The sequence below is a fragment of the Cryptomeria japonica genome, chromosome 4, assembly GCF_030272615.1.
Source record: "Cryptomeria japonica chromosome 4, Sugi_1.0, whole genome shotgun sequence".
In the NCBI taxonomy this organism is placed as follows: Eukaryota; Viridiplantae; Streptophyta; class Pinopsida; order Cupressales; family Cupressaceae; genus Cryptomeria; species Cryptomeria japonica.
Genome location: NC_081408.1, coordinates 331,871,817 through 332,015,995, shown reverse-complemented (window position 1 = coordinate 332,015,995; position 144,179 = coordinate 331,871,817). Strand labels below are relative to the sequence as shown.

Here is a 144,179-nt window from a genome sequence, read left to right as displayed (position 1 = left end):
TGAAGATCTGTGATATTATTTTCTTTGACTGTGTCTCTTTGCTGCAACTCTTTCCAAAAGCGTCTTGGGTTGTGCCTCTCAAGTGTAATCAGCTCCTTTCTTCTTGTTTGCATGTAATCCTCTTTTTTCATTCTCACTAGTTTTGTATATTCCTTGTTATTACCCCATATTTTAGCCATTTTCTTTGCTGCCTTACAGTCTTCATTATACCATGGGTTTGCGGGGAAGCTATACTTGCTGCTCCTTTTAGGTCTAGACCTTTTACATGAGCTGAGAGCCCTAAGGATTATAGAGGTCAACTTGACACTGCCTATCATCTTGTTTGAATTGACAATCCCATTGGCTCCTACATCATGTAGCTGTCTTTTGAGCATTGTAGGAGAATGAGGCACTCATTTGAGATGGCTCTTTTGATTAATTTTGGCAAATATTAAACAAGACATGATTCCACAATAATCACAAATACTGAATAACGAAAGATATAAATATTTATGCCAAGAATTATATTCATGGCTCCTTTCTTTGTTTACCATGGCAATAACACTACTAGAGATTTAAGCGGCAACTATAGAGAAATTAATAAAAATAAGGATCAGGCCCCCACTGAAGCTTTGACCTCTATTCTTCACACTAGCAATATATGAATACGTCCAATAGACAGGCTTTATTAATCGAACAATAATGATCTTAATTTATTCCTTACCCAAAAATTAGACTGGCCACCAATATCAAAATATCCGTGACTAATAAAGTATTAATCCTTCAGACTTTAATTGCTGCATTGAAATGTTTCAAAGGCGCCACATCAAATATATTTTGCCAGGTATAAGCTGAGTCACAGCAACAGCCAGGAACTCAACTAAACATTTGTAGTTCCTCCGTTAAATATCCATTTTTTATTTCTGAATAAAACCCTAAATTTCTGCAATTTGTTTCCATAAGAGACTTCACAAATTTGGCCCAGCAGTGAACTCCATCGTGAATCCACTCTCAAGAAGAGTCAAGTTTTCGTCCAACCCTTCTGTCAATCTTCTAAAGGTGTTCATCCTCAAAAATCTGCTTCATGCAAAGCTTCATAAATCCAATCATAACAAAACCCAAAAGCATGCCTTACTCCAGCACCAGGAACCTTCTTATAAAGACCTCCAGGAAACATCTAGAAGATAAGATTACATTTAATATTTGTCACAGCTGGAGAAATTTATTTAAGAGTCACTTATTTTATTATTTTCACTTTATTTTTAATTAAATTAATTTATTAAAATCATTCCTTAAGAAAAAAAAATTGTTTTTGGACAACTAATCAATTAATTTAATTAATTCGCTTTATAAGAATTTTGGGACATTACACAATATCAGCAACAAGCAGTCTTGACAACCAAGGATTTGAAGACATTTTTCAAGATTGCCAAAGCTCACAATGAAAATGCCAAATCATAAATGTTCTAAAATGAAATCAAGGGTTTTTGTCCTTGGATGCCAAAGCTCACAATGAAAATGCCAATATCAATCAGAAATCACATGAACTAATACCAATATTCTCGGCTCATGTGTAATGTTCGATGGATGACCGAATCGAAGAGATTCAATTAGATTATAAGTGCAGAAGATTTGATTTATGATAGGGATGCAAGCATATGCAAAGAAGACAGTTGAACAACAGAAATAGAGTACACATTGAAACTGTAGCAAGAAGATTATATTATGCTTAGTTCTTTACATGATTTGTCAGAACACATATATGGTCTATCTCCTTTCTTTTCAATCCACTATTTGGCATTTGGCCTTACAGAAAATGGCTGTTTACGTATTTATCAAAAGGAAAAGGAATATAAGGTATTAGTTGGGACATGACAGTTCATATCCTTGTTGCAACTTGCAACTATCACAACTGCTCACAGCCACTGGAAATGGGTCAAGTTATGTTGTAACACTAACATAGAGTTATGAATTGCAGTTTGGACCATAGGTGTTGAGTAGCATGAGGAACTGTGAAGGCAATAGTGCACTCACGATTTGCGGTAAACTTAAGTGGAGGTCCTAGATTAGATCAATAGTTTACATGACCAAAAATGCTTTGTTACTTCAGTTAGGGATTGGGAAAGATCTTGTATTTCTGCAACACTTGATTCAATCACATTTTCTCTACTGGAGTAGCTGTGTCTGTTAGAATTGCTAGGATGTTCTTTTTTGCTGTTCAAGTCCAACCATTTAGAGTACAAATATAGCTAACCAATTGCTTGCACTGCTTGGTGATGATGATTAAAAGCTTACAAACTACTTCTAGGATATCTATTTTCAATACCATCTATGACAACATTTTTGATATGCTTCTTAGATTCCATGCCTAGCCAAATGAATCTAACTCGTTACTAGAAACTTTAACTTGTGACTGACTCACAATTTTTCATCCGTATGGCTATGATTAAAATCCTTTTTAAATCCAATAGAAGTGATTGCGGTACATGAATTCAGAATTGGCATTGGAATAATCGACCTACCCTATCTCTCTTTATGATTGTTTGTCAATGATTGACTCAATCTCTCCTTTATAAACTTGACAATCAAACATGGCCACTTGACTGACTTGTGAATGGCTGCCGGCAACAGGAACTATAGACTCGTGGCAACTGACAATAGGTTGTATAGCATATACCATTGTGACTCGTTCATCTCATGGCTGTAAACTCTAATCAAAAGTCAGAATGATCTTGTTCTAAAGACTTTGGCTTTCGGTGAATGTGCCATGTAATTAATGCTCAACGATGTGCTAAACAATTGTGATTATGATGACTCATGCATGACAACTGTTACAATTGCAATTGGTAGACTGAAAAAAATGTTGTGGCTTCTCCCAGGTTTGGCTAGGGCATGGCCCTGCTGCCTTGGGTTCCAATGTACCCATAGGATACTCAAGGTGGAAGGCTGTGCCCTAGCTATCCGAGGCAGATTCCAACCCTGCTCGCAAACCTGCTCGTGTTTGGTCCTGCAACGGGACACAACCAAGGAACTCATTAACATAGGCTTTTCTAAATAGGACATGGTTAACCTTCCTATGTTAACAAGCGTGGAATAGTCATACCCTTTTCACATCAGCTTTTGACATCTGAAGATCTTTAATTTTACTGTCAATCCACTTTACCCTCAGGTTTTTCAACACTTGGATCCTGAGCTTTAACCAAATGTTGATCTGTTTCTGGACCAGATTTAACTCTGCTCACTGTGTGGCTTCAGTATGTATACTAATTTATTTTCCTGATTATTCCTTCTGCTTATTTATTTTCTCCTTGCTGTCACATCCTATGAGCCTTCCAAAAGAATAACAGGTTTTCTGAACAATTCTTTTACCTTGCATTGTATCCATCAATAACCACAAAATTGCAGCTGCTCCAACAGGAATAATTGACAGGGTTTAACGTGATGAGGACTTTGAATGAATTAATAGCCTTTGGGACAAACATGTTTCTTAATATTTAGTTTTAACTACATCAATATTTAGTTTTAACTACATCAACTTAATATTAGAAGGTATATGACCATTGGCTCTTCTGCATGAAATTACCTTCTACCACAGGCAATGCACATGAGCACGATAACATTTATGCATTTGCCATGACCCCAAACAAGATGATGGTGATCAACTATTGCTTCCTTAATGGGTCTCTAAATGGACCTGGTAGTGATAGAAAGCATTAAATGCACAAATGAATTATGATCACATACAGTGATGACCAAACACAATGTTAAGATCATGTTAGATATTTGACAATATTGATTGATAAATTACTTTGCATGAGAATTTACATTTTTTTGTAAAGGAGCTTACAGCTGATTAATGTGTAGCTTAATACAATCACAATTTGAACTTGAGAATATCTTTGATTTGGAACATCTGGACAGGTGATTAGAGTGAAATGGTCTCTACATGCTAGAGAGGAAATTGTCTTTGAGCTTTCAGAACATTTAACTGGAAAAGTCACTCAAGAAATCTTGGAAAAAGTGAGAAATAGTACAAGGGAGATGATTGTGGAGCAAGAAGCTGTTAGAGATCGCCTCTTCACGGTTCAAGATGTCATGCAGAACACTGTACGAGCATTGTTACAGGTACAATTTGCAGGGCTAAGCTCATGTCTCTGTAGGCTATGCCAAATGCTTATTTTTATGGGATTCTTACTATCAGAACTGAATCTGTATGTGCAGGATAAAAGTATACGCATTACACATAATTTGACGGTTATTGGAGGAGGGGGCCTTGTTCTTACTATACTCACAGGACTTTTTGGAATCAATATTGATGGGATCCCTGGTGGACAAAATACACCATATGCATTTGCTTTATTTTCTGGACTACTTCTCTTCCTAGGCGTGGCTTTGGTTGGGTTTGGAATGCTCTATTTTGGGTTTAAAAAACCAATCACAGAAGAACAAGTTGCAGTGCGTACAATGGAACTTAAAGATCTTGTAAAAAAATTCCAGCATGATGCAGAGACACATGCAAAATTTCAAAATTCTAGTTATAAACATCGATTACAGTTACAAGGAGATGAAAATATCCTTGAAAATTGTGATTATGTTGTTATTAGATAGCTTCTTGTAGACAGTTGTGCTATGCAATATGGCTTGACGTTATATACTCTAAACAAATAATAAGCAATCCAGACCACTTGTGTTTCTAAAATTATATTGAAGATAATAAGAATTTGAAAATTAGGAATTTGAGATAAGCATTGCTTACTTTATTGGATATACCGAATGAAGAACAAATGAGATGGGATTATTCATCTGTTAGTGTTGAAAAACTACAAATATGTTTTTTACCTAACATATGATTGGCAACAACATGCATCCATAGAAATTCTATTTACTTTTTTTTTAAAGATAATCAAAGATCTTAGGTTAATTATTTCCAGGCACACCAGTGGGGTGTTCTGAACTTTATAACTACACCTACATTTACAATGAGAGATTTTGTTAAGGAGCATTTCATACCTTTGAACAGGAGGAGACCATGCAATATATAGTAATTGTGAAATACACTACCTTAGGGTGCTACTAATATATCGGATCATGATCAAAACTTATGACTAAATATAATATAAAAACTACATTGTGTTCAAACTGATTGCGTAAACTTTCATTGAAAGAATCTTGTATGAGTGTTTATCGTTTTGTTTCTCAAGAGATACTAAAATAATCTCTTTATTCCTGTCAACTTTAAGACACGTGTTCTTTATACTTTCAAATCAATGCTAAACAGGGGATTGCTTGTGATTCTTTTCCTCAAGGCAAAAAATTAAAATAAATTAACAAAAACCAGATTGAAAAACTGTAGCTTTCCATTATTAGCAATCCCCAAATACATTATTAACAATTTTGCAGCCCATCAATATTAGCTTGAGAGTTGTAACGCATTGTTTGTGTTTTCCTTTTTTATTTGGTAAATAGCCCCTTGGAGTGGCCTTTAGGTTAGATGTCTCGAATGAGGAGGCTTCTTTGGTCAAAGACATCCAAGACCTAGATCCCATGATCGAGATATATCTTTTGTGACTTGGGATGGTCTAAGGGTTCACACAATCTTGCACATCAAAAAATATTTTATTTCTTGGTATCTTTGCATCCAAGCTTAACTTGCACATGCTTGCATATTTATTGTGTTTGGTAGTTTTCATGGATGCGTGCAGCTCTTTCTAGAAGGTGCAACTTTATTTCCATATGCAAACCCAACTAGCACAACCATCTTGGGTGGCTCAAATGATCAATTGATGAACATGCATGCATAGCACATATGGAGTAGGAAGGGAAACAAAACAATTATATCGACTTCTAGACTTGAAAGATTATAATATGAGCCTCTTTAAATGTGAAATATGTTACTCTTTGTACTATAATATAACCAATGCCAACTTGGTTATGCACTCTAAAAGCTCAACCAAAAACCCAATAGATTTAGAAACCCCAATCGAACCCTCAGACTAGACATGCAATTTGATATACACTAATCCCAAGAATGGTACACATTGAATTGCCATTAATGTGTACCTTGGAGGAACTCCAGTCCAAGGGATAAAGACTATGCAAACTTTAAATCAAGCCACTGATCACTAACTTTGAATCCTAATGCATTCTTGACATTTTAGATTTGATAGATCAATCATAACTTGTAGAATATTTGATAGCTTTCTTTTCTTAGTGGTCATCCTAACAATTTGACTACATGATTTGACATATTGACATTGTTTGACTTTCTGAGATAGTATGCTATTGAGTTGCTTGCGTGTTACATGAGGCATGCACATGAAGTATACTTGTGTAACAAGTGAATCAAGTATGAATGTGTGCAAGGTTGCACAAAGGCTAAATTTGGGTTGTGTCTTGAAGGCCAACATGGGATGAGCAATGGCACAATGTTGTGTCTTCAAGAAAGAGCTACGTTCATCCACCAAAATTGCCCAACACAACGAAATACAATGCAAGCACACACAAGTTAAGCTTGCACATAGGGAACTAAGAAAGATTATTTTTGGGTGATACAAGATTATGCCAACCCTAGGATGCTCTTGTACCAAACAACCCAATTGAAAAGATTGTGAGCATGATGCTTACAGCTTTAAGATTATGTAGACAACCAATCCAAACACCTAAGTCAATTTATTTTAGCATTAAAAGTTCATGCACAGTTTCTTTTTTATTCCTTACCCTTCCAATGAATAAGATATTCCTTGTACTCCATTGAGTCTCCTTCAAATGCATGTATTAAAGATCTATGCAATTCCTTATCATTATCTTTCTAGTTGTACAATATTTAATTCTTTAGGCACATGGTAGGAAGACAATTCATAGATATTTAATATTAGAGAGATATCTAACCCTTTAGGACTCAACATCATATACATTCTCAAGAAATATTTGCAAAATGTGATATGGACAAGTCTTCTTGGGCTTTAGCATCCTATATTATCAGTTTAGCAACCACTATTTCATCGTGTGTCTTGACTAGTTCACCTTCTATGCAATAAGTTTTCTCCCTTCAATTTTCATTTGTGCACAAGTTGCATTTTTGTTGGTCCCTTCTAGTTGCTTTTTGACTTGTGTGTGAAGCTCATTCATGTGTTGCAATAAGTTGATAATCTCTATGGTTACATGTTTGCCTTATTCCACTCACAATAGATCTTTGACACCATTTAACAATATACCATACACCAATGAAAATAGCGTCTTTAAAATCAACCTAATAATTGAGTTGTACATGTGAACTCTACACAAACTCTCACTACATGGACTTCTCTTCTACCATACTTTTGAGCAAGTTGCTAAGACACCAAGTGACAACACATGTTTTCCTATTTATTTGTGGATGATATACAAAATTGCAATTGAGTTGTGCCCATTTTTTTGTGCATTGTGCACAAAAAATGGCTAAGGAATTTGTATCTTAATATAATGTAATTATTTGTGGTAATCCTTGCAATTAGATTATCATCTTAGAAAACAAACTTATTATCCTAAATGAATCATTCAATTTCTAACAAGGAATGGGATGTGCCATTTTTAAAGTTCTACTAAGAACTATAAAGATATAATTATTACCTTTTTGTGTGCATGAAAATCAAAGGATAAAATCCACGGACAGTTCCTCCTAAGATCTATCTAGAATTCACAATGGTTTGAATAGCCTAGTATTTGTGCCACTTTCTTTGCTATTTTACATGTTTCATTGCACTTTACAATTCTGCTCACATCTTTATGCAAAACCAAGCAATAGTATCTCTATTCCAAACTTGACATGTGTCTTGTATGCAATAAAGTGGCCTTTTACTCTACATAATGTAGCTTTCTAATTAAGTTCTCCCCCATTGAACTTCACAAGATGCACAATTATTATCTCCAAAAGAAGAATCACTATTGTGCAAACTAGTCTTTGAGTGTGCCTTTAGCTCCATTCCATTATTCCATGCATGTGTGTCATGCATATGCAAAATCCATATCTATGACAAACAAATCCTTCATCACCTTCATGCTCGTTGATTCAACTATCATTGTCTACCTTGTCCTCGAGGAATTTGAAACTTGGTTAGCCTTCTCAATTTGATGCTTTAGAATAAAGGAATAACCCTACAAATATTTTCCCAACCTTATGTGCCTCTGATTTAGCCTTGCATGGTAGTTGATAAAATTTAACCCTTGTTTGTTTGTGTACAACATAAATTCTTTGGACAACAACTAATGCCTCCAAAATATTGCTCTATGGCATAGAATACTTGAACATAGACAAAGTACTTCTACTTGACTACTTCAATTTTTCCATGAAAATTTTGACTAGTATCCCTTCTTGACTCAATACAACACTAATTATGTTTTCTCTATCATCGCAATCCACATGGAAAAATGTTTTGAAAGTCTAGGAATTCTAGCTCCTCTACCACCTTTTTTAGAAGTGTAAACCATCTTGGCAACACCATTGATGCAATTGAACCTACTCTTATTCAATAAATCAAGTGTGCACAAATCCCACTAAAGTACCAAATGAATTTTTTAAAGAATCTTATCAAAACAAGGAAATTCTAATGTCTACTACACTTCTTGGTTCCAGTCACTTGATGATCACCTTGACCTTCACAAGATCCATGATGAAATTAGCTACTAATTTATTTGTGTCTTATTCCACATCAAGAATTCATGAATTCTTCTCTTAACCAACTTGATCATATCAAAAGACAAAAAATAACCAATGAGCTATTAGAAAGAGTGGATTGATGTCTCAAGAAGTCTGTAATACTAATCCAAGGTGATGCTCTCCAAAAAATTTTAAAAGATCCTAGTGACCATCCTATCATTGGAGAGAGGTTCTTTCCTTGTACTATAAGATTTTATGTGTGAGTATGGATCTCCTAACCCCTTGATCTTAGTAAATCCAGGTAGGGTTTTAGAAAACATAATGTTGTGAATTATGTAATCATGTAGCTCCTTGAGATACTTGACATAGGTTATCAAAATGGGCTATGTATGGAGGGAGTGGTTCTCCCAAACATAAGCCTTGTGGGTGGATCTTGGTACATTTTCTAAGCTTGAAGGTGCATGCTTGGTTGTTGCAATCTAGAAAAAACTAGATAGTTAGGAAATGACTTGTTTAAATTTTGGATACCAAGTGGGATTATTTAGTTTAGATTTTTATAGGTATGTATCCTACTTAATTGGTTAAAAATCATCATTTTGTATGATGAGGGAAAATTAAGTTAAAAATACCCTTTTCTTAAGTTATATGAATAGAAATTGTGTTGGAGATAATATGAGATGTCTCTTAAACCTATTTAGTTATAGCAAGTACAAATAGATTTATGCATTGGCATCTCCCCACTTGTGACCTAAAGATTCCTAATCCAATAACTAGAGTTTCTATCACAACCTTAGAAGTGGCTTCTGCTATATTACATACTATAGTGGCATAAGTCATATCTCTTTACAATTTCACACTCTATTTTCCTATGTCATTTTAATCCTATTTGGCTCCTATTCTTCTCTAAAACTTCATTTTTAATCTTGCAACCTAACTGTTGTCAAATACAAAAATTAGGACCAAATCTAACATCACAAACCCTGACACTTGTGTTTCCCTTTTGGAGGCCCTATTTTGGTGGGACCTAGGAGCCAACATACATGTCCCACCATTTTTTTTCAAAATTGATGCCATTGCAAGTGTCGGCCTTCACAAATCAAAATTTGGTCTCAACTTTTGTACATGAACATTTTATGTCATCTTTTTATCAAAAATACCTTGCGACACCTATATAAATCACATCTTCTATCATTCATAAAATTTTGTTCTAAGAGCAAGCATTCTCCAATTTAGTTCAATCAAGTGCATTCAAGAAGCAACAAACTACAACACTCTACATTCAAGTATGATCATGTTTTGCTATCATGTTATTGTACTAACACTTGTAGGACTTGTCTAAATAGCATTACATCACCACCTTTATATGAATCTCCATGAGAGGTTTTCATACATAAGGTATAATCATTTCATTTCAACATTTTCATTATTGTTTAACCTTTGTCCTCCCTAGGAAAAGCTCTCTTTTACATTAATCATAACTGTTGTGGAGGTGGTAACACCAACATGGGGTTTGACTTAGGCAAGCCCTTATATAGCACAACCATTCTCACCCATTTTCTATGCGTGTAGGTTTAGATTTGACTACAAGGACATTACAATTGCATAGAGTAGATAGTGACAACCATTCTCATATTTTGAATAGATGAAAATCCCTAAACTGGGTTACCGAACACACATGTCTGACTATTTTGGACTAAATTTTGGAGAGACAGACCCACAAGATCTCTTGACTATGAATATGATCTTTTTTGTTTGTACAAACACCCTTAGACTAGGCACCCAACAAGCCAATCTGGCACTTTCAAGATTAGTTAGCAAATCCAAGTTCCTTTTTGTGTCCTTTTTCTAGATTTGGCCTATTGTGTTAGTTTGTTGTTCTATAATTTTATGTTATTTATGAAATTCAATCATTTTTCTATCACTAAACCTAGATTTCAAATGCACACTTGATAATCTCAATTCCATTGCAACAAAGGAACACTAATCCAAAGTGTCCAACTCACCTATTAGGACTAGAGATGAACCTTATTATTGTTCCTAATTATACGCTATTGAGATTTGAGATCTTAATTTGCATCCATAGGTCGAGGTCTCGTTTCCACACATATCATTTTGGTGAAGCCAACATGTCTTATACTTAAAATTAATCTTATTCATTTAAATTGCATTCATGTTTACTTACTTAAATCTAATCTTAATTATTGATTAGATAACTAAATTGATTTATTGAGTAGACATTTTATTGCATATGCCACATATGTTATAGTTTAAAAAGAAATATTGTTTCATTAGATATCTCATTGTTTGTTCAATTAGTGGATCACAGTGTTTGTTAAACCCTCTAAAATAGAAATTTTAAAATATTTTCTTTTTTTAAAAGGAATAATATGGTGTTTGTTGGTCAACATGTCTTTTATGTTCTTTTTATTAGTTCTACAATGAAAATATTTGATAGATGTGATAGTGCCTTAGTTTCTCATATATAACTTTTCCTTCTCCTAAAATTTCTCATACCCAAAAGGACATTTTAGTGCAAGAGGATGATAACATTGGCACCTCTCCCAATGCTCTCCCTTCTAGATATGAAGCATGTTTTTCTCTTTATTAAAATTGGCCTCACTCATGGGGATATTTTGGCACAAGAGGATGATCTCATTAACACATTACCTATTGTAACTTTACCTTCTATGCACTTAAATGTTATATCTTGTATAGATGAATCATGGCAATTCCTCTCCCAAAAATTTTCCTACTCATGAGGATATTTTGGAGCAAGAGGATGATATTGTTAACACTTTTCTTAATGATCCCCCTTCTAGAGATGAAGCCTTGGTGAACAAAGAGCCCAATCAAATTGTAGTTAACACAATTTATGTTTCTAGTCATACACGTGAAACCTCCAATTGTTGTTCATCCTTTTCCTCAACCTCAACCTAAAATTGGTATTACTATTAGAGGAATCCAACCACAAAATAATCAAGTTATTGTTATTCAAGGTGCTAAAAATCCAACTAGAGCTCCTAATTACTACTTAAACCTTGCAAAACAACTCACTCAAATTAGAAATATGCAAAGTTTCAAGTAGATAAAAACATACTTGAAAGTGATCCTCATATTGTTATTAAATAGCTTTTAGTAGATAGTAGTGCTATGCAATATGGCTTGACATTATATACATTAAACAAATAATAGGCTATCTAGATTGCTTGTATTTGTTAAAATAAACTGAAAATAATAGTGATTTCAAAATTAGGAGTTTGAGATAAGCATTGCTTACTATAGACACCAAAAATGTTCCTTCGCCTATGAACACTAACTTTACTAATTATTCCTCTTTATTAATTAAATAAGTTTTAATTATTTAATTAACTTGACTTTATTCTTCTAAACTTGCATTATTCTTCCATTTCAAATTCAAAATTTGAATTTCCCTCCACCTCCATAATTAAATAATATTTAATTAGCTAATGTTCCTCTAATATTAATTAAATAATCTTCTTCTTTACTTTAATTAAATAATTTATATTGATTAATTAAATCAATTTCCATTATCTTCTCATAATTAAATAATTATTTCAAATTATTTAATTAGCTAATAATATTCTTTCAATTAAATAAATTTCCTAATTTATTTAATTTCATTTCCTTCACATTTCATTTAATTTAATCTTCATCACTTTTCAAAAACCAAATTTCTCCAAATTCTATGAAATGCTAATTTCATTCATTTTCCTACATCACATGTCAAAAATGGCTAACTATCAATAACTCTTAGTTCCACTAATTCATCAATCACTTTTTCTAACTAGTTAGTCAATCCACCTTTTTCGAAATTAATTATTCTAACTAGCTTATTTATCCACTAACTAAGTTAGTATAATAACTTAACTTGTCAGTCAATTCAATCACGTTGAGTGATCACATCCTAACTACTTTGTCTCAACAATTCTCCACCATTGGTCTTACTATTGTCAAATCAACCTTGACCATCGATTTCAATCTCGAAAACCTATAAATTCAACATAATTCTCAACCATGATCAACCACGTTCTTTGAATTCTTGTGATCACTCTGCAAGTATTGTATAACTCTGAGAGTCACTACCATCATATGCCATAATTAGGAGAAGAGTAATGGAGGCAAGAGTATCATGTTTGACTTATGGTTTGCACATTTGATTATATTTGCTTTGTCATGCTTTGTTGAATTTTTTAATACTTCCTTTATTATGCTTACGATTGAAAATTAGTAATAGATCTAAGTTTGTGGTTGCTTTTATTGGTCTATTGCATGTTCCCCCAATTTTTCAGTCGTTACATTTGGTGAACCTGACATGGAAATATGTTTTTTGCAAATTTGTTTTTTCCATTCTCAAGTTTTGCAGGTTACAAACTTCCATATCACATTCAAAAAATCTATGTCGCATACATGAATTGTGAACTGCATACAAATACTTGAATATCGCATACAACAAGTGCAACACCACATACGATGAGTAGAATGTTGCATAAGAAGGGTATAACATCGCATAACATAGGATAATTATCGCATACTACATGATCATATACCACATATGCACAATTGTGTACTGCATGCACTACAATAGTGACACATTCAACTAGTAAAACTGGAAGGTGAAATCCTGAACTTTACCTTCTTTAATTTTGTTTTTTGTTGCTTTGTGGTTTTGTTTTTTGCCTTTTTTTTTGTTCTTAGTTTAAGGAATTTTTGTTACTAATGATTGTTTCTAGCAATTGCGGCGAACAAGGAATGAAGGCTTAAAAATCAAACTACTAATTTGTGTGTTATAGGGCTTTACAATAGGATTTGTTTTCATTTCTTGTATGATTTCAATTTCTTAAAGGAAAATTAACTCTTGTATGATTGTTTGGTGCTTTTGCACACTTTTTGTTGACTGTCCCAAAATATTATGAAAGTATCATCTCCCCTTGCCTTTGTGGAATATGGGTGCAAGAACACTCATAATATTCTTTTTTAGGAGAGGCTTCCTTAAGGATTTCATCACCCCTTGGCTTGATCTTGAGTGGTATTTTATTCAGGTTGCTATATAAAAAGGGTGAGAATGAAATTTGTAGACCAAACCTTCTAACCATGTTGATGGCGTCAATTTAGATATGGATTAAGGCCATGTTGGGTTGACTAGAGACTTTAGTCTCTCACTACCAAATGTACGTATGTGGGTGTCCCTGAATATGACTAAAACCCTTTGTGATTAGAAGCCGTGTTATGTCTTTGAATAGATTGGCACAAGGGATGCACATCGCACCCTAAAGATACCATTTGTATCTCCTTGAGTTGAGACAAAAAAAATCCAATTTACATAGGTTGATTGTAGCCTCTGAAAAGAGGGTGATTAGGTCATGCCTCTAGCCCTAGGCCCCCCTACCCATCCTTCTCTTGAAAGGTGATAGTCTCATGCACTACCATCTTGAGATACCAAGTGCAGGCCTAATCTATTTCAATAATGTTTGCTTGACACTTAGGTTGTAAAGAGTGTTTAAACCATCTTCATTTGTGCTATACCAATGGAAATTTGGGCTTTATTGGCCTATGTACATACCCTTCAAAGCAATTCATATAGTCTAAGTCAACAACCTATTATATTCTTTTTTTTTAATTGTTTGTCAAATTGATCACAAAATTGAGACCAAAGCTTAGAAAAAGCCAAAATCACACGTTTGTTAATTCTCTGTCGCATATGCCAAATCGGTACCGCATAAGCTAAAAACTGTGTCGGATCCATTTTAATTGGCATGCATATGCTAGAGCCTATATCACACATTTGACTATCAAAATCAAGGAGCCTATGATTCGTAAAATAACCTTCAATATGGATCTATGACAAACTTTTGATAACACTGAGACCTGCATTTTTGCATTTCATTTAGGATATACCTCTACATCCTCTAGTATTTTGTGTTAGTCAAATTCATTATCCGAAATTTTATTTTATTCTAATTTGCATCTTTAGTCCTTCAAGTCTTCAACATAACTTGTCCTTGATTATTTAGTATTCACTATCCCAAGTCTTCAATATCTTAGTTTGCACATTACCTCAAACCAGTTTTGGAGTTCTAGGAAGGAAATCTAAGATCAATGCCATAACTATTATTGGGATACTTTAGACTTTGTTAGCATCTTATATCTTTTCACAACCAATAAAATCCCTAAGCTCATCAATCTAGTAAAGGGTAAGACTATCAAATCCTCCATCTTCTTCATCTTGATTTCAAGGTCTAGGTTTTATTTTCGGTTATTTAAGTTTGCATCTATTAGAAGCCTTCCAAAGTCTTTCCAAAATCCTAAAAATAAAACCAGTGCCATTTCTTGGTGTTATTATCATTCCAAAAAACCAAACAATATCCAAACAATATAGATTGCTTTTTTTCATTTCCTTAAATTTCAGAACATCCTTAAAAGTTAAAAAATCTACAAAAACATAGTGTAGGTTGCTTGCATTGTCATATGGTCATAGCATTTCTTCTTAGTGCCATCTTTTGCACTCCATGGGTTAACATTCAACACAATATCACAATCTAGACAAACACAACTCCTTGAATCCAAAATAGTTGAAAGGAAGTCGAGAAACAAGAGAAAGATGGACCCAGCAGATGACCCCATTTATAATCCTACTTGCAACATGAACCTAGGGTCATCATCTAGTTCCCGCCAAACTCCTCCTAGTGGATTCTTGTTGCCACATCTAGATGTCTGAAGATCCATGTGTTATAGTTGTCATGAAATCACTCATGTCGTTAGACCCCAATCGGTATTTCTTATCGATAGCTCAGATGGGGCCAAGCTTCTTGCCGATTTCGATGTGTCCTTGATAAAAGAACCTCAACATCAATTTGTGACATAGGGTCTAGGGTTTTCCCAAGCACAACTAGTATCTCAACAAGTGCCCACGAGTGCACCTCTAGTCAACACATGTCAAGAGGCTAGTGACGTCAATACTTCTGTTCCACTTATGATTGGCTTGCAATATGCGAACCCATTTTTTTACCATGCAAGCTAATAATTTCAATGTCATTTTGATGCCAAATAAAGCCGCTCGAAAGATTAGTAAACAAACCTTGGCAAACCAAAATCTACAAACCCAAAGTCAAGGTCCTACATCGCAAACAAACACTATCAACATCTCCCAACCCATGGTTACTACAACTGTGTTACAAATAAATACCAAATTTTCATTAAATACTTTGAACAACACTCAGTAAATTCCTCTACACAACATGCCACCAAACCAAAATGTCAATTGGCAAAACTTGATCTAGCAACCACCATAGAATACAATATTTTTAAACGTGTTTAACTCATGTTCAAGTCAATGTCACACTTCACTCTGCACAATGCCCTGAACAAGTTACAATTTACATACACTCCCATGGTTATGTTTGCATTCACAACCAAGACCAATTTGAAATTCCAACATGTAAATCAACACGCCTACAATTTCACTCAACCTCCGATCTACCAAAACAAAAACCCCTTCTCCAACCTAAATTGAAGCTTGAACACACATTCCTTTGACACCTATGAAAGTCTTATCACAACAACAAATGTCTAACATATAAGTGGGTGGTCCTAAGAAAGCATACACAATGGGAAACTTGTGCCCTTACTGTTTCAACAGATTGATACATATGCATCCCTTCCTTCCAAACTTTGAAACACCAAAATTTGACAAATACAAGGGAAAGGGAGACCCTAGAGATTATATCATAGAATTTTTCACCACTCGTATCAAGGTCGTATACAACGACACTTATCTCATGCACCTCTTCCATAAGGGTCTCGAGGGATAAGCAATGGATTGGTTCTCCCATTTGCCGCATGGCATTCAATCTTGGGGCGAATTAAATGAGAATTCATTGCTCATTTTTTTATACCATAGAACATCGGATGACCACAATGGACTTATGAACAACAAAATAAAAGAATGGGGAAAGTTTTGCCTCATTCTTACAATGATCGAGAACCCTTGCCAATAAAAGTTCACGTCATATCCCTAAAAAATAGCAAGTGCATATATTTATTGAAAACTTGAATCCACAAATGATGTTTGCACTATAGATGTAATGCATAGATACATTTGAGGAGGTGATTAACAAGGGACTCGGATGTGAAAAAACCTTCATTGTCAATGGAGAGATTAAAATCTACAAAGAAAACAACAATAGCAACCCTAGTCCATCAAATTATAAGACAAGATTTTGGTCCAAAAATAAAATGTAACCAATGAAAGAGTTGTTAATGCCAAGGTGGTTAATAGGACTCAACCCACAATAAGCCTTCAAGGGATAAATAGCTCAAATACACCACATGTAACTAACATTCAATCACATAATAATGATTACTCGGCTAATGCAGCTCAAGGTAGTCAACAATGTCCTCCTAGGAATAACAATTCAAGACAAACATATGCCCCACTTAGGGAGCCAATTTACTCAACTTTGAAGAAGTCGATCCTGTCTCATGTCATTACTTTACCTAAAATATAACATTATGAACCAAGCCCTTTCAAATTGTCCTAGTGGAATGACAATAATTTTTGTGATTATCACATAACAAAAGGGCACAAGACTTCGATCTGTTATAAGCTCAAAAATGTCATTCAAGACCTAATTGATTGGGGTGAAATAATAGTTGAGAATCCCTTGAGAACTTAAAACACTAATCATATTATTTTTAAAAATCCATTCCAAAATCATGATAAGGGAAAAGCCTCTAGTATAGGAAACCATAACAACAAAGCCAACTACACCAGCATGTCCCATGAATATACGATCAATCATATATAGGAAGCTGACAACAAAGACTCCAAAATAACCATAAAGGGAAAAGGTCCTAATTCTACTATCACCAACCATCGATCCAAGGTGACCTTACAAGGACTCGCGTTCGAAATTAGAACCTGCCACACAATATAATGTGTTGGATCAACTAAAGAAAATTCCCACCCAAATATCCATCTTTGACCTCTTGCACATATCACTTAACCATAGGGCAATCTTATACAAGGCCTTGCAAGAGTCCTTAATACCTAATGACCTAAAAATTGATGAGATTCAGGTCATGGTAGGACATCTCTCTACCAATCATCATGTCAAATTTTCTAAACATGATCTACCTACTCATAAACCTTTCCACAATGATTTGCTCCATCTGGAAGTCTACATTCATTAATACAAAATGAGAAGAGTTTTGATAGATGGTGGAGTGGGCCTAAATATCTATACATTGAAAATGGTTAAAGCTTTAGGTTTTTCTGAGGGGTGTGTCGATGAATCCAATAATATAAACATCAAGGTATATGATGGCATCAAGCATCTTTCCAAAGGTCTCATCATTTTCCCTATAACAGTTGGTACAACAATGCAAGAAATGATTTTTAGGTCTTGAGCCTTGATATCAAGTATAATATGCTTCTTGTCTAACCATGGATTCATGCCATGAAGGCCATTCCCTCCACATCCCACCAATGCCTTAAGTTTCCCCATAATGGAACACATATCACTATACCAAGTGATCAAGACCCTTTCGGTACTGTAACAACCTAAGAGGCACAATAGAAAACCAAATCCCCATCAACCAAGAAGCTACCTCCTCGTCTACCTCAACTTATGTTGACTCCCAATATTCATCACAATCCACCACACCTTCCACTTCCTTGCTCAAGATCAAAATCTATGAAGAAGACAAGGGATGTAGGGGATATGCTTATGTGAAAGCATTTTTTGTGGGAAAAATGTCAATATCACCAAGGACCTATGGGAAACTTAAGTCAATCTAGAAAAAAACAAAACTCACTATTCAATATCAACCACCCACTGTCTTCGTGAGGTGTGGTTAACTCATTGAGGAGTCCCTAGTACAAGATGTCTCAAAATGGCTCTATAAAAATGAAGAAGACAGACCACAAGTTCAAATCCCTATAGAACAATACAAGAAAGGATTCACAATTATGCCAAAAATATGGCTATGAAAGATGCAATAGTCTTGGCCCACAAAAACAAGAGTTGTTGAACTGATTTTTTCTAAGGTACAACCAAGTAATAAAGGACTAGAGTATGAACCATTGATTCTGAGTTCCACAAGTATTGTGTTGCCTCCTCAAGAGAACGTTACTGCTTCTAACAAGGATGAATCAGATGTGGAGAGATATATTGAGATAGATTCAAATGAGTATGAATGGGGACACACCAAGAAGTTCTAGTACTGTGTTGTTGATTAAACTTATACAAACATCCACCTTGATGATGATGTAATTTGTGAAAAACAAAGTGATCCTAAATCCTGGAGACACCACTTTGACATTCTGAACATACTATATGTACCATAATTGTACCCCTAGCCTTTGAAGATTACAATGATAAATATGCCTAGTATAACCTAACCTTATCAATTGGGTCCAATGATATCCACCAAGTTTAGACGTATTTGAAAACAATGAAGCTATCACCAAGTTTTTAGGAATTTAAGATGGTATACCATCTGGGGATCATAAAGTTGGTTTTTTCATTGATCTAAATCATGTGACATACTTTGGAAAGTCTAGTCCTCCTTTCAACCACAAAAATGAAAGTAAAAATAAAGATGAGAACATTTGGTCCTCGGGCAAAAACTGAACTTGGTGCCTTGTAACTATCGAAAAGTAAAAACAAAGGGTGTACCCAATGGTGAAAACCTCTCTAAGGCATTAGAGGATGGAAGGTTGGATGATCTCTTGATGAGACTGGAAAATTCTACTTTATTAGTAGAAAGGTCACAAGAAGTCAATGTGGGTAGCAATGACAATCCAAAAATAGTCCTTTGCAAAATCACTGACACTGATTGAGGAAGAAGACTTTGCATGGACATATGTTGATATGCCAAGGATAGACCCTAAGTTAGTCTTACACCATTTGCCTCTTACTCTAGGGGCCAAACTAGTGAAACATAAGCTCAAAAAGATGCACCTGCAAATTGCCTTGCAAGTGAAAGTCGGGCTTAAAAAGTTGTTAGATGTAGGTTTTATCTAGCTGATTAACTATGCAAAATGGATATCAAACCCTGTGCCAATTACTAAACTGAACGGGGGCATAAGAATTTGCACTGACTTCCCAAATCTTAACAAATAATTCCCTAAATATGACTTCCCCTTGGCAAACATAGACATGCTTGTTGATCTTACATTAGGTTTATGAAATGTTATCACTCATGGACAGGTTCTCTGGATATAATGAAATCAAGATAGAGCCCGAAGATCAACATAATACTGCATTCACATGCCCACGGGGTACATATTGTTGGAATGTCACGCCCTTTGGTTTGAAAAATACAAGAGCTACTTATCAAAGGGTGATGACAACAATATTCTATGACATGTTGCATATCATAATGGAAGATTAAGTTGATGACCTACTAACAAAATTAGCCAACCAAAGTAGTCATCTGGATGTCTTAGCTAAAATATTTGATAAGGGAATATAAAAAGGTCAAGCTAAACCCTAATAAATGGTTTTTTTGGAATCACTTCAAGAAATCTTCTAGGATTCATTGTTTCTCACCAGGGGATTGAAGTGGACCTCACTAAGGTGAAGGCTATCATAGAAATGACCCCACCTACCAACCTAAGTCAGTTGTAGATTCTGCAAGGGGAGTTGCAATCTATTTAAACATTTATTTCCTAGTCGATTGATAAGTAACATCCATTCTAGCATCTCCTCCACAAGGGAACCCCATTCAAATGGGGAGATCAAAGTTAGGAAGCATTTCAAGCACTTAAATATTACCTACTTTATCCACCGTGTCAATGCCTCTTGTTCAAGCAAAACCTTTGTTATTGTATATCTCAACTACTAATTCATCCTTGGGAGCCCTCTTAGCTCAAAATGATGATGAGGGAAAAGGAAGAGCCATTTATTATGTTAGCAAAAAACTTGTGGGATGTGAGTTAAACTACACCCTGATAGAGCATGCATGCTTAGTCATTGTCCTTGGTTCTCAAATGTTTAGACACTACATGCTTAACCACAAGACTAAGCTCATAGAAAAGATTGAGCCTCTCAAATATCTCCTACACAAAGAATCTCTTACAAGGATCTTAACCAAATGGGTAATGATTCTCAACGAGTTTGACATAGAATATGTCAATAGAAAAGCAATAATAGGACAAGTGATAACAGACCAACTCACAGATGCCCCGATTTGGGTAAATCTCCCAATCTTATCATAATTTTTGGTTTTGATGAGTCAATCTTCACAATGACTGCCTCAGCCCAATGGAAGTTGTATTTTGATGATTCTTACACTCAACATGGAGTAGGAGAAGGTTCCTATTTATCACACCACAAGGGGATCTTATTTTGAAGTACAACAATTGAACTTTGCCTACACCAACAACATAGTAGAGCATGAAGAACTTATCATTGGTCTCAAAACAATAGTCCAATGGAAAATAAAGGATATTCATGTCTATGGTGACTCCCAACTTATGGTCAAACAAGTCAATGTGATTACCTTACAAAAGATGATAAATTCTTACCTTACAAGCGTATGGTAGATGAATTTAAGAAATATTTTGACCACATTGTGTTTGATCAAATCCCAAGGATTCAAAACAAAGTGGTTGATGCAATGACCACCATAAGGTCTTTGCTCAATATGGGTAACAATGTAATGCACTTTCAGTTCTTGGTGGAGTAGCTAATTATCCCCATGTTCAATATTCCCCAATGTAAGTTTGTATGTGAGATTGTTGGTTCCAAATCCCTTTGGTACAGGTATGTTTGTGCCTATATCCATAATCAATACCTTTCCCTTGACTTGTCTAAAACCAAATGCAAATCTCTTATCTGATAAGCGGCTAAATATGTTATCATCGTTGATACCCAATATTGTAAAAGTTTTGATGGAACTCTCCTCAAATTTCTGAGCTCAATGGAAGCATAGACAACTTCACATGAAGTAGACAATGGTATCTGTGGTACCCATTCTGGTGATCCAATCCTAGCAATGAAGTTCATGAAGACTAGATATTATTGGTTGACAATGGAAAAGGATTCCTATAAGTTTGTTCAAATATTTTGCCAATGCCAAATACATGGGGAACCTTATACATTGAACCACCTCATAGATTTGTAGCCAATAAGGTCTCCATAGTCATTCTCTCAATGCGGACTCGACCTCATTGGGAAAATCAACCCAACTTCTTCCAATGGACACAATTTTATCCTCATTGCCACTGAGTATTTTATGAAGTGAGTAAAAGCCATCACTAACATTACCAATAAACATATTGCTAGGTTTTTTACTTAATTATATCATATGATGGTACGGAGTCCAATTATCCATTGTCATAAAACATGGTCACCCATTCAAGAATCAAGATGCTCATGATCTCTGTGAAAATTTCCACATCCAACACCCTTTTGCCACCCCTTACTATCCCCAAAGTAATATTCAAGCTGAGGCAATCAATAAAATAATCCTCATGATGCTAAATAAAATTGTTAATGATGTTGGCAATGACTGCCACCTTTAGTTGAATCATGCCTTGTGGGCATACAAAACTAGTATTCACACCCCAATAGGAGACACTCTGTTTTCCCTAGTCTATGGATTTGAATCCATCCTCCCAATTGAGGTTGATTTTCCATCATTGAGAGTGTCCCTACAAAACTTGATTTTAGATGAAGACTGTAGAATTGTCAAATTATATGAGCTTGAGCTACTAGATGAGAAGCACCAAAATGCACTAAACCACTTGCAAGCATATCAAAATCACTTTCATTGCAACTACAATAAAATTACTTAAGAGTAAGATTCTTTGAAATAGGAAATTTGGTACTTCAATAAAACCAAAGGAATTTAACTGAAAGAGAGAGACTAGGAAAGTTTGAACCAAATTGGTTAGGACCTTATGTCATCATGGCTACATATGGATCTGGTGCATACCAACTCTCTACACGTGAAGGGGAGTTGCTTGAAAAACTAATCAATACTATGCACCTCAAGAAGTTTCATAATTGATCCTCTGATTATCCTTTGAAAAAATCTATAAAAAAAAAAGAAAAAATTGAAAAAAACAAGTAAAAAAATCTGACAAAATACAAAAAAAAAAGGCAAAGATGGATAATTTTCCCTTTACTAAATACATGGAAAATGGAGGCTTCAAGTAAGTACCATTGTGAAAATCTGGAAAATAGATGCTTCAAGTAAGTACCATGGTCAAAATCTACTAAACAAGGTCCATGTGTAGAAGGTTACAACTCTGCCATCTATCTAATCAACCATCTTGCCAAAAAACCATTTGACACTTTCATCCCATCTTCCATAATAAAACTTAAAGCTATTAGATTTCCACAATCCATTCTAATATTGCAAGTAGTTTCTAGATTTGACTGTGTGAGTAGTTTTTGACCATCAATGCTTTGGGTCACACTCTGGGATCCATGATTAGGATGCAAGAGAGGAGCAGTAAGATAGTGAGTTGAGACAAATCCATAATAAAAATTGTTCACACGCCTCTCATGGCCTCAAATTCATCATTTTTTAGTGTCACTATTCCACCTTCTTGATAAGTTAGTCCATCTCCCCATTCTCACAATACATGGTCCTAGGCCTGACTAGGGGCAAAATCCTACATCATAATCTAAAAGAATCACTAAAAATTTGAAAAAGGTCCTGAAGGATTCTTGAGAATAAAAAAATGTCCAAAAAAATCACTAAAAATAAAAAAGGTCTTGAGAAAATTCTTAAAAATTAGAAAATGTCTTGAAAAAATCATTGAAATTTGAAAAAGGTCATGAAAAAATTCTTAAAAATAAAAAAAAAACGTCTTGAAGAAAAATATTAAAAATCTAAAAAATAATCAAAATTCCAAAAACAATCTGTCAATCACAATTTATAACAAACTATCCCCTTATGATAACAAGTGTGTGATCAAACACAAATGCAAAACAGATCAAATCTCCAAACTTAAAAAATCAAAAGACAACGTATCTGTAGTGTTGTAAATTGTAGCCTTGTACAATTCACACCTCATATTTGTGCCCATACTTTAGAGTGTCCTATTTTCATTTTCCCCTATTTTGGCCCCTTTTTTCTCTAAATATGATGTCACCTATTGGCACAACTAAGTGGACCCCATCTTAGGGCTATACTTCCTTATTTGTTGGTATGCTTGTCCTGTGTTTGGAGGACAAGGGCATTGTGGCACCCCTATCTAGAATAGGGTGCCATACCACCTTGGGCTTCCTTAGACATGACCTATTCCAAATATGGGTGGGCATTTCCCCTCCCCAATGGATTTTGGTCCTCGTGGATCCATTTGACCATTGGAGGTCGACCTAATTAGTAATTTACCTAGGGAACCCTATATAAGGACATCCTACCATTCATTTTGACATCCACAATATATCCCATCATTGGTGTATCCATCAAGCATTGGTTATCAAACATTCAAGAAAGCATTTCATCTCAACATATCCTTCAAGAATCATGAAGCAAAGTCATATAAATGTCCATGCAAGTATGTGATTTTATTAGGTCATTCATGATCATGTGTTTGTCATGTTATTGCATTCAACATTTATGATCGCTTCTAAAAAGCATTGCATCATCAATCTTGCTATCAACCATTGCAGATTTGAGTTGTGTCTTCTAGCATAATCTACTTCAATATTTACATGTTTTATTTCAATTCATTTCAAGGTTAATTCTTAAATTAGGGTTTGATCCAAGGTATCATAACATCATGGCATAAGCCATCATAGTGCATATATAAGAAACCACAAATTCATCATATATCCATCACATCTATAGAAGGCAAAAACATACATCCATATACATATGCATCCACATAATCATTTGCATCTCACAAATATCCATCAATAGAACAACATCATTAATATATGCGTACATGTCTTCACACATCATAATCTAAATAAATTACTAAAAATTTGAAAAAGGTCCTGAAGAATTCTTGAAAATAAAAAAATGTCCTAAAAAATCACTAAATAAAAAAATTCTTGAAAAAATTCTTAAAAATTAGAAAATGTCTTGAAAAAATCATGAAAATTTGAAAAAGGTCCTAAAAAATTCTTAAAAACTAGAAAATGCCTTGAAAAAATCATTAAAATTTGAAAAAGGTCAAGAAAAAATTCTTTAAAATAAAAAAAAAGTCTTGAAAAAAAATACTAAAAATCTAAAAAATAATCAAAATTCAAAAAACAATTAGTCAATAACAATTTATAATAAACTATCCCCTTTATGATAACAGATGTGTGATTAGACACAAAATAGATCGAATCCCCAAACTTAAAAAAACAAAAGACAACCTATCTGTAGTGTTGTAAATTATAGCCTTGCACAATTCATGCCTCATATTTGTGCTCATACTTTAGCATGTCCTATTTTCATTTTCTGTTGTGTTGGACCCTTTTTCCTCTAAATATGATGTCACCTATAGGCACAACTAAGTGGACCCCATCTTAGGGATATACTTCCCTATTTGTTGGTATGCTTGTCTTGTGTTTGGAGGACAAGGGCATTGTGGCACCCCTATCTAGACCAGGGTGCCATACCAACTTGGTCTTCCTTAGACATGACCCATTTCAAATATGGGTGGGCATTTCCCCTCCCCGATGGATTTTGGTCCTCGTGGATCCATTTGACTATTGGAGGTCGACCTAATTAGTAATTTACCTAGGGAACCCTATATAAGTGAACCAAGGGAAAATCCACACAAGGGTAAATGGTTAGATCCAATCAAAATAAGAATAAAACACAAACACATATACCAAAAACCATTATACTTTCATGAACATAATCTCTTGCTCCTCGGATTAGACCTTTTGTGAAGTGAAGAATGTGCCCCTTCCTCACTTGATTGGATTGGTCCTTAGGTGGATTGTGGATTACTCTCTACTACACAACAATATTAGATTGGATTTGATGATGAATATGGATTAGATGAGTCAATAATTTGGCATTACGATGGTATGATGGGGGATTTCCATCCTCAAATGGACAAGACAATATTCAAAATGTGGATATGGGATCAAATGGAAAGCATATGAATATGATGGAAGTGGGTGATTTGTGAGGAAAAGAGACTCCAATTTATAGACTAGAGGAGGCCAAAATGAAGGGCCAAGATTGATTTGGAATGAAGGGTTAAGATTGAAAGAAAGGGTGGGAGAGGATTGAGAGGACAAGGTGTGGGAACCAAGGCATTTCTTGTCTCCACACTTCTCAAGATTCGTGGGGAAGAGCTCCCAAGTAAATTGGGAAAAGAAAAAGGAATATAAAATTCCTTGGGGGAAGGGAGGAGGAATTAAAAATTCCAAAATGGAGAATGTGTGGGAAGAATAAATGGGAAAAGGAATTTAAAATTCCTTGGGAAGAGGAGGCATGGGAAGATTAAAAAAAATTGAATTTCCTTCAAAGGATCATAGTGGGTAGTCATTGTGGCAAAGAGTTGACTCATCCTTAATCAAGATGATTAGGGGTGTGTAAATGATTAAGAGGCGAGATTAGGTGAACTAATGAGAGATTAGAGAGCAGATAGATAAGTTAGGAGAATGTGACATGAGGAGAGAGAATGAGTGGAGGAATATAAAATTGAGGAATAATGATAACCATGCTTGTAGAAGAATTAATTAGGCTAACTGAGAATTAGAAGAAGTGGTTTGTAGGAATCACATGATTAGCTTAGTTAATTGAAATTAATTAACTAAGTAGGGTTTAAAAGAAATAAAGTTTTGGTAACAACAATGAAGGAAAACTGAGGGGGGGGTGAATCAATTTTCACCGGATTAAACAAATTAAGCACAAATTCAAATCTGATCAACTGTAGCAAGAACAAAGATAAACACAATAACATCAATACACATAACACCAAGATTTTTTACGTGGAAAACCCGGTTAAGGGGAAACCCACGGTGGGAACCAACCCACAATAAGATGATACTCTGCAGTAGTATATGAAAATATTACAATGGGGAATGCACATGCATTTAGGCACACTTCTTAGAGCTCACAAGAACATTTAGACAACAATCCAGTTTAGATGAACTGAAAGAATAGCATCTCCAAATGCCTGATGACAATTTTGGTTAAACACAATTGTCTATCGTGCAACACACTCCACTCTACACTTCACACTAAAAGATAGAGTCACTTGTTCACACATACACCACTCTCTGATAATGCAGACACAACAACTATCACCCAATTACATGAATATGACACCTATTTATACAAATCATCAACCTTGACTACAAGGTCAGCTCAACCCTTAACACCTAATTACAAAATTACATCAAGCAATACATAAATCAACCACTAGACCAATACAATGCCATGATGACATAGCATGGACCCAAATCAAATCACCAAATACAAAACACCACTAGAAATCTCACCAAGATCATTTGTAACATGCTACACCACCGAAAATGTCGCATAACATGAAGAACATCACCAGACCCATTAGATCTTCAATAATGTGCACAATGATCAATGCAAACCACCAAAACAAATAGGACACAATTAGGAAACACCAAAAAGAGTGTTAGAACCATCCACAATAGCTGCACCAACACCACTTAATCAAAACTCCATCGATCAACACGTTATACTCAAAAACACTCAACAACAGCAACTGGGACTAGAAAGATAGCTTGTGGAGAACGAAATCATGATCCATCTGAATTGAAGATACACATGAACATCCCAAACACTCTCCTAAATCTGCAACTCAAGATATAATTATTTCAGAGCACAACGGATCATATACCAGAACACTGCAATACTGAGCACTGAAAAACCAATCCTCATACCAGAATCCATAATGATCAAATCACCACATATCATCATGAAACTAACACTGAATCAGATATCTCTAGTTGATACAACATATCAAACAGATAAACCAATCAAATCAACTCTCTGCAATCACTGGAACACCAAAACAACTCTCTACAACACAGGAACACAGGAATATGTTGACATCAATGACAATAACATATCTTAGCAGCAACAATATCCAACAATCTCCCCCTTTGGCATTGATGGCAACATATGAATGTGAAAACAATCGATGCAAAGAAATAAATCAACACCAACAATCTCCCCCTAAGATCATGCACACAAAGCTTCCAAGATAAGGTAGTTTTTCACATGCATCTCTCCCCCTTTGAAAGCAATGTCAAAGACACAAAAATCATTAATCTCTCCCCAAACACAAACCACTAAAAATCTGATCAACTGTGAGGTTCAAACACTGACTACTCCAGCTGAGTAGCAACATCTACTCATCGATCCAAATAAGAAAATAAGACTATGAAGTCCATCAAATTGATGCATCTAGTTCTCATCAGGGGGGCAGAGACCCCTAACTTATCTCTCAGATATACAAATGTATCTGCAAGCAAAGATAGTAAAAATATCTGGAATTTAATCCTTTGTAGATACATACTCCAATTTGACTTCTTCCTCACTGAATTTCTCCCTCAAGAAATGATACTTGATTGATATATGCTTTGTTTAAGAGTGCAGTACTGGATTCTTGGAAATATTAATAGCACTTGAATTATCACAATATATAGATGTCTTTTTTTTTTAAATAATTAAATGGTTTCTCTCTTTTAGAAATCATTTCATGGCTAATAACTATGAATGTCATAGTTAATACCTATTCCTCTTTTTTTAATCACTGTAAAAAAAACTAGGAGTCTAGTTAAAATGGGTACCAAAAAGAATTTTGTCACTGTTGAGGGTGTAGTTACAATGGCATATCCTAATGGTATGTTCTTAGTCCATCTAGATAACGATATAGATTTTTTAACAGTTGTATCAGGTAAAATTAGATATCGAACCCGAGTTATTAATTTGTTAGGAAAATTACTTGGGGTTCACGTGGCTCTTTCTGGATTAATTGTATTCTGGGCTGGAGAAATGAATCTATTTGAAGTGGCTCATTTTGTACTGGAAAAACCTATGTATGAATAAGGATTGATTTTACTTCCCCATCTAACTACTCTAGGATGGGGAGTCGGTCCTAGTGGGGAAATCGTGGACACTTTTCCCTATTTTGTATCCGGGGTACTTCACTTAATTTCTTTTGTAGTTTTAGGCTTTGGTGGTATTTATCACGCACTAATTGGACCCGAAACTTTAGAAGAATCTTTTCCATTTTTTGGTTATGTATGGAAAGATAGGAACAAAATGACCACAATTTTAGGTATTCACCTAATCTTGCTAGATGTTGGTGCTTTTCTCCTAGTGTTTAAGGCTTTGTATTTTGGTGGCATATATGATACTTGGGCTCCCGGTGGTGGAGATGTAAGAAAAATTATGAACCCTACGCTTAACCCAAGTACTATATTTGGTTATTTACTCAAATCCCCTTTTGGAGGGTAGGGATGGATTGTTAGCATGGACAATCTAGAAGATCTAATTGGAGGACATGTGTGGTTAGGTTCCATTTGTATCTTCGATGGTATCTAGCACATCTTAACAAAACCTTTTGTGTGGGCTCGCCGCACATTTTTATGGTCTGGAGAAGCTTACTTATCCTATAGTTTGGCGTCTCTCTCTGTCATTGGTTTCATTGCTTGTTATTTTATTTGGTTTAACAATACAACTTATCCCAGTGAATTCTATGAACCTACCCGCTCGGAGGCCTCTCAAGCACAAGCATTTACTTTTCTAGTTAGAGACCAACGTCTTGGAGCTAGTTTGCTCAGAAATAAATAAATAAAATATTTCAAATTTGCTAGTTCCCCATTTTTCAAAAACGAAAAGAACATTTTTTAATGATTTCTAAAAAATAAAAAAGATTTCAATTAATTATCATCAAACAAGGATTCAATTATATTTATCATTCTTTATTTATAATACGAATACGGTAGAAAACATTATTTAATAGTACATAGTAAAATACAAAATTGAAAATCGTAAAGGGGAAAAATTGATATGGAAAAGGGATCTATTTATAATTGGGACAAAGCAGCATAATAATGTTCCATATTATTTAACAGATGCATAGTAAAGAATACAATGCATAATAATATAAATTCGATATATATATATATATATATATATATTGAAGTACTTCATATTTGATAATCATGAAGTAGAATTGTATTCATAACATGATCATTCATTTTTATTTTGATCATATCATTGATAGAACTATTTATATTGAAATAACTAGCTTATTGGATCTTAGTAATTAAAAATAAAACAAATATACCAGAGACCAATTTGTTTTTATTTGGAGTTTTCTATCATTTTAGAAAAAAAAAGCAAAAGCTTGATCTCAATGAGTCGCACACTAAGCATAGCACTGCTCCAAGATGTTTAATTATTTTTATTTGGTCTTATCGAATTTAAGATTTATAATTGGTTAGATTATAGAAAGATATCGCTCATCTTAAACAAAGATCCAAATTTTGATCCCCAATACTCCATAGACGGTTTGAACCACATAATAACAATAATCAATTTTAGCTTGAAGGGTCTGTAGGGGCACTCTACCTTGCATAGCCAATTCTTTTCGAGCTCTCTCAATTCCGTTAAAACGCCATTTAATTTTTATTTCAATACCTTTTGCATCTGCCTTTTCAGCTAGTTCAATAGCTTTTTTCATTATTTTTCTTATTTCAACTCTCTCCTTTAGTTGTAGAGTAATATATTCCGCAAGAATTTTGGGTTCTCTATAAGGTTTCTCCACTTTTTCTATAGAAATGACAAGTTTTATGTTTACAAAATCAAACATACTTTGTACAATCATAATTTGTACTTCCTTTCTTAATTGCTTAATTTCTTCTTCGTCATCTTTTTTTTTCTTTTTTCCTTGGCCCTTTTTTTCGATAAACAAGTTGACAAATGCAATATATATATTTACCGAAATCAATTCGATCTATTTCAGAATCTCTATACATGTAATTCTTCCATAACTAGAATTTATGGAACTTTTTATATGTTGTACATAATTTTCAATACAATTATATATTCTCTCATCTTCTCATAGATCTTCAGAATAATCCCTTTCTTCAAACCAAAGGGAACAATGGTTTTGCGTAAAACCAAGTGGATTTATTTTGTTTCACATACATATTTTTTTAGTACTTTTTTGCAAGTAGTAGTAAATTTGCGACATAAATGGATTATGCTTCCATCTATTTGGATATTTTGTTTCTATTTTTTTTTACTATAATTGAGTTAGAGTCAGTTACATTTATTCTTTTCTTCTTTATTTTTAAGAAGAGACTTGCGATTTTGTATATCAAAAATCTGTCATTAAAGCACCCCAGTACAAGTGGCATAGATCTTTGCCTTTCATCAGAAAAAATTCTAAAAAAATCATTCTTGATATCCTAGAAGCAACTCTTGAGATACAAAATAGTTTCCAATAAATCCAAGTCGAACTCTTCGTTTTCCAAATAGGGCGTAGTTAGTTGGGCTATAGCGGCTTCATTACCTAGTTTCTTTTTGTCTTGAAAATGGGACACATTTCTACCCTTGGAAAGCCAAGGAGCAAGTGACAGTTTTTCGAGCTTGTATTTGGTTTTCCAAATGCGAATATTTTTCGCCATTTCTCGATACGGCAATTTATCCATTTTTTTCTTTAGTTTAACTCCTCTTTGGGGGTTTTCTTCTTTTCCCCCTTCCTTTTCAAAGCATTTTTGACCCCTTGGATCTTTGATTTCTTGTTTATTTGCTCCTTTAGGTCTGTTTTTTGTTTCTGATGTGATGCCTACCTTTTTATTTTTATTATTGTTAGAGTTATCTTGTATTAGCTAATAATTATTTATTTAATTATTAGTATATTATACTCTACGCTTAAGCTAATCTTAGGCATTTAATAATATGGTAGGTATTTAATAATTATTCTAATTATTAAATACACTTTATCCCTTTAGGGTTTCTTTAGGGTTGCACATCTTTAGGGTTTCATATTCTCCTTTTATAAGGATTGTATTGTATTTTTCTATTCCATTCCCTCTTTGAATGATAATCTTTTTCTTTGGAGCCACTATTGTGTTTTTGTCTCCAATCTTCTTGTGAGAGTTGAGAAATACAACACCACAGGAGCCCAAATGATCTATGCAAGCTGAATAAACTTGTTACAAGGAGAAGCAATGAAGCAATAACAGAAAAACAAATACAGAGAAAATATGCTCAAAAAGATGAGAGCTCAATATTCACAAAATGTGTAATGTGATAATTATACAAAGAAAAAAAAATTGACTTCTAATAGGTCAAGAAACCCTAAAAGGGAAAACCTAGGCTTGCACATAATAACTAATAAAATAATTAATTATTATGCACCTAAAGTTAGCTTAAGTGTAAAAAGAGATAAAGGGAAATTAAATAATTAAACAAATGTTGTTTAATTAATCAAGTAAAGACCCGATTACTCTAACACCCCCCCTTAAGCTAGACTTAGGGAGAAGCTAAAACCTAGAATAGCTACTGAAAGCTGGAAAGATGGGTCCCAGCAACAAGGCCTGATTAGGTACCCAAATACAATGAAATCTCTATGATGCGGAGAAAAAGGAGAAAACCCAGTGGGAAAAAACTCCTCTCCAAAAAGAGATAAAAGAACATGCTGAAAGAAATAAGAAGGAAGAAGGCCTCATAAAGACCCCCCAAGGACAACTTCCTTCACCCCAAGCATAGAGCGCAACTGAAGATAGTGCAGTGATGCAAAAGGTTTCGTGAAGATGTCTGCAACCTCCTCGGCAATGGGAATGTACTCCAGAATGAGAGAACCATCCTGAATCAACTAGCGGATAAAATGAATGTGAATCTCAATGTGCTTTGTCTGTTGATGCTCTACCAAGTTACGAGAAATATGAATAGCACTCTGATTGTCACACCAAAGAATAGTGGGACTATCAGGAGGAAAACCAAACTTAGTCATCAACTGTCAAAGCCATAAGATCTCTTGACTGGTGAGCACAACAACTCGGTACTCAGCCTCTATAGATGATAATGCATGAGCAGTCTACTTCTTGCAAGACCATGTGATAGGACCAGAGCCAAGATAGAAAACAAAGCCAAAAGTAGACTTTCGATCAGTGATAGCACCAGCCCAATATGAGTCAGTGTAGCCAAGAATGTGAGGTTCCCCTGATGTGTAGTGAATGCCATGAGAAATAGAGCCCTGAATGTACCACAAAATACATTTGGCAGTTTGCCAATGACTCTCATGAGGATCATTGGAGAATCAAGTGACAAGGCCAACCAAAAAGGAAAGATCGGGACAAGTGTGTGTCAGGTACAACAAACTACTAATCAACTGCCTGTAAAGTGTAGAATCTACTGAAGGAGTGGGACAAGTAGTAATCAAAACAACCCCTGACTGAAAAGGAGTGGAAGCGGGCTTGCAATCAAGCATACCAAAGTGCCAAAGCATGTCAAGAGCATACTTCTGCTGGTAAATGTAGATCCCATCAGAAGACTGAATCACCTGAAGATAAAGAAAATAGTGCAGAAGATTGAGATCTGTCATCTCAAACTAGTCCATCAAAGCTCGCTGAATATGTTGAATCATAGAGGATGAGCTACTTGTGATGAGGAGATCATCAACATATAGAACAAGAATCAGGATCTCACCCTCACGAAGCTGAATGTACACTGTGTGATCGGAATGACTATGGATGAAACCAGTGGAGAGCAAGAAAGAATCCATCTTCTCATACCAAGCCCGAGGAGCCTGTTTGAGACCATACAATGAACGCCTAAGTCTGCAAACCAAAGAAATGTCCTGCACAAATCCCTGAGGCTGGTCCATATAGATTTCCTCCTGTAGGTCCGCATGCAAGAAATCACTCTTCACATCCATCTGAAAAATGGGCCATCCCCGAGAAGCTGCAAGAGATAGTACAAAGCGAATAGATTTCATCTTAGCGACAAGGGCAAATGTCTCAAAGTAATAAATACCCTCAACCTGTGAGAAACCCTTTGCAACAAGATGTGCTTTGTACTTATCAATCGAACCATCAGCAACATACTTAGTGTGATACAACTAGCAGCACCTAACCATCTTTCTTCCCTTAGGAAGAGGACAAAGATCCCAAGTATGATTCCTCATCAAAGAAGAATACTCCTCCATAGCACAATGCCACTTAGGGTGTCCTGTAGCCTCTAATAAGGATCATCTGAAATGGCATGACTCAAAAGACTAGAACCCACAATATGAGAACAAGTGCGACGAGTATCTGAAGGATCAGCGGCCATAGATCCTATCACCTCAATAGTAAAGTGAGCCCACTTGGGCATATGAGGTGGAGCAGGTGGAGGTGGGGATGGAGGATCATCAGCAGCATCATCAAAATCATCCTCAAAAGAATCTTGAAGAGATGCAGTGGGAGGAGTAGGCAGAGGAGTAGACACTGGAGACATGGTATCCACTGTGGGAAGGCACTCATCAAATTGAACATCCCATCGAAATAGGACCTCTCTGGAATCGGGATCAAACAACCTGTATGCCTTAACATCCTCACAGTAGCCAACAAAAAATGAGGGGTCGGCTCTTCTGCTCCATTGCTTTCCTCTGAGCATCAGGAATAAATGTCCATGCCTCACTGCAAAACACTCAAAAAAAAGAAACATCAGGCTTGTCATGAGACCAAGCCTCCTGAGGAATCATATGTTGAATCACCTTTTGAGGCATCTGATTTTGAATATAGCTGGCACAATTGACTACCTCAGTGCAAAAAGATGAATCCATGGACCTAGACTGAATCATACAATTCTCCATCTCCCATAAAGTTATGTTCTTGCGCTCAGCGACACCATTATGCTGAAGGGTGTAGGGAACAGTAAACTGATGCTGCAAACCATGCTTAGTGCAAAAATCTCTGAAAGCCGGATTCACATACTCCCCCCCATTATCTGTATGTATCCACCGAATAGAACAACCAGACTCCTTCTCTACAAATGTCTTGAAGATTCAAAATAAATCAAAGACATCAGACTTGTACTTAAGAAAGTACACCCATGTGCGTCTGGAGAAGTCATCAATAAAAGTGAGTACATACTTGGCCCCAAAAAAAGAAGGAGTGGGAAATGACATGAGATCACTGTGAATCAACTTCAAGGGTGCTAAAGCATGAGGGGCTCTTCCCTTCGAAAAGGGATCCCTGTGATGCTTTCCAAGCACACAACCATGACAAACACCATCAGTGCAGGAAATCTGTGGGAGCCCAAGAACAAGTGCCTGTATACTCATCTGCTGAAGATATCTGTAATTAACATGGCCCAAGCGATCATGCCAAAGCTTACTCACTGAATCTTCATGTGCTATAAGAGACAAACCTGCACCCACAGAGGGCTCAAATCCATCAAATCTATAAAGACAAAATGCAGTATCAACACTCCTAGTAGACACAACCAAATCAGAGTCATGGAGGTCTCGAATAACCACATCATGTGGTGAGAACTCAACTGTCTTACCAGAGCCAGAATGGAAAATCTGATAAATGGATAGGAGGTTCGTCGAGATGTTAGGGACAACCAGAACATCTTGCAGAGTACCCTCATCCAAAGAGACAGAACCTGAACCCAAGACTGAAAGTTGAACTGAGTCACTCACTACAATCTGTGAAGTACCATAAGGCAAGAGAAGTAACCAACTGTTGAGTGTGATTCATATGGTGAGAAGCACCAGAATCTAATATCCAAGTGGACCCATAGGTTGAAGCTCGAGCAGTGAGAGCATGACCTTTCCCTGTGGAAGGAGAAGACGCCTGAGGTGAGGAGATGTGATGTTGCTACATGGCTTCCTCTAAAGCCTCTAAGAATTTCCAACACCTGGAAACTGGATGTCCTTCCTTGCCACAAAAACTACAAGTGTCTTCTGATTTCTTCTTAGTCTTGGAGGAAGACTCACCAGAATGTGAATATTTCTCATGTTTTGGAGGAAATGGTGGTTTAGAATCAGACTTAGGAGGTGGCTTGGAGGAATGCTCACTGCCTACAGAATTCTTCTTTGGCTTCGGTTTCTGTTTTTGCTTCTCCTTAGAGGACTAAACAACCAATGCTTTGTTCTTGGACCCTGAGAGCATGTCCAGCTGAGAAAGTTGAGACTGCTCACAAGACAAATGCTCACAAATCACATCAAAGGTAGGCATGGTGAAACAAGCACCCAAGCCATCCATGGTGGAGTAGAAAGCAGAGGCAAAAAACTAAAATTGACCCCGAAGCTTTGAAAGAATCAAGTGAATGCACTTTGTGTCTGTCTTGATCTTGCCACACCCCTGGAGAATAGATCTAGTAGTCTTGAACTTGTTCAAAAAATCCTCAATGGTGGGAAAGGAATCTAGTGACAAGGAAACCAACTCTGTCTCAATCTGTAATGCCTGAATCTCATTAACCCTCCAGAAGAGAGACTCAAACTTCAACCACATAGTGCGAGGAGTGAGCAACTCATCAAGGTGAAACAGAAGACTGTCGGAGACATGCAAAGAGAGAAAACCCATGGCCTCATCCATCTTGTTTTTGTGCTGAAGAAGCTCATAAGGATGTTGCAATAGAGGTTGAACCTCATCCAAACAAGACCACAACCCTCGTGCCCAGAGAATCCTCGTGATGCTTAGCTTCTAGGTGTGATATTTGTGTGATGTCAACAACTCAACTAAAGGATCTGCCATGAAAACTCTACACCTGCACCTTCTTGTGGTTTTTTTTATTATGCGATCTTTCAAAATAGATAGAAGATGCAGAAGGGTTTGTTTGTTTTGAGAGTTTTGGTGTTATATATTTCTGATATAAATGACAGAAAGCGAGAAAAAAACACCCCCCACAATAGATAAACCCAAACCCTAGTACATACTGATGAGAAGGAAAGAGTGCAGAAGAAAAAAAACTTCAAACTGAAATCTCATGTACTTGATAAAAAATATGAGAAACAAGATCACATATCTGAATAGAGCATACTGATAACTTTCCGACGCCTATTCATTTTTGAAAAACGGAGTCTGTTTGCCCATTCTACGGCCCCGGAAGTGCAGAAAAGAGACCCGACTTTGACTGGAAAAAGGTATAGTCAAATAGAAAAATAGAGAAAAAATTCCAACACCATGAGGTCCAGCTCGGAACCAGCTTTCCGATGCCTATTTGTTTTCAAAAAAATGACTCTGTATGCTCAAGATATGGCCAAAAAATGAACCCCCCTTTAAAGAGGCAAGAGGGTGGATGTCTGGTAGCAAGGTCGGGCAAGGGTGGCGCTTCGGCGACGCTCTGGTGGTGGAGCGGTGGAGGCGGGGCTATGGCTAGGCGGTAGTGGACGCAGCCGACCGCAGGGATTCCGACAGCGGAGTGGCGGCCGAGCGCAAGGATTCCAGTAGGCACGAGCGGCGCAGGACAGAGGCGGACGGTGCAGGGAGAGGCCAACGGCGACGGTGGCGGGGCCGATGGGGGCCGGCGGGGCCCACACTGATAGTACCTACAGGGGCCAAACTGTTAGGCCAGCGACAAAGATGTCAACCCGGCAGGGACAACCATGAACCCCAAAAAAACTTTTGCAAAGAATTTTTTTGATTTTTTTTTTTAAAAAACCTTCGCCGTTTATGTTTTTTTTTTTTTTTTAATAAAAAAAATCGGCTTGCATGCCAAAAAAAGGCAATTTTTTTGAAAAAAAATTCTTCAATTGCGTGCCAGGATCGTACGACCTGGTATTGAAGAAAAAAATACCCCCCAGAGGCGCATGAGTCAAAACAAGTCGATTTTTATATGACCATAGGGGTTTTTGGGTCTTCTGAGCATGATGGTGAGGTTTGTTTAGGCCCAAAGTGCTAAAAAAGGCCTATCCCTAGGTGCATAAAAAACTTCTGAAAAACACCAAATCTGCTTCCAATGCAAAAAATCTCAAAACAAGAACAGATAGCTGCAGATCTGAAACTCTGATACTATGTGAGAGTTGAGAAATACAACACCACAGGAGCTCAAATGATCTGAAGGTGAGATTTGCTAATTTTTTCTTTGTGTACCTATTTTTTTCCATTAAAGTCAGAACTCTTTTCTGCACTCCGAGAGCCATAACTTGGGCAAACAAATAGGCATAGGAAAGGTCTTGGAGAGCCCTATTCAGATTTGGGGTTCATTGTGTAGACACCTTAAAGTTGCACAAAAAATTAAATGAATTTTATTCATTTAATTATCCTTATATCTTCCAATTAATTAAATTAAAATTTAATTAATATCCCTATTCTTCTAATTAACCTATTAATCAAATTAAAGATTTGACGAAACCTCTTCCTTCTAAAACCCAATCCATTAATTAAACCAAGGTTTGATTAAATACCCTTAGCCATTTAATTAAATGAATCTAGTTTATTTAATTAAAATTTTATTTCCCATTTAATTAAATTTACATTTAATTAAAATTTCCCCTTTCTCCTTTTTTAATTAAATTTGCATTTAATTAAATTAATCATTGCAAATAAATAAATCTAATTATTTATTAAAATCTCCCCCACTTGTATTTATGCAAGTTGCATCTATTTTAGTTGAAATAAAGCAATTTATTTTAATTAAAATCCTTCTCCTCCATCCACTTGCATTTTCCTACATCTCCCACTTGCCTCCTAAAACCTTTCTAGATTCTTCTAATCACTTCCAATTTAGCCTAATTCATCTCCCAATTATTGTCACATTCCTAAGCAAAGAGAAGTCACTTCTCAAAGCCTCCAAAGTCTTCAATAACCATTAAAGGATTTGTGTCTTCAAATGGTTAACCTCTAAAAGTCTTCCAAACCATTAAAGGCTCTTACATAACCATTTATGGTTAACTCAACCTTCTTGCATGGTTAGCAACTTTATCTCTAACTTAACCCTCAGCTAACCCAAGGGTCTCATCAAGCATTCATGGCTTTAACCTTGGTTATCCTATTAATCCTTGCACAAGAGTTTACCCCTTGTATAAAAGCTTTATCCATTGGATAACCCTAACCTAACCTTAACCCTTACCTCCTAAGGTAACCCTCATGTCTTCTCAGGTATTTAATGCTTCTTGCATCTCCTCTCAAGCAACCCTTTGTTGACAATTGTCACCATTTCATTGGTGAGAATTGTAAACATGGATTGATTAACTTTCAATCCTAACCCTTGTTAAGATTATTCAATCTTAACCATTCATTGCCCTATTTTCTCTATAAATAGAGTTTTCATTCTTCATTTTTAATAGAATCCAAGTTTCATGTATCTACATTATAGTCTGATTTACTAAACATTTTACTCTCTTTATTAGAATATCATCATAGCATTTAGGAGTATTTTTCATATCATAGAATATTCATGCTAGAATAGTATATCGTGCTAGGATAATTTGCTAATCTTTTATCATATCATCATCTTCATACTAGCTTAATCATCATAGTTCTAATATCATATATATCTTAGAATGCATTCATGCATATAAATCAAACATCACTCATTCTTGGAGTTGTCATTCCTAAGTCACTTGCTCAATGATCTGAGAGAAAAACATTGACTTTAGGGATCTTGTGAGATAAAGAACAATGGGACACCCCTTGGGAAGTTGAACTAATTGAATTAGTTCATATACTTGCACCAAGAGTCCCATTGGTGTGTGGGTATTTTGGATTCAATTTATTCGTTTTTGTCACCGCATTTTCCCGCATACATTTCTGGCGCCCACTGTGGGGCTCATCCCCAAAAATAACATCGTTTTTGGTGCAAGACAAGGATCGCTAACACGCTGGTATAATTTTTTAGCACATTGGGAGTATACTTTAGCGCATCTATGGAAAACTGTAGCGCATTCATCACATTATTTGGCACATAGTACCCATCTTCTAGCGCTTTTGAACTTCCTTTTAGTGCATAATCTTCTCTATTTTTTTGGCACATTAAAGTATCAGTGTAGCGCATTCAAGTATCAGGGTAGTGCATAGGAGTCATCTTTTAGCACTTTTAAACCATTCTGTAGCGCATCTGGGCAAAATTTTAGTGCATAACATTGACAGAGAAAAAGAAAGTTTGTAACAGAGAAAAAAAATTAGGCTTGTGTAAGCCCGCCTAAAGTTCGGATTTTTCACTAACTTCTTTTTTATTGCAAGTTACTAATCATTTCTTGCAGGTTGGAGGAGTTAGATTTAGGAATTTTTTATTTCTTTCTAGCTTTTCAAGTTGGTTTAAAAAAAACTCATATCTCTTTGGTTTAAAAAGAATCTCATTTTATTTTTAGGCTTAAAATAAATCAATTTTTTTTTTGGACTTAAAAATGAATCTCGTTGCAAGGTAAAAAGAACAACAAATCAAACACTTTTCTTTCTTGCAAGATTAGGGAAAACACTTCATTTGGGCTATAAAAAGAACAAAATTTCATTTCCTTACAAAAGTAAAAAGCAATTAATTTTTCCATTTATTGTGCAAAGCGATTTCCATTTTAAATAAACATACTATACTTTTTGTTGACCAGGATTTCAACTTCCTAGTTAGACAACAAATTGCTTTGTGGGGTAAAAAGAACACCATGCTTGTTGCAGCAACATCTCCAAAATAGATCTTAGCTAATCATTGTTTTGAAAGTTAAAAAGAACATTGTTTGCCTTGTCTCGAAAGCAGAAGGTATTTGCTCTCTCCATAATTGGGTGACCAAAAAACCAAACCACTCTTTCATGCTTTCTTTTACTTCAGGTAATTAAATCCTTTATAAGGCTTGCCCTCCCTAGTTTCCCTTAGGGTGACATTAAGGTCGGTGAGAGGGGAACGACCTAAGTGGGAAACGACTTTATTGCCAAGTGTTCCAACCCACTATAATCAAATGTGGAGGCTGACAAAAGTCCCCTCCAACAGTTTTGCTCAGCGATTAGCCTTCCCCCAGTATCTTTAAGATACGTAAAGCCTTTGTCCTAAAGATTGGGAAGCCTTTTGAGGGAGTTTATCACTAAAGACCGAACGAAAGCCTGATTAAAATTCATATAAATAGAAACTTTGAACCGAGTCTATTACCAAACATTCGTAATATCATAGTGCAAGGGTGGGGAAGAATCTGCCCCCAAGATCCCTCACCATATATCTCCCAAGATAACTACTCAATTGTGAAGCAATTAACTTTGGGTTAATTTCTGGAAAAAGGCAAAAAAGCGAGCGTCCCCTAGGGGGTGACAAGGTTGTTTGAGCTGATGGAGTATTGAGACTAGTGGGCTATGATATTGTTGATGACCTTTGAATAAAGAGTCTGCTTGATATGTCTTCTTTGTAATCTAAACCAGTGAAAACATTAGGGATTTGAAAATATCCTGAAAAGAACATACACTACTTGGTTAGCATAGACAAATTGTTATCTCTTCTATCTGTTGTGTTTTCAAGTCATTTTCAGAAGATCGTCCATCAAATAACAAGTATTATTTTTCAACGTCATAGAAAAAGTATCAAAATGGAGAAATCGGGACAGTTAGCGCATAGGAGCAACATCCTAGTGCATCTTGAACATTTAGTAGCGCATTCCAACCAACACTTAGCGCTTTCATCACTCAAATTAGCACATGATCAGTATTATACTGGTAAGAAATCATATAGCGCCTGCCAACAATACTGTAGCGCATACAAGCATCAGCCTAGCACGTTCAAAACATATTATAGCGCATACATACCAAGAAACAGTGCGTAAGAGGGACATATTATTGCATGACCTATCCACCAATTTTATTATCGAACAATAACGTAGCGCGTGGAAAAGGTAGCATAGCGCATCTGAAACATTTTGTAGCTCATTGAGAGCATCCTTTAGCGCATCAGGTCTCTGGCTTAGTGCATGGTCAAAATTAATAAAAAATAGAGAGCAAACCAGTCACTTTGGAAAAAATTTATCAACAGTTTCAGATACCCTTTTGGGTCCTTTGACAAATCCAGCAACGAAACTTCAAAAAGGATCATAAGTCAGAAAATTTTGAATCCAACAAAGCACTCTTAGAAAGAATTTTCAAATCATCAACTAACTTGAGATCAGATTTCATCCAACAAAATCAAGGAGTATCAGAACCAGTGATCAAAGTTCCACCATCCAACAAATCCTATCAAAACAATACCTAGTGAGGTCCTCAAGTTGTCAAATTAAGTTTCTGCATCAGGAAACTTGACTCATATCATTTTACATACTTTGTCGTGGAGGCAAATCGAACTAAACCTCTACTTGATAAAGTAAACTTGAGTTTTCAAACAAAGTATCCATATCCAACATCAACATCAATATCAACATTTGATCATTTATGTATGACCACTCCTCATATTTTGAGAAGAAGAAGTCTTCATCAAAAGACTATTTTGAAGAAGAGAGAACCTAGTTCTAAGGCACTTATCAAGAGGAATAAATTTCTCTATATCAACCGCCAACTTTTTGCATCATATACGGTTGTATATCCAAGGAAAAATAAACGAATTTGACAGAGAGTCTTTGAGAAGTAGGGCTTACATTTAAAAAGCGGCATTCAACCAACGCCTTAATAGTGGAGGAAGGATTAACCCCGCTTTGTTTCCAAAGTTTCTTATCACTTACAATGAAGCTCGACCTGAGCCACCAACTCCACCAAGAACCCCAATAGAAGAAGAAGAATTCATCATGGTAGAGATATATTAATTCCCACTGTCACTCGATCTCAAAGAAACAAAAAAAAAGAATCACAACCAGAATCAAGTATGGGTTGTAGACTGTCCAATCCTTTTGATGAATATGCAAATATGGGAGAAATAGAGATCAATGAAGAACTCCTCCAAGAATGTCAAGAGAACGCATCTTTACAAAAACTCGTAGAAAGACTTATAGAAGCAGATAAGGAAAAATATCTACTCATGCTAACTAGCAAAGGAGTCAACATTGTTGAGGATTTCGACACAGAAAACTTGAGGAATACAGACGAGAGAATTTCAAGAACAATATTGAGAAACTATGCTTATCAAGAACAATGAAGAGAAGAAGAGGCACATAATCAAGAAAACATACGCAACTAAGACCACACCCATGAACAAGACAAAACTCATGAACAAGACCATGCCCACAATTGAGACAATCTTAATGAATGAGGGGAAGCTCCCCATCGAAAGACAATTGCACCCATGGCTTCTCTTACACAACAACTCCAAACACTGTAAAGACAAATGCAAGACATGCAACAAGGAACCACAACACGATACTCCTTGGATGAAATTTATCCTTATCCTTTTGATAGGAGATTGAACATGGTACCTTTTCCCCCAAATTCAGATATACCGAAGAATGACAAATATGATGGTAAGAGTGATCCCCATAATCACGTTCAGGAATTTTGTACCATGAGCTTAGATTTTGCTCACAATGACACATACTTAATGAGATTATTCCCAAGAAGTTTGGGAGGGAAAACAATGGAGTGGTTGTTGAAACTCACACCTCCAATCAAATCATCTGATGAGTTGGTGAACAAATTCATAACACAATACTCCTATAACATCCAACACGCAATCACCATGCTAGATTTTTGTACCACAAACAAAAGAGGAATGAAACATTCATGGTGTTTCTACAACGGTGGAGGTGTATGGTTTCCAGATATCCCCGAGATGTGCCTAAAAAGGAAAAGATGGAAATCTTCATTGACAATATGGATAGTGAGATGAGTTATCAACTCAAACTCCAATGCATACCATCTTTTGCAAAATTGATAAAAAATGGTATCCAAGTAGAGGAAGCTTTCATCAAGAAAGGAACATTGAAGTTCTTTAAGGAATGTGTTAATTCATCAAATAATAACACCTTTAACCATCAAAGCAATAACAACAATTCAAACAAGTCCATATTGTGGACAAGGAACAAAAACGTTGTTAATGATGGGGTAATCAATGCCAACAATGTGAAGTCTAAACAACCAGTGTTGACTTTATCAGGAAACCCACCATCCAATAATGATAAAAAAAAGTGCTAATCAAGGCACTAACACTTATCAGGGAAATACCAACCAAGGAGCTTCCACGTCAAATACCAACAAAAATCATCAAGGCGATAACAACACCAACCAAGGAAACAACACATACTAATACTTTCCTGTATCGATGCATATACACACCATTAGGATAAACTTTAGAATCAACATTTCGAGAACTATTGGCAAATAAGATCATCACATTGCCAGCCACAAGAAATTTTGAACCCCAAGTCAAACCACCCTGGTGGAATGACACAATATTGTGATTTTCATCGAAACAAAGGGCATAACACAAATGATTGCATAAGGATGAAGAACATATTTCAAGAAATGATAGACAAGGGTGACTTAACGGTTGATGGTCATAAAACAAATAGTGACCATGAAGCTTTCAAAAATCCTCTTCCCAATTACGACAAAGGAGGAGCGTCAACATCAAACAATACCAAAGGAGCTTGTATTAATCACATATACGAAAAACACCATCAATCACATATCGACATAGGACAATCAAGTAAATGTCATAAAAATCAAAGACAAGCAAGAACATGTGTCGATAAATGTGACCACAAGAGCATATAAATATGTCTTAAAAGGGAACACATCAACATCAACAACTCTCCCCAAGACTCAATATAACTTGGTCTACCAACTATGGAGAACACCCGCTCAGATATCTATACTTGAGTTACTCAAACTTTCACCAAAACACAAGGATATTTTGTAGCAATCTCTTATCGAAACAACCGTTCCAAATAATCTGGATATTGATCGATTCCAAGCCATGGTGGCCCATATGACGGTGCAACACAACATATCTTTTTTTGAACACGATGATGTTTTCTTGAATCATCCACATAATACCCCACTACATATCAAGGTCTTAGTCTATAAACATCGAGTAAAAAGAGTATTAATGATGGAGGAGTTGGTCTCAATATATATACTCTAAATCTTATCAGTGCATGCATTGGGATTCTCTGAGCAGTCTATTGATCCAAAAAATAAAATCACCATCAAAGAATATGATGATGAAGAGAGGTCATCCGTAGGAACTGTAATACTACCCATTCAGGAAGGTCGTGTATAAAAAGACACCATGTGCCAAGTCTTGGACATAGACTTGACATGTAATATACTATTGGGTCATCCATGGATCCATGAAATGCAAGTGGTGCCTTCCACATACCATCAATGTATCAAGTTCCCCTACAATGGATAGGAAATTTCAATATCTGTGGATTATAACCCTTTTCAGTATTGCAATGCTATGGGGGCAGCTCAAGATAGCTTGGTCCTACACAACAGGGAGGCCCAAGCTTCCCCTTTTCAGTATTGCAATGCTATGGGGGCAGCTCAAGATAGCTTGGTCCCACATAACAAGGAGGCCCAAGCTTCCTCAGCATCCAATCATCATCAAGAAGAACTCAAGTCTCTATCCATAGACTTCAAGCAAAAGATGAAAATCAAGGACCAAGGCATGGGGGAGTATTCTTTTGAACCCTTATGTCTATCTAAGTTTCCAACGTCACCAAAATCTTATGGACAACCTTCCACATCCAAACATCAGGAAACACGACCCATCACCAAGTTTGATGGTAAATTTACACAACTGGATACACTGGCTGATGAATCAATAGAGAAAGATACCCTTAGCTGGCTATACAAGGATGAAGAGGAAGTCAGAGTTGCTACCATAGAAGTGGTCGTACCAACAAAACAATATGGAAATGGGTTTCAGATCATGCAACAAATGGGATACAAAGGAAAAGGACCTATTGGAAAGTGCCAAGAAGGCATTATAGAACCCCTGCAACTTCCTTCACAATTTGCAAGAGACAAAACAGGACTTGGGTATGGCCAACGTGTTCTGCCTGTACAAAAGAAAAATCATCATCAAAAACCTCAATGGAAGGCAAAGAAAAAATATAATGAAGACTCATGGCAAGAAGAACTTCACTAAGCAGCAGAAATGACAAGGAAGGAGCAAAAGCATCAAGAAAACGAAAGACGCCAAGAAGAACTTTCCATTCAAAGGGAAGAAACTTCTTATAAAAAAGTACATCATGTACAAGAACCTGATCAAACCAAAGTTGATCCACAAACTAAAGAAGTTGCTATTCACATAAAAGAAATGGTGTACGAACAAATGCAAAGAGCACAAGCCAGTACCGATCCCGAATCAGAACAGGCTACTAAAATTTTGTCAATTATCAGTGATCTTTTCTCACCATACAACATACATGTCAAATTCAGCGAGGTAGCCTGGGATAGTGATTCTAAAACCGATTCCAATGAATATGAGTGGGATAGTTGTTCTAATATTACTAAAGATATTGAGGTGGATACAATCCATGTAGACACACCCCTTTCTCAAGAAGGATGAGGCTCAAGATCTCGATCGTTTGAATTCAAACCACAACATATCTATGAGGCCAGTTAGAGCAAGAAGCGATAGTACGAACAAGGCAATCTCAAAGATAGTACCATTGAAGATCTTGAAAATATCATAGACCTTGCCAATATTCCAAATGACTATAATGATGACTCCATCATGACACTTACAACAATTGATCTTAACCCGCCAAATGACTCCTTACCACTCATATATCTTGATCTCATAAACTGGGAAGAACCTGAACATCATGATATACCAGTATTCCCAAATGATGAATTCATTGTCCAATACCTATGCTCAGTCAACCCAGAAACGTGCTCCACCCATGAACATCATAACAATATATGCAATCAGGGGAGTGCCAAGTCTCTTAGTTGCAAAAATGAAATAAACAACGAATCTAATGGTGAAAACCAGTCAATGGCAATATTAGATCACAAAAAAGTCAAAATAAAGAACGTATCTGAAGGTGAAAACCTTTTTGAGGCACCTAAAGATGGGGGACTTGACACTCTACCTGAACATTCTTAGGAAAGATCACCAATATTGATTGATCCAAATCAATCAATAAACATCAGCACTGAAGCAACAATCAAAACCATACATCTAGCAAAAACACTCACAAAAGAAGAACAACCAGATTTTATCAAATGCTTCAAGAAAAATAAAATCAATTTTGCTTGGTCTTATGTTGACATGTTAGGGATAGATCCGAATCTAATCATGCATCACTTATCCATCGCTCCTGGAGCTAAAATAGTCAAGAAAAAATTAAGAAAGATGAATCCACATGTGGCCTTATTGGTCAAAGCAGAACTAAAGAAGTTATTAGATGTCGAATTCATCCGACCTATAGACTATGTTGAATGGGTCTGAAACATTGTACCAGTTTCAACACCCAACAAAAGCATCAGAATATACACAAACTTTAGGGATGTCAACAAAGCATGTCTGAAGGATGACTTTCCTTTGCCAAGCATTAACATTATTATGGATCTAACAGCGGGCACACAATATTATCATTAATGGATGGCTTCTCTGGCTATAATCAAATCAAGATAGCCCTAGAGGATCAAGATAAAACTGCATTCACCTATCCATGGGGAGCGTATCGTTGGAACGTCATGCCTTTTAGCTTGAAAAATCCTGGTGCAACTTATTAAAGAGCCATGACAACAATCTTCCACGACATGATCCATACTTTCATGGAGGATTATGTTGATGATTTACTAGCTAAAATATTCACCCGATGAAAACACCTAGGCATATTAGATAAAATCTTTTAATGATTGGAGCAATTGAAGGTCAAACTAAACCCTAAGAAGTGAATCTTCGGGGTCACATCTGGCAAACTGTTAGGCTACATTGTATCAGAAAGGAGCATCGAATTAGATCCAACAAAGGTATAGGCTATCATAGAAATGCCACCTCCTAAAAACATCAGCCAACTCAGATCTCTGCAGGGTAGGCTACAATCCATCAGACTATTCATCACTCAGTTAGTAGATAAATGTCTCCCATTCAATCATCTACTTCATAAGAATATACCTTTCAAATGGGAAGACAAGTGTGTCAAATCCTTTCACCAGCTCAAACAATATCTGATGAATCTGCCAGTTTTGGTACCTCCGATAGCAGACAAGCTTCTCATTCTCTATATATCAACAACATAAGCATCATTGGGGGCACTGCTAGCACAAGAAGATCCAGCAGGAAAAGAACATGCTATCTATTACATCAGCAGGACTTTGAACGGATATGAACTCAATTATACATTCATTGAGAAGGCTTGCTTAGCAGTGGTATTTGCTTCTCAAAAGTTCCACCACTATATGATAGCCCACACAATCAAGCTGGTGGGAAAGATTGATCCTCTCAAGCATCTACTCAGCAAGGAAGCTCTCATAGGACGATTAGCTAAATGGGTCATGATTCTAAGTGAGTTTGACATCCAATACACAAAACGTCGGGCTATCAAAGGACAGGTAGTTGCAGATCAACTGGCAGAAGCACCATTACCAAACCAACAACCAGTACAGGTGGAATTTCCAGACATGGATGTACTCACTATCACACCCAAGCAATCTACCCTATACTTTGATGGATCCTATACACAACATGGATCGGGTGTCGACATCTTGTTCATGAATCCAGAGGGACACACAATTCTAAGATCTTATAGACTGATGTTTTGTAATGTCCCCACCTTTTTAGCATCTCATTGGAGTTCTTAGCCTTTACATTCTCCGAAGGCTAAGTGGAGAAATAAGGAGAAATTGATTAAATTAATTTCTTATTAAGTCATTAAATAAAATAAAATTAAAAAAGGTGACTTTATATTTAATTAATTTAATTAAAAGTGACTTAAGTGATTTATTTAAATATTTTAATGTTATTATAAAGTTATAAAGTAACTTTATAATAATAAAGTCACTTTAATATTATAATGTGTGAATATGTCTTTAATCCCACATTGGCCAAGAAAGTGTTCGAGCTCTCATAAGAAAGAATAAGAATGGGACTTAAGAGCTCATTTTTATATCATCCATCCAGAGAATTGACATTTGTTTGTTATGAACTTGGGAGAAGAAGCCAAGGGTTTCTGATTCAGTCAGCCATTGGAGAGCGACAATTCTTCAGTGTTGCAACCATTTGAGGTGGTGAAATATCCACTAAATTTGGCATTTCAGGAGAGCTTCATTCTGGAGTTCTATTTGGGCTTTAAAAAGAAGGGAAGACATCTAGGGTATGCAGATTTTCGAATATATATTAATTGCAGACCTACAGTTTCATTTGGCAGCCATTAAAAATCAGAATTGAAGCAATCATTTCAAAATACAATTGCTGCTACAGTACCCGCGCTACAGTAAACGCTACAGTACCGCCGTACGGACTGCTACAGTACCACGCGAACGGTACCGCGTGAATAGTGTCGCCGTACGGATTGCTACAGTACCGCGTGAACAGTAATTTTTTCAAAAAAATTAAAATTTGCAGTTGGCAGATTTTTTTCAACTACTGGGACAGCAAAAATCAGGTTTTTATCTTACATTGTAATGAATTTGTTTTCCAGGCATATTGGCCATAAAACAGAACAAACATTCCCTTGATAGTTTCGTAAATTAATTCCAGCAGTAATATTATTGTTCCAGTATTATTTTAAGCATAGGAGTTTATTCCAGTATTGTTTCATTGCTCATTATTACCAAAAAAAACACAAAAAAATCTATAAACATTCAAAAACCAAAACAAATTCAAATCTATTGCATTCAAAAGAAACAGTCAGCAGAGGAGAGCCAAGTTGGGTTCTTACATGTTTCCATGCACCAACAACATTGTTGAATATGAAGCCCTGGTAATTCCTTAGCCGGTTCTTTCCTTTTCTCTTCCTTCTTCTCCCTTACCACCCAAGAGTCAAGGTGGTTGTAGAATAGAGAATCACAGAATTGAGAGTCTATGGGGATTCTCAATTAGTTATCAACCAAATCAACGATGACTATCAGACAAAGAAGGATAAACTAATTCCTTACAAGAGAATGGTAGATGATTTCAAAAGGTACTTTGTGCACATCACCTTTGAGAAAATTCCAAGATTGGACAACAGAGTTGCCAATGTAATGGCCACTATCCCCTCCCTACTGCAAATTCCAGAAAAATAGAATCATTACAAATTCTTGGTGGAGCAATTATTTTCCCCAACCTATGACAATTCTGCATCACAAGTCATCTATGCCCTAACTGGTTCTGATTCACCTCTATACGGGAAGATCTATGATTATCTCAAAAACAATATTCTCCCTCTCGACCTATCTCGCAACCAAAAAATGCAGCTTCATCTGACAAGCCACTCGCTATACCTTAACCGCTAAGACACTTTACCGTCAAGGTCTATATGGTACTCTTATTTGATGCCTCAATCGTAACAAATCTAACTCTACCTTACATGAGCTTCACGAAGGTATTTGCAGTACACATTCAAGTGGTCCTACTCTCGCCAAGAAACTTATGAGAATGGGATATTACTGGCTGACAATAGAGAGAGAGTCTTATCAATTTGCTAGGAAATGTCCTAAATGTCAGATTCATGGTAACCTCATACATGCACCAGCACAGGAGTTGCAACCGTTCACGACATCTTGGCCTTTTTGTCAATGGGGACTTGATTTGGTAGGGAAAATTCATCCTTCCTCTTCAAATGGGCATAAGTTCATTATCACCACCACAGAGTACTTCACCAAGTGGATCGAAGCAGTCCCAATGACCACCGTAACTGGAAAACAGATCTTATCATTCATCATCAACTATCTCATTTGTAGATATGGCATTCCTAGTTCCATCATCACAGATAACGGACATCCTTTCAAGAATCAAGATGTGCGAGAGCTATGCGAATGATTCAAAATCCAACATCACTTCTCCACACCATACTACCCACAAGGGAATGACCAAGCAGAAGCATCAAACAAAATAATCCTGAAAAATCCTCAAGAAAATAGTAAATGATGCTGGCAAGGATTGGCATGTACAACTCAATCCGGTACTTTGGACCTACAAAACCAGTATCCGGACACTTACAAGGGCTACGCTATATTCATTGGTGTATGGTTCAGAAGCAATGCTACCTCTTGAGGTAGAAATCCCGTCTCTTCGAGTATCTTTGAAGGGCCTCATACCAGATGAGGAATATCGAGTGAAGCGGTTATAGGACCTAGAGCTTCTTGATGAAAAATGACAATGTGCCTATGATCATCTCAAGGCATATTAGCAACAAATGTGCAGAAGCTATAATCACAAAGTCATCCCAAGGGCTTTCAAAGTCAGTGATCTTGTTCTAAAAGAAAATCTTAAAATTAGCAAGATCAAGAAAAGAAGGGGAAGTTTGAACCTAACTGGTTGGGACCCTTTGTCATCATATCAGCCTACGGATCAGGAGCATATCAGTTGTCAAATTCAGAAGGGGACGTACTCAACGAACCAACCAACAACATCCATCTAAAGAAGTTCTACACTTGAGTCGTCTAATGCACGGATCAAGCAAAAAAGAAAAAACAAATAAAAAAAGTATCAAAAATCGTCACTATGGTGAAAACCTGGCAAACAGGCACCTTGTGACACAAAAAAAATATAAAAATATAAAAAAAATATAAAAAAAAAAATATTAAAAAACAAATCAAAAAAGTGCAATAAAACAAGTGGTGAAAACCTAGCAACAGGTGCTATTTGTGAGAGAACAGCTCCTCTATCTATCAGTACTCATATCTTTGATCCATCTAGTCTCAGCTAATAACCATCGCCAAACACTTATACATGCGGCATTATCTCAGACATACTTAGCGTAGTCATTGTCCTTGATTATCTAAAAACAATTATCCATATCATATCCCACCATGGCTTAGTGATCAACGTATATATCCACATCAACGAGTATCCATAACTAGGTGTAGCATTCATCTCACTTTAGCATTCAGACAACAAACAAGGATCGCATCATACTAGGAAACCAATGTCAAAACTGCTCATCAAGCTAGAAAGAAGGATCATTATCCAACTACAACCTCCAACACACACATGATGGATGATTTTTCTGAATTATGATTTGTTTACATTTGGCATGAAGTTTTGACTATTTTGTATCTTGATTTCTGAATCATTAGATCTCCTAAGCTACTCAAGGATGCACTGAGCTAGAGAAGCAACGAAGAAATCTGATTTTTTCTTTGGTTTTCTGTCTGTGAGGAAATCATTCGTATGGTGTAAATTTGTCTCGAGACATGATTGGAAACATATAATTGAAGATATTTTCCACTTTTCACATAAAAATGGTTAACTCTTGTATGTTTTATGCAAGCAATGCCTAGGTCATCTTGGTTCAATTATACCTCGACGCTTGTGTTGTCTCGCAATATCAAAAATCCATGTAAGTTTTACTCAGGTCCTTATGGTTCAATTATACCATAATGCTTGTATTAAACTTTCAACATATCAAAAGCTCAATGATGACAAAAAAAGCACAAACAAGTGACTAAACAGGAATGACAACGACAAAATTGAAGTGATCATTTAGTTGCATATCATCTTAATCTTGCATTTAGTTGCATATCATTTTAATCTTGCATTTGGTTGTATATCATCTTAATCTTGCATTTAGTTGCATATCATTTTAAACCTTGCATTTAGTTGCACATCACCTTAATCTTGCTCACATCATTATCATTATCATACATCTCATTTTCAAGATACATCTCATCATCATCATCTAGTCACATTCATCATTGCATCCATCACATGCATATCTATTGCATCATCATGGAATCTTTATTCACTTTCATATCTTCATCATTCATCCAACTCTCATCTATCATGTCTTATACATGATGTATCTTTCCTGGAACCAGACGTTTTGATCAAATCTTATACAGGATATACCATTCCTGAAACCAGACGCTTTGATCATCTTTGTCTTATATAGGAGGTGTCATTCCTGAAACCAAACTTGACCTCAATCTTATCAATTCTATCAATCCATTTTAGTTGATCCATTCTATCATGTCTTATGTAGGATGTATCTTTCCTGAAACCAAACGTTTTGATCAGGTCTTATACAAGATATATCATTCCTAAAACTAGACACTTTGATCATCTTTGTCTTATACAAGAGGTGTCATTCTTGAAACTAGACTTGACCTCAATCTTATTAATTCTATCAATCCATATCAGTTGATCCATTCTATCATGTCTTATACAGGATGTATCTTTCCTGAAACCAGACGTTTTGATCGGGTCTTATACAAGATATATTGTTCCTGAAACCAGACCCTTTGATCATCTTTGTCTTATACAGGAGGTGTCATTCCTGAAACCAGACTTGACCTCAATCTTATCAATTCTATCAATCCAATCAATCTGATCAATCTTATCAAACCCACACATGTCATCAACTGTCCACTCTTCTATCTTTCAAATAACATTTCTCTTCTTTCGAGAGATCATTCATGTCTTTAGTGCACGAACGATCTCTCGAGGGTGCATTATCATATTAAATCTCTATATCAGTTTCATATCGACACCAACTTCATATCAACTTTTCATATCAAATCAATTCTTCATATCTGGGGCATCATATCGAATCTCGACATCAATTTCATATTAGTCTCATATCGACATCAATTTCATATCAGTGTTTCATATCAAAATCAATTTTTCATATCTAGGGAATCATATCAACAACTCTGGCAACAACATCATATCGAAAAAATTTGACGATAAATTGAGCATTTTTTTAAATCGACATGTGGTCACACATTAACTCAAAGAGGGGAAAAATGTAGACACCTAAAAGTTGCACAACAAATTAAATAAATTTTATTCATTTAATTATCCTTAATTCTTCCAATTAATTAAATTGAGATTTAATTAATATCCCTATTCTTCTAATTAACCTATTAATCAAATTAAAGATTTGACAAAACCTCTTTCTTCTAAAACCTAATCCATTAATTAAACTAAGGTTTGATTAAATACCCTTAGCCATTTAATTAAATAAATCTAGTTTATTTAATTAAAATTCTATTTCTCATTTAATTAAAATTTCCCATTTCTCCCTTTTTAATTAAATTTGCATTTAATTAAATTAATCATTGCAATTAAATAAATCTAATTTATTTATTAAAATCTCTCCCACTTGTATTTATGCAAGTTGCATCTATTTTAGTTGAAATAAAGCAATTCTATTTTAATTAAAATCCTTCTACTCCATCCACTTGCATTTTCCTACATCTCCCACTTGCCTCCTAAAACCCTTCTAGATTCTTCTAATCACTTCCAATTTAGCCTAATTCGTCTCCTAATTATTGTCACATTCCTAAGCAAAGAGAATTCACTTCTCAAAACCTCCAAAGTATTCAATAACCATTAAAGGCTTTGTGTCTTCAAATGGTTAACCTCTAAAAGTCTTCCAAACCATTAAAGGCTCTTACATAACCATTTATAGTTAACTCAACCTTCTTGCATGGTTAGAGACTTTCTCTCTAACTTAACCCTCAACTAACCCAAGGGTCTCATCAAGCATTCATGGCTTTAACCTTGGTTATCCTATTAACCCTTGCATAAGAGTTTACCCCTTGTATAAAAGCTTTATCCATTGGATAACCCTAACCTAACCTTAACCCTTACCTCCTAAGGTAACCCTCATGTCTTCTTAGGTATTTAATGCTTCTTGGATCTCCTCTCAAGCAACCCTTTGTTGACAATTGTCACCGTTTCATTGGTGAGAATTGTAAACATGGATTGATTAACTTTCAATCCTAGCCCTTGTTAAGATTATTCAATCTTAGCCATTCATTACCCTATTTTCTCTATAAATAGAGTTTTCATTCTTCATTTTTAATAGAATCCAAGTTTCATGCATATAAATTATAGTCTAATTTACTAAACATTTTAGCCTCTCTTTGTTAGAATATCAGCATAGCATTTAGGAGTATTTTTTCATATCATAGAATATTCATGCTAGAATAGTACATCGTGCTAGGATAATTTGCTAATCTTTTATCATATCATCATCTTCATACTAGCTTAATCGTCATGGTTCTAATATCATATATATCTTAGAATTCATTCATGCATATAAATCAAACATCACTTGTTCTTGGAGTTGTCATTCCTAAGTCACTTGCTCAATGATCTAAGAGAAAAACATTGACTTTAGGGATCTTGTGAGATACAAAATAATGGGACACCCCTTGGAAAGTTGAACTAATTGAATTAGTTCATATACTTGCACCAAGAGTCCCATTGGTGTGGGTATTTTGGATTCGATTTATTCATTTTCATCACTGCATTTTCCCACATACACATTGTTCCAAAAAAATTTCCCGGTACACAAGATATTAGTTTGAAGCATTTTTTTGCTCTTGCCTTTCTTTCTGGCTCTCAAATTGTATTGGGGTTTGGTTTTTCATCTTGTGGGGGGTGTTATTTTACTACTTTCTGTAATTTACTTCAAAAAATCAGAACACCTAAAACTCAAAAAAAAACTTTTGCATCCTCTGTCTAGTTTGAAAGATCACTTAATTAAAAAAATCAAGAGCAGGTACAGGAACACATGGAAGATTCTTCAGTTGATCTTCTTACATTACAAAACTATCACCTCTGGAAAGCTCATATGATGAGGCCTCTCAGATGACGAGGTTTGTGGTCTTGTTTGGATGCAGTCAGCCTTAATTGCAGCATCATTTTGAGATTCTTCAACACAAGAATAAGATGGATGAGTCTATGGATGTCATCTCCTTACATGTTTTCAGACAGCTTGCTTTTTCACCTTGATGGTTTGCTTACTCCTCGGGCTATGTGGTCCAAATTTGATACTCTCTTTGGTACTATCAATGAGTTCAGAGCATTACATATTGAGGCAGAGCTCTCTTCCTTGTTACATGAGTCCTTTCCTCATATTGAGGACTTTCTGAACAATTTTAAAACCACCAGATTTGTCCTCCACAGTTGTGGTAAAAATAAGATAGACACAGAGTGTATATACCTAATTCTCTCTAAGCTTAGAGGTCCCTATCAGATATTTGCTTCCACATTTTATTCTACTATGGATTCCTTGGGTACGTGCTTCACCATGCCTACTTTTGATGTGTTATGTGATCGCTTGACTCATGAGTAGGCTCACTTATCTCAGTTGGACACTCTCACAGGATCAAAGAACAAAGAATTGGTTGCTCATAAATCTAAAGAGAACAAGAAGCAAAAACTGAAACCTAAGAAGGATTCAGCTGGCTATGAGAGTTCCTCCAAGCCACCACCAAGGTCTGATTATAAACCGAAGTCCTATCCCAAACAAGAGAAATCTTCTAAGTCTAGTGAGTCTTCCTCTAAGACTAAGAAGAAATCAGATGAACTTTGCAGTTTATGTGGCAAGGAAGGACATTCAGTTTCTCATTGTTGGAAACGATTAAAGGCTTTGGAGGAAGCCATGCAGCAACATCATATTTCTTCTCCTCAACCCCCATCTTCCTCTTCTACAGGGAAAGGACATGCTCTTTCTGCACGAGCTATTACTTTTCCATCCCCTTGGATTATTGATTCAAGTGCTTCTCACCACATGACACACTCACAGCAGCTTGTTACCTCACTTGCTCACAGTGATACTTTACAGATTGCAGTTGGTGACTCAACACAACTTTTAGTTTCAGGTTTAGGTTTTGTTCCATTGACAGGTGGTTGTTTTTAGGATGTTCTTTTGGTTCCTGACATTTCAATGAACCTCCTCTCTATTTATCAGATTTGTCATTCTGGCTCTAGTAAAACAATTGAGTTCTCACCACATGATGTGGTTATTAGAGAGCTTCATGATCCTGATTTGGTTGTGGCTATTGGCAGTGTTGATCTTGATTCTCGATTATACTGGTTTGATGGCTTTGAGAGTCCAGATGGTTCAGGTGTTTCTCTTGTAGCACATGTAGATTCACTGAGCAGACTTTGGCATGAGCATTTTGGCTATTTCAATTACAGATACTTATAACAGATGAGCACACAGACACTTGTGATTGGGCTCCCTTAGATATCCTGTACTGATGGTGTATGTAGAGGTTGTGCACTTGGCAAGCATCATCGGGATCCTTTTCCTATAGGTAGAGCCACATGTGCTAAGGAACCCTTGTATTTGGTACACAATGATCGTATGTCCTTTCCGACTCCATCTTTTTCAAGGTCCAAGTATGTGCTCACTTTCATTGATGACTTCTCCAAACGTACATGGGTGTACTTTCTTAAGTACAAGTCTGATGTCTTTGATTCATTTCGAGTCTTTAAGGCATTTTTAGACAAACAGTCTAGTCTTTTTATCAAAAGGATACACACATATAATGGGAGAGAATATGAATCAAGCTTTTATAGATTTTTGCACAGAGCATGGTTTGCAGCATCAATTATTAGTTCCTCACACTCCTCAGCAGAATGGTGTTGCTGAGAGAAAGAACAGAACACTACGGGAGATGGCCAATTGTATGCTTCAGTCACATTCTATGCAGCCTGCCTTTGGGGTTGAGGCAGTTAATTGTGTCACTTATATTCAAAATCGGATGCCTCATAAGGCATCGCGCTAGATGACTCCTGAGGAGGATTGGTCCCATGTCAAGCCTGATGTTTCATCATTCTGAGTTTTTGGTAGTGAGGCTTCGGCATTTATTCCAGATGTTCAAAGGAAAGTCATGGAGAGGAAGAGCCAAACACTCATATTTGTTGGCTACTGTGAGGATGTTAAGGCATACAGGTTGTTTGATCTTGATTCCTGAGAGGTCATGTTTAGGTGGGATGTCTAGTTTGATGAGCGCCTTCCTCAGATGGATTCTTCATCACCAGCTTCTCCCTCATTGCCTCCTCCTCCCTCTTCATCTTTTGAGGATTCCTTATTCTTTGAGGATGATGCAGATGATGGTCCACAATCCCCACCACCCACAGCTCAGCCTTTGCCCAAGTGGGCCCGGTTTATAGCTGATGTTGTTGGTTCTATGGCAGGTGATCCTTCAAACACTCATCATACTCATGCTCAAACATCTGGTTCTAGTCTTCTGGGTCATGCCATTTTGGATGATCCTCAAAAAAATTCAGAGGCGATAGGTCACCTAGAGTGGGATAGGGCCATGGATGAGGAGTATTCTTCATTGATGAAGAATCATACTTGGGATTTTTGTACTCTTCTGAAAGGAAGAAAGTTGGTTTGGTGCAAATGGGTGTACCATACCAAGTATGTTGCAGATGATTCTATTAATAATTATAAGGCTCATCTTGATGCGAAGGGGTTTTCTCAAGTGGGCGCTATTGATTACTTCGAGACCTTTTCTCTTGTCACCAATATGAATTCTATTCGCTTTGTACTTTCACTTACAGCTTCATAGGGATGGACAGTTTTTCCTATGGATGTGAAGAGTGCCTTCTTGCATGGAGACCTTCATGAGGAGATCTATATGGAGTAGCCTCAGGGATTTGTACAAGATTCCTCTTTGGCTTATAGACTTCAACATTCATTATATGGTCTCAAACAGGCTCCTCAGGCCTGGTATGAGAAGATGGACTCTTTCTTGCTCTCCATACTCTTCATGCATTGTCATTCTGATTCCACAGTATATATTCAACTTCAAGGGGATGATATAGTTATCCTTGTGCTCTATGTTGATGATCTTATCATTACTGGTAGCTCGTCCTCCTTGATTCAGGATATTCAGAGAACCTTGATGGAGCAGTTTGAGATGACAGATCTTGACCTTCTGTGCTATTTTTTGGGCCTACAGGTTATTCAGTTTTCCAATGGGATTTCCATACTTCAGTAGAAGTATGCTCTTGATATACTTCATAGATTTGACATTCTTGTTTGTAAGCCTGCACCCACACCATTTCAGTCAGGTGTTGTTTTGTCTGTGTAAGACCCCACACCATTAATACAATCCTAATTGTTGCAAATTATTATAGTTAAATTAAAATGGTGCTAGAATGGAAGTGATGTCATTCTATTAGTTGTGTTTTTATGCATCGCTCTAATTATGATGAAAGTTAAATAGCATTAACATCTAAGTTTCCAATGTATGGATTTGATTATTAATAACTAACAATTGCATATGTGCATATGAAATGATGATTTAATATGGGATTGCTTAGAAATGATGTTTAAATAATTCACAAGTAAAAAAAAATTATTAGGAATTTGGACAACAATTTATATGCAATATTATGATGATCTAATTGTGCTTGTGGTTGGATAATGCAGGATAGATGGTGTACATTATGAGGAGGAAAAGAGGATTACTCCAAATCAAATATCTTGTGAAGGATAGATGGTGTACATTATGAGGAGGAAAAGAGGATTACTCCAAATCAAATATCTTGTGAAGGATAGATGGTGTACATTATGAGGAGGAAAAGAGGATTACTCCAAGTCAAATATCTTGTGAAGGTGTTAGAAGGATAACCTATTTTGCATAGAGATGGATGAAGGAATATATTTATCTTATTTAGAGTCAATTTTAAATGTGTTGAGATGGCATACTACCTTAGGTCATGTGGTGAGAGAGGAGATTTGAGTTTGAAAACCCTTTGGGTAAAGCCAAAACTCGAATGGGTCTTTGTGTGGGTTTCAAAAAGGTATTATGTGGTCCATTTTATGGGTTATGGTGCAAAAATAGACCCCTAGGGTCAATACCTTGGGGTTGGGGACCTTTAGAACATGTGATAGTGTCCCTTGGGCTTGATGTGACCCTTCAAAATCCCACTTGTTTGTAAGTGACGGGATTAGGGTTGAGACCCATATATGGCGCAGCAAGAAGCTAGAGAGGGCATTACCCACTTCTCCTTTTGGAGAACTTGGATTGAGAAGAAAACTATAGATGGAAGAAGAAGAAGAGGAAAGGTTCTTGATGGAGAAGGAGATCATCTTGTTGGCTTGGAAGAAAGATAAGTTATTCTTCACCTTTTTTTGTTGATTTTAGCATAGATGATACTATGAGGATTGAAAAACATGGAAGACTTGAGTTGTGAGAATGTTATAGGAAAGGAAGAAAAAAAAAAGAGAGTGTTAAAGAAAGAATATGCTATACTAGGATACCTTCACCATAGATTTTCATGGTGTATAAATGTTTATCTTGCTCGGGGGTATGGCTAGAGCCCACGAGGCTTCATGATGCTATTATGGTTGGGAGGAGAGCAAGTCTTATTTTGTTGTTTGTCCATTGTTGCTCTGCAATGAAAAAAATATATGTTATTTTCAAAAGTATAGTACATGGAAATATTATGTAAAAAAAAATCCTACACTCAAGAGAAAGGCTTGTTAATTTATTTTCCATTGGAATACATTTAAATATGATAGCATGCTTGTTGGCGTATGGTAATTTGGCAGTTACCTTGTAGTGGTTAGGTTGAATAAATTTTTTTTTAGAGTAAGATTTAATTATTGCATTCTTACTGTAATATATAAAATCAGTAGCAGATGTTGTTTAGAACAATGAAAATTACTTGGAAATAATGAGCAATGAAATTAAAAAAAATAAGCTTTCTGCGACTTCTGGTTTTTTCAAAAATAAAATAGAAGAGCTTCCTCACTGGTACTTATAATTGAAAAAGAAATCTATCCTTAATGTGTTGGCCACATTCTGTTCGAAAGACACTGCAATTTGAAATACAAATCTGTATGTTGTTCTGTGTTGGTAGGATTTAATCCGCATAACATTCATGCACAAAGAGTGGAAGGAAAAAAATAAAAAAATAAAAATTTAGTTTGTTTAATATTATGCAAGGACCTGAGTCATAGAGAGTCCCCCTAATAGGAGCCGTTGGGAGCCATCTGTTGATGCGCAACAAAGATGTCCATCATTGTGGGACTGCCGTTTAAACAGACCATTAGTTTCCACACTATACTGCCACAAATAAAGAACAAAACTAAGAAGGAATCCCTTGCTTTTGTATGTCATTGTATAAGGAGCGGTATTAAAAAAAAAAAATATCGAAGAAGGAAATCTCATTGAGTATTAAATCAAACATTAAAATTCTAAATCGTTGGAAGGACCACTTGCAAGCCGTACATGAGGTAGCAATACTTTGGTCATAGTCTTTGGTTTTAAGAACAGATAGTGGTTCTTGACAAACTAAACCGATATTTGGAATATTGTAATCAAAGTTTTAAACTGTTGCCAGATTGCTTGAGGATGTCTTTTATTAGGACGCACAAAAAAAAAAAAGAGTTGGGTAAGTGAGGAGGATAGCCAAGGAGGCAATAATCTTACCCCACCTCTTTACCTATCTATGAGCTCGTACTCCCTCACGATTCTACAATAAGGATGAGGCACTTCCTCAGATGACTAATCGTTGTAACAACTAATTATATCAACCAAATTAGTAAGGAAAGTGAATAATAGAATAGTTAATGTATTCTTAATCCCTGTCATGATTAGTGAAATAAGATGTATGAGCCAACCCAGGAGAGCAACTACAGTAGTTAGTAATGGAATAAGTATTGATGTGTGGAGGACATGTACCAGGCATAATTTGCTAATAGGGATGTCTATGAGGAGAGATGATCCATTCGCTACAGACTGTAGTGATTGTTAATATGTCAGAACCATCACCCAGGACTGCAGAAGTAGGTGTGGTACAGTCTTTGTTAAGCCTCAAATGCACTGACATAGTAGGCGTTGTCAGGTTTGTCTGTTCTTTCCCTTGGATCAAGTAGAGAGATAGGAAGTATCATAGCATGCAGGTTGACAGCATTAGATGTTGAAAGTATTTTTTTTTGGCATAACCAAGTTGCTTGTGCATGGGAAATGGAGTCCAATAAGATTTGATAATTAATTTGAAGCGATCACAGGAGTCTAGTAAAGTGAGTGGTCTTGCTAAATAATTTCATAATAGTACTTCAATGCATTTATTTCTAAACTATGATCGGCACCTGTCATGTCTGTTCACCAGATGCAGTAAGAATTGGTTCCAGAACATGTAGTCTCATGAGAAAGTTAAAAGCTTGCTGAGTTTATCCCAATTACATGCATTCTCTTTCGGGGAATATAATCATGGACCTCTGTGGAAGCAAAGCTTCCAGGCGTATGCATACCTATAATTTTTAATTTTGTTGAGTCTATCAATAGATATTGTTCTGCTATACTATCTCATACAACACTGCCTTGTCCATTTGAAATGTAGTATTAATCTCCATCAATGTGTACGATGCTCATCTTCATGCCCAACATTCTGGATTCTGTAATCTAAATCTCAGTGAATGCCAAAAGTTGCCCAACAAAACATATTGCCTTAATTCTCCGGTTTATTATTATCATATTATAAAGGTATTCCATTTACTAGCTGTTCATTCAATTGTTATTTATTATTACTGTTGATTATACTAGATTCACATTGATCTTCCAATTCTTTAATCAAGCCTCCTTTGATAAACATGGCTATAGTTGTTTTTAATATTTAGCTTAAAAAAAATATATTAATGAATGCAAAGTGTTTTAGGCTTCTTAAAATGCAAGGTAAATTCCTATTAATACTTGCTGGATACTATGATATTATTTCTATAAGTTATAAGTCAATAATTAGGAATTTTTTTGATAGATAATGTGGGATGACAGGATGTTTCTAATTTTGAAGCTTAGATGTTTCTACGTTTTAAATTAGATTCTTTTTTTTAAAGCTTAAACTCTTTGTTTCTGGAAGGTTTAAAACGGAGATTAAATATTGGATAGAATGGATAAATAAAATTCTTGAAATATTTTGATGTTTCCAACTTAGGTGTAGATGTTTCTAAGTTTAAGCATTTATTTTATATTCATAATTGATGATATTTTCTAAGTTAGGAAATATAAGAATTTAAGTTTTGATATTCAGTGTAGAGGGCTGAATATTTACATTGGCAATATTTATTTATTTACTTTTAGTCTTTTAAGATGTTATAATTATTTGGCTCATACATATATTAAATTTTGATATGAATAAATGAATACGTGTATTATTTGGACCTCCTTTTAAAGAATAAAACAAGTTCTAGTAATTGTTTTTTTTTAGCAATGAAAATAATGGTATAGATGGCGTAATTATGCGAACAAATATTTTGTATATTGAGAGTTAAGTATGTCAACCAAATTATTTATTTTGGTAGTTGGGTAGAAACCCAAGTTCTTAGGTTGGCATCACCATTAGTATGATGGTAAAACCAATATTAATATTAACACAAAAAAAATTATTTATGAAAATTTCTTAGTGGATTTGATATGGCCTTGATTTTACTAATAATATGGGTATTGATAATCCTAAATAGATATTAGGGAAATCATGTTATGACATTAGAACGCTAAGGCTAACATTGCAAAATGATCCCAATAATGTTGCTATCAAGTGTAAATGTAATATTGGCTATGTCGCTAATGGTAATGCTATTTAAAAACAAAACCATTTGAATTATAATATAGAATATAATAATAATAATAATAATAATAATAATAGATTAAAAAAAAATAATAGGCTTAATATTCATAGTAAATTTTAGGCATTGTATATAATTTATTATTCTGATAGATAAAGTTATTTTATTTTATTTTTCTCTATAAAAGGCATTAAACAATTGAACCCTCGGGGTCGAACCATCCCAATAAGGTTAATTGAATTTAAATCTGATTTGAGTACTGAAGAATAGAAAGGGTTCGATAGCATTCCACTCTAAGTAGTGTAAATGTATTTTAAAAAATAAAATAAATAAATAAAAAAAAAAAAAAAAAAATTGGTTGTGTTTTGCCTAATAAATGTTGGGCATTACAGTCTGCCACTTGTTCTACACCTTCTGTGGATCCTACCTTATACAGGCAGTTGGTTGGCAATTTGTTGTACCTGACACATTCTCGTTCAAATCTTTCCTTTGTGATTGGTCTTGTCTCTAGGTTCTCCCATGATTCTCATGAGAGTCATTGGCAAGCTGCCAAACATATTTTGAGATACATTTGGGGCACTACACAGTTTGGCATTCACTATACTTCAGGATCCCCTCACATTGTTGGCTTCACTGACTCAAATTGGGCTGGTGATGCTCATGATCAGAATTCTACTTTCGGATTTATTTTTTACCTCGGTTCTGGTCCTATCACATGGTCTTGCAAGAAGTAGTTTGCTATTGCATTATCATCTACAAAGGTTGAGTATCGAGCAATGGTGTTAGCTAGTCAGGAGGTTTTATGGCTTCGATAGTTGATGATTGAGTTTGGGTTCCCTCCTGATAGTCCCACTCTTCTTTGGTGTGACAATCATAGTGCCATTCACATTTCCCACAACCTGGTGGAGAACCAAAGGACTAAACACATTGAGCTTCACATGCACTTCATCAGACAGCTGATTCAAGATGGTTTTCTCATCTTGGAGTACATTCCTACAAAGGAGCAGGTTGTTGACATCTTCACTAAACCTTTGCATCTTCGTGCTATCTTCAGTTGCGCTCTATGCTTGGGGTGAAGGAAGTTGTCCTTGGGGGATCTCATTGAGGCCTTCCTTCCTTCATGTTTTTTTCATATAGCATGCTTTTCCCCATCTCTTTTTGGAGTAGATTTTCTTCCCATGAGTTTTTCTCTATTTCTTCGGTTCATAGAGATTTGGTTGTGATTGGGTAACTCATCAGGCCTTGCTGCTAGGACCCAAATTTGCCTTCTTCATGTAGTTGATTTTTTCTTTCATGCATTTAGTTTTTTAACTACTCCCTAAGTTCATCTTAATGGGGGGTGTTAGAGTTATCTTGTATTAGCTAATAATTATTTATTTAATTATTAGTCTATTATACTCTACGCTTAAGCTAAACTTAGGCATTTAATAATATGGTACGTATTTAATAATTATTCTAATTATTAAATGCACTTTATCCGTTTAGGGTTTCTTTAGGGTTTCATATTGGTGCAGGAACACCCCAGTAATGAAGCCCCTTTTCCATTTTCATGCTTGTTGTAATAAAGATCCATTTTTGTAAGACCAATTGTCAAGTTCATACACCTATAAACCACTTGGTCAAACTTGGTCAACAGATCTATGGTGGACTAGGAAGAGTCAATTTTTGTGTGTCTTGTGTGCTTACGTTTCATTTGGAAACCTTTGGAGTACAGGAAAATGTATAAATGGTTGATAGACCAAATGTTACAAAAAGCTGTAAAAGTTGCACTATCGGCGTACCTTATCCCGATAGAGTCGCCTTCTTGAAGAATTGGCATCGGGTATCGGTGTAACCCATTTTGAGTGCCACTCGATAACCCGATGGAGGGGTGACATTCCGAAGGAGTTTTCTTCGGGTATCGGTGTAGCTGTTTTGCTCCACTCGCGAAGACCCGATAGAGTAGAAAACTGAAGGAGTTGGCATCGGGGATCGGAAGTCGAGGATCCTGACTTACCCCGACGAGCCGATAAGTCAGCACACTTGGAGTTTTGGCATCGGCAATCGGAGAAGTTGTTTTGAAGTCATCCTAATGACCCGATGGAAAAGCAGACTTGTGTCCACTAGTTATCAGGCATCGGCAAAACGGGTGTTTGAGTTACCCCGAAATCGGGCATTGGCAAAGTTGGTGTTTAAGTTATCCTGAAGAGCCAATGGAAAAGTGCACCACCTTGAGAAAATTTCATTGGACATCGTACGGAGAGTTTTGAGCTACTCCGAAGACCTAATAGGAGCGAACCACTAGTAGAGTTTGTGATCGGACATCGGGAGCCCTATTTTTGAGTTAACCCGATGACCCGATAGAACCGCATGATTGTAAAACTAGCCATCGGGCATCGGAGGTCATGTTTTTGACCTATGTCGATGACTCGATGGAAGTTGCCAACTGCCAGAAAATGTAACCAAATAGGAATTCGGTCTCCCAACTCCTCCCAACAGCTAGGCTGGTTTGAATTTCGGTTGAGGACGTTGGTTGAGACCTATTTGAACAAGTTTGAATCATTTCCAAGGGGGAGTGGATTGATTCAATGAATGTAAATTGATCTTTTGGTGCAGACAAAAATACAGTTGCAGGTTTCATAGAACATCTTTTGTGTTGAAAAATCAATAAGTTGCATTGGTAGGACTTGGCATGGGTATGAAGGTTTAGAATTGTGTAATTCCATTTGTTTTCAATCATCTTAGGGTCTGGGTGGACACATCTGAATCAGAAACTCTTCTGTTCTAGTCTGACGACCAGGGTGAAGTGCAATCAGGGTTTCATCCAGCAATGGCTCTAACTTGAGATTCTTTCATTGGACCACAACGACCATTAGAGGAGTTCAAGTTAGAGAAATGTATGTTAGGACTTTGGTAGTTGCAGCCTGGGAAGTGTCAGCACTTAGGTTCCACACCATACCCTAGGCCAAGCATGCCCATGTGCTTGGTCTTAGAATTTAGGAGGTAGGAGTGTAGAAGGACTCCGAGAGTGGATTGAACCAATCTAAGGTTGGATTTTGTGTGTAGGAGTATCCCTAGACCTGAACTAAATGTCTATTTAGCCTTGTGAATTCATTTGTAGTTTATTGCTTCAGAACCAGACCTAGTTACCCTTATTAGGCATGTCTGGCCTAGAGGATTTCAGAGGTGTACAAAAGGAGTTGGAGCCTGTCCTTTTGAAATCTGAAAGTACTCAATAAAGGGTACTCAGATCTGAAGTTTTTTTTCTTCATCCTTTGGAGGAGTTGTGAATGTTTTGCAGAAAACAGTGTTTGGAGGGCTACAAGTTGAATTCAGTCTAGTATGACAATATAGTAGCACTTGGGTGTTGTGGTTCTAGGAGCTATTGAGGATCAACTTGGTTGATCAAAACAAGTCTGAAACAAGATAGGGGAACCCTGTCCACTCCCTAAACCGAAGGGTTCAAGTATTTCCATGTTTTGCTAAGTAGGCTAGTCAGCCATTAGCCTTAGCATGCTAAGTAAGGTGACATTGTTCATTGGGTCAGAGTGAACAAAGGGATTGATCATCTGCAGAAGGTTGGAGTTAGGGCTTAATCGTGCTTCCCCTGCCGACCTCTACATCACATATTATCCTTTAATAAAGATTGTATTGTATTTTTTAATTATATTCCCTCTTTGAATGATAATCTTTTTCTTCAGAGCCATTATTGTGTTTTTGTCTCCAATCTTCTCTTGTGACAGGTATTTTGCTTGCAAGTGCTCTTGGGATCTCTGAAGTTGTATTTTCTCAACTTCTTCAATTATCAAATCCAGAATCCAATTTTAATTTCAACTCATCCCATTCCTTCTTATCACCTTGAGAATTTTTCTTCGCATCGCGTTTGAAAATATTTTTTTTGATTGCTATTCACAGTTTCTCTTTCTCTGTATTTATCTTCTCATAATTTCTTTTACGATGATAAATATTCCTAAAGTCTTGAACTATAAATTCATTTATTTTCTTTGCAAGTTTAAAATCTTGATGAAGTTTTTTTCGGATTTCCTTTTTTTCTTATTTTTTTTTCTCTTGTCTACGTGTTTTAGCTTGTCGAGTAGCCTATCTTTCAAGTTGTCTAGCTTTTATGGCTTTTTTGTGCTCTTGGAAGCTTTTCTTTAGTTCTTGCATTCTCTCTAAGTGTTTATGCTCATCTTCTAGCTTGAGTGCCCTCTTTAGGTTCTTTACTTCTTCTGGAGTAGTCACCAGTTCTAATTTTTGTAATCTCTGCTCTTTCATCTTTTGTCTTTCTTGTTTTCGTTGTCTTCTTTCCTCTTTTATTTTCTGAAGTTCTGCGAGTTTGTTCCTTTTTTCATCATGTCTCTTCACGAGACTTTCCATTCCATAAGCATCGACATTGAAATATTGCGCTATTTGAATTTCCTTGAATTCCCACATTTGTTTGATGTGTTTTCTGATTATTTCCGGAGGAAAAAGGTCATCAAGGTTTGAGGCATTTTTTGCTTTTTTAATTATATTTGGAAAAAACCAAAAATGGAATTTGTAATATAAATTCTTCTTAGTTGTCGAGTAATCGGAATTGTTCTTTTTCAAAGAATCAAATTTCTTCTTTTTCGAAGAATCAAAATTACTTTTCCTCTTCTTCTTGGAGTACCCAGGATTCGTCATTTGTTGAAAATTGGTAATAGCTTGATAATCTGATTCTGGTATGTATTGAATCGTGGGTCCATGATTATCTTCTTTCGAATGATCCATATAACTATAAGCCAAAAGCTCATATCTGTGACACTTGATGCGGTTTTTTAACCGCCTCAAAAAATATGTGAATTGTTTTTCTCCCAAAAAGGATGCAAAGTCATTCCACCCGAATCGGCTACTAATTTTTTTTTTGGTTTTTCTACGGTATTATTTTGTAGCCAGCACACCATTTCAACCACTGCTTGCAGTCCTTAACAGTCAACTCTCGAGGATCATTACAATTCAATAGTCCTTGTGAATCCAAAAAGTCCTTGACATTTTGTTTGATGAAAGGAGACGATGCTCTGGATTTTAATAAATCCTTCGCATAGGAGCCTCATTGAAGATTTTTTTATAATTTTGTGAGTTTCAATCTAATTCTTAAATAATTTTTTAAAATTATTGAGATTCATTTTTTAGGTAAAACTTTAAACTATAACATATTTTTTTGGAGACAATTATTAATCTAAATATTAGATTATTAATAAAAAAAATAGTAGACAATATAATTTATAATTATTTAATTGATATTTTTATTATAAGTATACTATTATCATAAAACAATAGTAGACAATATAATTAATAAATATTTAATTGATATTTTTTTTTTTTGGTAAGTTCTACCTATTATGGGGGTAGAGCCCTATATTAAATTGAAAAACATAGGTACATACATAGATCTGCATCAAACACTACTAAGAACCACCTCTAAAAACCTCAAAACACATAGACATCAAGAGAATAACTACACTATCATCCTGCCCCTCCCCAACCCTTCAAACAAAGTTCTTGTAGAAAAAACCAATCCCCTTATATAAGAAAAGTATTCTCCTCACCACATTGCCTGAAAGCGGAGTTTTATCTGAAAAATATTAGCTTACACAATTTCCCATATTCATTCCTCCGAGCACTCTCCTGAAACTCCCTCCAAATGAACTTAACCAGGATGAGCTCCTCCTCGCTCTGACCTCCCTCTGGTACGTCCTTAAAATCCCCATCCTCCTCAATTATGGTGCCAAAGAAAAGGGAAAGGGGCGGACCCAAGTTACCAACTTTGATGCCACAGATCTGGTCCACCGCTTTGGGCCAGAAAGCTTTTGCAACAAAGTCATTTCCTACCTGGAAACCTATATCTATCGAGCCCATTGTTTGCACGATTGGGTAGAAGAATGTGCTGAAAATTTCTCCATCATGGCGGTGATCCCCCCAGGCTTGCTTCCAAAATCATCTCCAATTCCTTCAAAGTCTGATCTTCTCCAATCATAAAGATATGTATGCATTGCTCCTCCCTTGTCTTCATCTCACACCTGCACCCAAATGTGTCAAAGGCCATCTCTTCTTGCACCTGTGCCTTCACCCACAAACTCTAGATACTTCCTTGACATAAACACAATTTGGTAGAATTTAAAACCAACCCCATCTTCCTTAGAATCCTTGGACTCAAAAAATTATATCCTCAAGATTGATTTTGGACAGAGGGTCCTGCGGTAATATTTTTAGGGACTCGAAGCCACTGCATGCTATCTTTAAGAAGATTATATTCCTGAGCCTTCGTCCCATTAAGATCGCCCAATCTGACTGGAATCCTTGAACATCCACTTGATGTCCTCTCCTCGGTTAAAGAACCTCAATGCAATACTAAACAAAATTTCAACCTCAACCTCCATCTGCTCCCAACGCTATTGCGCTTAAGAATCGATCTCAAGGTCTCATCCAATACCTTCTCTATTGGTAGAAGGTATCACCTTCTCATCCAACGCTAACATCTCTTCTATTCGGGGCCATAAATCATCTGAACCACACACTACTTCTCCCTGTTGGCTATCAACTCCTTTGTTAGCCAAGCAATCCACCACCCTATTAGCTTCTTTGTATACATGAGAAATACTATAATCTGCAAGTCGATCTAACCAAAACTTAATTTTTGGAATTTATTGCTTTAATTTTTGGAATTTATTGCTTCAATTTCCAACTCCCAATTTGGCCTTTATTGATCGCATTGATACAAACCTGGGAATCCCCTTCTATCTCAACCTTCCTAAGCCCTTTAGAAACACATAATTTTATTCCCTACATAGACGCATCGGTTTTCACTAAATTATTGGTAGCTTATCCTATATATCCATATAGATCCCATAAACATTTATCATAGCAATCATGGATGATACACCCTACGCCCACCTCTCTTGGGTTTCCTCTTGAAACTCGATCAAAATTGAGCTTGACCCATCCATTATTTGGAACTATCCATTGAGCTTCCTTCCTCTTATGATCTTTTTTGTCTCAACCGCTTCTGGAGCTCTCAAGGATCCCCACAATGATTGAATATGCTCATCCCATTTAGTAAAGAAGGATATCTTCTTGGAGTAGATCCTAGACATCACTACTTCACATATCCCTTGTTTCAAGTCTACACTAGTTTGTAGCAAAGAAAGTGGAGTTTCCCTAAATTCTCTGTTGTTCCTTTCCTTCCATATCTTCCACACCACCATAGAAGGACCAATAACCCATATATCACCCCAAAGAGAATTTTTCCCCAAGATTGGTCGGCTATGATAAAATCAAAAAGCCTTTGTTTCCTAGCAATTTGCCAACATATAGACTCCATGAACCATTCCCAACACTCAAAGGCAAAAGGACACCAATACAACAAATGATTCATGAATTCCTTATCATTTTTACACATTGGGCATATACTAGGTATTGTGATCCCAATAGTGTGAAGCTTGTCTCCAGACAATATCCTCTCGTGTAGAGTAACCCACAAGAAAGATCTAGCCCGAGGAGCCACTTCTTTGTTCCAACATAATGCGGTCGACCACAACTACCCACTTTTGTTTCTCTACAACTCATAGCCCAAATTGATGTTGTATTCACCTGAGGCTGTCACAACATATAATTTCATCTTTTGACTCTAATAAGGAGATCCTCCTCACTCCTAGTTCTGACTTAATCCTCTATCGATCTTCATGACACAAAACTAAGTCTTCGGCTGACAACCACTCCAATCGACCCAACCGTTCCTACTTTCTACATGTAGTCTACCACATACTCACCAAATTTTCTTTCATTTTCTACCATTGATTCCTTATTTTACAAGAGATCCACCGATGACAAGCCACCATTCCATGAGTCACGCCAAAACTTTGCCTTCCTGCCACTACCAAGTTTCTATGTAAGGTGATCGGTGATGATCCCCCCACTTTCCCACATAAACCTCTAGATAGGAGATCCCCTATCTAAGTTGGCAATGGTCAATATTCTTGAAGGGTCGTCTATATCCAAGTATTTGTAGCGCATGACTCTCCACCAAATTTTCTCTGGATTTTTGAACATTTTCCATGTGAGTTTAGCCCCTAGAGAAAGATTTTGAAGCTTCAGTTTCCTCAAGACGGCCCCACCCTCTGCCTTATCTAAGCACACCACATCCCACTTGATTAATGGTATCTTCCTCTCTTCTTTAGCTCCAAACCACAAAAAAAATTTGAGCAGACTTTTAATTCTACTAGAAACAAAAGTGTTTAATTTAAAACAAGATATCACATATATAGCAATGGCAGATAGACAACTTTAATCATGATAATTCTCCCCACCTAAGACAACCATTTATTCTTCCATGAAGTAGCTTCAACTTTACATTTACTAACTACATCCTCCCAATAACAACTTCTATTAGATCCTACAAATAATGGAGCTCCCAAATACCTAAAGGGAAGGATCAATATTCAGAATCCAAGCACCTTAGAGATTCTCCTTTGAAGGATATTGTTGGTATCAAAAAACAATATTTTGATTTATCCTTGTTCATAATTTGTCCTAATGCAACTGAAGTACACATCTAAAGTTGCACAGATGACTTCTGCCTCAGGCATAGATGCCTCCCCTAATAGGATAGTGTCATCTAAAAATTGGGAATGGGTGATAGACTCCATATCCTCATGAACAACAATGCCTTTCCAAATTTTGGTCTCTCTTTTAACCTTAATCTACCAACTAAACACTTTTGCCATGATCACAAATGGAAAGGGTGATAAAGGATCTCCTTGGTGAGGTCCATTACTTGAATCAGATAAATCGAATAATGAGCCATTCACCATAATGGAGAATCTCGGAGACATAATATATGCTCAGATAATGTCGATCCAGTTCTCAAAAAATCCAAATTTATGAAGAACATCAAACAATAATTTCCATAAAACTTTATCATATGCCTTACGCACATCCAACTTAATCACCATACCTTTCTGTCAGCCACCTTTGGTTGTGTGAATGATCTTCGAAGTGAGAATAATATTGTCAACAATGTCCCTCCCAGGAGTAGACCCGTTCTACTCCTTAGAAATAATGTTGGGTAGCACCTTTTTAAGCTTGTTCGCCAAAGCTTTAGAAAGGATTTTGAAAATCGAATTGCAAAGTGAAATAGGCCTGTAATCTACCATATATTCACAATCTTCCTTTTTGGGGATGAGCACTATCACTATGATGTTCTTGTCTCTGACAAATTTCTTTCCTTTCCTTATGTCCATAGAGTTTTTTAGTGGTGAATCTTCACCAATTGGCGAATTTCGTGATTTTATTTTTCAAGAAATGGCGAATAGTCTGGGACAACACAGTGGTCAAATCGTCCAAAATTTTGGGGTTAACAGTCCACTGTATTCTGGCTTCACCATTGACCATACACCATTTGACGTGGATGCCTGTAATATTCACCTGGAATCACTCGGACGTGGGTATTAGATCACCTCCATTATTCACCAGAAATAGTAAAACGACCCTATACCCAGGACCTATTTCACCAATGGTAAATTAAATCTTCATTGCACGCGTCGGCCAATTTCACCTATTATTAAATTTCACATTAAGCATAATGAGGCCCAATTCACCAATATCAATTAAAACATTATAATCATTCGAGGACCCATTGAAGCACTCTTTCTTACAATTTGTTCATGTTTGATTAGTAAATTTGGGAGCTCTCAATTCTCATTCCGCAATTTGAGTTGGAACGTCGAAGTTGATTGTAGGGCGGAGGTCCAGAGTTACAATCCTGCAACACAGGCCTAGGCATTCCTAATTCCTAATTCAGAGAATTGAGAAGGCATTAAGGTGAGTAATCATTTCTTCATACTTGATAGTATTAGTTTTAATTCGTAGTGAGAGGTCAAGACTCAAGATGTTAGACATGGGTGAGACTCCTCAGGGTGGTGAAGGGATTGAGATGTTAGACAAGGGTGAGACTCAGACTCCTCAGGGTGGTGAAGGGATTGGGATGTTAGACAAGGGTAAGACTCCTCAGGGTGGTGAAACTAAAGGGATTGGGAGGCCATCAAAATGCCCAAGGGCCAAAACTTAAAGATACTACCATAAAGTCTTACTTTGGAATTGGCAAAGTTTCTGGTCCATCAACTTCTGCAGTTGCAGAAGCCATTCATAGTAGCTCACCACCACCACAAGGTGGGATTGTCATTGGGTTAAATGCATCAAATGAGGATGAAAATACCGACATGGCAGAAGATGTTCTAAGGGATACACACAATGGGATAATTCCCTCGGATGAAAATGCTAGTACTAAAGATGATGTTAGTAGGAAGAAAAGAAAAAGGAAAGTAAAACTGGGGCGGGAGTGGGAAATGACAAGGAGCTTTAAGATTGATTGGGTAGAAATTACCCATTCATTGAACCAGTCCCAAACAATGATGAACAACCAACAGAATGCAGGTGTAAGATTTGTAGATGGAAAACTAAAAGAGAGAAGATGCAGCTAAAGCTTGACACCGTAGAAAAGCATATTGGTAAGGTTTATGAAAAACAGATAATAGACGGAAAGGAAACACCAGTAGTAAGATGGAAATCAAAGGAAGAATGTCTTCATGTTAAGTATGCCACGGAATATGAAGAGCATAACCACAAAATGACATTGATTGGTAATAGTGGAAATACAATCAAGGTTGGGCTTGAACATGCAGCGAAAGATGCAAACCTGGCAAAGACTATTCAGATGAGTGTTATTTTTCATATTATGTCGAGAGGGTGTCCTATGAAATATTTCCCAAAATATAGTAATTTATTATCTTTTTTGAATGTTCCTCACTATCCTATGTCACATTGGTCAATAAACGTTGGATGGGAAATAGCAAATTGTCTCGCTAAGGTGAAAAACAAAAAATTACAGGAGAGTGTAAAAGAGTCAAAATTCATTTCATTATCCATAGATGAAGTTACTGTGGTAGATAACACTGCTTGGGTCTGTATACATGTGTATACTGTTAAAGAACACATCTGCCAAGCTCATCTACTCTGTGTTCATAAAATGAGGGGCAATTCAACAGCAGAAAATTTATATTTGGAAGTTAAGAAATCTTTGAATGAAATTGTTGGTATGGATGACTTGACAATTACCAAGAAGTTGGTGTGTGTTGGAGCTGATGGAGCTGCAGTAATGCAAGGTCAAAGGACCGGTCTTTGCGCAAGATTACAAACTAGTATTACACCATACATGCTTGGCATTCACTGCATGGCCCATCGAATGAATTTAGCATATAGAATTGTAAGCAATTTCCCTATAGTGTCAAAAGTTGAAGATCCGGTCCACGAGCTCCACTCATACTTCTGTCGAAGTCCTAAACGTTTTGCAGAATTTCTGATTTTTGTTGAGGGAGTAACAACAGGAAACAAGCTTCTTAGGGATGTTGAGACCAGATGGATCTCCTTGCATAGACCAGCGGAACGAGTTCTAACTGGATATCAATCCTTGATCGGACTAATGTATGAGAAATGCCTCACAGTAGACAAAGCTCCTGATCGCTTACATAAGTTAAGTGATATAGAGACTCTGTTAACTTTAGCTAGTCTTCTCCCCATGTTGGATTCAATGAACAAACTTGTTAAGAAAGCCCAAGATAGAACTATGTCTATCAATGAGTATAGCACTCTATGTAAAATGACATGCTTGGGCCTGGATGGTCTATATTCAGATCTAACAGGGCAAAGCCCAATTTTTTTTAGGTGGCAGATAACTATACATTTGAATCATGCTGAATTTTTTTTACATTTCAATGCAAAAAATGAGTTATGTGTCTTTGTAAAAGGATTTCAAATACCAATGAACCAATCTAAGACGGGCAAGCGAGGCAAAGCACTACCAGTTAGAAAGGAAGATTTTGACAGGATTGTTAAATCTGTTAGTGATAATTTGAAGTCTATTGCATACAAACTTTCAACTAAGATTTGTGAAAGATTCCCTCGATAAGAAATACTTGAAGTCATGGGTTGTGTGTATCCTCAATTTTGGAATTCAATTGGAGATAATCCAAATGACGCAAAGGTGTTTCATAAAAAAACTAGATGAATTGATATTGACATTTTCAAAAGATGCATATTGCAATGGACAACCAATAGAAGGAATTTTAAATTTAGATCATCTTAAAAAAAAATGTAAACACTTTGCATTGTGTATGAAATAGCAGTTGGATAACTTGGAGAATCCATTTTAACCTTGATCAATCACAAGGCTTTGAAAAAAGATAGATCAGAGTGAAGTATTGCATATTGCAATGCCAGAATATTTCAAACTTGTTGATTTATGTCAAACAATGATATTGGGGTCGGTGGAAGATGAGAGAGTTTTCAGTGCATTAGGGCTTTTGAAATCAAAGATCAAAAACAAATTAGATAAAAAATTGGAAACTTGCTTGAGGTTGTTTGTAACTCAGTATAATGTTAGAGATTTTCCATATGATAGAGCACTGGCAATCTAGAATTCCATGTGTGAAAGACGAGGGTTGTGCAACACTTTAAAAGCTGGTGGTCCTACTGCTAGTGCTGAGACAAATGATGGATCACAAACTCAAAGTCAACATGAAGACAAAGAAATTTTTGAATACCCAACTCAGAATGAAGATGAACCTGTAAGTACTAGTTAGTTTTCGGATCTTGAGTCCATTTGGGATATAGAAGCCTCAGACTGAGTCACTAAAGTGAATTATCAGTCAGTTTATAGGTATTTATACTATAGTTCTTGAGTCATATTACAATTTGCAATACTATAGTTGTCATTGATGATTTTTGATATTGTATTCCTTGAATTTGTCAATCAGAACGGATACTTATTTCATATTATTAATTGTGAAATTGAATTATTAGTAAATAATTAGAATTTAGTTTCTAAATTATTAGTAAACAATTGAATTATTAGTAAATTGGTTCCACATTATGTTGAACATGAAATGCAACAATTTGTGTCACAAGATCCATAAAATTATTTATATTGCATAACTGTTAGAACCTTTCTACTATTCTACATTAAATGCTTAACATGACGTTAGAACAACATTTTTTCCATTTTTCCAAAATGCCAACTCCTTTAGGACTACAAAAATTTTGGCTAAGTCATGTCGAGCTTCGATTCATGTCGTGGTTTTATCCTTTGGTTTTATGGAAATATATTTTCATGATTTTTGGTCATGTTCATGGCGATTAGGGTTTTGTGTTTGTTTTTTTGTATTAGTTAGCTAGTAAACCGAACTTGTCATGCGTTGAAAATCTGAGTTGTCCTCTCTGTTGGCATTACAATAGAAAGGAGATTGTTGGCATTTCAATAAGGATATTGAGAAGGTTTTTGGAGATTATTGATATAACTGAAGAAGGATGATTACTGTCTTAATAATATTGTCTTGTCATTGATGTCAAGAAATTGATTTTCTGATTCAATATGATGTTGCCATATCTTGAGAAGTATGTGTTGATGAGTATTAGGAGGTCAGTAAGTGACACAGAGAATGTGATAATGAAGGGGGATAATAAGTTATTCAATGGGCAACTATTACCGAGTTAGACAATGATGAGATCATGTTGTTTTGATTGTTTTGATATCCTACATATGTTGATGATTATAAGTTTAATATTGTACTATGTCACCAAGCAAAGAACCTAGTTGGTAAACCCTAAGGTACCTAGTCGATAAACCCTAAGGTTATCGATATCGATTAAAGAAGGCAGAATGTCTACCGAGTGAAGTTCAGTATTAACTGAGTAACAACTAAGTTATAATAGATCGCATTGGATGGATAAAAGCATTATTTAATGAAGGATGCTGATGAGCTGGAGATGAATAAATGATTGGTATGTAGCACAAGAAGTTTTTTTTAAGGATCTACGGCAATGAATAATCAAGAGGAAAATCTACAGCATAGATTGAACCGCAATAACCTAGCACAAGTTCCTAGGAAGGAATGCAAGTTCCAAGGCGAGGTAAAACGTTTTCAGATCAAAGGATTCATTGAACCTAGTCCAGTTTAATGATTTGATGGCTAATATTGAACATGGCAAATGTGATCAAGGAGATTAAGCAGTTAGAAATTGTTTATAAATAAGGAATTGTTGATAAACAATGGATAGGGGCAAATGTATGCACTGTGATGCTACAGGATTGTTTACCGAGCTTAGAATCTTGAAGATCTTATTGAAGAACATATTGAGAATCCCAGCAAGCCCAACAAGGGACTAGATAAGTCTTATGACAAGATTGTTTTGAGCAAATAGAATCTGCTTTAGCATTTTAGATGTGAAGTTGCAAATATAATTTATTACTGTTATTTGTTTTGTAAGTGACAGGAAATCTCTTAACTGAGTGGACTTAACAGTCTTATTTGTAAACCCTCTAGCAAGGTAACATTCTAAATGAATGTTTGAAATCCTTTGACAAGGTCACTTCTAACAAAGTGCATGACTCTAACAAGTCTGAGGGAAATCCCTTAACCGGGTCACATCTAGCAATGTGTTTGTACTCTTTAACAGGATTTTCTTTTAACCGAGCATACTCTAGAAGGGTATATTTCTTAGTGGGTCCGAAATCTCATAGTGGTTTTTCCCTATTTGGGTTTCCATGTTAAATCTGGTGTTATATGTGTTGTGATGTTATTTGTTCATAAGTTTGAATGTTTTATAGTTTTGGTTACATATTCTGAAGTATAAGCTACCGAGGTTGAATCTGTTGAATATATTGAAGATTAAGTTTGTATGATTCACCCCCCCCCCTCTCATCTTACTAACTATTGGCATCAGAACTTTACACTCTCTTTATTTGTCCATGTCAATGTCAAGTGTGGTCAAATGGTTGGTAAGACAATGAGACATGTTTAATGTTTCATCTCTAACTCGTAGATAAATTTCAAGTTTAACAATTTAAGTGGTGAGTTAGCGAGTGTTTGTTTGGGTTTAAATCGCGAGGTCTCTAGCTTTTTGGGTGTTAGCATTTTGTGTTAGTAAGCTGGAGATTATTAATGAAATTGCTTTGGTCGCGAGGTCTCGAGTTGATCTGATGTCATGCATTATAGACACGAGAGTTAGCGAGTAAGTCATTAATGGACATGTTGTGCCATTGCTCGCACCTGTTTATGAAGGTAACATAAAACATTGGAGAGTGAGCGACTATCAATTTTTATTGGTACTCGCTAAGTCGCTAGGGTTAAGAGATAAAAAGTTTGAGATTTTATGGTTATCACTAGCTCACAAGTCCTTTGTCATCAAGTCAGTTTAAGTTGCGAGCTTGCGAGTACTGGGAGATTTTAGTTGTCGCTACCTCGCAAGATGTTTTGCACTTGACCATTTTATGTTGCGAGGTTGTGACTGGGTGTGATTTTATGTTATCGCAAGGTCGCGAGGTGTTTGTGGTTAATTCATTTTAATTTATGAACATGCGATGTGGTTGGTATCACAACTTAGTTGGTTTGGTCGCTTGCACGCAGGTTTCGAAGTTGTTTAGTATTTTATGTTGCGATCTGGCGACAGGTTAGTTTTGGTCTGATTTTGTGGTCATCGCATGCTCACAGGTTTGTAAGTCTTAAGTCAAAAAGTGTTGCGAGCATGTGATGGCAGTTAAGTGTCTTATTGTCGCGGACTCGCAAGGGTTTAAGTCAAGTGAATCTTTTAGTTGCGAGCTTGCAATGAAATAAGTTGTTTTATTATATTTGCAATGGTCGTCAGCTCGCAAGTAAAGAAAGAATATTACAAATGTTGTTGCGAGATTGCGAATGAAGGGCTTGATGAAGATCAACGGTTGTCACTGACTCGCTAGATTCTTTGAGGATTTGTAAAAGGGGTTGCGAGCTTGAGATTAAGAGGATTTGGTAGCTTTGTCGCTAACTTATCGGTTACTTTCCAAATTGTTATAACCGGTTGCGAGTGTGAGATTAAATATGGAGATTGACACGTGGACTTGTTTGTTGGGTTTTGTAAAAGTTTTGAATGGAAATCGCCAATCAAATAGAAGGGCATGAATTCAAATTTCACTCCAGTACTTCAGCTTTGGATTAATGCCACAGTAGCCAGTTCATGCAAGTGTGCCAATTACTGAGAGAAGTGACAGCGCCCAAATACCATAAATTGCATGATCAAGCCGATATTTTGTATAATTGCATTCTATCTTCGAGGTAATCCAATGAATTGAGCTTTGCATAAACATTGGACAATTCAGAGTGTTGGGTGTGGGAAAATTTCAGAAAATTGGTTAAGTTTTTCTCCTACAGCTAAAATGAGCAAGGCGATGACAATTGGAGGTTCCAAGCCCAAGGCCACTAAGGAAAAGAAGGATAAGAAATACAAAGAAGAATTTGTAGATTTGCTGCCAGGGACTTCCATTACTTTGAATACAAATGAAATGGAATGGAAAGATTTATGGAGCCAATGCAAAAACCCGACCATGCTTTATATGTCTAGTACTACTCTGTTTCATTATTTCTAGAATAATAGGGTTAAGGGTATGTCGATGTCAAACCATTGGGATTTAAATATGGCAAAGTTAATTGTGCCAGATGTGTATGTTGATGTGGACTTGATCAAAGAGTTGGCCAAATGCTATTGCCCAGTATCTAGGGTAATCAGAAGAAAGAACCAGTCTTTCCTAGTTTCAATTAACAGAGCTAGCTTCGTTGAAGCTTTCCAGATTACTGGTGTTGCATGTACATATATAGATTTGGAGGGGATTGTAGAGGATTATGAAAAATACAAAGGTGTTATCAAGAAGAATGCAATGCCCAGATACATGCCTAGGGTGGATGGGAAACCAGTTATAATTCCAGATAGTATCGAGGTATCGAGCCACCATTTGACATCACACCTTTCCACCATTATATGCATTGTACAATCTATGGATTATGCAGTGTTGGGTTTTGATGGAGATTTAATAGTGTCAACTGAATTACTGATGATGGTTATGGACATTCAACACCCAGATGTTAACAAAGATTATGATTATGTGGGCTATGTGGTTGAACACATTCATAATGCTCAGGTGCACCCAGCCCTACATTTAAGCAGTATTCATTGTTGGTGCATTTAATCTTGTTCTATAATGTTGAGTTCATGAATAAAGAATTGGAGTTGTTCAAAGAAGAATTTGGTGTCTTAATGCTAATGCAAAGATGGACCCTGGTTTGAGATAGTAGTTCTCCCCATTCTTCTTTCCTTTACTTTGAAAATTGGATTATTTTGCTAATTATGGAAATGCTAGGAATAAATAGGGAAAGATTGTCAATTAATGTTAGGAGAGTTTTGAGACCTTACCAGTATGTTCCAAACTGGTCTATTTCACATAACTGGGGGGAATTTTTCTTAGAGTCTATGGGTGTCCTCAGCCTCCCCATATTTTACCAAAATTTGTTCCAATTAGGATTTCTTTTATGGAGTTTATTTGGCAATTGACCCTAGTTGAAAAAGGATACCTTGCGAAACACACGAAGGGTTCTTTACTTCCTAGGCTTTGGGTTGTGTCTGATTTTACCATTGGTAGGAATTCCATTGATGAAGTAAACAATTTCCTTAAACAATATAGATTGGTTAATGTTGTGTCTAGATTTTGTGATCCTGAACAATTTAATAAACGTGCACTGCCGAAAATGACAGCTTGGGCCACAATAAAGGACCATGAACCATTGGATGATGAAGATGTAGTTAGAAATTTGCTGAGAAAAGAGGAAGTACAAGAAAAGAGAAGAAAAATGGAAAAATTTGATGAGAGTTGAAGCAAAATTGAAGGATGTTAGCCCTAGTTTCTCAGGTTTTTGCCCTGATAACCTGTACCTGGAGAGGATTAACAGAATATTGAGTTTATATGAAACTCTGATGGAACAAATGCCTCAAATTTCAAAAGTGGTTGCTCAGCAGCAAGACCCCCAAGATGGACAATCTTCACATGGCAAGAGGCCACTTATTATGTCCGATGATGTTGTAGAGAGTGGGGATGAAGTTCAATCTTCCCGAGTGTCACCTGCAAAGAAACAAAAAACCTAAGAGGTGGGTGAAATTGTGAGGAGAGACCCTGCTAGAGCAATTGTTACTGAACAAGGACACTACTTTCATCAAATAAGGACACATCTCAGAGAAGCAGGGCAGAATGAAGAACAGGGAGAAACAAATGAAGCCCTTGCTCAAGGCTTTGATGAGTGTGTGATGTTGTCAAATGAGTTCATGAAATATGATGACTTTATTAAGTCAAATGAATTTAAAATTTTTATGAGAAGGTTGAAACAAAATCAATTAAGATAAAATTTGATCATAGAGGAAGGAAATGTAGAAAAGAATGAGGAGATTGTCCAGGCACTGCAGGAATGTGATCCTGACAAGGAGAAAATAAATGTGGATCAGGCAAGATAATTGATTAAGAGTACTGGTATGATTGTGATGCCTGACTGGGATATCCAGCCTATTTTTATTAATGATCAAATTAGGAAGCAAGAGGACCCATTGTTTAAAACTGAATTTGAAATTGGAGATGTAATAAGAGGATCAATATTTAATCCTAAGTCAAAGACACTTGTTGCTTGGTCTTTGGCCCCTTCCACTCAAAAGTCCCACCTTCTAAATATCCAAGTAGAAAAGAAAGCTGACAGAATGATCTGGAATTTGCAGAACACAAGTGACTTGGAGATTGCCTCATTTTTTACTCAAGTTTCTTTCATGAATTCATCAAAAATAGAGGATTTGTCAAGAAGATACACAGAAACATATAACCAATTGATTGCATTAGCTAAAAAATATGAAGAGACACTGATGAAGAAGGCCGCTCTGGAGGAAGAGATAGTGGAGTTGAAATAAAAAATTGCAAATGAGCCCCCTCCAATACAAATTACATAACAAGTACAAGAAATACCAGCTGATGTGACAACAAAAATGGAGGAATACACAGAGAAAATTGAAAAGCTTGAAAAGGAACAAAATGTCAAGGTTATCTCTATTGTGTCGGAAATTTTGAAACACATGATTAATGTATTGAAAGGAAAATTGATGGTAGTGCATGATTTGCACATTTCTTTGAAAGAGTCAAGTAATAAATCCTCTGAGGCTGTCGCTTTTCTTGGACCTTTGTTCAATGTTTGGTTAGGAAGAAGAAGATTAATGGATAAGATGGATAATACAATGTTGTATAGTGACGATTTCCCTCCCAAGATCAATGAAACTAAAGACATGGTGGAGGTAATCAATGCAGCTTATGCATTTTTCACAGGGAAAGATGTGCTTATAAATGAAAAATTGCAGACATTTGGGGAAGGTTACAGTACATTGGTGCCTTCAATTTATGGTAATAATGGAGAATTGAAATTAGTTTCTGATTGGACCAACGAATTTGATTTGATTCTAGAGGGAGAAGAAATAATCAAGCATATAGATGATCAAGTTGATGTTGATTTCCTTAACGATATGCTTGATTCACTGTCCAAGGTTGAGGTTGACCATACAAAGTTTATTGTTGAGGCCAGGGTAGTTACAGATGCCAGATGGACAAAGTCAGTTGCAAAGTTGGAAGAGATAAAGGCATTCAGTTGGCCAATAGACAAAGAGGTGGATAGGTAGCAAGCCATGCTAAAGAAAAAGAAGACATGTCAGGTTGCTAGTGCTACCCAAGATTCCTCAAATTAATCCTAAGCTTGTTGCATCCTTATCTTATAAAAGGATTCTGAGATTAATTTGAGAGGGATGGCCACCTTTTTTTTTATCGGCAGAGAGGGATGGCTAGTTGGCCACTTTTATTGATGTTGAAAACTCTGATACAGTTATAATAGTTTAATTGTTCAAGAATTTGATAAGTGCATAGCTGGATCGCATTTTGAATTTACTTTTTGATATCATTATAAATATAATATCAATATCATTTGCAGTTTGAGATCTTCACATAATTGTCTTTGTGTTGAATTTATGTTTTCACTGTAAATTGAATGGTCAAGGGTTTTTCAATTTATGTATCTACAAGGAAGATTATGGAATTGTTCTAGAATTTCTTTCAAGGAAAGAATTAAAGTTCTTGGGGCAGTTTCAGTGAAATCATTTTTTTTAATACAAATCTGATGATTATATCATTTGTTGTGTATGTAATGGCATATTCATTCCTGTTTATTTACAAATGAATCTTATTGAAGTTTATTATCAGGTTGTCTTTGAATTGTAAGTGACTCTATGCCCTAGGATAAGGCACTGGTTTGTTGTCTTGATGTTGTCTTGATGAAGTGACCTTCCAATTATAATAGTTGATTAATTGTGGGTGAATATGTTTTCTTGTTTTCCTTTGATTATGAAAGTGTGATTTTTTTGAGATCTGATTTAATGATTGCATTCTTTTTATATTAGATTTGATTAGATTTTGGATCTACCCTCATTTGTGTTTCATTATTACATATTGTTTAAGGTTTGGGTTTTCATTGTGTTGTATATATTTGATCTCAGCTACCCAACCTTAGACTATGTTCTTACTTCTTTGTCTATAACATCTATCATGGAATTGGATCCTCAAAAGATATTCCCTTTAATTGAGTTTCATGCATGTTTTACTAATTATGTTATATTCCTATCTATTGTGGTGTTTGATCCAGATCCTTTCATTCTTAATACTCTTATGATTTTATATGCTATGGATGTTAATGTAATATATATGGAGGTGTTCTATCATGTACATGTTTTCCCTCCTCCATAAAGTTGGCATTTCCTCATACCTATAATCAACATGTATCTTGACCTTTGTATCCTTGCCATTATATGTGTATATATATATTCCTCTGTGAACATTCAAGATTTCTTGTATCTTATCCATCTGTATGTTCGACAAGTTTCCTGGGACCTCAAAACCCTCTTCCCTTAAATAATCTGCCCACCAATTACAATGAGGTGCATCCTTAATATGATTCCACACTAATAGAAATTCCGCATTCCTGGGCATAATAGGAAGCATTAAATGAAAAATTACATACACCATAACAATGCAACAAATGAAAAACTCTTGATTATGTTCATTTGAAAGATGATAGAATTATACACCGGAGAGAAATAGATTAGAATTTAATTTCTATTGAATAAAATTACTACTTCTATCACAAAATAAAAATACATTTGCTCTATAAATGATTGTACAACTTTCTCCCTTTACCTAGACTCGCTACTGGAACCAGAAAAGGAACCCCAAAGGCAATAGAATTTTGGAACCCTCAAGAGACCCCCCCAAAAGGAACCCTTCTAATGGCCTTGATTTCCCTTTTTATAGAAGAAAAGGGAGCAACAAGCTTCAGGCCAAGAGACACATGTGTCAACAAAACATTTACTCTCAACAATTAGGCCTAAAAGGCCATATACAATTCTATTACAAAAATATTCTTTATCCATGCATTGGTCGAGAATCAAAATATTCAACTGAAAATTGGTAGAAGCAAAACTGCTTGAGCCATGCCATTATCACCCTGATGCCTTCGGATGGAGTGTGAGATGTTATGTTCTATCCAACAGATCGTTTCCCTTCTCGAAAGGGATACTGGGACCTGGCAAGAAGTAAAGTCACCCCTAAAATAGAGGAGAAGCTTCACCCTTCATTCCCAGGAGCAGAGAAAATGGAAAGAGGAGCTCGAGCCTTCATGCCCAGGATCAAAGAAAGTGGAAAGAGGAGCTTTAGGGTAAACATAATATGCAGGGGAGAGGTCGTAGCTTCCATGTCGTCACAAAGATGACCGGTTGCCACTCCCCACCCAAACAAATCCTTCTTTCATTCCTCTGTGGGCTCCTTCTTCAAACCCCCTGCCATCCTGCGGTAGAGTAGAAGCAGAGGATGTGCCATGCGTGGTCTTTCTTGATAAGAAAAGGCTTTCACACCCCCTCTGGCAATCCTTCTCACTTTTCAACCCCTCTAACAATAAACAAACTCACACAGGAGAAAAAAAAAAAAACACCCATCCGGTATCACAGAGCACACAGGAACTCCATGCACGATCTTGCTCAAACATCATCTTCCTTTCTGAGGAAAAAACCACTCTCAGAAAATGAAAAAGGTTTCTTTTCTCTTCTACCATTTAAGTCAACACTGTATTGTATTTATACCTTTTTCACACTTCAACTAGTGATGCTCATTCACGTGAAAAATTATTATTTTGGTGCTTTTCAACGTGACTCTAGACTCTACAAGTCATGCCTATCAAATCGACTACATCCTGCTAAGGCTCATCTTATGTGAACGGTTTTGTTCTGATTTTATTCCTCCTTGATTGTACAAATTCTCCTTCAGAATCCCTAACAACAAGCAACCTCTAATTTCTCAGAGAAATTTGTGATCTCCCATCTCTAACTCAGAAGCTATCCAATCCTTTTATGCCTCTGAAACCATCGTCCTCGCTTGTCTAATCAACCTCGACTCGGGAGAAACCTTCAAACTAGTCCCTCAAGAATGAGTCGGCATCCAAGCCTTAAAAATTCCTCGTACATATTAGCTTGCCACCATAGTTGTCGCTAGCTCTCATGTTTGTTTAACGTTAGCATTTTTAGGTCGTGAGCTAGCGACTAGATAGTTTGTGGTTAAGTTTTATGGTTATCGCCAGTTCACGAGGTTAAATGTCTGAAGACGTGATCAAGCCGCTATCTAGCGACAAGTTGGTTTGGGTTTACATCACGAGATCTCTAGCTTTTTGGGTGTTAGCATTTTATGTTAGCGAGCTGGAGATTGTTAATGAAATTGCTTTGGTCGCGAGGTCTCGAGTTGGTCTGATGTCATACATTATAGCCGCAAAAGTTAGCAAGTAACTCATTTCATACAGTTGTCACTAGCTCTCATGTTTGTTTAATGTTAGCATTTTTAGGTCGTGAGCTAGCGACTAGATAATTTGTGGTTAAGTTTTATGGTTATTGCCAGCTCGCGAAGTTAAATGTTTGAAGACCTGATCAAGCCGCGAGCTTGCGAGTGAAGTGCTAGCGGTTAAGAGATAAACAGTTTTATGTTGGTGATTACGCGACAAGGGTTAAAGTTACCACTATCTCCAAGTCGTTGCGGTGATGAGGACTTAACATTTTGTGGTCGAGAATTGGCGAGTGGTGGTTCAGTTGCCCTCAATCACTAGATCTCGAGGTTATGAAGGCTTAGCATTTTTAGCTTACGAGCTGGAGATAGAGTCGTAAGGGCTTGTCGCTAGGTCACGAGATTTTCTAATGGGCAGTCTTTCAAGCAGAGGGTTGACGATTGTGTGCCACGTGTTTTAATGACTTGACGGGGACTACTGAGGTGCCAATATATTTTTTTTACGTTTTGGAAAAAGGTTGAAATCGCCAATATATTTTTTTTATGGTTTGAAAATAGCTTGAAATCGCCAATATTTTTTTTTATGGTTTGAAAATAGGTTGAAATCGCCAATATTTTTTTTAATGATTTGAAAATAGGTTGAAATCGCCAATATTTTTTTTATGGTTTGAAAATAAGTTGAAATCGCCAATGCAATTATTTTTTCTGGTTTTAAAAACATTACAATTCGCCAGGATTTTTCACAAACTTTGAGCAATCACGAATGATTCACCAATGGAGATTATTATTTTTTCTCCATAAACCGCAAAATTTCGCCAGTAAAATTAATGTTTTCCTTGGCAATTATACACCTTTCGCCATGTTTTTACACCTTGTCCGGGGGGGGGGGGGGGGGTTTCTTAAAGTTTTCCCTTCTTATGTCCTCAATCAACTTGAAAATATCTTCTCCCATGAATCCCAAACAATGTTGATAAAACCGGGTAGGAAAGCCGTCTGGCCTAGGTGACTTGTCTAGATGCAGTGAAAAGCGGAGCTTTCACTTCTCCTCTAGTGAAAGCCTCACACAACATATTATTTTTGACATTAGAAACCCTATTTGGCAATGACCAACCTCCTCCCTCTAAATTGACTCTGGTAGCTCTTCTTCGCAAAGGATTGATTTAAAATAGTGCATAGCCTTACCCCCAATTTGCTCTGAGTCCAAACACCATGCACCCAAATTGTCCTTGAATCTATTTTAATTGATATTATTATTATTATTATTATAAGTATACTATTATTATGTATTCTATTATTATTGATTTATATATAGTAATATAATGATAAAAATGAAAACTAATGAATGCATACTTATAATTAAAACTATTTTTTTGCAAAGATTCCATGAGATATTAATGCAAAGTACTAAGTTATGAGGGTAATTGGACAAGTGTGTAATTAGTTATTACGACTCGAACACTTTGGTTAAATTACAATTGTTGACATAAAAATTTAATCACTTCAAAATTTGACAATCCAATTCACTTGAATATTTTGGTATACAACTAGTTTGGCATATTTTTCCTTTCATTATTAGTGAAAATAGTAACAACACATTACTAATGGATTTTTCCATGACAACCTCATCTATAACAATTGAAATGCTTGGTCCAAGGGGTTGAGCTTAACTGGTTAAAACATTGGGTTCTCACTGTGGAGACCCAAGTTCAATTCCCAATAGGGACATCTGAAGTGGAATTCTAAGTTGTGACTCTTGGCCTTCCATAGGATGGGGAAGGTCTTGGGGTCAATCTAATCAAACATAATAATAATCATAATTCAAAGATATGTAATGGGGATGGGGCCCCCTACTGTGTCCCCACTGGTTCATAGCTCGAGTCAAAAGCTATTCAGGTTTCGGCCAATTACCGATCAAAAAAAAAAAACAATTGAAATGCTTGATTTTTCTAATTTAATATTTTATATACTAAAGTTGAATGAAAAAATTAAATGTTTTGATATATCTCCATCTATTTATATAAATTAATATTTAAGATATATATAATAAAAAATTTAATGAAATTTTACTACATGAATTTATATATATAATAGCATATTAGTGATTGTATTCATATTAGTTAAATTTATCTATTATTACAAGGTGTAAATGTCTGTGGCGATAATGATAAATTAGTGACCAACATTTACCATAGACATATTAATATATTATTTAATCATTCTACATTCTTGATGGATGGAATTCACGAGGATATTTTATCATTGAAGAATGACAAAAGGATACCCTTATTCCTTCACATGCCACAATCATTTTTTAGGATACCCTACTCTGGATTTAAATTTTTTATCAATACAGAAGCCAATTCATGTTTAGAAATATATTCCATTTTTAATTTGGTCATTGTCAATTCGAAATATTATGATTTGTACATAATGTAATCAACAAAATGTATGTACCATGAATGGAAATTAATGCGAATCAACCACTTCATCTGTTGTTGCATTCACACCAAAATATGGATAACAGAATCTTTGTGTACACAATAGGCAAATGATATAATGCTTTTAAAGAATCTCAAAATTATTCAATCTCTGAAAATAGAGATTCATTATTAAATCAAAGACATTATATCTACACAGTATACTGAATGTAAACAATATGGATTTAAGTGGGTAAAATACTTTTTAAAGCAATTATTTGGAGTTCTTATATTATGCTTGAAGGGATCTTCTAAATGAGGTATAATTCCCTCAAATTTGAGAGAGCCACTAAATTGGTAGGAATATTACTAGACAGATGATTCCGACATAAATCTAATTCCTTCAACTACGTTAAACTGTCCAACAAAGTTAGGATTTCATTCACAATATTACAGTTGTGTAGCCATAACTATCTCAGTGTATGTGATTTAAGTCGTCCTCACCGGCCAGTCTTAAACCACATACATTAAGCAACATATTAAGTCTAGATAATGTCAGTCAATTCTGAGTGTTTAACTTTTGAGCCTATCTAAGTCAAAGCTTACTGTGTGTGATTTAAGCCGTCCACACCAAGATGTAGAGGATCATTCTCAATTGTGTAGTCAACGGTAGCAACAAATTTTCCTGGTAATGCCAAACTATTTTGGCATGAGACACTCCTGATGGGCAAAGCCCATGTTAAAAAAATAGTCTATCGACTAATAAATCTTATGTAATTTAGTGTATTATTGGTTGAAGTCTACATTTACTTTCCAAAAATAACATAATATATTTTTTTTGTGTGGACTTTTTTGAAGGGACAAGGAGCATATCCATTTGTAAAGATCTCTTCACAAATTGTGTTGAATATTTGGGTTGTTTTGTACTTTTTTTATGGCAAATGTGGGAGGGAATGTGATGTCTAGTATGCTACTTGTTGTCTTTGAATGAGATAATTTGACATATTAGTTTACTAGAATGCAACCACTATTCAATTCTAAGATTTATTGACTATTGTACAACAAGGGTATGTAGAACTAATAGACATAAATGCATTTAATGCATTAAGTGATCAAGAAAAAAGAAATATAAAACAAATTTAGATAAAGACAATAAAGCCCTATTTCTAATTCAAGGTACATTTAATCAAGAAATTTTTTCTAATAAGTGATGTTACTCATTATAAGCAAGCATGACAAATACTTAATAATGCATATCAAGGTACACAAACTACAAAATTCCAACAATGAGGAAAATTTTTGAAAATGTAAAGATGTCTACCAATGAATTTATAAACGATTTTAAACCAAAATAAGAATGTCTAGCAAGTCAAATGAAAGATTTAGGAGAAAATGTAGATGACAAGCATGTCATTGAGAAAATTTTAAATAGCTTAACTCCTAAATTTGATGGTGTGATTTTGATAGTTGAGATTTGTAAGGATCTCACAACTATGCAAATAGATGGACTCGGTAGAATTTTGTTAACTATTAAAGAAGAATAAAAAGTAATGAAGAAATTGTAGAGAAAGTGTTTTCTTCTAGAACAAATGTTAGAGGAAAAAGAAACATATTCTTCAAGAATCATAATAAAGATTATTATAGCAATAAAAATGAATACATAGGTGAATCTAAAAATGTTAGAGGAAGTGATAATACTGCAAAGGAAGAAGTAGCAACTTCAAAGTCCAACAAGAAGAGTAAGATGTAGAAATAATGGGAGATTTTTTCTTTGATACTAGGTGAAGGCTAATAGACAACATTGGTGATATGTTAATCACAAAACAAACAATTATATAAAAGCCCCATATTTCCTTTATAGAATAAGAGACAAGCCCCATTTTTTTTTGGTTTTTATATTATAGATTGTGAAAAAATTGTGTTTGTAATAAGTTAATGAATTTTATTTAATATTAATTAATAGATAAATATGTGTTGATTTAATATTTATTAAAGGTTCTTCAATGTGAAGTTATACATAAGAAATTTAATTTAATTATATTACAAACAGATTAAGGATTATTTTATTAAGATTGAATTTTTTATGAATATGATAATTAATTAATTAAATTAAACATTCTCATAAATCATGTAATAGAATTCAAGAATCTTGAAAATAAATAAAAATAAAAAATAGTTAGTTGATGTTGGTGATCCATAGGTAGTTGTTCATTGTAATAATCATATTTTTGATCAATAATTTAGAATTAAAAAAAAATTTATGTTGTAGAAGTAGAATGGAAAAAATTGAATTTGAGTGCCCTCAAGATTTGATGTTTTGATTTCAAGTGATGTAATTTTAATCAATAATACATAGAAATGAATTAGAAAAATATATTTTGAAACCTATTCACCTTGATTTTTTATGTCTGATAAGAATGAAAAGAGTTGAACAAATAATTACAAGCATCCTAGGAGAATTTATCATACTATTAGAGTTAAGTTCTCTTAGGTTAGATTAGTTGATTGACTTTACAACTCCAAATGAAGGTTTTGGAGATAACATACACAAATGGGTGTGTAGTCTATATGTAGATCACTTTTTTATTAGATCAATGTTCTCTATTAAGGTTGTTTTGTTTGACTACATGAATTGATGGAATATTGAATGCTTTAAACACTAAAACACAACAAGAAATTGTATAGAATGCTCAAAAATGCATTTTATACAAACCATAAACAACCTAAATAGAAAAAGGAACTTCATGATAAATTGTGATGTAGTTAGATTAGACCATTCATTATTACTCTACAAGTTGGTTAGCATCATGCATCTACCAAGATGCTACTTTTAACCACTACACTTGTTAAGTAGTTACATTAATTGATTATAATCTCTCTCATTCTCATATTCATTGTCTAAGATTTATTATGTCATCTGTATAATCTAAGTCTAATGTAATTTTAACACTAGACCTTAATCTCACATTAGAAACATTTCTCTCCTCAAAAAAAGTTAAATGTTAAGTCAATGTGACGGGCGCCCCTTCCTAAATTCACCCTAAAAACATATATTAGCAATTATTTTAGGATTTAGGAATAGGAACTCATCCTTTATACAAATTAACTTTTTCCATATTATTCAACCATAGCTAATATTATGCATACCTATCAATCATTTACCTATGCCAATAATGAAATGTTAAAAGTATTTTCAATTAAGATGGAAAGATTGTTAATTTGTTGTATGATTTACTTCCCATAGATTGCATGAGACTCCTCTTCCCTATTCCACTAAACCTTGCAAGATGGAAGATTTATTGTGCCAAGGGCGCATGACATGATGAACATTTAATCTTGATACTTTAATCATAATTTTTACTTAAAACTTTTAATATTGTGTGAACTAATATGCCTAGTGGCATACCTAATGCATGCATATTTACTCTTTTTTGCTATTATATTCTGCTAATTAGGAAGTATATTAGAAGTAATGTTTTGTGACTAAATGTTTCACTTTCTGCTTATTAATGTGGATGAATGTTCAAAATAATTATCATTGTCTTCTATTTTATTTTCTTGAATGTGTTTGAAGTTAACAAGAAGACAAATAGTTGTGAAGTTCAGTTCAGCCAACATACCAATGATGATCACTCTTGATCGCTCCAGCTGGAGATATGCCCTCGATCTCCTTTGAGTCCACTTTATCGGTTGTTTCTATGATCTTCAGTTTCTATTTGGAGTTATTAATGTAATGATAAGTCTTCTTTTGTTTAGTTCGTAGTTGTTACTCCATTTTAAGTGGGTAACCTTGTTTTTGAGTTTGAATAAAGGATATGTATAAATATCCCCTCGCTTTCTTTAGAAAGCTAGCTAGTCAAGTAGTCAATAAGTTAGCCAGCAGTAGAGTCTTGTACTTTGTAGCCTAAAAACCTATTTTAATTCCTTCTGGAAGTACACTTTAATAAAAATTTAAATTTTATCCAAGAGTAACCGTGTTTTGGATCCCACCAGAGAAAAAGTAGGGCCCGCTAGACCGAAGGGAGGTGATCCTTGTGCGATTTCATTTTATTCAAGTTTTGCATATTGATTTCATTACATTATATTTAGTTTAATTGTGATGAATTATTAAGTAGATAGAAAATTGATTACATCAATCATAGCTATTCACTTCTATGCAAAAGTACCTTAACAGATGGATGAATGTTAAAATCTCAGTTTCATATTTTCATTTGATTTCATCCAGCAATGCATTTTGTTTTTATAATAGTCATTAAGACGATGAACTTGGAATCAAGGCAATAATGAAGACATTATTGAACTGACCCATGGAATTTATTTTATTTCAATGTTTGTTAGAATAGATTTTATATCCTTCAAACATAGAATACATTTTATTCCTACAAACATAAGATAGATTTTATTTCCCACAAGCGTAAAATAGATTTACCTTTCAACACATAATTTAGAATTTAAATTCATGGGAAATTAAAAGTTGTTTTAATTTTGGGTAGATAATTCCATGGATAAGTCTTGATCATGTCATGTCCAAACTCTTGGTTTGAGATTTAAAATCTTCTCTAGGATAGTTTAGTTTCTTTAACTTAGATTGGTAGAGTGTCTTTAGTCTCAAAACTTAGTCATAGAAGAGAGATCCTGATAGCTCTTGATGAAGCATGACTGAAACTACGTCACTGTTTTACAATGCAAAAAACCCCAACCTTAATCATTTTTTTTATCGCAGATAGCTTTCAGACACACCCGATTCGATATTGAAAAGAAACGAAATGGTGCAAATTGGGACATCAACAACCTTGCCCACCATGACACAGTCTACATGCAGCTCCCTCGAGGCTTTCTACCTATCTTGGGACATTTTCGCTATGTAACCAATTTACTCTACCTTTCCCCCACACACTCCCTATCTTTGCAAGTATTATAGAAAAACGAAAAAATCAGATCAAGTGTTCCAATCTATGGATTAAATATTTAATTTGATATGACATTATCTGAATTATGGTGTCAATTATTTACTTAGTCCTTAATTATTTGTTAGTATTATTTTGTATCAGTATTAATTATTTGCCATCATTCATTACAACCACAACGTTGTTTCTTATATTCTTAGCAGTATACAGATTTATAGTATTATAACAATTTGTGTAAATTCCCTTATTCATCCTTGGATTCATTAACACATATATATGTGTGTATACACACAAATCTGTTGCATTCAAATAGTAATGTTATGTGTAATCATTTTAATGTTGTTCTGAATAATTATATGTTATTTGCTTTTTCAACTTTATATCATATCAATGTCATCAATTTAATTGATTTTTCACAGCAATTTATATTCAATGACTTTGATATAGAAAATAATGACTGTTATATTCTAATATTAAATTAGAAATCGCTCAATAAAGCATCTGTCACTGAGCTTACCCCTGGTCTTTAATCCTTGTCGGTAGACTTAATGATCCTTTTCTCGTGGCAGCATTCCCCAATGGAATGGGAAAGATCTTGCTTATATATCTCCAAACTGAAAGGATCACACTCTTTGGTAATGATGAGACACCTTCCTTCATTATCATGCTTCTTCACGATGATTACAAATTATATTAATAACAAATGCTAACTGTTGTATTCCAATCAAACCATTTCATTGTAGAAATTCTATTGCAGTCACTGATTATTAATCTCCTATCTCATAAAAATTATTTAACTACTGAAAATAAATTTACAGCTGAATATCGAAAAATAACACAACTGCAACTTCACTAAAAATACGGAAAGAAATAAGCAACACAAGGACACAATATTTTTGGACAATCATCCCTGGAAAACCCCCTAAGGGAAAACCAGTTCTACAGATGGAAAATATATTAATCTTCAGCAATATAAGAATTACAAAAGAATTCCTTGCCTCTTACTGGCAGAACTCCGACAAACTCCTAATATTTCCTGTTGATATCCTCCACTGCTATATCAACGCTATCACTGCGCATCTTGCTAACACTGCAAGACTATTTGCTATCACTGCAAGTTCTTCTCAAGACTTCTTATTTTCCAAATGACCCATGACCCCTTTTTATACTACTCTATTGGAAAACCAACGGCCAAGATTAATTCAAACCAACGGCTGAGATTAAGACAACTCAATAACCAATAACTAATTTTGGCTATGAGGTGTCACCTAAAAAGAGCCACTATTAAATAACAATTGTTTTTATCCTAACAATACTTGTTTGACAAAAACAACCATTTTCTAATTCTAGGTCAGGACGAACAGCTGTCCAAAACTACCCATAACTAATGCTGTTATTTCTGGGTAAGGACGAACAGCTGTCCAAGCTACCCATAATTAACACTCCCTCTTAGTGAGGAAGTTGTTCTGCACGACACCCATCTTATCTCTAAAGAAGATGAATTTTGCCTTCCCCAATGCCTTTGTTAGAATGTCTGCTACCTACTCCTCTGTAGGTATGTACTGTAGCTGAACAATCCCCTTCTGTACACAATCCCTGATGAAGTGATACCTGATGTCTATATGTTTCGATCTATCATGAAACACTGGATTCTCAGTCAACTTGATGCAACTCTGATTGTCGCAGTGTATCACCGTAGTCTCAATCTTCTGACAAAACAAGGCTACTAGCAACTTTCGAAGCCATATAGCTTCACACGTCGCCATGTTGGCTGCTATGTATTCTGCTTCTGATGAACTCAAGGCCACAGATTTTTGCTTCCTGCTGAACCAAGAAACAACTCCTGATCCCAAGCTGAAACAACATCTTGAAGTACTCCTTTTGTCCATTGTACTGCCTGCCCAATCTGCATCAGTATAGCCTATCAACTTGATACCTTCACCTCGAACATATCTAATCTCGTACTCAACTGTACCATGAAGATAACGCAACACATGCTTAGCTGTCGTCCAATGCACTCTCTTTGGCTCTACCATGAACTGACTAAGAGAGTTTACTACAAAGGCTATGTCTGGCCTGGTGTTGACCAAATACATGAGCGAACCAATCAACTACCTGTATAGGGTGGGATCAACATCCTTTTCCTTGGATGCATCTACCTTCCTCCAATTAGTGATCATGGGTGTAGACATGGCTTTGCAATCTTCCATCTCGAATCTCTTCAAGATTTCAATGGAATATTTCCCTTGACCAAGGAAAATCTCTCCATCAGTCTGCCACACCTCCATGCCTAGAAAGTAGTGCATAAGTCCCAAATTCTTCATCTCAAACTCTTCTGCAAGGTCCCTCTTGCAATCCTCTATAAGCCCTAGCGCACCAGTAAGAAACAAGTCATCCACATATAGAACAAGAATGAGAACCTCACCCCCAACCACCAAGTAGTAGAGGTTCGCATCAGCCTCACTCTTTACAAAGCCCATTTCCTGCAAGTATGTATCAATGCGCTCATACCATGCTCTGGGAGCCTGCTTGAGTCCGTATAAGGCTTTCTTTAATCTACACACGTGGGTCTCTTTGCTATGTGCTACAAAGCCTTCTGGTTGTTCTATGTATAGCTCCTCCTTCAATTCTCCATTAAGGAATGCTGTCTTGACATCCATTTGATGGATCTGCCATCCCATCTGTGCTACAAATGAGATTACAGCTCGTATAGAAGTATACCTGGCCACAGGAGCAAATGTCTCCTCATAGTCTATTCCCTCCTTCTGAGAGAACCCCTTGGCCACAAACCTCGCCTTATATTTCTCGATGCTACCGTCTACACCATGCTTTATCCTGAAGATCCAGCGCGATCCAACTACTGCTCTATCAGTTGGTCTAGGCACTACCTCCCATACATCATTCTGCATTATTGAGTTATATTCCTCAACCATAGCATCTCGTCATACCTAATGCTTTGCAGCTTCCTGATAGCTAGAAGGTTCACTATCTACCAACTGGCTGACTAATGCCACATAGTCATTGAACTTGGCTGGTTGTCTCCTCTGTCTTGTACTCTTCCTAGGAGCTCCCACAGACTCCTGAGTATCCCTTTGTATGTCTTGAACCTCATGGTTCCTACTGCCAACTGTAGAGGATGAAATATCAAACTCTATATCATCTAGATGCATATCCTGTTGCACCAGTTGCTCCATACTTTGTGAATCTTCACTACCTGAGTCTATGCTTGTACTAGTAACTGTACTTGAGCTTTGTTGTCCTTGACTTGGACTTGGAGCTTTCATTGGCTGCTCACTCCGATCATCTGCTGGCAAATCTCTGGATCTTCTAACCGCCTTGTCCTCCATGAACTTGACATCGCGTCTGACAATAATTCTTCTGGTCCCTGGAATGAACATCCTATATGCCTTTGAAGTTTCACTATACCCAACAAAGTACCCCTTCTCTGCAGTCTGATCTAACTTGGTACGTGTGTCTCTAGGAATAAGGCAATATGCCAAACTCCCAAATATCCTGAAGTGACCAACATCTATCTTCTTCCCCGTGAAAGCCTCCTCTGGTGTCATTTTCCCTAGTACCTTGTGTGGAACCCTATTCTGAATGTAGACTGTTGTACTACACGCTTCTGCCCATAAGTAGCGAGGCATGTCCTGGTCATCTAGCATAGCCCTTGCTGCCTCCGAAATAGAATGGTTCTTCCTCTTAGCAACTCCATTCTGCTGTGGATTGTAAGGAACAGTCTACTCTCTCTTGATTCCTTCTCTGGTACAGAAATCCTGGAAGTCATTTCCTTTGTACTCGCCTCCATTGTCTGACCGAAGAACCTTTATCTTCCTTCCTATTGAGTTCTCCACAAGAGCCTTGAACTCTTGGAAGCGACTGAAAACCTCATCCTTGGTCTTCAAGAAGTATATCCAGGTCTTCCTGGAGAAATCATCAATAAAGGTAACATAATACTCATATCCTCTAAGAGACTTTGTCGACATTGGTCCACATACATCTGAATGTACTAGATCAAGAACACCCGTAGATCTGGTGTCACTCCTTGGAAAAGATGCTTTCGCAAACTTTCCCAACACACATCCCTCACATACATCATCATGCTCTGTGCTCACCTCTGGAACACCTGTCACCGTCTCACGAAGCAATCTAAGTGCTCCATGATAAATATGGCCCATCCTCCTATGCCATAGCTCTCCAAGATCTCTAAGGTTACTACTGCTCATGAGTGCCTTAGGAGTATCAAACTGCAACCTATAAAGGCGACCACTCCTAACTCCAATAGATACGGGTGATTTCCAATCTTTATGCTTAATCAAAACATGCATCCCTCTAAAGAGAAATTATACCCTTTATTCTGAAGGACAGATACAAAAACCAAATTCATACCTAAGCCTGGCACATACAACACATCATGAAGAGGAATTACCTTTCCATTCTCCCTCTGAAGCTGAACAGTCCCTTTCCCAACTGAGTTGAGCTTGGACAAGTTCCCCATAGAGATCTGGATTCTGGTGTTCTCCTCCTTGTAGCTGGAGAAGTACTCTCGAACTCCTGTCATATGAAATGACACCCCACTGTCTATATACCAGACACTCTATGAGGTTGAGCTAATCATACAGGCTATGAGTGCAAACTCATTCTCCAATCTACTAGAGAGCTCCTCTGCACTTGCTGAAGCTACCACTTGGTTCTTTCCCTTCTTATCTTTCTTCGTTTGTGGGCAATCGCTGACATAGTGGCCAAACTCGTGACAACCAAAGCACTTGACCTTAGATAGGTCCTTCTTCTTCTTTTCAATTTGTGAATTTGCTCCTTTGCTAGATCCCTTCTTTGTTTTCCCCTTTCCCGCTAGGGCAACATTTTCTTGTTCTACCTCACTTTTCTGACTCTTATTGTTGGCTCCATTGACAAGGCTTAGTCTAAGCTCCTCCTGAGTGAAATCACTCCAAAGTCGATCCCAACTTGGTAAGGTGTCTCGTCCATTAATAACTTGAACAAAGACATCCCACTACTTAGAAAACTCATTTAGAGCTATTCTTACTAGCTCGTCTTCATTTGGCTTATCTCCAACAACTGCTAACTCGTCCTTGACAAGTCTAAGCCTGGTGAGGTAACTTGTAACATCTTCTCCTTTGTTCATCCGGGTATTCCTCAATTTTTTTCTGAGAATCAGCTTCCGGTTAGTGGTAGCATTCTGGTACAGATTCAGAATGGCGTCCCACATCTTCTTCGTTGTATCTAACTCTGCGATATGTGGAACAACATGGTCCTTGACACCATCAAGGATTATCCTCCTCGCCTTGGCATCATCCTTCTTGTATGCTGCAAGTTGTACTGGATCTGTAGGTACAGCTACAGTACTGGTAACATATTCCTTGATACCATTCTCTTCCAGCAATAAAGAAATTCTGGCTTTCCAGACACCAAAATTTGAGGCACCATCCAATCTATCCTGATCTCTCAAACCTGCTGAGACCATCTCAAAGAAATAAAGGAAAACAATAACTCGAAAGAGGTCAAACTCAAATTTCTTTCCTTTGCTTAGGGTAAACCTTTTCTACCCTCAACAAAGCTCTGATACCATGTAGAAATTCTATTGCAGTCACTGATTATTAATCTCCTATCTCATAAAAATTATTTAACTATTGAAAATAAATTTACAGCTAAATATCGAAAAATAACACAACTGCAACTTCACTAAAAATACGGAAAGAAATAAGCAACACAAGGACACAATATTTTTGGACAATCGTCCCTGGAAAAACCCCTAAGGGAAAACCAATTCTACAGATGGAAAATATATTAATCTTCAGCAATATAAGAATTACAAAAGAATTCCTTGCCTCTTACTGGCAGAACTCCGACAAACTCCTAATATTTCCTGTTGATATCCTCCACTGCTATATCAACACCATCACTGCGCCTCTTGCTAACACTGCAAGACTATTTGCTATCACTGCAAGTTCTTCTCAAGACTTCTTATTTTCCAAATGACCCATGACCCCTTTTTATACTACTCTATTGGAAAACCAATGGCCAAGATTAATTCAAACCAACGGCTAAGATTAAGACAACTCAATAACCAATAACTAATTTTGGCTATGAGGTGTCACCTAAAAAGAGCCACTATTAAATAACAATTGTTTTTATCCTAACAATACTTGTTTGACAAAAACAACCATTTTCTAATTCTAGGTCAGGACGAACAGCTGTCCAAAACTACCCATAACTAATGCTGTTATTTCTGGGTATGGACGAACAGCTGTCCAAGCTACCCATAATTAACATTCATTAGTATGCTAATAGCTTAGTCTTCTTACTAAATCGATACCCTTAATTGATATTAGTAATGCTCCTTTTATCATATTATCATCGACATAGATTATCGATTACTTGGGCAATATCGATGTCAACCTCCTTCCTTAATGTGGTCAGTTAGTCATTCTCTGTAACGTCTAGTCTATATCATAAACATGTTTATCTATGCTTGATATCCTGAGCGATATCATTTTTTTTGGGCAAGGAAGTTCGATCTTTGTATTTACTTTCTATTGATTCTCAATACCTGATTATCAATTATTTACCTCCGTAAAAAGGAATTGCCATGGTAACATTTATATTAATGCTCACTACTTTGTGGCTTGGTCATTTGTCGGGGGCAACATATGATTACACTGTATGTCGTATTCTTTTGGACTGGTCTCTAAGAATTCTCTCTCTATGTATATATATGTAAAACAAACAATCGGGACCCCTCAAAGATCATAGATAAAAGCTGCTCGGTGAACCTCCTTTATCGGATATTGTTGGGAACTGTATTGTTCAACCTTTCGACTATGAAGGAGAACCGATATGTCTTTGTTGACTGTTAATATCAAGTTCATTAATCTATATCGCTGATTACTATCATTTCTTGGTAGCGTAATTGATACTTGTTTGGCTTCAAAATGTTATTTAGTCTTCCTCCACGTGAATAATAGTGATTGTGCTTCCAGAATGGATGTTGTTCAGGCTTATCTTGTGTATTATGCTAATTCCCCAAAGGCCAATCGTGAAGTCTTACATTCGTAAGACAATTTCATATGATGGTTCTGCTGTCAAATCGAGGGCATGACAGTCAACTTGAGTTATAAAGAAGAAGCCTATACATATCTTATATGAGCAATTCCCACAAACTAGAATACAATTAGTCTCAAACAGATGTTAGTCGTACTCTTGAAAAAATATTTTAATTTTAAAAATAAAATTGAACTAATTATTATTTTTAGAGGGATAATTACGCCTTGAGATGCACCGGGTGGATGTTCACGGATAGACAATGCAAGACGATTGCACTGTGCACAACCATTAGATATTTTTTGCCAATATTTTCACTTTTCCCTGTATTGAAAGGCAGCTTGATTGACATATCTCAAATCACATTCGTTTGTCAGTTGACTCGCGAAGGATTCCAGAAGAAGACCCACTTCTTCTCTGGCTCATAACACCAACTCATCTTTGAATGAGCAATACAAAACTTGACTGCAGAGAGACTCTTCACCAGAAAATACGCACCGGTCATTCAAGGTAGACTATCTCAATAACCCACTGATTACAGTTAATCACAGAAAGCATCATCCTAACCTTTTCAACATTCAAGGTTTAGTCTGCAAGAGATAATTACTCCTATCACAAGTTTTAGTCTTTTTTATTTTGTTTATGGCTGCTCCTTCAACAAAATAGAATGATCCATACGCAGATCGTATATTATCCCAAAGTAATGTTTCCAGAGCAAGCTATGAGTAACATGGTTATGTGACTTCATTGGCAGAGCTATAACTTGGCTACCTCTAGCAGTCTTTTGGTTAATGATATATTCATTGCTACAGGAAATCTAGGGAATTTTACGACATGACTAATAGGTAGCAAAGATGGGCAAATAATTATTTTTTTTCTTTTTGTGAGGTTTGAGAGGGCTAGCTCATCTACTTTCCAATGCCCAAAACTCTGTACATAGGCAACAACGGGCAGTTAATGATGCTGCAATAATATTATTCTTACTTTCTATTGTTCGTTTCTTTTTTTCCTTTTCTTTGTTTGAGGCATTTTGCAGGTGAAGGCAGCTCGAACAGAGATTTTTCAGTTGCCAATACCCAATTGAATTCATGGAATGCTGTAACCTTCTATATAAGATGCTCGAGTGAGATCAAACTTAAGTGGACCTGAAACGACACAAAATCCAAACCAAATTTTGGTTTTTATTTATTTTGAAATAAATTCAATAACCAAAATTGAAACAATACAGGAATAATAATCTAAACTGATTGACGTTCATCAAGCTCTTAATCATGAAACAAACATTAAAGAATACAACATATCTATACTTAAAATCTACTAATGTCTGGTTTTCAACTTTTCAGAAGGAAGCATTGAAATAATCTAGATAAACTGTATATTCTTAGAATCCAAAGAAAATCTATGATAAAGAAATCTAACCAATTTCATAGATAAATCCATTGAAGCTTGAACACCCTGGACCTCCTGTGAGCCAAATAAGAAGTGGGTCTTCTCCTGGATTCGTTTATCAGTTTAAAAATATTAACATCTTCAAAGGATAAAGAAAGGGATATTTTTGCCAGATGTTGACATTAAAGCTACCTTGGTGTGCATGTATGTAAAATGTTGCCATGTGCCAAGATGTTAATTGTTTCTATGTTCAAGTGTATACCATCGACATAGGCACAAAAGAAATTGTTTCATATACAATCTTCTAGACAGAATTAATACCCAAATTCATGAATAAATAAAAAATCATAAATAAAACAAAATGATTTAGAGTTTGGGTTTCATGTAAATGTTTATATATTCTATTCCTAAAGTGTTCACATTTATTTTCACCCACAGTTATTTTAATTTTTACTTTTATAAAATATATTATACTTATTTTATTTAATTAACTATAAATTTTTGTAATAAATTTAGTTAATGATAAGATTAATTATTAAATTATTTAAAAATTATAATTATTTTATGATAAAAAGGAAGGAAGAGAAAAATAAAAAGAAATTTTAATTTCTAATAGATCACAATCTTTCGACTTTGCCACAAAATATTTTTTTATGGGAGACATAACTCTGTGTGAAAAGAGAGAGCATTAAGTGGTCTATCACTGACCAACTCTTACTACCCTAGCAACCTATGCTTCTTCCTAGCCATGGGTAACCTCTTTTTATGGACTAGACTATACTGGCATTCCAAATACCTAACTCAGTCTCCCACAATAGCATGGTGTGAAAAGAACAATTCAGGGGCACTTTCATAAGGGTTTGTTATTGGGCTTCTAATAAATGCCAACATATCCCTCTCTCATATGCCAAATTATTATTATTACTAATTATTATTTTTTAAAATATTATTAAATTTTGATATACTTTAATTTTGAATCTAGATTTAAGTTTGAAATTTATTTTAATGATTTATTTTCTTTTTATGAAATTACAAATAATAATTAAATGTTATTATAATTGATTTAATCACTTTCTTATTCTCTTCCTCTCTCTGTCTCTTCTATTTTGGAAGTAGATAGACTTTACACCACATTATCCATCCACCGTTATGGATGTCTATTTGACAACATTTAATATTGAATTAAGACCTTTCCACTTGATTACAATGAAATTTGGGTGGCAATGCCAGTTAATTCTTGCAAGTAAGCCTTTCTCAATTGAACTAGATCATGTGTTCCACCTAGATAAGTAGCGGATTTCAAATTTCACTTAGATATTTTATGTCAAGCACTGGAATAAATGACCTTATCAAGATCAATAACTTAGTATTTTTCAACATTTATCAAATATGCCTACTTGTATTCTCATATTAACTATGATTTTTTTTACAAGAAGAGTGGTATAGATATAACATCAATAAAAGATATCAATGTCTTGACGAGTAGAAAACAATTAGTGAAAAAAGTAGGTAAAAAATAAAATAGCAAAAAGAACAAATGAATAATGATCCAATTACTTTAGACATAGTAATAATCTTGCACATCTCTCCTTAAACATGGATTGTCAATCTGTGTTGTCAGTTGATTCGATGAATATAGTGAATGTGAAACATTCCAATATAAGAATATTGTGGTAAAAAATTACCATAATTATTATATTAGCAATAATATTTCCTCTTTCTCTTGCACACTTCATATCTCTTGTTTTCTATCTATATCTCTTTGTTTCCCAAGCTCCTTATCCCCCTCTTACTTCTCTATATCTCTTTCTATCCATATCTCTAACTCTAACTCCCTATCTCTATTCCCATCCCTTTCTATGGTCTCTCTCTCTCTCTCCTCTCTACCTCTTTCAATCTATATATTTCTCTACCTCTATCTCCCTATATATATCTCTCCTTATCTCTCCATCTCTTTCCCTACCCCTCTCTATCTCTTTTCATATCCCTCTCTATCTCTCTATGTCACCCTCTATCCATATCTCTTTGTCCCTCCCTCTCCCTCTCCCTCTCCCTCTTTATAGATTGAGCTATCTCTCCCTTTCTACATATTGATCTCTCTCTCTACCTATTTCTCTCCCTCTCTCTCCCTCTTCTACATATCTCTCTCCATTTATCTCCACCCTTCTCACTCTCCCTCCTCTATCTCTCTCTCTCCCTCTTTTCATCCTTTGCCTATCTCTCCCTTTCTCTCCATCCCTCTCTCTATATCCCCCTCTCTATCTCTCCCCTTATCTCCCTTCCTTTGTGTATCCTTATCCCCCTATCTATTTCTCTATTTTTGCCCCTCTCTCCCTTTCTCTTCCCATATATATCTCCATCTCTCTCATTCTCTTCTCACATATCTCTATGTATCCATCTTTATTTGTTTTCCTCTCTATCACTTTGCCTCCCTCTCCCTATATCTCTTTATATTTTTATATCTTTATCACTATATCTAACCATTTATATCTCTCTATCTCTTCCTTTGGACCTCTTCCTCTATCTCTTTAGCTCTTCCTCACGATATCCCTATTTGTCTCTATTTCCCTAGCTTTATCTCTCCATACTTATTCTTACACATTCTCATTCATCTCTCTCTCTCTCTCTCTCTCTCTCTCTCTCTCTCTCTCTCTCTCTCTCTCTCTCTCTCTCTCTCTCTCTCTCGCGCGCGCGCGCGCGCACGATATCCCACTACCCCATCTCCATATCCATCTCCATCTCCATCTCCATCTTCCTCTCTATCTATATCCCTTAACTCTATATCCTTATGCACTTACATCTCTCACTTTTCCCCCTTCTCTCTCTTGTTATCCCTATATCTCCCTCTATCCGTATTGCAAACATAGCATGAGCCCATTGGTAATGAAGCTTGATTATCTTCATGATTTAGAGTATTTTATTTTAGTCATGTTTGGATCCATGTAAGTGAATGCATGGTTGATTTGAAGCTAGATCACTTCTCCATTGAGATCTATGTTTTATAGATAACATCATTCGCTAAATGGCCTACCAATTCACTGCACTTACGATAAAATTGTATGCAAAAACTAGACCAAAATATTTTCTAATTGACCTTTCACACCAATTTGATGTACCCATTGCACACCAAGGTGCAATTGCTAGTTACCCTTTACGAAATATTCCAATTCACTTTACAAATTAATGGTTCTAATTGTCGGAGGGACCTTGCAAGACGATTAAAACGCTATTGATCATTAGATTTCCCGTGAAGTTTTCACCGATATTATGTTTCCCGTCGTTACTTTTTACTCGCACCAGCTCTTTTTCCTTCCGCTATTATACCATTTTTAACGGTTCTTTTACCTTTTTCGGGTCCCCGCCATTAATATTCTCGTTCTCCCGCTCATCGTTGTACTATCTCTGTAGCACCAAATAAAACATTGTCGTTACTTCGGAATCCACACCAGTACTATTGGTAGCTGTATTTCATTAATGAATCCATACCCTTCGATAGCTCAAATTTGATTGGATAGGATATAAAGGTGCGAAAGCTAGAAGTATGAACGTCCACCTAGACCTAGCCACGTAAGCCAACTTTTATAGTTCCCGTAAAAAATGCATTACTAGGAAATTGAGCTAAACATTTTTTTGATAATTATTTATTCATACCTTTCATTAAAAGTAAGCATTTATTTATAACAACTGAGTGATAACAGAACTGGTATTTTTCCACATGCAAAAACAAACACGTATTCAAATTGTTCTCACCACTTGGCTGCCATTGAAGGATGGAAAAACTGTTGCATTAATCAAAAGAGGGAAAAGATCAACTAAGTTTCTCCTCCTTTAAAGGAATACTTTTCTCTCTTTTACCAAGTGAAAAACAAACAAGTTGGTTAAGCCCAGGCAAGGAGAAATAATGCAATGTGTAATATAATTAATACCTTGGTGATTTCACTCTAAAAACTAAAATAAGACACTAGGAAACATGACAAAGCTAAAATAAGACACTAGGAAACATGACAAAGCTAAAATAAAGATCAGACCAAAATTAGCATGAAAATGGATACACCATATTTCAAGATTTGGTATTGGATATTTAGTTTTAATTAGATGGGAACGTTTTTATAAAAGTATTTTTTAAGATTGTAGTAGGAGTATCGTTCTTTGTGTATTTATATTCAATAGTAATACTTGGTAATAAATATGGATTTTAATTAAAAAAAACCAAAAAAATTAATAGGTAGAATTTGATGTATTCATAAAACTAATAGGTAGAATTTGATTAGATCTTGTATTCTTGAATCATAAGGTATAGGAGAAATATTTATCTGGCTAGCATGTGTTTTTAAAATGATGGAAATAGATTTTTTTTATTAATTATATTTTAATAAAGTTGTCTACATCTTTTTCACTTGTTATTGTAGTTTGACTAGTTTGCAGATTTTTTATTTACATAGTTGGAAATAATAGTGGCAATGACAATTATTATAATTTTTAAGCTTTATAATATGTTTAATTTGTGACTTTCAAATTTGTATAAATTTATGATATAAACTAAAGAAGAAGATTAATTTCAATTTATAAAATTAAAGATGATGGCAAATGAATAGAGGATTTGGATCGAAGTATTTTTATATATGTTATGATTAAGTCCATACTGTGACCAAGGCATAATATAAAAAATGTGATATATATGTATATTAGAAATGTATGAAATCTCTATCTCTTTATATCTCCCTCTATCTATATCATTCCCCTTATCCTCTCTATAAATCAGTCTCTTCTCTTATTCTCTCTCTCTCTCTCTCTCTCTCTCTCTCTCTCTCTCTCTCTCTCTCTCTCTCTCTCTCTCTCTCTCCTTCTATCTCTATCCATCCATCTATCTTCCTCTCTCCCCCTTCTTCCTATACCTCTATATCTAAATCTCTTTGCCTCTCTATCTTTACCTCTATATTTTCTTCTATCTCTCCCTTTTATCTCTATCATATTATATCTACATCTTTCTATATCCCTATATCAATCTCTTTAGATCTACAACTATGAATATATAAGTTCCTATATCTTTTTATAGATACCCTCTCTCATTATATTCAAGTTTTGCATATTGATTTCATTACATTATATTTAGTTTAATTGTGATGAATTATTAAGTAGATAGAAAATTGATTACATCAATCATAGCTATTCACTTCTATGCAAAAGTACCTTAACAGATGGATGAATGTTAAAATCTCAGTTTCATATTTTCATTTGATTTCATCCAGCAATGCATTTTGTTTTTATAATAGTCATTAAGACGATGAACTTGGAATCAAGGCAATAATGAAGACATTATTGAACTGACCCATGGAATTTATTTTATTTCAATGTTTGTTAGAATAGATTTTATATCCTTCAAACATAGAATACATTTTATTCCTACAAACATAAGATAGATTTTATTTCCCACAAGCGTAAAATAGATTTACCTTTCAACACATAATTTAGAATTTAAATTCATGGGAAATTAAAAGTTGTTTTAATTTTGGGTAGATAATTCCATGGATAAGTCTTGATCATGTCATGTCCAAACTCTTGGTTTGAGATTTAAAATCTTCTCTAGGATAGTTTAGTTTCTTTAACTTAGATTGGTAGAGTGTCTTTAGTCTCAAAACTTAGTCATAGAAGAGAGATCCTGATAGCTCTTGATGAAGCATGACTGAAACTACGTCACTGTTTTACAATGCAAAAAACCCCAACCTTAATCATTTTTTTTATCACAGATAGCTTTCAGACACACCCGATTCGATATTGAAAAGAAACTAAATGGTGCAAATTGGGACATCAACAACCTTGCCCACCATGACACAGTCTACATGCAGCTCCCTCGAGGCTTTCTACCTATCTTGGGACATTTTCGCTATGTAACCAATTTACTCTACCTTTCCCCCACACACTCCCTATCTTTGCAAGTATTATAGAAAAACGAAAAAATCAGATCAAGTGTTCCAATCTATGGATTAAATATTTAATTTGATATGACATTATCTGAATTATGGTGTCAATTATTTACTTAGTCCTTAATTATTTGTTAGTATTATTTTGTATCAGTATTAATTATTTGCCATCATTCATTACAACCACAACGTTGTTTCTTATATTCTTAGCAGTATACAGATTTATAGTATTATAACAATTTGTGTAAATTCCCTTATTCATCCTTGGATTCATTAACACATATATATGTGTGTATACACACAAATCTGTTGCATTCAAATAGTAATGTTATGTGTAATCATTTTAATGTTGTTCTGAATAATTATATGTTATTTGCTTTTTCAACTTTATATCATATCAATGTCATCAATTTAATTGATTTTTCATAGCAATTTATATTCAATGACTTTGATATAGAAAATAATGACTGTTATATTCTAATATTAAATTAGAAATCGCTCAATAAAGCATCTGTCACTGAGCTTACCCCTGGTCTTTAATCATTGTCGGTAGACTTAATGATCCTTTTCTCGTGGCAGCATTCCCCAATGGAATGGGAAAGATCTTGCTTATATATCTCCAAACTGAAAGGATCACACTCTTTGGTAATGATGAGACACCTTCCTTCATTATCATGCTTCTTCACGATGATTACAAATTATATTAATAACAAATGCTAACTGTTGTATTCCAATCAAACCATTTCATTGTAGAAATTCTATTGCAGTCACTGATTATTAATCTCCTATCTCATAAAAATTATTTAACTACTGAAAATAAATTTACAGCTGAATATCGAAAAATAACACAACTGCAACTTCACTAAAAATACGGAAAGAAATAAGCAACACAAGGACACAATATTTTTGGACAATCATCCCTGGAAAAACCCCTAAGGGAAAACCAGTTCTACAGATGGAAAATATATTAATCTTCAGCAATATAAGAATTACAAAAGAATTCCTTGCCTCTTACTGGCAGAACTCCGACAATCTCCTAATATTTCCTGTTGATATCCTCCACTGCTATATCAACGCTATCACTCTGCATCTTGCTAACACTGCAAGACTATTTGCTATCACTGCAAGTTCTTCTCAAGACTTCTTATTTTCCAAATGACCCATGACCCCTTTTTATACTAATCTATTGGAAAACCAACGGCCAAGATTAATTCAAACCAACGGCTGAGATTAAGACAACTCAATAACCAATAACTAATTTTGGCTATGAGGTGTCACCTAAAAAGAGCCACTATTAAATAACAATTGTTTTTATCCTAACAATACTTGTTTGACAAAAACAACCATTTTCTAATTCTAGGTCAGGACGAACAGCTGTCCAAAACTACCCATAACTAATGCTGTTATTTATGGGTAAGGACGAACAGCTGTCCAAGCTACCCATAATTAACACTCCCTCTTAGTGAGGAAGTTGTTCTGCACGACACCCATCTTATCTCTAAAGAAGATGAATTTTGCCTTCCCCAATGCCTTTGTTAGAATGTCTGCTACCTGCTCCTCTGTAGGTATGTACTGTAGCTGAACAATCCCCTTCTGTACACAATCCCTGATGAAGTGATACCTGATGTCTATATGTTTCGATCTATCATGAAACACTGGATTCTCAGTCAACTTGATGCAACTCTGATTGTCGCAGTGTATCACCGTAGTCTCAATCTTCTGACAAAACAAGGCTACTAGCAACTTTCGAAGCCATATAGCTTCACACGTCGCCATGTTGGCTGCTATGTATTCTGCTTCTGATGAACTCAAGGCCACAGATTTTTGCTTCCTGCTGAACCAAGAAACAACTCCTGATCCCAAGCTGAAACAACATCTTGAAGTACTCCTTTTGTCCATTGTACTGCCTGCCCAATCTGCATCAGTATAGCCTATCAACTTGATACCTTCACCTCGAACATATCTAATCTCGTACTCAACTGTACCATGAAGATAACGCAACACATGCTTAGCTGTCGTCCAATGCACTCTCTTTGGCTCTACCATGAACTGACTAAGAGAGTTTACTACAAAGGCTATGTCTGGCCTGGTGTTGACCAAATACATGAGCGAACCAATCAACTACCTGTATAGGGTGGGATCAACATCCTTTTCCTTGGATGCATCTACCTTCCTCCAATTAGTGATCATGGGTGTAGACATGGCTTTGCAATCTTCCATCTCGAATCTCTTCAAGATTTCAATGGAATATTCCCTTGACCAAGGAAAATCTCTCCATCAGTCTGCCACACCTCCATGCCTAGAAAGTAGTGCATAAGTCCCAAATTCTTCATCTCAAACTCTTCTGCAAGGTCCCTCTTGCAATCCTCTATAAGCCCTAGCGCACCAGTAAGAAACAAGTCATCCACATATAGAACAAGAATGAGAACCTCACCCCCAACCACCAAGTAGTAGAGGTTCGCATCAGCCTCACTCTTCACAAAGCCCATTTCCTGCAACTATGTATCAATGCACTCATACCATGCTCTGGGAGCCTGCTTGAGTCCGTATAAGGCTTTCTTTAATATACACACGTGGGTCTCTTTGCTATGTGCTACAAAGCCTTCTGGTTGTTCTATGTATAGCTCCTCCTTCAATTCTCCATTAAGGAATGTTGTCTTGACATCCATTTGATGGATCTGCCATCCCATCTGTGCTACAAATGAGATTACAGCTCGTATAGAAGTATACCTGGCCACAAGAGCAAATGTCTCCTCATAGTCTATTCTCTCCTTCTGAGAGAACCCCTTGGCCACAAACCTCGCCTTATATTTCTCGATGCTACCGTCTACACCATGCTTTATCCTGAAGATCCAGCGCGATCCAACTACTGCTCTATCAGTTGGTCTAGGCACTACCTCCCATACATCATTCTGCATTATTGAGTTATATTCCTCAACCATAGCATCTCGCCATACCTGATGCTTTGCAGCTTCCTGATAGCTAGAAGGTTCACTATCTACCAACTGGCTGACTAATGCCACATAGTCATTGAACTTGGCTGGTTGTCTCCTCTGTCTTGTACTCTTCCTAGGAGATCCCACAGACTCCTGAGTATCCCTTTGTATGTCTTGAACCTCATGGTTCCTACTGCCAACTGTAGAGGATGAAATATCAACCTCTATATCATCTAGATGCATATCCTGTTGCACCAGTTGCTCCATACTTTGTGAATCTTCACTACCTGAGTCTATGCTTGTACTAGTAACTGTACTTGAGCTTTGTTGTCCTTGACTTGGACTTGGAGCTTTCGTTGGCTGCTCACTCCGATCATCTGCTGGCAAATCTCTGGATCTTCTAACCGCCTTGTCCTCCATGAACTTGACATCGCGTCTGACAATAATTCTTCTGGTCCCTGGAATGAACATCCTATATGCCTTTGAAGTTTCACTATACCCAACAAAGTACCCCTTCTCTGCAATCTGATCTAACTTGGTACGTGTGTCTCCAGGAATAAGGCAATATGCCAAACTCCCAAATATCCTGAAGTGACCAACATCTATCTTCTTCCCCGTGAAAGCCTCCTCTGGTGTCATTTTCCCTAGTACCTTGTGTGGAACCCTATTCTGAATGTAGACTATTGTACTACACGCTTCTGCCCATAAGTAGCGAGGCATGTCCTGGTCATCTAGCATAGCCCTTGCTGCCTCCGAAATAGAATGGTTCTTCCTCTTAGCAACTCCATTCTGCTGTGGATTGTAAGGAACAGTCCACTCTCTCTTGATTCCTTCTCTGGTACAGAAATCCTGGAAGTCATTTCCTTTGTACTCGCCTCCATTGTCTGACTGAAGAACCTTTATCTTCCTTCCTGTTGAGTTCTCCACAAGAGCCTTGAACTCTTGGAAGCGACTGAAAACCTCATCCTTGGTCTTCAAGAAGTATATCCAGGTCTTCCTGGAGAAATCATCAATAAAGGTAACATAATACTCATATCCTCTAAGAGACTTTGTCGACATTGGTCCACATACATCTGAATGTACTAGATCAAGAACACCCGTAGATCTGGTGTCACTCCTTGGAAAAGATGCTTTCGCAAACTTTCCCAACACACATCCCTCACATACATCATCATGCTCTGTGCTCACCTCTGGAACACCTGTCACCGTCTCACGAAGCAATCTAAGTGCTCCATGATGAATATGGCCCATCCTCCTATGCCATAGCTCTCCAAGATCTCTAAGGTTACTACTGCTCATGAGTGCCTTAGGAGTATCAAACTGCAACCTATAAAGGCGACCACTCCTAACTCCAATAGATACGGGTGATTTCCAATCTTTATGCTTAATCAAAACATGCATCCCTCTAAAGAGAACATTATACCCTTTATTCTGAAGGACAGATACAAAAACCAAATTCATACCTAAGCCTGGCACATGCAACACATCATGAAGAGGAATTACCTTTCCATTCTCCCTCTGAAGCTGAACAGTCCCTTTCCCAACTGAGTTGAGCTTGGACAAGTTCCCCATAGAGATCTGGATTCTGGTGTTCTCCTCCTTGTAGCTGGAGAAGTACTCTCGAACTCCTGTCATATGAAATGACACCCCACTGTCTATATACCAGACACTCTATGAGGTTGAGCTAATCATACAGGCTATGAGTGCAAACTCATCCTCCAATCTACTAGAGAGCTCCTCTGCACTTGCTGAAGCTACCACTTGGTTCTTTCCCTTCTTATCTTTCTTCGTTTGTGGGCAATCGCTGACATAGTGGCCAAACTCGTGACAACCAAAGCACTTGACCTTAGATAGGTCCTTCTTCTTCTTTTCAATTTGTGAATTTGCTCCTTTGCTAGATCCCTTCTTTGTTTTCCCCTTTCCCGCTAGGGCAACATTTTCTTGTTCTACCTCACTTTTCTGACTCTTATTGTTGGCTCCATTGACAAGGCTTAGTCTAAGCTCCTCCTGAGTGAAATCACTCCAAAGTCGATCCCAACTTGGTAAGGTGTCTCGTCCATTAATAACTTGAACAAAGACATCCCACTGCTTAGAAAACTCATTTAGAGCTATTCTTACTAGCTCGTCTTCATTTGGCTTATCTCCAACAACTGCTAACTCGTCCTTGACAAGTCTAAGCCTGGTGAGGTAACTTGTAACATCTTCTCCTTTGTTCATCCGGGTATTCCTCAATTTTTCTCTGAGAATCAGCTTCCGGTTAGTGGTAGCATTCTGGTACAGATTCAGAATGGCGTCCCACATCTTCTTCGTTGTATCTAACTCTGCGATATGTGGAACAACATGGTCCTTGACACCATCAAGGATTATCCTCCTCGCCTTGGCATCATCCTTCTTGTATGCTGCAAGTTGTACTGGATCTGTAGGTACAGCTACAGTACTGGTAACATATTCCTTGATACCATTCTCTTCCAGCAATAAAGAAATTCTGGCTTTCCAGACACCAAAATTTGAGGCACCATCCAATCTATCCTGATCTCTCAAACCTGCTGAGACCATCTCAAAGAAATAAAGGAAAACAATAACTCGAAAGAGGTCAAACTCAAATTTCTTTCCTTTGCTTAGGGTAAACCTTTTCTACCCTCAACAAAGCTCTGATACCATGTAGAAATTCTATTGCAGTCACTGATTATTAATCTCCTATCTCATAAAAATTATTTAACTACTGAAAATAAATTTACAGCTAAATATCGAAAAATAACACAACTGCAACTTCACTAAAAATACGGAAAGAAATAAGCAACACAAGGACACAATATTTTTGGACAATCGTCCCTGGAAAAACCCCTAAGGGAAAACCAGTTCTACAGATGGAAAATATATTAATCTTCAGCAATATAAGAATTACAAAAGAATTCCTTGCCTCTTACTGGCAGAACTTCGACAAACTCCTAATATTTCCTGCTGATATCCTCCACTGCTATATCAACACCATCACTGCGCCTCTTGCTAACACTGCAAGACTATTTGCTATCACTGCAAGTTCTTCTCAAGACTTCTTATTTTCCAAATGACCCATGACCCCTTTTTATACTACTCTATTGGAAAACCAATGGCCAAGATTAATTCAAACCAACGGCTAAGATTAAGACAACTCAATAACCAATAACTAATTTTGGCTATGAGGTGTCACCTAAAAAGAGCCACTATTAAATAACAATTGTTTTTATCCTAACAATACTTGTTTGACAAAAACAACCATTTTCTAATTCTAGGTCAGGACGAACAGCTGTCCAAAACTACCCATAACTAATGCTGTTATTTCTGGGTATGGACGAACAGCTGTCCAAGCTACCCATAATTAACATTCATTAGTATGCTAATAGCTTAGTCTTCTTACTAAATCGATACCCTTAATTGATATTAGTAATGCTCCTTTTATCATATTATCATCGACATAGATTATCGATTACTTGGGCAATATCGATGTCAACCTCCTTCCTTAATGTGGTCAGTTAGTCATTCTCTGTAACGTCTAGTCTATATCATAAACATGTTTATCTATGCTTGATATCCTGAGCGATATCATTTTTTTTGGGCAAGGAAGTTCGATCTTTGTATTTACTTTCTATTGATTCTCAATACCTGATTATCAATTATTTACCTCCGTAAAAAGGAATTGCCATGGTAACATTTATATTAATGCTCACTACTTTGTGGCTTGGTCATTTGTCGGGGGCAACATATGATTACACTGTATGTCGTATTCTTTTGGACTGGTCTCTAAGAATTCTCTCTCTATGTATATATATGTAAAACAAACAATCGGGACCCCTCAAAGATCATAGATAAAAGCTGCTCGGTGAACCTCCTTTATCGGATATTGTTGGGAACTGTATTGTTCAACCTTTCGACTATGAAGGAGAACCGATATGTCTTTGTTGACTGTTAATATCAAGTTCATTAATCTATATCGCTGATTACTATCATTTCTTGGTAGCGTAATTGATACTTGTTTGGCTTCAAAATGTTATTTAGTCTTCCTCCACGTGAATAATAGTGATTGTGCTTCCAGAATGGATGTTGTTCAGGCTTATCTTGTGTATTATGCTAATTCCCCAAAGGCCAATCGTGAAGTCTTACATTCGTAAGACAATTTCATATGATGGTTCTGCTGTCAAATCGAGGGCATGACAGTCAACTTGAGTTATAAAGAAGAAGCCTATACATATCTTATATGAGCAATTCCCACAAACTAGAATACAATTAGTCTCAAACAGATGTTAGTCGTACTCTTGAAAAAATATTTTAATTTTAAAAATAAAATTGAACTAATTATTATTTTTAGAGGGATAATTACGCCTTGAGATGCACCGGGTGGATGTTCACGGATAGACAATGCAAGACGATTGCACTGTGCACAACCATTAGATATTTTTTGCCAATATTTTCACTTTTCCCTGTATTGAAAGGCAGCTTGATTGACATATCTCAAATCACATTCGTTTGTCAGTTGACTCGCGAAGGATTCCAGAAGAAGACCCACTTCTTCTCTGGCTCATAACACCAACTCATCTTTGAATGAGCAATACAAAACTTGACTGCAGAGAGACTCTTCACCAGAAAATACGCACTGGTCATTCAAGGTAGACTATCTCAATAACCCACTGATTACAGTTAATCACAGAAAGCATCATCCTAACCTTTTCAACATTCAAGGTTTAGTCTGCAAGAGATAATTACTCCTATCACAAGTTTTAGTCTTTTTTATTTTGTTTATGGCTGCTCCTTCAACAAAATAGAATGATCCATACGCAGATCGTATATTATCCCAAAGTAATGTTTCCAGAGCAAGCTATGAGTAACATGGTTATGTGACTTCATTGGCAGAGCTATAACTTGGCTACCTCTAGCAGTCTTTTGCTTAATGATATATTCATTGCTACAGGAAATCTAGGGAATTTTACGACATGACTAATAGGTAGCAAAGATGGGCAAATAATTATTTTTTTTCTTTTTGTGAGGTTTGAGAGGGCTAGCTCATCTACTTTCCAATGCCCAAAACTCTGTACATAGGCAACAATGGGCAGTTAATGATGCTGCAATAATATTATTCTTACTTTCTATTGTTCGTTTCTTTTTTTCCTTTTCTTTGTTTGAGGCATTTTGCAGGTGAAGGCAGCTCGAACAGAGATTTTTCAGTTGCCAATACCCAATTGAATTCATGGAATGCTGTAACCTTCTATATAAGATGCTCGAGTGAGATCAAACTTAAGTGGACCTGAAACGACACAAAATCCAAACCAAATTTTGGTTTTTATTTATTTTGAAATAAATTCAATAACCAAAATTGAAACAATACAAGAATAATAATCTAAACTGATTGACGTTCATCAAGCTCTTAATCATGAAACAAACATTAAAGAATACAACATATCTATACTTAAAATCTACTAATGTCTGGTTTTCAACTTTTCAGAAGGAAGCATTGAAATAATCTAGATAAACTGTATATTCTTAGAATCCAAAGAAAATCTATGATAAAGAAATCTAACCAATTTCATAGATAAATCCATTGAAGCTTGAACACCCTGGACCTCCTGTGAGCCAAATAAGAAGTGGGTCTTCTCCTGGATTCGTTTATCAGTTTAAAAATATTAACATCTTCAAAGGATAAAGAAAGGGATATTTTTGTCAGATGTTGACATTAAAGCTACCTTGGTGTGCATGTATGTAAAATGTTGCCATGTGCCAAGATGTTAATTGTTTCTATGTTCAAGTGTATACCATCGACATAGGCACAAAAGAAATTGTTTCATATACAATCTTCTAGACAGAATTAATACCCAAATTCATGAATAAATAAAAAATCATAAATAAAACAAAATGATTTAGAGTTTGGGTTTCATGTAAATGTTTATATATTCTATTCCTAAAGTGTTCACATTTATTTTCACCCACAGTTATTTTAATTTTTACTTTTATAAAATATATTATACTTATTTTATTTAATTAACTATAAATTTTTGTAATAAATTTAGTTAATGATAAGATTAATTATTAAATTATTTAAAAATTATAATTATTTTATGATAAAAAGGAAGGAAGAGAAAAATAAAAAGAAATTTTAATTTCTAATAGATCACAATCTTTCAACTTTGCCACAAAATATTTTTTTATGGGAGACATAACTCTGTGTGAAAAGAGAGAGCATTAAGTGGTCTATCACTGACCAACTCTTACTACCCTAGCAACCTATGCTTCTTCCTAGCCATGGGTAACCTCTTTTTATGGACTAGACTATACTGGCATTCCAAATACCTAACTCAGTCTCCCACAATAGCATGGTGTGAAAAGAACAATTCAGGGGCACTTTCATAAGGGTTTGTTATTGGGCTTCTAATAAATGCCAACATATCCCTCTCTCATATGCCAAATTATTATTATTACTAATTATTATTTTTTAAAATATTATTAAATTTTGATATACTTTAATTTTGAATCTAGATTTAAGTTTGAAATTTATTTTAATGATTTATTTTCTTTTTATGAAATTACAAATAATAATTAAATGTTATTATAATTGATTTAATCACTTTCTTATTCTCTTCCTCTCTCTGTCTCTTCTATTTTGGAAGTAGATAGACTTTACACCACATTATCCATCCACCGTTATGGATGTCTATTTGACAACATTTAATATTGAATTAAGACCTTTCCACTTGATTACAATGAAATTTGGGTGGCAATGCCAGTTAATTCTTGCAAGTAAGCCTTTCTCAATTGAACTAGATCATGTGTTCCACCTAGATAAGTAGCGGATTTCAAATTTCACTTAGATATTTTATGTCAAGCACTGGAATAAATGACCTTATCAAGATCAATAACTTAGTATTTTTCAACATTTATCAAATATGCCTACTTGTATTCTCATATTAACTACGATTTTTTTTACAAGAAGAGTGGTATAGATATAACATCAATAAAAGATATCAATGTCTTGACGAGTAGAAAACAATTAGTGAAAAAAGTAGGTAAAAAATAAAATAGCAAAAAGAACAAATGAATAATGATCCAATTACTTTAGACATAGTAATAATCTTGCACATCTCTCCTTAAACATGGATTGTCAATCTGTGTTGTCAGTTGATTCGATGAATATAGTGAATGTGAAACATTCCAATATAAGAATATTGTGGTAAAAAATTACCATAATTATTATATTAGCAATAATATTTCCTCTTTCTCTTGCACACTTCATATCTCTTGTTTTCTATCTATATCTCTTTGTTTCCCAAGCTCCTTATCCCCCTCTTACTTCTCTATATCTCTTTCTATCCATATCTCTAACTCTAACTCCCTATCTCTATTCCCATCCCTTTCTATGGTCTCTCTCTCTCTCTCCTCTCTACCTCTTTCAATCTATATATTTCTCTACCTCTATCTCCCTATATATATCTCTCCTTATCTCTCCATCTCTTTCCCTACCCCTCTCTATCTCTTTTCATATCCCTCTCTATCTCTCTATGTCACCCTCTATCCATATCTCTTTGTCCCTCCCTCTCCCTCTCCCTCTCCCTCTTTATAGATTGAGCTATCTCTCCCTTTCTACATATTGATCTCTCTCTCTACCTATTTCTCTCCCTCTCTCTCCCTCTTCTACATATCTCTCTCCATTTATCTCCACCCTTCTCACTCTCCCTCCTCTATCTCTCTCTCTCCCTCTTTTCATCCTTTGCCTATCTCTCCCTTTCTCTCCATCCCTCTCTCTATATCCCCCTCTCTATCTCTCCCCTTATCTCCCTTCCTTTGTGTATCCTTATCCCCCTATCTATTTCTCTATTTTTGCCCCTCTCTCCCTTTCTCTTCCCATATATATCTCCATCTCTCTCATTCTCTTCTCACATATCTCTATGTATCCATCTTTATTTGTTTTCCTCTCTATCACTTTGCCTCCCTCTCCCTATATCTCTTTATATTTTTATATCTTTATCACTATATCTAACCATTTATATCTCTCTATCTCTTCCTTTGGACCTCTTCCTCTATCTCTTTAGCTCTTCCTCACGATATCCCTATTTGTCTCTATTTCCCTAGCTTTATCTCTCCATACTTATTCTTACACATTCTCATTCATCTCTCTCTCTCTCTCTCTCTCTCTCTCTCTCTCTCTCTCTCTCTCTCTCTCTCTCTCTCTCGCGCGCAGCCGCGCGACTACCCCATCTCCATATCCATCTCCATCTCCATCTCCATCTTCCTCTCTATCTATATCCCTTAACTCTATATCCTTATGCACTTACATCTCTCACTTTTCCCCCTTCTCTCTCTTGTTATCCCTATATCTCCCTCTATCCGTATTGCAAACATAGCATGAGCCCATTGGTAATGAAGCTTGATTATCTTCATGATTTAGAGTATTTTATTTTAGTCATGTTTGGATCCATGTAAGTGAATGCATGGTTGATTTGAAGCTAGATCACTTCTCCATTGAGATCTATGTTTTATAGATAACATCATTCGCTAAATGGCCTACCAATTCACTGCACTTACGATAAAATTGTATGTAAAAACTAGACCAAAATATTTTCTAATTGACCTTTCACACCAATTTGATGTACCCATTGCACACCAAGGTGCAATTGCTAGTTACCCTTTACGAAATATTCCAATTCACTTTACAAATTAATGGTTCTAATTGTCGGAGGGACCTTGCAAGACGATTAAAACGCTATTGATCATTAGATTTCCCGTGAAGTTTTCACCGATATTATGTTTCCCGTCGTTACTTTTTACTCGCACCAGCTCTTTTTCCTTCCGCTATTATACCATTTTTAACGGTTCTTTTACCTTTTTCGGGTCCCCGCCATTAATATTCTCGTTCTCCCGCTCATCGTTGTACTATCTCTGTAGCACCAAATAAAACATTGTCGTTACTTCGGAATCCACACCAGTACTATTGGTAGATGTATTTCATTAATGAATCCATACCCTTCGATAGCTCAAATTTGATTGGATAGGATATAAAGGTGCGAAAGCTAGAAGTATGAACGTCCACCTAGACCTAGCCACGTAAGCCAACTTTTATAGTTCCCGTAAAAAATGCATTACTAGGAAATTGAGCTAAACATTTTTTTGATAATTATTTATTCATACCTTTCATTAAAAGTAAGCATTTATTTATAACAACTGAGTGATAACAGAACTGGTATTTTTCCACATGCAAAAACAAACACGTATTCAAATTGTTCTCACCACTTGGCTGCCATTGAAGGATGGAAAAACTGTTGCATTAATCAAAAGAGGGAAAAGATCAACTAAGTTTCTCCTCCTTTAAAGGAATACTTTTCTCTCTTTTACCAAGTGAAAAACAAACAAGTTGGTTAAGCCCAGGCAAGGGGAAATAATGCAATGTGTAATATAATTAATACCTTGGTGATTTCACTCTAAAAACTAAAATAAGACACTAGGAAACATGACAAAGCTAAAATAAAGATCAGACCGAAATTAGCATGAAAATGGATACACCATATTTCAAGATTTGGTATTGGATATTTAGTTTTAATTAGATGGGAACATTTTTATAAAAGTATTTTTTAAGATTGTAGGAGTATCGTTCTTTGTGTATTTATAGATTCATGTGTATTTATATTCAATAGTAATACTTGGTAATAAATATGGATTTTAATTTAAAAAAACCAAAAAAATTAATAGGTAGAATTTGATGTATTCATAAAACTAATAGGTAGAATTTGATTAGATCTTGTATTCTTGAATCATAAGGTATAGGAGAAATATTTATCTGGCTAGCATGTGTTTTTAAAATGATGGAAATAGATTTTTTTTATTAATTATATTTTAATAAAGTTGTCTACATCTTTTTCACTTGTTATTGTAGTTTGACTAGTTTGCAGATTTTTTATTTACATAGTTGGAAATAATAGTGGCAATGACAATTATTATAATTTTTAAGCTTTATAATATGTTTAATTTGTGACTTTCAAATTTGTATAAATTTATGATATAAACTAAAGAAGAAGATTAATTTCAATTTATAAAATTAAAGATGATGGCAAATGAATAGAGGATTTGGATCGAAGTATTTTTATATATGTTATGATTAAGTCCATACTGTGACCAAGGCATAATATAAAAAATGTGATATATATGTATATTAGAAATGTATGAAATCTCTATCTCTTTATATCTCCCTCTATCTATATCATTCCCCTTCTCCTCTATCTATATCATTCCCCTTCTCCTCTCTATAAATCAGTCTCTTCTCTTATATCTCTCTCTCTCTCTCTCTCTCTCTCTCTCTCTCTCTCTCTCTCTCTCTCTCTCTTCCTCTCCCCCTCTATCTCTATCCATCCATCTATCTTCCTCTCTCCCCCTTCTTCCTATACCTCTATATCTAAATCTCTTTGCCTCTCTATCTTTACCTCTATATTTTCTTCTATCTCTCCCTTTTATGTCTATCATATTATATCTACATCTTTCTATATCCCTATATCAATCTCTTTAGATCTACAACTATGAATATATAAGTTCCTATATCTTTTTATAGATACCCTCTCTCATTATATCCCTATATCTCCCTCTTTATATATTTATCTATTATATCTCTATCTATCCCTATCTCCTCTATTCTTGTTTATTTATCCCTCTTCGCCTCCATCCCCTCACCGTCTCTCTTCTCACTCAAACCCCTTTCTAAATAGACCAAAAATTTCCTTAATTGACCTTCCACACTTTTTCGGCATACCCATTGCACACCAAAGTGCGATTGCTAGTATATAAATACAAATTATTATGTATCTTATTAGTACTTGCCGAAGGCAATACTATTGCATTCAGTGAAGCTGCTTTATTCAATTAGTTTGCACCAATCAAAAGTGATTATTATTTTTTCTTTAAAAAAAAAACTTTGTTTTTGTAAAGTTAAGATTTATATTTTTAAATTTAAGATATTATAAAAATTATTGTCTACACTAGGATTGGTTTAAAAAAATTGGTGTTATAGAAACAAATTTTTTAGGGATGATAGATTTTTTAAGTTTTTTTTGGATTTCTTTGTATTTTAAAAACTAAAATGTCTATTTTAAATAGTTTTTTCATTTTTTATCATTTACAATATTTAATTAAAATATTTTTCTAAATAAACATATAAATTTTAATAATTATTTTTTTATCTCAAAATATAGATAATAAAATCAATTATAAGGATTTCATTTAGTTTAAATGAAATTAAATACAAATATTTCTCTTAAAAAAAACCTAATTATTATGTGTTCTTTATAATTATATTTTATATATTTTTTGAATTCATTCTATTTTTAAATCATTTTAATATATACAAAATAATTTAATAACTTTTAATCATAAATTTAAATATTTTTATTAAGTTATTTAAAAAATGTCTATTTTAACTTTTATAATTATTAATAGTTATTTTATTAAAACTAATTATAATTAATCTTACATAAATATAAAAAAAAAAAAAATATTATACTAAAAATTAGTAATTATATTTGAGATTAATTTAATTATTATAAATATAATTATATAAAAATTTTAAATTAAATTAGGATTATGCTTTTAAGAAAAATATATATTTTCACTATAATTTTTTTCTTATATTATATTATTATATCAAAAAAATCTCTATATTAAGTGAACCACCTACTTATTGAAATCAATGGTTTAAAATTGGGGAGAAGAATGAAGACTACATAATTAATCACTTAAATTATATTAATTTAAAAAAGAGATCTTTTATAATTAAAAAAAAAAACATTTTACTATTATTTATTAGGAATTAATTTTTCATTATGTTTAAAATTTATTTTAATTATTTATGTCTTTTTTTAATAATTAAGAATTATTATAATTTAATCTATAATTTTTTTTTTCTATTAAATATAAAGGAGTTCGAACAAAAAATTACAAATCGGAGCCCACAAAAACCAGGCATGTCCATAGCCAAATAACGAGTCAAATATAACCAACTCCGTACAAGATAATCAAAAGAGACCAAAAATTACATCATTGATAACTACAAGACTAAGGCAAAAGGGACATAGTGTCATCATCTAGTCGTCTAATCACAATATCAACATCTAATCATATAAACACAATGTCACCCTCAGGATGATAGTTAGCTCCAATAGGCGGGATCTAGGCAGTCCAGCCCTGGTCTCCTTCCATCCAAACTTCTACCAAGCCATCAAGGATCTATTCCTTTTGAGGGTGTGAGGCCCTTTCCCGAAGTTGCTCCTCTTATTTGTTTCGAGGTGGTGCATGAATTTCATTAGTGCCTGTTCCAGCAGAATCTATAATTATTTGTCTTATTAAAATTTTAATTATGATAGAATTTTTATATTTTGAATTAAAATATTTATTTCCTTACTATTTTCTTTTAATAATATATTTTTTTATTAGATATTCTATTATTTATTTATCTATTCTAATTCTTCCACTCCTTTTAAGGGTTGATTTTTAATTAAGTTAAAATTATATTCTAATTATTTGTATTTTTAATGGAATTACAAATAATAATTAAAAGATATTAGAATTTATACATTTTGTCTTATTTAAATTTTATTTATTATAAAATAATTATATTTGAATTTTACTCTAATTTATGTAATAAAATAAATTTCAACTTAACACCTAAATTAAATGTTTAGAGCGAGAGAGAAAGAAAGAGTAACTAACTTTTGATTACTCATTTCATGCCAATAATTTAAGGATATCATATGTCTTTGGGGAGTTAAGTTGATGGTAGCATGTCATTTGATTATTATCTCCATCTCCATCTCTCCCCTTTACCTATATCTCCTTACCTCTCCCTATATCTCTCTCTTTTCCCTTTCTATCCTTCCCACTCTATCTAGCTCTCTATCTCTCCCTCTCTCTATCCATCTCTCTCTCCTTCTCAATCCCTCTTTTTATATCTCTCTACTTCTATATCATCTCTCTCCCTCTCCCCCTCTCTCTATTTTTTTGTATATCTTTATTCCTATTTATATCAATCTCTATGTATCTTTTACTCGCACACATTTTCTCTTACTCCCTCTTTATCTTTATATCTATATCTCTCTCACTCACACAAACACACACTCTAGCCTATTTCTCCCTCCCTATCTCTATTCTATCTCATTATCTCTAGATATTATACACTCATCTTCATCTCTCTCACTCTCTCCATATCCATCTCTTCCTCTCCATATATCACTTCCTATATCTTTATCTTTCTACCTCTTTGTCTCCCCCTCTCTAATTCTCACCATTTTTCTATCCCTATTTCTTCATCTCCCTCTTTTTCTCTCCTTTTATCTCTCCCTCTTGCTCAACCCCTCTATATTTTACAGGTTATATTTACTCTCTAGATCCTTTCTATGCCTATATTTATCTCTTTATATCCTTATATATCGCTTCTCTCCCTCTTTCTATCTTATCTCTCCCTATCTCCCCATCACTCCCTCTTTTTATATTTTACTATTTATGCTCTCTAATGTATATACACACACTCTATATTTCTCCCTCTCTCTATATCTCTCTATCTCTATCTTTCCCCCTCTTTATCTCTATCTCTCTCTCTAAAGTCTAAACCTTCCTCTCTCTATTACTTGTCTTTCTTAGCTCAGGTTTTTCTCACTCTTTCCCCCCTCTCTCTCATTTGCTCCATATCTCTTACACAATATATATTTTTATATATTTCTCTCCATCGCTTTTCGGCTCGTCTATCTATCATTTTCTATACATTTATCTCTCTCTCTGTATATACCTATCTATCTATCTATATTTTCCTCTATCTATATCAATTTTCCCTCTCAATCTCTCTCTAGGTTATTTCTCTCTTTATATTACCCTCTCTCTCTCTCTCTCTCTCTCTCTCTCTCTCTCTCTCTCTCTCTCTCTCTCTCTCTCTCTCTCTCTCTCTCTCTCTCTCTCTCTCTATATATATATATATATATATATATATATCCCTCCTTTTCTCTATCTTATGTTGGTATTATGGATGTGTTGCATTGGTTTTATCATTGATATCAACACTTATCCTTGTGGAGATCTTTGGTTACGTTGAATCGGCACATTATGCTCACCGGCATGTTCAGTGACTTATGCACAGTCACTGGTATACTGTTCACTGGCAGGTTATATTGTTCACCAGCACTGAGGATGATCTGTTATCATCTGGAGTTTACTTAGTTATGTCGAAGACGTGGTTTGGATACTTTGTTTTGGTGTTATGGTTATTGGTCTAATCGAGTTGACATATTTTTTGTTACCAACAAATTGGTCTAGGTTATGGACTGGCATGCGTTATCTATTCTAGATCAACACGACATGTTATGGAGATGATTTATTGATTGGATATTATTGTAAATGTATTGAGCTGACATGATGCATTGCATCTTGATTCATTTGTAATTGATTTCATTGTAATATTCTTAGTGAGCCAACCTACACATTTGGTCTTAGGTTTTAGTATATATGTAAGGTCTCATTTGTGAGATATGTAATAAGGTAATTGGAATGATAGGAGCAGAAAAGAAGAGGTTATGGTATGTGCAAATATTGAAGATCATATGAGCAGACCATAGAGAAGGTTCAAGGAAGGTATGAAGGTGATTATCTGAGCTTAACCGGTACTGAATCTAGCATAGAAGATGCTACTTTGAGTAGTACATTATCATTGGATTTAACCATCCAATTGTAGTCAGTGTGACTCCTACTTTGTGATTGAGTAGTGATCTCTAGGCAGTTGGTCTTTCTGCATGTACAAACCCCATTTGTATACACATACTATCTACAGTAGTATCATTTGATTGTGGTTAAGGTTTCCCACTGTGGTCTTTCCCCTTATAGGGTTTCCACGTACAAATATTTATGTTATGTGTTGTGGATGTTGCTTCGTTTTCTATTTCATGCATTAAGTTTCATCGGTATTAATGTTAACTACTAATCTGTTAATTGGCATTAAGTTTGGTTTACCAGTATTAAGTATCAAGTTTGATTAAGTTATATTTGGGTTTAAATTAATAGACAACTAATTCACCCCCCCCCCCCCCCCCACTCACCCCTTAGTTGCCTTCGGGTCCTAACAATTGGTATCAGAGCCAAGTCCTCTTTTTGCAAAAGTCTAACAACTTGAGGAGATTCTATGGCAACTAACTTTTTCAGGAAGGACAGTCTGAAACTTGATGGAACTAACTATGGTATATGGAAGATCAGAATGGAGACACATCTGAATTGCATTGGAAGAGACATATGGGATGTTACAAAAAATGGCTATGTTGGTCCTACACTGAATCAACCTAATCCACCAACCTTGGGTAAAGATCAGGAAAATGATTGCAAAGCAAGAGAAGCACTTTTGAGCCCATTGTCAGATCAGTAAATCATGGGATTATCAGACCGATCTACTGCTAAAGCTATTTGGGATAAATTTGAGACATTGAATGAAGATGATACCACTATCAAAATTGCAAAACTGGAATGCTTCCGGGTTAGGTATGAAAATCTGAAAATGGAAGAAGATGAAAGAATTTTTGCTTTTATGGAAAGGGTTAATGAAATTGTTTTGGGTATACAATGTTGTGGAGGATCATTAAGTGAAGATGAGATTGTTTCTAAAGTTTTAAGAGCATTTCCACCGACATACAAAATGAAAGTAACTACTATTAATGAGTTGAGAACAATGCCTAATACATCAATATCTAGAGATACTTTGGTTGGAAGACTTTCAACATTTGAGCTTGAGGAATTTGGTCATGTTGCTACAATTAAGACAGATTTAGCCTTCAAAGCATCATCATCTGCAGCATCATCATCATCATCTGAGAAATCTGATTGGAAAGCACTTTATGCAAAAGAACTTGAAGATGTCAGAATGGAAAATGAAGAACTGGAAGAACTTGAAGCACTATTTGCAAGAAAAATGCCTAAAGGTCCTATTGGAAGTAAGTATGAAGGTAAAGCACCATTTAAATGTTTTAACTGCAATAAAGTTGGTCATATGGCATCTAGATGTCCTGATAGACATGCAAGATTGATAGAAGAAGCTAAAAGAATATATAAGCCTAACCTTGAATATCAGAGATACAAATTTAAGAAGTGTAGTCATATAAATCTGTCCATTTTAATTAAATGAATATTTCGTATTTATTTGATTAAAAATCCACTAACCATCAGTTAATTAAATAAATATTTAATTAATTCATCCCCAAACATTCTTCTATTAATTAAATAAATTATTCAATTTATTTTAATTAATTCATTAAACCAAATACAAATCAATTAAATAAATAAAATCAATTTATTTAATTATATCCCCCTATTCCTCTTTTAAATAAATTAAATAAAACATTTATTTAAATCATTATCCCCACCCCACTTGCATTTTCCTACAAATGCAACTTGCACACATTTATTGAAATAAATGAATTTTTATTTTAAATAAAATCCTATTTTCCCTCACCCACCAAATCCACTTGCAAAATCTAATCCCCTTCTAGATTCTTCTAACCCCTTCCTAATTAACTTAATCCATCCCCTAATTATTGTCACATTCCTAAGCAAAATGGAGTCACTTCTCAAAGCCTAAAAGTCTTTGATAACCATTAAAGGCTTTCAACCTTCAACCACTAAATGGCTCAAAGTCTTTGATAACCATTGAAGGCTTCCAACTTTCAACCACTTAATCCCCAAAGTCTCCAATAACCATTAATGGTTAATTCAACCCTCCCACATGGTTAAAACATTTGTTTTGACTCAACCTCTACTCAACCCAAAGGTCTCATCAAGCCTTCAATGCTTTGACCATGATTATCTCTTAATCATTTGCACAAAGGTTTATCCTTGGATTAATTCCTAATTCAGTGGGTAATCCTAATTTGGGCTTGACTCTTAGCCTTTAGATAACCATGAGGTCTTCTCAGGCCTTTAATGCCTCCAACCTCTTCTCTCAACCCAATCCTATGTTGACACTTGTCACCATTTTATTGGTGCCAATTGTGCACATGGATCCCCAACTTTCAAGCTTGACCCTTGATTAAACCATTCAATCTTGGCCATCCATTGCTCCATTTTTCCTATAAATAGAGCCCATTCCTTCATAATCCAGATCCTGAAAACTTGTATGCATCGAAGCTATAGACACTTTAGAGAGCATTTAGCATAAGCAATCTAATCTTTTGTCTTTTGGTTAAAATACATCATTTTAGCATTAAAATAGCTTTTCATTTCATGTTTGGAGCTATTCTACAATCTCAATCCTCCATAAGCATCCATAGTGCAAAAAGTTGCTGAGAGCTACACTATTTTGGAACTTGGAGAGGAGAGGAACAAGGGAGAAAGAACTAATATCATGTTAAGAGATAGTTGGAGATATCTCATTATCTTTACTTCTTTAGTTAGATTCATTAGCATGTGTTTAGTGTCTCCTTTGGAATGCCTTCATTTGTGTTTGGTTTTTGATTGATTAACTCTAACGTCTTGTGTGTTTTGTGTTCTTTGATCATAGACTAACCTTGTGCCATTGAGGAGGGCATCAAGAAGAATAGAGATAAATCATGTTACTATGTTGATGAAGGTGTTACTGATATTTTTTATGAAGAACCGATAGACAATGGATGGGCTTTTGTTGCAATAAAAGAAGATCAACCGGCACTTACTGTTCCACCAGTAGAGCAGGCCCTGGCAGCTAAAATTGAAGAAAAGGATGAATGGATCATTGATTTTGGATGTTCACATCATATGACTGGTGATAAAAGTAAATTCTTATCTTTTTCAGAAATACAATGGAGGTCTAGTAAGATTTGGGGATGATAAAGCTTGTTTGATCAGAGGAAAAGGCAATATATCTTTTGTTGGTAAGCACAATACTAACAACGTTTATTATGTTGAAGGTTTGAAGCATAATCTTTTGAGTGTTGGTCAATTAGTTGAAAAGGGATTTCAGTTACAATCCAAGAATGGTAAATGAAAAATCATGAATAGAATTGGTTTGGAGATTGCAACCGATAATCAGACTAGAGGTAATATCTTTCATTTGAATAACAGTGAAAAGACATGCTTGATTGCACATATTGATGAAAGTTGGTTATGGCATAAGAGACTCTGTCATGTGAATCTTGATTGCATTGTAACGATCAGTTCAACTAAGGCAGTAAGGGATTTACCTAAGATTGTAAAACCTCATAATCTGGTATGTAAGGAATGTCAAATGGGAAAGAAAGTTAGAACAACTTTTAAGAGTATTTCTGAGAAATCCAATAATGTTCTTGATTTAATTCATACTAACTTGTGTGGTCTGGCAAGAACAAGAAGTCTACATGGAGATAGATACTTTATGCCAATCATTGATGATTATTCTAGAATGTGTTGGGTTACTTTTCTCAGGGAAAAATTAGAAGCTTTTGGAAAATTCAAACTATTCAAGGCAATGGTAGAAAATGAAACCGGTAAGAAAATCAAATGTTTGAGATCAGATCAAGGAGGAGAATTCACATCTAAGGAGTTTAATACATTTTGTGAAGTGAATGGAATCAAAAGTCAACTATCAGCACCTCAGACACCTTAGCAGAATGGAGTTGTGGAAAGGACGAACGGAACTATTTTGGATGCAGCTAGAAGCATGATATTGGAAGCAAACCTACCTCATGTGTACTAGAGAGAAGTAGTGAATACATCGGTTTACACTTTCAACAAAGTTCACATCAAAGGAGAAATCGATAAGCCCCTCATGAACCATGGTTTGGTAATACTCCTACTCTTAAATACTTCAGAATATTTGGAAGCATATGTTATATTAGGAGAGATGAGTATGTTGGTAAATTTGATCCTAGAAGTGATGAAGGAATATTTCTTGGTTATTCATCTAAGAGAAAGACATATAGATGTTTTAATAAAAGATTGCAGAAAATCATTGAGAGTGCAAATGTGAAGCTAGATGAACAATTTAGAGGAAATTCAAGGTCTATGGATTCTGAACCAGCAGTTAAGATAGTCATAAATGAACCTATACTGAGTGCACCGGTACAGAATGTGGATCCAGTCACACCGGCATCATCAGAGAATTCCACAGTGACTGAAGAACAACAGCAAGTGAACAAACCTAGATATGTAAGACTGAATCACTCTGAAAGTCAAATAATTGGGAATAAGTATCAAGGTGTAATGACAAGAGGAAGACTGCCAAATGAAGAGGTATGTTTAATTTCTCAAATTGAACCAACATCTGTTATTAAGGCATGTGAAGATAAACATTGAATTAAAGCTATGGAAGATGAATTGGAACAAATTGAAAAGAATAATACATGGACATTGGTTCCCCGACCTAAAGACAAAAATGTAATTGGAACTAAATGGGTATTCAGAAATAAACTTAATGAAGATGGTAAGGTAATCAGAAACAAAGCAAGATTAGTGTGTAAGGGATATTCACAGAAAGAGGGAATTGATTATAATGAAACCTTTGCACTGGTAGCTATAATTGAGGCAGTCGGATTACTTCTTGCATTTGTAGCACACAAGAACTATAAGGTATATCAAATGGATGTTAAATGTACATTTCTGAATGGCGATCTTGAAGAGGAAGTTTACATTGAGCAGCCTGATGGATTTTCTTTGACAAATGATAAAGACATGGTTTGCAGATTAAGGAAAGATTTATATGGATTGAAGCAAGCTCCCAGAGCTTGGTATGCTAGATTGGACAAATATCTTTTGAAGCTTGGTTACACTAAAGGTAATGCTGACAGCAACTTATATGTCAAAGTGACTAATGATGACATCTTGGTTATTGAAGTTTTTGTTGATGATATCATTTTTGGAGGAGAAGATGGATTGTGTAAAGACTTTGCTAATAAGATACAGGAAGAATTTGAAATGTCTATGATTGGGGACATAAAATTCTTTTTAGGATTGCAAATTTCACAGACTGATAAAGGTATATTCATATGTCAAACAAAGTACTTGAAGGAACTACTGAAGAAATTTGGTATGGAAAACTCTAAACCAATAAGTACTCTTATGACTACAACTGATAAATTGACATTGAAGGATGATTCCGCTCCTATTAATCCGATAAGGTATAAATCTATGATTGGAGGTTTACTGTATTTGACACAAACAAGACTTGATATTATGAATGCAGTATGTATTGTTTCAAGATTTCAGAGTAATCCTAAAGAAAATCATGAATCAACAGTGAAAAGGATTTTCTGGTATCTACAAGGCACAACAAATCTTGGTTTATGGTATCCTAAAGATGAAAATTTTGATTTATGTGCATACACCGATGCAAATTGGGAAGGAGATGTAGATGACAAAAAGAGCACCACCGGCGGGGCATTCTTTCTTGGTAGCAGATTGATTTCATGGTTGAGCAAGAAATAGAGTTGTACATCATTATCAATAGCAAAATCAGAATATGTTGCAGTAGCAACTAATTGTACTCAGGTATTATGGATTAAGCAAATGTTGAAGGACATAAAGGTAAAATGCAAAGAACCTATAATCATTTATTGTGATAATTCAGCAGCAATTGATATATCTAAGAATCTGGTATTTCACTCTAAGACTAAACATGTTTATATCAAATACAATTTTTTGAAAGAGAATGTTGAAGCAAAATAAGTAAGATTGGTTTATGTGAATACTAAAGAGCAGATTGCAGATATCTTTACAAAGTCTTTTCCTAAGGAAACTTTTGAATATCTCAGAGAGCATCTTGGGGTAATACCCTCACCGGTAGAGACTTAGACAGTTGGAGATTGGCATCAGACCAACAGAAATTAGCAGAGAAACTTTTTTTCGTCTTTGATGGAGGAGAGCTACTTCTCAAGGGTAGTAGTTGGTTATAACTATTGGTTACTATAATTGGTTGTATGTTTTGGTATTTGTATTGCTTTGGCATTTGATGTCAAAGGGGGAGAGATATCTATGGAAAAAATTTGTATTTAGGAATCATTATCCTAGGGGGAGAGATTATTCATAAGGAGAGATGTTTTACTCTTTGCATTTGTATTTTGATTTTTGGTAATTGATCTCTTTTGTAGATTGTTGGTTTTTGGTTTTTGGCATTTTGTTTTGGCACTTAGATGTTTTTCCATCTTGTGTTGCCATCAATGCCAAAGGGGGAGCTTGTTGGTATTATGGATGTGTTGTATTGGTTTTGTCATTGATGTCAACACTTATCAACACTTATCCTTCTGGATATCTTTGGTTATGTTGAACCGACACATTATGCTCACCGGCATGTTCAGTGACTTATGCACAATCATCGGTATACGGTTCACCGGCAAGTTATATTGTTCACCAGCACTAAGGATGATCTGTTATCATCTGGAGTTTACTTGGTTATATTGAAGACATGGTTTGGATACTTTGTTTTGGTGTTATGGTTATTGGTCTAATCAAGTTGACATATTTGTTGTTACCGGCAAATTGGTCTAGGTTATGGACCGACATGCGTTATCTATTCCAGATCAGCATGGCACGTTATGGAGATGATTTATTGATTGTATATTATTGTAAATGTATTGAGCCGACATGATGCATCGCATCTTGATTCATTTGTAATTGATTTCATTGTAATATTCTTAGTGAGCCGACCTACACATTTGGTCTTAGGTTTTGGTATATATGTAAGGTCTCATTTGTGAGATATGTAATAAGGTAATGGGAATGGTATGAGTAGAGAAGAAGAGGTTATGGTATGTGTGAATATTGAAGATCATATGAGCAGACCATAGAGAAGGTTCAAGGAAGGTATGAAGGTGATTATCTGAGCTTAACTAGTACTGAATCCAGCATAGAAGATGCTACTTTGAGTAGTACATTATCATTGGATTTAACCATCCAATTGTAGTCAGTGTGACTCCTACTTTGTGATTGAGAAGTGAGCTCTAGGCAGTTGGCCTTTCTACATGTGCAGACCCCATTTGTATACACATACTATTTGCAGTTGTATCATCTGATTGTGGGTAAGGTTTTCCATCGTGGTTTTTCCCCTTACAAGATTTCCACATACAAATCTATGTATTATGTGTTGTGGATGTTGCTTCTCTTTCTGCTTCATGCATTAAGTTTCACCAGTATTAATGTTAACTGCTAATCTGTCAACCGACATTAAGTTTGGTTTACTGGTATTAAGTATCAAGTTTGATTAAGTTATATTTGGGTTGAAATTAATAAACAAATGATTCACCCCCCCCCCCTCTCAGTTATCTCTAGGTCCTAACATCTTCATCTCTCCTCTTAATCTCTAGACATGCCTCCTTCTATCCATCCATTTCTCTCTCATTCTCCCTCTTTTTGGACCTCTATATCCATATCTTTTTTCCTCTCTATATCTATCTCTCCCTATCACTTCTTTCATCTATCCCTCTATCTCTATCTCTCTGTACCACTATATCTCTCCCTCTCTATATATATCACTTCATATCTCTATCTTTATCTTTCAATATCTTCATCTCTCTCCAACTATTTATTTTCTCTTCCATATCTATATATTCCTCTCCCTTCTCTCTCTTTGTCTCTCTCATATCTCTCTCCTTCTCTCCATCTTCCTCTCCCCATTCTCCATCTCTATCTTAGACTCCAACTATATTTTCGTCTTCTTCTCTATCTCTTTACCAATCTCTCTATCACTCTTACCCCTCTATATATCCCTTTCCATCCCTATCTCAACGTCACTCTTGTGTTCGCCCTATTGCAAAGATAATATGAGCTTATTGCTAATAAAACTTGATTGTTTTATCAATTCAAAGGTTTCATTTCAGTTATGATTCAATCCTTGTAAGTGGATGCATAGTTGATTTTAAGCTATCACCTCAAAATTAAGTCCTTTATTGTACAAACAACATCATGACCACAAATTGACCTTAGGCACTACACAAATTTATCCAAAAAATAGATCAAATTTTTCCCAATTGACCTTCCACACCTCTTTGGCATACCCATTGCACATCAAAGTGCAATTATTAATTTATATTATTTTATTAAAATAAGAGTTGTAGTTAAGTGAACTCACAATAATGGTTCCCACTTTTTTGCCACTTTTGACATTGAGATGGACATTTTTTAAATAATCTTCAACTCTCAAAAACTGTAACTTTTAAACTATTAAGAATTTGAAGATAATGTAAATTAGTGATTTGTAGCATTTTGTCTCTAGAATCTAAATATATATTTTTCAATTTTTTTATAAAAAAATTCCTCTCCCTCGAAAAGTAGTTTTTTATAGCAAACTACATTTTGTAAGAGTGATGTGCCTCTCGAACCGCATAACTTTTTTTCTATAAATGATAAAAACTCAATTCTTTCAAATTTTGGTTTGTAATATCTATATCCAAGGCTTGTTGTTGGTTTGATAGTGATATGTTGAATATTTTTCATTTTATTAAGTTCTGAAGTCCGACTAGTTATAATTCAGACATAGGTTTAGGTTTGAACACATAACTTGTTCTATATATATCAAAATTCAAAAAAAAAAAATTTAGAAAGAAGACATCAATACCTAGGGCATAGATATTTTTCATAATTTTTTTGGATTAGTTTCCTATTTTTTCCAATGCGTTGAACAGAGAAGTTCATGTTCAGTGAAAAACCAATATTCCATAAAATTAAAAAAACAGGAACATAATAAATTCACAATGTAATAAAATTATACTCGTTGGAAAGCTTACTCCGAGCACTACCATCTTATATTTTTGGGTTATCAAGATTCTTTCATTTGAGCCTTGAACCAGAGGTTTGAAGGTAAAAATTTCTCATAATTTTGAAGAATTTGAGGAGAGATCTCAAAAAAGGTGGTTCGAACGAACACTGGTTCGAGCGAAGGGGGGTTCGATCGAACCCCCCTTCACTCGAACCCCCTAGGCAAAATAATGGTGTGTACTTTCATGTAACCACCAAGTTCAAACAAACCCTACCTTTTGTAACGGTCGGCGTTCATTCGAACCCAAGCCGACCCAAATTCTAATTTTTTTAACATTTTAGTATGTCATATAACTATACATTTTTTTTTTCTTTTTTTTACTCACAAATGATCAAAACATTTCACATTTTTTAATGAAAGAAGACATTTGAAAGTTATTTTAAGGGCAATAATTTGAAGATATTTGAAGGTTATTTTAAAAGCATGGGGAACAAGAAGAGAAGGCAAAATAAGACTTCAAGGAATTATTCACCCGAAATGGAACAAAGATATCGAGAACAAAGAAGGCAAAGATATCATGATGCAAGTATGTATTTTTATTTTTATTTTTATTTAATTTTATATGTATTATGTACCAAAAATTCTGTTTATTTGTTAGTATTAGTTAACTATTTTTTATCTAATATGTTTATGAAAATTATTTTAAATAATATTAATTAAATTAAATTAATTTAATTTATATAATAATTCTATATTAATTAATTCTAAATGTTTTTATTTTTATTAAATCAATTGGAAATAGTAGGATTAAAAATAATCTCATTTTGATTAAAAATAATTATGTTTTAATTTGAAATAATGTGTATTTGTGTTTCAAATTCCATTAACTTGCTTGTGTAATTGACATTTTCTCTCCCCCCTTAAGTCCATTTATAATAGATCATGGTTTTAATTTAAAATTTAGATTTTTAGGACCCCTCTCTTTCTCATTTATAATTTATGATTTATAATTTAATTTAGATAGTCCATAAATATATAATTTAATTTAGATTTTGAAACCACATGTCTTTATAGTTTAGAAAACACTTCAATTGGCTCTCTAAAATTAACAAACTTGCCTTTATGTCTTGAGAAATGGGTTTTTTTTGTTTTATCCTTAGAAAGGGGCCTGCCTGCCAAGTAGCCCTTAAGGCTCGGTGAGAGGGAACGACCCAAAATGGTAACAAGCTAAAGCCAAGCTCTTCCAAACCACTATAAATAAAAGTGATTGTAACAAAAATTGCAAGCAACAGGTGTTGGAATGGCATAGTTGTTGGCATTTCACTAAGTTTGTTGGTATAAGGATATTGAGAAGGTTGTTGGAGATTATTGATATAACTGATAAAGGATAATTACTGTCTTAATAATATTATTTTGTCATTGATGTCAAGAAATTGATTTTCTGATTCATTATGATGTTGCCATATCTTAAAAAGTATGTTTTGATGAGTATAAAGATGTCGGTAAGTGACACAGAATGAATGTGAAAATGAAGGGGAATAATAAGTTATTCAAATGGGCAACTATTACCGAGTTAGACAGTGATGAGATTTTGTTGTTTTGATTGTTTTGATATCCTATATATGTGTATTCAAAGACTGAACAAGAAGAAGAAAAGATTTCATGCAATAAAATGAGTAAAGGTTTAATACTGTTCTATGTTACCAAGCAATGAAGATAGTCGGTAAACACTAAGGTTATCGATATCGGTTAAAGAAGGCAAAATGTCTACCGAGTGAAGTTCAGTATTAACCGAGTAACAACCGAGCAGTAATAGAATGCATTGGATGAATAAAAGCATTATTAAATGAAGGATGCCAATGAGTTGGAGATGTATAGGTGATTGGTATGTCATGCAAGAAGTTTGTTGAGGATCTACGACAATGGAAATACAAGAGTTAGATCTACAGTGCAGATTAAACGGTCATAACCTAGCACAAGTACCAAGGAAGGAATACAAGTTCCAAGGCAAGATAAAATGTTTTTCAAATCGAAGGATTCAATGAACCTAGTCAACTTTGATGATCTAATGGCTAAGATCAATCATGGGAAATGTGATCAAGGAGATTAAGCGGTTAGGAATTGTTTATAAATAAGGAATTGTTGATGAACAATGGATGCAGGCAAATAGAAGAACAGTGATGTTGTTGTAGTGATCACCAAACACAGAAGATTGAAGATCTGATTGAAGAACACATTGAGAAGCCCAACAAGGAGAAAGATAAGTCTTATGACAAGATTATCTTGAGTATATTGAGCACATAGAATCTGCTTTAGCATTTCAGATGTGAAGTTGCAGATATATTTTATTACTGTTATTTTATTTTATAAGTGACAGAAAATCTCTTAACCAAGTGGACCTAACAGTCTTATTTGTAAATCCTCTAGCAAGGTAACATTCTAGTTGAGTGTTTGAAATCCTTTGACAAGGTCACTTCTAACAAAGTGAAGATTCTAATAGATCTGAGGGAAATCCCTTAACCGGGTCACATCTAGCAATGTGTTTATGTAATCTGTAACAAGATTAGCTTTTAATCGAGCATACTCTAGAAGGGTATATTTCTTAGTGGGTCTGAAATCCCACAGTGGTTTTTCCCTATTTGGGTTTCCACGTTAAATCTGGTGTTAAATGTGTTGTGATATTTTAAGTTTGTCAGTTTATGAGTTTGAATGATTTACAGTCTAGGTTGCATATTGAAGTAAAGACTACCAAGGTTGAATCTAATGAATATATTGTATTGTGAGTTTATATGATTCACCCCCCCCCCCCCCCCCTCTCATCTTACTAACAATTGGTGTCAGAGCTTTGGACTCCAGAAGAAAAGTTTAAAGGAACTTGAGGTAAGATCTGAAGATGTATAAGAGGGATGCCCCAAAGTTGAACAAGTCAAGTTTCTCCACACGGCAGAAAAGGATGAAGTTGCACTTATCAAGAATTGGAGAATATGCAACATATTATCTGGAGAATGATTACAGTGCACCTAGCACCTACCCGATGACAATGGAAGAGATAAAGGTAAAGAAAGAACATATTCAAGCAATGATTGAAATAACATCAGCATTGACCGACTCAGAGTTTAATGATCTAGAAGGTTGTAATGATGCCAAAGTTATGTGGAATAAGCTCATATCTGTGTATGGTGGTGATGAACATGTTCAAACAGAAAAAGTAGACAGTCTAAGAGGTCAACTTGAATCCATAAGAATGAATGAAGGTGAGAACATTATCCAATACAGTACAAGGTTAAAGGAAATTGTCAATCAAATCAAAGGAGCAGGGGGGACTATTGAAGAAAAAGATGTAACAAGTAAGTTGCTAAGAACACTTCTACCTGCTTGTGCCATTCGATTCTCTGCAATTAATGAATTAAGGTTTGTACCAAACATGCCAGTCCCTTGGATGCTACTATCAGTAAGCTACATGCATTTGAGTTAAGCAATTTTGATAACAGTGGGTCTTCGGTAAATAAAGTTGAATCTGCATTCAGTTCTTTTCATCTTGGTGAATCTGATGATTACAATGATAGAATGTATAAGTATACTGAAGGAAATCATAGTGGAGCAAGTGAAAGATTTCGCAAAAACATGGAAGAAGTACACAAACTATATGAGGAAATCAAAAATCAAGAAGAGTTTGAAGCATTATTGGCCAGAAGGTTACCGAGAGGTAAAGGTAAGTATAAAGGGAAGTTACCTTTGAAATGTTTTAACTGTGATAAAATAGGACATATGACTTCTAACTGTCTTGACAAAGGATCTATTAAAAAGAGAGAATACTGAGATGACAAAAAGAAAGACAATCATTACAAAGGGCACCGAGACTTCAAAAGGAGAGATAGAAAGACATGCATAGTGGTTGATGAGGAATCCAACGATGATAAATCTGATGAGACTGAGATAGAGGAAGTTGTTTATGTGGCTATCAAAGATGGATCAAATGAAGAAAGGTATGAAGAAAAAGCCTTAATATCTCACATAAATAATAATGATTCTTGGATCATAGATAGTGGATGATCACATCACATGACAGGTGATAAACACAAGTTTGTTAAATTAGAAGACTATGATGGAGGTTATGTAAGATTTCGTAATGATGCACCATGTCTGGTGAAAGGTAAAGGATCTATCACACTTATTGACAATGCTAAATGTGATGATGTATATTGGGTTGAAGGTTTGAAATACAATTTGTTGAGTGTAGCACAACTAAACAATACAGGATACCAAATAGAATTTCAGAAGGGAATTGTCAAAGTTCATGACAAATATGGAAAGTTAGCTGCTACCAGGACTCAAACAAGAGGTAATACATTTCATCTTAACTCAACTCAGAATAATTGTCTGTATGCACAAATAGAAGATACTTGGTTATGGCATAAAAGGTTTTGTCACATAGATTTTGATAATCTGATCAAAATAAGTAAGAAGCACCAAGTAAGAGGTCTACCGAGCTTGGAAAAACCTGAGAATACAATGTGTCGAGGATGCCAGATGCGTAAGATGACAAGATCAAGCTTTATAAGTAATTCCTACACTTCTAAAAGAATTCTAGACCTTGTGCACACAGATCTTTGTGGTCCTATGAAAGTTCAAAGTTATTATGGTGATAAATACTTCATATTATTTGTGTATGATGACTCAAGGATGATGTCAGTTATGTTTTTAAAAGAAAAATCAGAAGCCTTTGAAATGTTCAAATGGTATAAGGCAAGAGTTGAAAATGAAATAGGAAGACAGCTGAAATGTCTAAGATCTGATAGAGGAGGAGAGTTCATTTCTGATGAATTTGACCTATTTTGCAATGATCATGGTATAAAGAGATAAGTGTCTGCACCGAGAACACCACAACAAAATGGAATAGCTGAAAGAATAAACAGATCTATTGTAGATTGTGCCAGAACCCTGATGATAGAAAAGAGGGTACCTCAAACATTTTGGAGAGAAGCAATAAGCATTGCAGTCTACACCTTGAGCCGTGTACAACTGAAGAAAGGAACTTTGAAGACACCATATGAAATCTGGTATGACAAGAAACCTAATGTGAGTTATTTTAAAATATTTGGGAGTAGATGTTATGTTCACAAAGATGATAGAAATGGAAAGTTTGATCAGAAAAGCGAAGAAGGAACATTTCTTGGTTATTCTTCTAGAAGTAAAGCATTTAAATATCTGATCAAATCATCTAACAAAATAGTGGAAAGTGCAAATGTGAAAATTGATGAATTTTGTAGAAAGAAATGATGAAGGAAATTCCAAAGAACCAGAAGATTATGAAGAGTTTGTATATGTTCAACCGAGAAGTCCTACTGAGAAAGTTGATGAAGAAAATACCTAGTTACCGAGTGATGAAGAATATCATACAGAGCCTACCGAGCCTATATTAGCCAAATATGTCAGAAGGAATCATGCATCAAGTCAGATTATAGGAGATAAGAATGATACAGTAATGACAAGGAACAAACTGAGATAGAACACATGTCTGATATCTGAATTTGAACCGAGGATAGTAAAAGAGGCATTTAGCAATGAAGATTGGGTAAATGCTATGACAGAAGGGATTGAACAAATCAAGAAAAATGAAACATGGACACTGGTCCCAAGACCAAAAGAGAAAAATGTAATCGATACAAAGTGGATATTCAGAAACAAGCTAAATAAAAAAGGTGAGGTCAGTTGGAATAAAGCAAGGCTAGTCTGCAAAGGTTATGCTCAAGAAGAAGGAATAGACTATGGTGAGACTTTTGCACCTATGGCAAGACTTGAAGGAGTAAGAACATTGTTGGCATATGCTACCTACAAAAATTTCAAGGTATATCAAATGGATGTTAAATCTGCATTTTTGAATGGTATACTAGAAGAAGAAGTTTATATTGAACAACCTGAAGGATTTGTTGAAGAGAAGAATAAAGATCAGGTATGTAAGTTGAACAAAGCTTTATATGGCCTAAAGCAAGCACCTAGATCATGGTATGAAAGGTTGCACTCTTATCTAATCAAGATTGGTTTTATGAGGACAAGTGAAAACAACATGTATATGAAGAATGATGAAGAAAATGGAATACTGATTTCAGCCATATTTGTTGATGATATTATTTTTTGTGGAAATGATTCCTTATGCAAGAACTTTGGAAATGAAATGTGCAAAGAATTTGAGATGTCATTAATCGGTGAAATGAAGTATTTTATAGGTTTAAAAATACTACAAATGAAAGATGAGATTTTTATTACTCAATCCAAGTATATAAAGGAAATCTTGAAGAAATTTGGAATGGAGGATTCTAAACCTATAAGTACTCCTATGACTACCAATTGTAAACTATCAAAGAATGATGAATCTACATTTGTTGATGAGACACTTTACTGATCTATGACTGGAAAGTTGCAATATGTAGTTCACAACAGGCCTGATATAGCACATGCAGTAGGTATAGTTGCAAGATTTTCCGCAGATCCCAAAGAAACCCATATGATAGCAATCAAGAGAATTTTCAAATACCTGAGAGACACTAAAGATTATGGTTTAGTATATGAAAAGAGGAATGATTTTGATTTAAAAGTCTATACTGATGTTGATTGGGCAGGAAACATTGACGAAATAAAAAGCACAAGTGGTGGAGCTTTCTTCTTAGGTGAAAGACTAGTAAGTTAGCTTAGCAAGAAACAAGGATGCATTTCACAGTCAACAGCTGAAGCTAAATATGTCACTGCAACATTGAACTGCACCAATATAGCATGGATCAAACAAATGTTGGAAGGTATGAACGAGAAAGTTATCGAGCCAGTAACTATACTCTGTGATAATACTAGTGCTATTAACATTTCAAAGAATCCGGTAATGCACTCTAAGACAAAGCATATCTCTATAAAGTATCATTATCTCAGAGAAGAAGTTCAAGAAAAGAAAGTTGTGCTAGAATATATTAGTTCAAAGGAACAAATAGCAGACATCTTCACAAAGCCACTGCAAAGGGACACTTTTGAGTATCTTAGAAGCAAGTTAGGGGTCCTACCCCTATCTTCTACTCACTGACAGAGTTCGGTGAAAGCATCAATTCTATGACTCTACATAATACTATTTATGAGTTGATGTTGATTTACACACTTTAGGAGGTCGCCTAAAGTTGTGCAGGAAATAGTGATTGAAGACAAGATGCTCTAACCGAGACTGCGATGATACATTTGTATATGTTTTAATTGCAAGGAAATTACTTCACAGGGGAAGAAATCATGAATTAGTTTTACTTTTTGGCATTGTTGTCAAAGGGGGAGAAGACTAATAGGAGAAGATAGGAGAAGACTAATGACTGGGGGAGAGAAATTTCAGGAGAAATCAAGGATAACAGTAGATAGTTTTACAACAATCTGAATCTGAATCAATTGAAATGAATCAAGTTGGTATTGCCATTAAAGTTGGTATTGCCATCAATGCCAAAAGGGGAGATTGTTGGCATTTCATTAAGTTTGTTGGTATAAGGATATTAAGAAGGTTGTTGGAGATTATTGATATAACTGATAAAGGATAATTACTGTCTTAATAATATTATTTTGTCATTGATGTCAAGAAATTGATTTTCTAATTCAGTATGATGTTGTCATATCTTAAAAAGTATGTTTTGATGAGTATAAAGATGTCAGTAAGTGAAACAGAATGAATGTGAAAATGAAGGGGAATAATAAGTTATTCAAATGGGCAACTATTACTAAGTTAGACAGTGATGAGATTTTGTTGTTTTGATTGATTTGATATCCAATATATGTGTATTCAAAGACTAAACAAGAAGAAGAAAACATTTCATGCAATAAAATGGGTAAAGGTTTAATACTGTTATTTATTACCGAGCAATGAAGCTAGTCGGTAACACTAAGGTTATCGATATCGTTAAAGAAGGCAGAATGTCTACCAAGTGAAGTTTAGTATTAACCGAGTAACAACCGAGCAGTAACAGAATGCATTGGATGAATAAAAGCATTATTAAATGAAGGATGCCAATGAGTTGGAGATGTATAGATGATTGGTATGTCGTGCAAGAAGTTTGTTGAGGATCTACGATAATGGAAATACAAGAGTTAGATCTATAGTGCAAATTAAACGGTCATAACCTAGCACAAGTACCAAGGAAGGAATACAAGTTCCAAGGCAAGATAAAATGTTTTTCAGATCGAAGGATTCAATGAACCTAGTCAAGTTTGATGATCTAATGGCTAAGATTAATCATGGGAATCTGATCAAGGAGATTAAGTGGTTAGGAATTGTTGATGAACAAAGGATGCGAGCAAATAGAAGAATAGTGATGTTGTTGTAGTGATCACCGAACACAGAAGATTGAAGATCTGATTGAAGAACACATTGAGAAGCCCAGCAAGGAGAAAGATAAGTCTTATGACAATATTATCTTGAGTACATTGAGCATATAGAATCTGCTTTAGCATTTTAGATGTGAAGTTGTAGATATATTTTATTACTGTTATTTTATTTTATAAGTGACAGAAAATCTCTTAACCGAGTGGACCTACCAGTCTTATTTGTAAATCCTCTAGCAAGGTAACATTCTAGTTGAGTGTTTGAAATCATTTGACAAGGTTACTTCTAACAAAGTGAAGATTCTAACAGATCTAAGGGAAATCCCTTAACTGGGTCACATCTAGCAATGTGTTTATGTAATCTGTAACAGGATTGGCTTTTAACCGAGCATACTCTAGAAGGGTATATTTGTTAGTGGGTCTGAAATCCTACAGTGGTTTTTTCCTATTTGGGTTTCCACGTTAAATCTGGTGTTAAATGTGTTGTGATGTTTTAAGTTTGTCATTTTATGAGTTTGAATGATTTACAGTCTAGGTTGCATATTGAAGTAAAGGCTACCAAGGTTGAATATGATGAATATATTGTATTGTGAGTTTATATGATTCACCCCCCCCTCTCATCTTACTAACAATAGAGATGTTAACTCATCGGATCTATGCCCACCTGAACGGATGCCCTTACTAGACACCTTTTGTGTTAGAAGCCAAAAACCTTCTAGTTGTTGGCGCAGGAGGTCGGACCTCTGAAGCGGCTCACATTCTTACAGTTCTTTTTAAAGATACAAAGTTCACCACGAGGAGTTTTCATGTGGACTGGTGCTTGGCTGCCCCAGAGAAGTGAGTGTCGTGGAGGGGAGCCAGTGGGGTCAAGCACCTAAGTATCCGCTCTAAATTGTGTAGCTCGGGGTAACCCCCCAAGTAAGATTCAACAACTGTTGTCCCGTCCAACCCTAGGATTTGTGCTTGCATGATAAAAACAATCAAACACTTTCAAACAAACAAACATTATGTCTTCTTTGTTTTCAAGTAAATGCAAAAATATTTCACATTATACTTGAGTCCCCTTAAAACAGGTGTATTATGTGATACTAGGACCTATTATGTGATATTAAGACCTGTTATATGCGTTAATACCTATCTTAAATATGACATAATAGAACCTATTATGACATAATAGGTCTTATTATGACTTAATGCATGACCACATATGCAAAAACATTTCACATTAAATACTTGAGTCTGGGCCTTAAGACCTATATTTATGAGATATTAGGGTCTATTAAATATGTGATATTAATGACCTATTATCACATAATTTAGGTCCTAATATTTGCATAATATAGGTCTTAAGGGGAGTCAAATATAATGTGAAATGTCTTTGCATGCGTGGTTATATTAAGTCATGTAATTAATAAGACCTATTATGTCATAATAGGTTCTAACTTATGTCATATTTAAGACCTATTTAATAGCATGTGATAGGTCCTAATATCACATAATACATGTCCTAATATCACATTTAATATATCTCTCTTAAGGGGAATCGAGTATATTAATGTGATTTTTTTTTGCATACGTGGTCATATTAAGTAATAATAAGACCTATTATGTGATATTAGGACTTATTATGTGATTATAGGTCTTAAATATGACATAAATTTAGAACCTATTATGTCATAATAGGTTCTATTTATACGACTTAATATGACCACATATGGAAAAATATTTCACATTATTTAAGTTCAAGTCCCCTTAAGACCTATATTATGTAGATATTAGGACCTATTACATGTGATATTAGGACCTATTATGCAATAATGGGTCTTAAATATGACATATGTAATAGTCCACCTATTATGACATAATATTTAGGTCTTATTAAATGACTTGAAAATTTGGTTTCAAATTAAACTTGGAATTTCATTGCA

General features: G+C 35.3%; 1 protein-coding gene across 5 annotated transcripts in view; it reads left to right on the top strand.

The window, feature by feature from the left end:
- Window positions 1-4,724, top strand: part of LOC131063583 (uncharacterized) — a 252,376-nt gene extending 247,652 nt beyond the window's left edge. For all 5 annotated transcript variants that reach the window (XM_057997446.2, XM_057997445.2, XM_057997442.2 and 2 more), the window contains 2 exons: window positions 3,901-4,104; window positions 4,201-4,724. In XM_057997446.2, coding sequence (XP_057853429.1) covers window positions 3,901-4,104; window positions 4,201-4,587 — 591 coding nt within the window. In that variant the 3' untranslated portion in view covers window positions 4,588-4,724. The remainder of the gene's footprint in view (window positions 1-3,900; window positions 4,105-4,200) is intronic.
- The last annotated feature ends 139,455 nt before the right edge of the window (window positions 4,725-144,179 follow it).